This window comes from Propithecus coquereli, unplaced genomic scaffold (genome assembly GCF_000956105.1).
Source record: "Propithecus coquereli isolate 6110/MARCELLA unplaced genomic scaffold, Pcoq_1.0 Scaffold427, whole genome shotgun sequence".
Classification (NCBI taxonomy): domain Eukaryota; kingdom Metazoa; phylum Chordata; class Mammalia; order Primates; family Indriidae; genus Propithecus; species Propithecus coquereli.
The window spans coordinates 1,259,577-1,403,755 of record NW_012150030.1 but is presented as its reverse complement, the minus strand read 5'-3'; the positions used below and the strand labels follow the sequence as shown (position 1 = coordinate 1,403,755).

The 144,179-nt window shown below is 43.0% G+C and overlaps 1 long non-coding RNA gene across 1 annotated transcript; it reads left to right on the top strand.

The window, feature by feature from the left end:
- The first annotated feature begins 56,776 nt into the window (after positions 1–56,776).
- Positions 56,777–126,947, top strand: LOC105817922. The gene is made up of 3 exons (XR_001137864.1): positions 56,777–56,828; positions 124,563–124,681; positions 126,293–126,947. It is a non-coding gene; the product is annotated as an uncharacterized LOC105817922 (long non-coding RNA).
- The last annotated feature ends 17,232 nt before the right edge of the window (positions 126,948–144,179 follow it).

Here is a 144,179-nt window from a genome sequence, read left to right as displayed (position 1 = left end):
CCCTCAAGAACGCTTTTAGACGCAATTTCACTTATGGCCTCTGCCCACACTGGTTCTAAGTGACCTACTTTGGCCTCACCTTCTCTTTTATCTCCACCCTGTCAAACAAGAAAGAAGCTACCTAGGGATACTCAAGAAGTCTGCTGAATGGTAAGATTTCTGTAAGCCCATCTTCTTTACTGTCTGTGGACTCTAAGCTTTTTGAGGGGAAGCTCCCTGTCCGATTCATCATTATAGCTCCCCCATCACCTTTAGCACCATGCTTGGCACACAGCAGGTGCTCAATGTTTGTTGAATGGCTGTATGAATAGTATGAGGTCTGTGGAAGAGGAAATGGCTCTTCCACCCTCCTGACCTTGAATCCATCCAGAAAAGACCAACCAAATCCAAATAATTCATTAAGCGGAACTCTGCCAGGTACTGGGCATTCGGGAACACAAATTTCATGGGGTGGGGGGAGATGAAGAGGAAGCTGCTGATGGGTGGATGTACTCCAAATTCAGCAATCCGCAGTTAAACTCCCCTTTCTGGGAAACAGAATCTCTCCGTGGCCCCGGGGCCCTTTAAATGTTACTGTGACTGTTTTCCTCAGAAATTGCTGGAGGAGAGCCTAACTTTTGTGTAGGGGTTTGGCAGCGCTCATCTGCGCGGCCCAGGGCACCCTTGGCATAGGGGCCGGCGAGGCGCTCGCACGCGAAGGAAACTTGCGAGGAGTCCGAGCGGCCCCATGTAGGGGCGGGTCGTGACTAGGGGCCCCTCAAGTGCCTGAACTTCGGCCCCTGCGTGAGAATTCGGGGAAGGGGGATGGCCCAGGGCGGCCAGACGTTCGCATAGCTTCACCAACCCGACCTCTCCCCGCTTCCGGCCGGGACGAGACGCGGCTGGGCGGTCGGAGCGCGGACAGCCGGGGCGTCTGGGCCGGAGGGAGGGCCGGGCGCGGAGGAAGGAGCGCCCGGGACCGCCGCCGCCCGCCCGTCGGGCCGTCCGCCCCGCCCACCCCAGCAAGGCGGAGCCGGCGCCGGGAGGAGCGGGAGGAGGAGGAGAGGTCGGAGCCGTCTCCAGGAGCCCTTAGAGACCGAGTCCCCGGCGGCGGCGGCAGCGGCGGGGGAAGCGCACCGGCGGGCGGGTGAGCGCCGAGCGGCGGGCGCGGGTGGTGAGCTGGGTCCCCGTGGGGACAGGGGCGCAGCGCGGGGCGTCGGCCAGCGAGTTCGGGGGCCGCCCCGAGTCCCGGGTGCTGAGAAGCGAGATGGAGGGAGGGAACGAAGGAAGGAAGGAAGGAGGGAAGAGTGTCCCGGAGGGCGGGGACTGGTTGGGGCACTGGGCGCCGGAGAAAGGGTGGAGGAGGGAGGGCTAGGGACGCCGAGATCCAGAGACAGACGGCGCGCGCGCCCTCGACGGGTGGCGGCCCGAGAGCGCTGGAAGCGGGGTCCCCTAGAGCTGGGGCTAGGAGGAGAGGGCCCCGCTGGCTCGCTCTCTTCCTCGCCTGCCTGCGGGCGCCCCGCGCCGGGTTGGGAGGCCCCAGTGTTCCCAGCCCTTGCTAGTGGCGGTGCCAGGCTTTGGAGGAGGGCTGGAAGCTGGGGGCGACGGGCACGCCACGCCCCTCTTCCCTACTTTCTTCCTCTCTTTCCTGAGACGAGCCGGCGGGAGCGCAGCCCTGGAACCCTCCGAGGTCTAGCGGGGAAATAGCGGGTCGCAGAGGGAGAACCCAGAAGACACACCCCGCAAGGGGCCCCCAGCAGTGACCCGGAGGCTGTCCTATTGCAAACTGCATCTGCAGATGGTACAGGGGAGGTCGAGGCTCAGTATTACGTGATTTATAAAAAGCATTGCCCAGGCAATTCTTCCGTGGATCAGGGTGACTTCTTTTTATCATTTTAATTAGGGCATATCAATTAAAGCTAATTTTAAAACGCTGTAACTGGCGTCTCCCATCACTCACTTGTCCCTCGCTTTGTGTATCTTGTAAACTTGGCTGAAATCATTAATAACGTACGACAAGGAAGCCGCGATTCTCGTTAAACTCACCGCGAGTGAAACTTTGGACAATTGGAAATCTGAGTGAAGGAACTGCCGAGGCCTGTCATTTTGTGGTCATCCTGTTCGGGCGTGGTTGTATACAAACAAGTGGATGGAGAAGGAAACAGCTAAACACCAGAGTTAGAAGGGAGGTCCCCGGCGCCCACGTGTCAGGGCACGTTTAATGGCTGCCCCGAGTGGAAACAAACCGGGAATTTATTAGACCTTGTGGAGTTGGACAAACTTCACATGATTAGCTTCCTTCCCATCGGTTACTTCCTCTCCCCCTGCTGTCTTTGCCGACACAGTTTATATTTCCTGGGGCGGTTGTAGCTTCGCCTGAATGGATTGTCTATAATGAATCTCTTGGATGTTGTCAGAAGCAGGGTCTGTGTCTGTGTGTTCTCTATTTTAAAAGTGGAGTTTAGCTTTGTTTTTAAAGTGCTAGTCACCAGGCTGCACCATTGCCAGTGCTTCTCAGCTCTGGAAGTAAAATTATCGCAGGATCGTGGCCCTCACCTAGGAGAACCAGGAAGGCAGGCAGCGCTAGAAGGACGGGATTGCGTTTTAGCATTGCCAAAACAATCACATCCAAGTTAAGGAGCTAGTTTTTTGTTTTTGTTTTTTTTTAACCAAATTGTATTAGCAAGACCCCTTTCCAGTAAACTAACATGTGATTCATACAAACGTATTTTTTTAAAGTAATCAAACATTTTACAGAGCCTTAAGTGGAAAAGGACTTCCAGAACAAATGTTCAGTCCCTTGCCTTCCCCAATCGTTAACCAGCACCATGAAGCCCTGGTTTAAGTCCGGAAAATGCTGAGCAGTCTACTACATCCTTAGACCTTATAAATAATGCAGTCATATTTTTGCTGTATTTAACCCAAGTAACTTACTGGGGTATCAAACCCTGACTGGGCAGAGGACGTTTAGATTTGTATAGAAGTATATTAAAATGTGAATCTGTGTTTCACAACAGACTGAAAAAATTACTATTATAAAAATTTTCTATGTAGACGGCTCCAATCTTATTTGAAAGACTAGCTCTTTAACAATTGAATTTGTGGGTTTGTGTTGTCATTTGTTAAAGAAAATGGGGGTCTGTCATTTGCAGGAAAAAAATCAAATTTAGAATGTCATTTACTGTTGGATTTTTATTAGGTGGGGTTTTTTTTTTTTGGTGGGGTGGGTGGGGCAAGTTTTATGTCGACTTAAGTTTAACCTAGGAAGGTTAAGTTGTGAAAGTTAAGTAAATTTTTCTGAGCCCTAACTTGGAAGAGAAGCAGTTTAATAGTGGTTTGGGGTATGGGTTTTGGTGCCAGATAGACTTGGATGAGAATATTAGTTATTTAACCTTTCTCAGTCAGATTTGTAAAATGGGGAGAATAGTGTTCTCTCTCTCTCTAGGGTCTTCATGAAAGTATATGAAACAATCTTTGGAAGACACTTAGACTGAACCTAACACACAGTAAATATTCAAAATTTTCAGATATTTTACATATCTATAATGGCTTGCTCAAGCAGCAGACTATTGGATAAATTACGAGGTGGCAGCTTGAACCTTCTGGAAATGCTAGATAGAGCAATTTTAAATTCCAAAGAAGGTATGTGATTTGTATTTGTGTAAAATATTTATGTGTATGTGTGTGTGTGTCATGCTTCTACCACAGCAGTATGAATAATTATGATTAAAGGATTAATAGTTTTAATATGCTTTTAGTGCTAAAGGTACAGTTGCGTGGTAATTTTGACAGGCAGCCAGAAACATTTCATTAATTATCTTTTAAAGTTAAAGAGAATTTATATTTCAAATAGTTGTGTTTATTAGCTCTGGGTAGGAAATTAAACCAAGAATAGAAAAAGTATTTGTCTTTAACCAAGTACGATTTTTAATTAAAGTATGAAAAAATGTGACCCAAGGGTATCCAGTTATTATTTTTGCACATACTGATGTCCAAGGCCAACAGATAAGCTATAAGAAGTGTTAGGACTGATTGTGAGTGTTTGTCTTATTTTTAAACTTTTGTAAGAAGGAGTGTTCAGTTAATTTAGGGAATCTACTCATCACATCATTGACTCATTTGCTAAAATTTGCAAAATTTTTTAAATGCTTCCACCTTTAAAACAAACCCTTTTAAGCTTCTGTTGTTTTTTTTGTTTTGTTTAATGTATATCAGATGGACAGAATTGGGCAGATCGCAAATCTGAGCTCATGTCACAGGTGACTTCTCATTTTACTAATAGTTCCACTGAGACTTAGAGATGGTGATGTATAATAATTTTAAATGACTGTAAAGACTACAGTGTTATTATGAATTGTTTCTTGACTATGACATTATACTCTCAAGCAGTGGAGAATTTGATTGAATGAATTATTCTTTTCGCCCCAAAAACATCATAGCATAATGATGGATTCCTGGATCATACTTCTAGGTGTGTAGACTGTGGGCAAGTTACTTAATCTGTGATTCCGCTAGGTGTTGTGAGGAATAAATGAGTTAATCTATGTAGAGCATTTTAGAACAGTGCCTGGCCCATAGTCCATGTTCAATAAATATTAACATTATTATTGAAATTTCCTCTTTCTAAATGTTATATTTTGAGCATACATTATTTTTGTAATAGGAAAACAGCTCTACAAAATTTTAACATTTCGCCCAAATCTAAAAAAGCTCAATAATTTAAAAAGTCCTGCCACATAGTACTTACAAAGTAAGAGAATATTATTAGGCAATCACCATTGCGTCTTTTACATGTGAAATGGATGGCAGTATTAATTCGTTGAACGAATTAGTTCTCCTGGATCTCATCTATTTTCCTTTTTATTAGAAACTCTAAAAAATCTGTAATGCATGAAGTCTGCTATAGTTAAAAAGGGAAAGACAGCATGCACAGTTATAGTGCATTATTACAACTACCTTAAAATTGTTTTTAAACTATGCATTAAAAAAGACTGGAAGAAAATAGAGACAAATGGGTGATGGGATTATGGTGCCCCTCCTCCAGCTTTTCCCCAATGAGTGTGTATATATAATAAAAAAATAATTCGTTTGTATAATAGTTACTCAAAAATAATTCTGGTTTATTCACTACAAATAGCAGGATTTTATTGTTTTGGGAAAAACACCAACTTTCATGGCAGTTGAATTACCTTTAGTCAAATATCAAAACCTTTTTCAGTGAGAATTGTTTAGCAGTAAAAGAGAGGCCCTTTCAGCAGATTGTAGGTTGATCTTCATAAGAGATATTGGAAGAGTCCGCCAGTGGGTTATTAGCATCTGCATATAGACCTAGTCCATGGATATTGACTTTATGGAAGTTGTGACTTCCCAGGTCCAGGCTGGCATTAACAAGCCGCGTTTGTACAGCACCTTCAGTATATCAGACACCTGGAAGGTGGTGATGAGGAAGACATTGGTGCACTTAGTTTAACAAGAAGGTTCAATGGATAAAAAAAATAGTTACAGCACAATTGTGTGATTCCATTTTTGATCAATATCCTGGGCCCTTTCTAAGCCCTTCCCATATAATCTTGCTCAGTCCTCACAGCAGCCCAGATGAGGAAGCTGAGGTTCCCTAAGGCTATGAACCTTGCTCAGGTGGCAAGAGCAGAATTTGACCCAGAGTTGTTCTGGTGCCAAGTCTCATGCCGTAAGCGCTCTGCTGAGAATTGAGGTGCATCCAGCTGGAGGTGAGAGTGAAGAGAGCTTTATGGAGGCAGCTTTGTTTAAAAGCTATAAATCAAGAGAAACATAAATTCCTTTTAACAGTGAGATGATCCCTGAGGAGACTCATCAGTGCCTGTCCCTTGGGCTCACCACTCTTCAGCCATAGCAGTCAAAGCTTCCCAAATGGCCATGAGACCCAGCAGGCCTGAAGTGGACACAAAGGCCCAGTACCTCGGTGACCTGTGGAGTCCACCTCTCCCATCCCTGGCCTCTCAGAGGGGGCCCTTGATAGGACAAATGAAGGAACTGACCTGCCAAATCCTGTTCTAGAACCAGTTCACACCAGCAGGTCCTGCCCTCCCTGCTTTCCTCTCTCAGGAAGGACAGGAGAGTAGTGAACAGGTAGCTTGGATTCAGGGCAGAGAGTGGAGGTGATTTGACTGAAGGTAACATCTAGCTGGATTATTCCATGTATTCCAGAGTCTGTCTTGGAAATCATTTCTAGTGTCACTTAAATGTTTGGTTTATCATGTCAGGCTTTATTGGGTATCATAAAAGTGCTTAGCTCTGAGTGTCTGGTTGCCATCCTGTGACAAGGAGGGTTTTTGTCTTCTTTTAATGGGTCTATATTTCAGAGGATTACTGTATAATAAAAACCAAAGTGTTGCAGACTGTTATGACACTTGATACTTTCATTTCTGTTGGAAGATTAGTAGCTAAAAAAAGAACTTTTTTCAGGTCCATCTGAATGAATCACTTGCTAAGAATCTTCTGTATTTCCACATTTATTGATTATAAGTAGGTGACTTTGGAGCCATAGAGTCAGAGGCCTTATATTCTTATGCTTTCTTACACAATAAGCTACCAGTCCCCTTGCAGTCAAGGTCATGTAATGGACTTAGGATCCCATTTAGTTGACCGAGGAGAGAAGAGTAAGCTCTGGTTGAGTTAGAGTTGGCGTGATCAAAAATGCTCACTGGAGTAGGGTCTGAAGAAGTTGTCATCTCTGCACTTGCATTCTGTGCATGGAGAATTGCCTTCATTCAGAATGGCTGTGTGCAAACCCATGTGTGCCCATTAGGGGTGGACTCCTAACTTCACTGATGTACAATAATCAGGCTTTTATTTAGCTGCAGATGCTGCCAGCCAAGATGTCCCTGACCACTGGACACTAAACCCTTAGCCCCCACTGGGACCCTTTGACTCAGACCCCAAGCTTATGGTAACCTCAAATTTTGTCTGCTTTTTGGGAAGAAAGCATTGCAGAGAAAAAGCACAAGGCCTTGCCTCCAAAGAAGACTCAAACTGAAATCCGTTAAATCCCAACATGAGCTACATCTAAGGATGGGAAGAGGAATCAAAATCCAAAAGCTGCTTAGACTTTATTGAGGCTGACTAAAGACCTTATTGAGATAAAACCATCACCCCAGGTTTATTCAACCAGAATCTCAGGCACATTAGAAAGGTGTTCAAACCAATACACTAGGTGCCTGAGCTGTACCTAAACTAATGAAACCTTTTGGATTATTAGACCATGGCCTGCAAATTAGACCACTGGGCTTCATGTGGGTGTATAAGGTCATGATTGGCTGTTCAGGTAAGTTATCATAAGAGGGTTGGATGTCTGGCCAAGAAGCAAAAAGATTGGATTGTGACTTCTTCACAGGGCTGCCTTAAACTGTTGTATGGGATGTTCACTGCACAAGAGTACTTGGCCAAGGAGGTAAATGTGAGGCTCAAATCTGTTAAAAAATTCATGCATCTTGGGGAAAGACTGCCTTTGCAGAAAGGCTTGATGCTATCAAGCCTGTAAGGCTAAGTCCACATGGAGGAGGGCTTGTCTTTTTTTTTTTTTTTTTTTTTAACTCAGAAGCACAATGTGGCTAACAGCAGCTCTGCTTCTCAAAGCCCCTTCAGCCACAGTAGCTCTGTGGCTGGCAGAGTCTGGCACATAGTAGGAGTGTAATAAATGCCAGAGGAATGAAGGAATAAAACTATGCTCTCTGCAGTGTATGCCAGCAAACTACATGAGCCAGTGTTCTTTTTTTAATCAAAAAAGTACAATTGATTATATTTTCTAGGAAACACATTCAGTGGTACACATTCCCTCTAGTGGGCTGCTTTCTCCTCGTTCATCATTTCCTAAGGGGCAGCTAATGACCAGTACTTGGGGTGCTGCTGACACTGTTTACTGTTAGTTGAACACCAACCTACTCAGAGTCACTTAATGCATGCCTGAGGTACCCTGCACGCCTTATGTAGTCTGCCTGGTGCAGGGAATGGAGTAATAGTAACTCCTGGGAATGTGGAAAGGGATTTGTGTTATTTACTGACCAACTGTAGACCCTTTCCTTGGGGACAAGGTGCGAGCGCCAGTGGCTGCAGGAGCCTTTGGAACTTACCTATGAGCAGCTGCTGCTTCTGAAAAAGACTTTTCTAGTTTAGGCTAAGAAGTGGGAAGCCTTGTTGCCAAAGCTACCAAAAAAGTAAGAAAGAGAGTTTATCTGTGTCCCTGTTAGTGCCAGTGGGCACTTCTTGCATGCTTTCTGTTTTAAGTTGATCCTTTAGAAAGCTGACTATCAGAATTAACTCCTCCTCCTAGCTGCTCTCTTGGGAGGCATTTGTACAGCAGGTAGGATCAGCTGTGTTTAGTGGCTCTAACTGCTAAGGCAGTCAATGGTTCTGAGTATAAAGGTGCTAGTTCATGCTTCGGACCTTGGCCTTATGGTAATTTATGGAGAGACTACACCTTATGGAAAAAAGCCAATAGGTGCAGAAACGTGAATGTCTTTCGCATTTAATATGGTTAAATTCAGCCTTCTTCAGACAAACTCAGATTCCCAGAGCAGAAATAGCATAATATGACAATTCCTAACAAGAATTCCCTACAGAATGTCTTTAAGTAACAAACTCACCTATTGCATTTACAGGATGATTTGATTTTATAAAATTCCAGGAGCCTCAACTTTTCAGGAATTTTTCTCTGTTGAATGAAGCAGAATATTCTAGCACATGATTTGCCCTCTTTTTTTTTTTTAACATAAATATTTGATGAGTAGCATGCTTCAGCCATTACTGTCCAAATCCAGAGAGTAAATAAATGCCCCTGGCATGCTGCCTGGGAGGTAATGCTGGTGTTTCTGTCTTTGCCTCCCATTCACCTACAGTTCTCTGACTTCCTTCTGACTGTAATAAATATCACCGCACTCAGACCCACCCATCCCCAGCAGGTGACATAAAACTGAGCAGAAATCAACCTCTCCATGCTCACTGCGCTTACCTCCTGAACTCTGGACTGAGATTTCTCTCACTTCCTGACTTTCATGTGAGAACTTAACCTTCCTAAACCCAGGTTTTCCAGACCCCTTCTTCTGTGCTGGTTGAACTCCACCTTACCTTTGTTTCTTCCAAGCTGTTATTGTCCTGTTCTTCACACTCCTGGAAAAATAGCTTATACAACCTTTTCATTTTTTAAAAATATGAAATATATTTAAATGGTCTCCAAAAAACCTCACAACCATACAAAAAGGTAAACACTGAAAAAATCTTGCTCCCTGCTTGTCCGCATTCAAGCCTTTCCCATATTCTCTATAAGCAGCAATTTGTAAATACAAGCAAATAAGAATATGTGATATTTTTATTCTTCCCCCTTTCCTCATAAAAGCTGGTATATTATTAATATATATATATATACTCTTCTGTGCCTTGCTGTTTTAAATTAGCAGTATGTCCTGGAGATATCAGACATCTCTCTGTCTCTCTCTTTCTCTTTCCAACAACATAATAATTTTCTATCGTGGATGTGCCATGGTTTATTTGATCAGTCCCCTACCGCGGGACATTTGGGCTGTTTCCAGTCTTTTGCTTTTACAACCAGTGCTGTGATAAAGGTGTAGTAAGTCATTTGCCTTTGTGAGGGTGTGCCTAAAGGTTGATCCCCAGAAGTGGGACTGAAGAATCACAGAGCTCTGTAGTCACCCTCTGGAAGGGTTGAATCATTTTTCCCTCTCATTGGCAATGCATTGGATAGGCTGGTTGCTTACAGGCCCACCAGCAAGGAGAGTGTCAGCTCTTTTTACTTTTGCTAATCTGGTTGGTAAGACATGGTAATTTAAAATAGTTTAAATTACACTGATTATGAGTGAGGTGGGTGGAGGTTTGGGGCCATTTGTGCATCTTTTCCTGCATGTTGTGTAGGTCGGTAGACTCTCCTGTGGGCATTACTGACCTTTCTTCTTGCATACATCTCTGTCAGAACCTCTTAAATACAGACTTAAGAATGTGATGGCTTTTTTGGGCCTAAGGGAAGAGTGGGCTGCCAAATTGTCAGTGCAAAATCAAGAGAAGTGGAAAGTAGGGTTTTATGCCAGTTGCCAATGTCCGAATTATAAATAGTTTTCAGCTAATGGTATTATTAAACTGGGGCTTCTCCAAAACCATGATGAAGATGATCTTCTAGTCTAGAATTTCTCCCTCTCAAACAAAAACAAGAGAGAGAGATGGAGAATCTATAAGTTTCAATGGCATTTCCTGCAAAATCTTTTAAGAAATCTAGAATTTTCCATTTACATGTATTTGCTGAAAGAAGGTTTATACATGCTGCACTTTTTGTTTGTTTGTTTACTCCCTGAATCAGGCTCCTGTTCTCCCTTTGATTTCACCATCAGAGAGCTGTCTATTCTATTTCCAAGGAGAAAGAGAAGATGAAAGTACAAGCACAATGTAAGAAGACAGGCCAGAGCTCAGGATTCTACAAAGAGTGTGGGCTGGGAGTTACACAGAAACATCTTTCTTTTTGAGGTGCTCTTTCAGTCAGCCCTTGGGATACTGTTTGAATATAAAATTAATTCTCATCTTTTTAAAACCGAATTCCGTCAAAAGACAGGGAAATTATGGTTGGTGAAAAGATGGCTGTGGTTTTGTTTGTTTTTAGAAATTCATAAGAGGCAGGCCTGTATAAAGTTGGCCTATGTCTCCATTAAAAAAAAAAAAATCCACCACAACAAAAAACCAACTTTCTCAGAGTTCCCACACTAGCGGTGAGTGGCCCATGAAAGATCCCAAAGAGAGGATCTTATCTTCCAGGCCCAATTCTTTGTTTCTTTTCAGCTCCTGAATATGTATTACAGGTTCTGCCTTTTGTGAAGGTTGGTTTAAAGCTCCCTGGATGCTTTGTTTTTCTTCTAGTGCTTATCTCAATCTATTGCGATAGTATTGATCTCCCTCACAATGGTGTCAGCTCCATAAGGACAGGATCTTGGTCTATTATTCTATCCCCAGTACCTAGAAGGATAACCTAGCACCTTTGGGTGCCAGATCAATAGTGGCTGAATGAATGCTTCCAGACCCACCTGGGTCTTTGTGGTCAACTGAATTAGGGGATCCTATGTCACACAGGCCTGGGAGAGGTCATGTTAGCTGTTCCTTGGCCTTTTGGCAGGATGCTCAACCCCTTTCCAGCTCTCTGGCAGCATGCATGGTGGTTTAGAGCTTGAGCTTACAGTCTGAATCTCTTGGGAAAAATCACCTGATCTCTGAGAATTCTCTGTTTGCCCATTAGCAAAACAGAAATAATAACACTGTATTTCAACAAATCTAAGATGCCATCAATTATGAGATGTGCCGTGATGCTATACGTGTGCCACTAAGAAAGAAAAAAAAATGCTGATGATTAAACTATGACCGACATCAACTGTTAAGAGTGTATCAGTTTTCTATGGTTCCTATAACAAATTACCACAAATTGAGCAGCTTAACACAAATGTATTATCTAACAGTTCCATAGGTCAGAAGTCAGGGTGGGCTTGGCTGGTTTCTCTCCTCTGGGTTTTATGAGGCTGAAATCAACGTATTGGCCAGCTGGGCTCTTATTGGGTGACTCTGGGAAGAATCCATGTCCAGGCTCATTCAGATTATCAGTGGAGTCAAGTTCCTTGCAGTTCTAGGACTAAGGACCTGCTTCTTTGCTGTCTCTCAACAGGAGGCCACCCTCAGCTCCCAGAGACCTTGCTCTGGTCCTTACTCTTGAGCCCTACATCTCAGAGCTAGAAACGGCATGACAAATCTTTCTCATGCTTGGAATCTCTCTGATGTCCCTTCTGCTCCATCTCTCTGCCTCCAGCCAGAGAAAATTCTCTGCTTTTAAGGATTCACTTGATTAGGTTGATTAGATTGGGCTCACCTATAGGATACTCCCCCTATATTAAGGTCTGTAACCTTAATTGCATAATGCAAAGTCCTTTTTGCCTTATAATGTAACATATTCACACATCAGGGTGGGGAACCTGTGGCCTTGGGGCCACATGTGGCCTACTAGAACCCAAGCACGGCCCCTCGACAGAATCCAAATTTTACAGAATAAATTATTTTAATAAAGGGCTTTGTTCTGTGAAGTTTGGATTCAGTCAAAAGGCTGTGGCAAGGATCCAGAAGGCCACATGTGGCCCCAAGGCCGCAGGTTCTCCACCCAAACCAGGGGCATTCTGCCTACCATGAAGAGTCATACCAATATCAGGGATGTTAAAATGTGAACAAGATATGCTGTTTAGAATTGACAGAATACTACCCTTGGCTTAGGAATAAAGGAGCTTCTGATGTATATAAAGCACTTGAGGGATTAATAGTAAGTGCCCAGGTGTTAACTATCATTATAATTATAATTGACATTATGATCATAGTGGTCACATAATACCCATCACCTTTAATCTCAATTGACATTATTTGTACAGTTAAATGCATTGATCAAACTCTTATTGAGCGAGTATAGTGTCCCGGCAGTAAATTTGATGATAATGATGATGACTGTTACCTTTGAATGCCAACTATGTACCAGCATGTGCTAGGAACTTCACATATACTTTCTCAGTCCTTGTCATAGGCCTCTGAGGTAGGGAATACTGCCTCCATTTGCAGATGAGGAAGCAGGTTCAGAGAGGTAGTGGTAGTGGCATTCTGCTTTGAGTCCACATATGTCGGGGCTCTTTTCATGGCGCCATGTTGCCTGTCCACAGCCCTGATAGTACCGCGTGAAGAGTACAACAGGAGAGGCGTGCACCAGGTGGGCTGGCTGGAGCAGTGGCCTTCTGGGAGGGGAAGGGACACAGGGGAGGAGACATTGCCCTGTGTTGTCTCTTGTACTCAGATGTTTCTTTCCTATTAGAAGTTTAGCTCATTGTGGACAAAGGCCCCATCTCTTCATCTTTTTTTTCGGTTTTTAATAAGATGATTATTTTCATTCAACAAATATTTATCAGTTGTTTGCCCTATGGGGATACAGCTGTGAACAAGATACACAAAGTTCTTGAGTCAAAACCACATGAGCAAGATCAGTTCAGGCAGGGTGAGTACTGTGAAGGCAGCAAGGTGGAGGATGAGATGGTGAGAGATGGGTTGGGGATGGGGCCAGGAAAGACCACTCTGTGGAGGTGCCATTTGAGCTGAGAGCCACGTGAGGAGGCAGCCAGGTGAAATCTGGGAGAAGAGCATTCCAGGAAGAGGGAACAGCCAGTGCAAGGGCATTGAGCTGGGAACAAGCTTAGGTGTTTGAGCACAAAAAGAAGGCCCTTGCGGTAGGAGCATAAAGAACAAAGAGTGAGTGTATGGTAGGAGCTGAGTTTGGAGAAATAGGCAGGGGCCGATCACATAGGCCCTTGTAGGCCATTGTAAAGAGTCTGAATTTATTGAAAATGCAAACAAGGCTTCATAGAGAAATCTGCTTTTTGTTCACAAATAAGCTGTAGAGGGCAAGGAGTGTGGTACCCTGGATATGCCCTGTGTGTTATTTTCAGAGGGAGGAAAGTTTGGGATGAGGGAGCTCCTGCTTTTTAAACGATTGTAAGTATAACCAGGGCAAAGGGGAAAGGAGAAGAGGAGGAGAGTGGTTTAGCAGAACTGGAGTAAAAATAGTAACTGCCTGAATTCAATAAACTAAGATCACGGTCTGCAGAATTTTCCCCAAACACAACTGTAGATTGTCTTTCTTAGGCTCTCCAAGTGCGGGTAGACAGTGTTGAAAACTGATCTCATCGTCTTCCCCTCAAAACCTGCTTTTCTTCCTCCCTTCTTTAAGTTAGTTTAAGATATTGCCATCCACCTAGGTTGCCGAGCTCTGAACCCTTGAGTCATCCGGAGCTCGTCCCTCATCTACACTTTCTCCAGCTCAGACCCCTGCGCCCAGCCAAAGCCTGTGGCATCTAGCCCCTGAACAGCCCCTATGTCTGCACCCCCCACACACAGCGCCTCCTGCCTGGGTTATTGTCGTGGCTTCTGACTGATGCCTACCCTTGGCACTGCCACCAGAACGATTTCCCTAAAAATTAGATCTGAAGGGGTCACTTCCTGGCTGAAAGCTGTCTGTGGGTTCTCCAAAGCCGTCGTAGTCTGATAGTTAAGGTTCACATTGCCCAGGTTCAAGGCCTGACTGTGCTGCTTTCCAACTCTGGAATCTTGGAAATGTTTTTAACTGCTCTGCATCTCAGTGTCCCCATCTCTAAAATGGGGAGTCAATAGCACCTACTCACAGACAGGTTATGTAATGCAATGAGTTAATAGGTGTGAAGCATTCCGAACAGTGCCTGGCACACAGGAATCCTCAGTGAACATTATCATCTCATTTTCCCTTGTGGCAGGATTCGAGCTCACCTTTCCTGTAGCTCCACACAGCAGCCCCTGCCCTGCCCCCACAGGGCTGCAAAGTGTGGCCTGCAGACAGACGGACCTCTTTGCTAACAGTCTGCAACTATTAATAGATAAGTACAGACACTGAGAGTACATATTTAGTAATTTTTATAGCAATTTGACCATCATATTACGTTTGTTGAATCTAATAAAGAACTGGACTTGCATTTTGTTCAATTTTTAGCAGTTCATTTTTGCTGCATTTTATAAAAGTATTGGCGCATGATGAATTAGAAATTTAAAAAGCTGGTCTTTCCCTATGAATAATTTGAGAAGCATTTCTGTGTTCCCACACACCCTCTGTGATTCACACAGGCCAAGTTACTCAAACTCACTGTGTAGTCGTAAATCTCTCTGCATTTCTTCATACTGTTTCCTGTGCCTAGAGTTTATTACACATTTATTAAGCACCTGTAATAAGTACAGAACTCTGGGGACAAAAGGATGAATAAGGTACTGCCTCTACTTTTGAGAAAGTTTCCCTCAAACTACTTGGTGAATTCCTGTTTTTGTCTCTTGAAACCTAGCATAATTTCATTCTTTCTTTCATCCATTAAGAAAACATTTATGAAACACCAACTGTTTACTAGGCACTTACTGCAGACACATAAGTAATGACAATATGATGGGAGTGTTAAATGTCAGTGTGAAGAGACAAGTGTGGAAGTACAGAGGAGGGGCGTGCCTGGCTGTGGGAGGGTCAGGAATGGTGTCACGGTTAAGGTAGAGATAGCTGTGGAAAGATTATGATCCAGGTCTTGGGATCAATCCCACAGCCAAAGTCCAGCTCTGCCACTCACTAGCCATGTGACTTTGAGTGAGTCCCTCTCTGAACTTTAGATCCCTCATCTATAAAATGGAGATAGCAGTACCTACCTACCCCCAAGGTGGTTGTGAGGCTCACTCAAGATTGTATATGTAAAGTGCTTGGAAGACCTGACATATAAAGCTCCATCCGTGTTTACCTGATATTACTTTTGCTGTCACCTTCTTGCTCTCTTTTCTCCCCCCACCTCTGGACATACTTAAATTTTCCCTTGCCTGGGTTACCAGCAGCATGCTATTCGACAAGCACGCTAATTATTACATTGAATTATGCAGCTGTACCTACCACATTTCCATCTCCCCTCCTGAATGTACTGTCCCCTTGAATTCAGTGGCATGTTTTTCATCTTCGTATTGCCAATGACTTGCAGTGTCCCACAGTTAGAAGACTCCATAAATGTGTAGAGAATTTGTATGGTATTAAAATAATCTAATTTGGAGCACTTCGTACTTTTCAAAAAGCTTCGTGAGGAGTCTAGTCAAACATTAATTTCCACTTTACAGAGGGGGACACTGAGGCACTTTCTGGAAAGCTTCTATTACTTGCCCAAGGTCATGGCGCTAACAAATGGCAAAAGTCAAATTAGATCCCCACGCTTCTTTTTTTTTTTTTTTTTTTTGAGACAGAGTCTCACTGTGTTGCCCGGGCTAGAGTGCAGTGGCGTCAGCCTAGCTCACAGCAACCTCAAACTCCTGGGCTCAAGCAATCCTCCTGCCTCAGCCTCCCAGGTAGCTGGGACTACAGGCACGAGCCACCATGCCCGGCTAATTTTTTCTATTTTTAATTGTTTGGCCAATTTCTTTCTATTTTTAGTAGAGACGGGGCCTCGCTCTTGCTCAGGCTGGAACTCCTGAGCTCCAACGATCCGCCTGCCTCGGCCTCCCAGAGTGCTAGGATTACAGGCGTGAGCCACCGTGCCTGGCCCCCACACTTCTTGTCTTCCTGTTTTTGTGCTGCCTGGTCAGATCTAGCAAGCTGGGGGCCATCTGGGTGCTGGCCAGGCTTTTAGGACTTCTTATCACCGGCCTACCTATACCAGGAAGGCATGGCTGAGTAAGCAGGAGCCCGGCCTGGAGAGAGGCTTGGGACACACCCTCTCCCTACCCTTCTCATTCACTGCTGCCCCACAGGTATTTACGGGTCACACCCTGAGCAGTGAGGGCCCACCTAGAAACCTGGGGTGGAGGTGAGGGCAGAGGCCAGAGCCTGCCCGAGCTGGAGGAGGAGGCTACAGGAGAATGGGAGGTGGGAGGACCTTCTCCTAAGAGTAATTTGTAACTAGACAGAGGGCTGAGTGAGTTGGGAAGGAGGAGCAAAGGAAGTCAGGGACTTAGAAAGTCCTGGAAGCTCTTGCAAGGATATCCAAGGAACACTGAATTTGTTTCTTGAGACTTCTTTCCCACCTCCTCCTCTTGGTACATTTTCCTTCCCACTCTCTTTGAAAGGGATACCCTTTACACTCTGCCCAGGAATCTATTCTGTGCTCTAATCACTCGGGATTGGGTTGAAGGTGGGGCAAAGGGATGAATTCACACTAAAGACTTGACCTTGAGCTCTCTTGACTTGAGAAAAGCTTAACATTTATGGCTGCATTCATTATCTTATCTTTTTTTTTTCTTTCTTTAGAAGAAAAGAGAAAGAATTCTCCAAGAGAATAGGATCTAGCAGCCTCCCTGAAGGCAGAAGTGAGGGGCTGTGGTTGTCAGGCTTGTCTGTACATTAGAGTCAGCTGAGGAGTGATTTTTGAGAATCAGGGAGCCCAGGCTGCACCCAGACCTGTGGAGTTAGCCCCTCTTGTGTTGGGCCCAGAGGGCACAGTCCCTCGTAAGGCTTCCAGGTGGGAGCGCCCGGGAGAGTAGTTTATTGTGACGCTCTGCAGTGCGGAGAATTGACAGGAGGAGAAATTGGGAGTTGGCTGCTGAGTGGTCTTAAAGATTCTGGCTCATTTTCCTCCTCCAGTTATGGAGTCTGGGAACAGCCTTTGAGCACAAATCCTCCGTGTCAGCCCACAGAGCCCCTTCCTCGAAACACGCTGAGTCCTACCTTTGGGCTGTCTAATCTGTCTGTTAAAAAAAAAAATGAAAACAAAAAATTCTTCCTACTTATGATGTGTCCTGCAATGACCTTGAAGGACGAACATCATCGATCCCATTTTGACACAGTAACCCACAGGGTAACAGCACAGCAACTCCAGGCACGGGGGCACAGGTACAAAAGGGGTTTTGAGGAGGCCTCTGTCTGGCAGATCACACTTCAGGGACAGTTTTCTTGAGAAAGCTGAATTGGGGGATTCTGGGACATCAGTATTACTCATGGCCACGTTCATTACGTGGAGCAAATTGTTGTTTTTGAAAGGAATGTGTAGACTCTTTGCCTAGAAATGACTTTAATGGTCAACATTAATTTGGTTTTATATCCAGCAGTAAATTTTATTTTTAAGGGATTTAGTAAAGGAAAAAAAAAATGGTGAGGGAAGGCAACCTGTAAAATGTGCATTCATAGAAATGATTTGTGGCTTTGTTTTGCTGGATACGAATACAGAGTTTTTTTCTTTTGTATTTGTTAAGAGAGGTTTTGTTTGGATTGCATTTCCAATCTGTGTATATTTCTTCATTCCCCGTTGAGAACTAGAAGGCTTTTGTTTGGTAACACTTTCCAGAGCACCTGAGAGGAGGAGTCCTTCAAGAACTTTGATGGTCACAAACCAAATCGAAATGAAAAATGAAATCCTCAAGAGTGCAACTTGGTTTTGAAACTTTTCACCACTTTGATTATGGGAAGGAGAGGGAAGTAACTTCTGTTGTGTGCCTACCCTTGACTAGACATTACAACCCCATAAAGACAATATAATTAGTTCATTTTACAAAAGAAAGTGCAAATCAGAGTGGTTCAGTAACTTGCCCAAGGCTGCACAGCTCCTGAGGAGCAGACCCAGAATTCAAACCTGTGCCAGTTTGACTACACTACTCCTAGGACTAAAAAAAATTCATAACTCAAGTGTTAATTTTCTAGTACATTTACGAGACTTGTATTCTTTTATTGTCCACAGAAGATATCCAGATAAACATATAAATCATAAAAGCATATAAAGCATTGTAAAACCTGAGGCTTAACGGTGTCAGCATCTATTCGAGGACAGAAAGTCCAGGGAAGAGAAAGTGGAACTGTTTCCTGGCAGGTATCATGTTTATAAAGAGCCCAGCAATCACTCATGCAAATTCGTTTTTAAACTGACTCATAACAGCTGCAAAGACTGGAATTATCAGTTCCCAGCTCAATTGTCTAATATGTGACCCGCCCTTGTTAAATAAAGAGTTATAATAGGTAGGAACAGTTTTGCTGATCATTAATAGGCCTTTAGTTGATTGTTACACTGAATGCAGGCTCTTTGGTTATTTCGCCAGAAAACAATGCCGAGGAAGTTTAGAGTGAAAGTTGGAAAGGTGACAGAATTAAAGGGTTGGCATTCTGCAAAATTTCTAAACAGGAAGGGCTCAGGGCTGGCAGTCTGGAAGGGTGTTAGGGGACAAATCTGGAAGCTGTTTAAAACGCTAAGCAAGCACAATTTTTTTTTTTACTTGTGTGCTTCTGTAATGTTTTTTAATGATGTTTCTAATTTATACTTTATAAGGTGAGAAATGTTCGTTGTCAGTATTAAAAAGGGGGCTCATGTCGTGGCAGAGAGCAGGAGCAAGGTTTAAATCCCAGCTCTGACACTTGCTACCTGTGTTACCTTGAACAAGTTACTTAACCTTTTGGTGCCTTAATATCCTCTCCTGGAAAATGGAGATGATGAGAATGCCTTCCTCCTGGGGTTATTGTGAGCGTGTGTGTGTGTGTGTGTGTGTGTGTGTGTGTGTGTGTGTGTGTAAAGTGCTTACAACTGTGTCTGACCCTGAGTCGACTAGACACTCAGTGAATACTTGCTATTGTTATCTTAATTAATTAGAGCTTAATTGACTCAATAGGAGGAGCCGATAGAGGTAATGGGGGACAGAGGAGGCTAAAGTCACCACAATCCAGCCTTCCGCAAATTCTTCCAGGATAGCTAATTCTGTTTAGCTCAGTGATATGAGGCTTATGTTGTTTAATTCTCACGATACTCCAAATTTATATTCCACTACAGTATGGTAGTGGGAAAATCATTGAACTATTTAATTTTTTTAAACATTATCATTTTAGCTCTGCTTCCAAAAAAGTGTTAGATATGGCCTCTGCTGAAAATGTATTTTGAGTGGGGTAGAGATAAAGCCCAGAGGGAGATCAGGAGCTCTGTGCTACAGACATAATTGTTCCAGTTGCTGGGGAACAGGGGCCTCCCATGCTTAGGCATTAACTGATGCCTAAAAATCATAGTAAACAGTGTAGTTTTCGTTCTGTGGTGAAAAGAAATGTACCAGTTCTTCTGGAGAAACACACTTTTTTCTGGCCCTAAATTGCAACAGATTTATCATGCAGGTTCTTAAGGGAGGGGCACTGGGGAGGCTGGTCACTATCTGCAGCAGTCCTTCCTGGTGAATATTTAGAGAGATCCTTCTTATGTTGACCCTTGAAATAATTAGAAGCATGCTATTTAATTCTTATTCAGTAACTGCATTTCTACAGGAAACAATAAAGTACAAGGGCATTGTTCTTTTGCTCTAATTTGATAAAGGGCCCAGCATGGGAAGAAGAGTGGTATAGAGTCAGGAGCCTGCCATCTGGGGTTTTAGGTACAGAATTATGGGATGTTACAACTGAAAGGCGCCATTGTCATTATGGAGTCCGACTTCTCCTTTGTACAGATGAAGGCGTGGAGGCCCAGAGATTGCCTGAGTTCACACAGCTAGTTGGTGGCAACTCCAGGAGTTCTGCTTCTAGCTGCCTGTTCCAACATTATATCCTTGTTGTAAAGGGTGTACTTCAGAGGAGCTCTGTGCAGAATGTTCTGCAATGATGGGAATGTTCAGTGTGTCTGGTGTGGTGGCCACCAGCCACTTGTGGCTGTTGAGCACTTGAAATATGACTAGTGTATCTTACGAGTTGCATTTTTTGCTTTCTTTAATTTTAATTAAATTTAAATTTATATAGCTACCATTTTGGAGAATCCAGCTTTAGAGACACTGAGGAGGAGAACAAGGCTTGTCCTTACCTCCTGCCTCATCCTTACCAGATGAGAGGGTCTCTTTCCCAGTGGCCCTTGTGCCAAACCAGGAGAATCACCGCGGGTCAATCATTCCCCTCCCTGCTCTCAGATGAAAGGTGGCTCCTCTGTAAAATGGGAGGGGAGGACTAGATCGCTCTCTGAGGCCTCTTCCACCTCTGAAGCATTGTGACTGTAGACCTGGCTCTCCATTGATCATCAGGGTGACCTTTAGCAGGGGACTTTGCTTGCCTGTGCCTCAGTTTCTTCATCTGTCAGCCAAATTAACACCTGTTCTGCCCCTCTCTCAGAGAGGTTGGGAGAGGCTCAAAGGAGGAAATCAGTGAGAACTCCCTTTGTAAGCTTTTTTTTTCTTTAATAGTCTTTGGTATCTGGAAATATTTTTGGTTTTGATATGAGTCGTGAATAGGTTTTCTTTTCTCCAAGATACTGCAGATCCTAATTGGCAGAGTAGAGACAATAATAACTCACAGCCCGTATGAAATACGAGCTGAAAGACATGCCACTGGTGAAAGACGACTGATTTGATCAGAGGGTGCAAGTTTTCATAATAATCTTGCTGAAGTAGGCATTCCCTAGGCGATTGTTCCATGGTCAGCTGTTTCATCTGAGAAACCCAAGTGGGTCCCCGCTATCAAGAACGGTTTTGATTTTCTTTCTTTTGCTCCTTTACGCATCTTCAGCCTATGTTAAGTCCCATTTTGTAAACTTGGTATTGTGTGTTCTTCAATAAACAAATACAGTCAAACCCTCTCATGATGGCCTCCTTAGTTATAGCTTCTGTATCTGTAGTTTTCAAGTTTAATTCCAAGCCAGTGATTCTCAACTGGCATGTCCACAGCTCCCTGGTGAGCTTCACCTCTCGTCAGGAGTGTGCCACCAAATTTTGATCAGGACATAAAATGTATTTTTGCCACCGCCGAGTTAAGTAGGTCTTCTGACCTGATGGAGTACAGCTTGCTCTGAGTAGCAGGCAGTGTAACATGAAGTTGAGGCCGAAGAAAGATAGCTAGATTGGCACTTCTGAGAAGTTTGCCCCAAGCATGTACGATAGCCAAGTCTGGCCAGCAATGCGGTACTGGAGGGTGACCCAGAAAGTATTATTTTACTGCAGCAGGGTTTGCCTTGTAATTATGGTTGAATGGTTTAGCATCGTGTTGAGTCCTTTAATTTTTTCAGTGGTGCCACCAAAAATTGTAGTATCTGTAACTATGCCAAAAAGCACTTCTCTGCCCCAGAGGTCCCTCGTGAATGGCTGCAGGGAACAAGATGGGACCCCCAAGGACACGTGTTGAGCTTTCCTATCCAGTTCAGTCAGAGCTGTTTCAAATTTATGTGTTTTTACAGATCAGCCTTCTGAATAAGATCACTTTTAAAGAAAGGATTCCTCTGCTTATAAAAAAAAAAAAAGTCAAAAACTACTACTTTAGAGCAGCAGTTCTCAAATTTTATTTTTTTATTTTCTTTTTAAAAATTTTTGTCTTTTTATATTTTTTTAATTTTTACTTTTTGACAGCCCATCTGTTTAGTGAGCATCAGAATCACCTGGAGATCTGTTAAACACAGAATCTGTTAAAACACAGATTGCTGGGCCACCTCCAGAGGATTCAATGCGTCTGAGTTGCGGCTTGAAAATTTGCATCTCTAACCAGTTTCCAGATGATGCTCATGCTGCTGGTCCAGGGACCACACTTTGAAAACCAAGCCAGTGATTCTAGTAAACAGAAATGTTAATATTAACTAACTGTTGTATGCCAAGTGCTGTGTTAGATGTGATAAATTCAGTCTCATTTGAAGCAAAAAAACCTTTTAAAGTATTCCTTCCCCATTTTGCAAAGGAGAAAACTGAGGCATATACTGAGTTTCAGTAACTCACTGGTCATTAATTGCTGGTTATCACAGAACTGGAATTTGTACCAGGTGTGGGTAAGGCCAGGCGCCTTTGTCTCCAGGATGTCACTTGCCTTTCTTGTAGACCAGGGTTCCCAACCTGTGGCCCAAGGTGGGGAGGCAGAAGGAGGATTTGTGGTAAGGGGTTTGCAAATCCAGACATAAAGCAGGCATTGCTGGCAGATTGAATGCCTCACAAGTCAATGTATTTTTTTTAAAAAAATTTTAATTAATAAACTATTTTTAAGAAGTTTTGGGTTCACAGCAGAATTAAACAGAAAGTACAGAGAATTTCCAAATACCCACTGTCCCCATACATGCACAACCTCCTCCACTGTCCACATCCTACACCAGAGTGGTATGTTTGTTACAATCAGTGAACCTACATTGACACGTCAGTATCACCCAAAGTCCACAGTTTACATTAGGGGTCACTCTTGGTGTTCTGCATTCTGTGGGTTTTGACAATTGTGTGATGACATGTATTCACCATTGTAGTATACAAAATAGTTTCACTGTCCTAAAAAAATCCTCTGTGTTCTGCCTATTTATTCCTCCCTCCCTTCCAACCCCTGGCAACCACCAGTATTTTCATTGTCTTCATGGTAGAAAGTCAAATAGTTGGAATCACATAGTATGTAGCCTTTTCTTTTTTTTTTTTTTTTTTTGAACAGAGTCTCACTTTGTTGTCCTGGCTAGAGTGAGTGCCGTGGCATCAGCCTAGCTCACAGCAACCTCAAACTCCTGGGCTCAAGCGATCCTTCTGCCTCAGCTTCCCAAGTAGCTGGGACTACAGGCATGTGCCACCATGCCTGACTAATTTTTTCTATATATATATATTTTTTTTAGTTGTCCAGATAATTTCTGTCTATTTTTAGTAGAGACGGGGTCTCACCCTTGCTCAGGCTGGTCTCGAACTCCTGAACTTGACTGATCCACCAGCCTCGGCCTCCCAGAGTGCTAGGATTACAGGCGTGAGCCACTGCGCCCGGCCTGTAGCCTTTTCAAATTGGCTTCTTTCACTTAATAGCATTCATTTAAGGTTCCTCCATGTCTTTTTATGGCTCATTTCTTTTGCGCACTGAATAATATTCCATTGCCCGAATGTATCTCGGTTTATTTACCCACTCACCTACTAAAGGACATTTTGGTGGCTTCCACATTTTAGCAATTATGAGTAAAGCTGCTGTAAACATCTATGTGCAAATTTTTGTATGGACATAATTTTTTAATTCATTTTGGTAAATACCAAGTTGTGTGTTTCCTGGATTACATGGTAAGACTGTTTAATTTTATAAGAAACTGCCAAACTGTCTTCCAAAGTAGATGTACCATTTTGCTTTCCCGCCAGCAATGAGAAAGAGTTCCTGTTGCTCCACATCCTTGTCAGCATTTGGTGGTGTCAGTGTTTTGGATTTTGGCCATTCTCATAGGTGTGTAGTGGTATCTTATTCTTGTTTTATTGTGTGATTCCCTAAAGACATGATATTGAACATCTTTTCATATGCTTATTTGCCATCCGTGTATCTTCTTTAGTGAGGTATCTATCTGTTCAGGTCTTTTGCCCATTTTTTATATCGGGTGTTTATTTTCTTATTGTTGAGTTTTAAGAGTTCTTTATATATTTTGGATAACAGTCCTTTATCAAAAGTATCTTTTGCAAATATTTTCTCCCAATCTGTGGCTTGTCTTCTCATTCTCTTGACATTGTCTTTGGTGGAGTAGAAGTTTTTCATTTTAATTAAGTCCAGCTTATCAGTTCTCTCTTTTGTGGATCATTCCTTTGGTGTTATATCTAAAAAGTCACTGCCATATCCAAGGTCAGTCTATAAAACTCCTATGTTATCTTCTAGGACATAGCTAGAAGATATCATAGGAGTTTTATAGATTTGTGTTTTACATTTAGGCTTGTGATCAATTTTGAGTTAATTCTTGTGAAAGTTGTAAGGTCTGTGTCTAGATTCTTTGGGTGCGTGTGGGGGAGGGGGGCTATCCAGTACTGGCGCTATTTGTTGAAAAGTCTATCTTATCTCCATTGTATTGCCTTTGCTCCTTTGTCAAAGATTAGGTGACTATTTGTGTGGGTATGTTTCTGGGCTCTCTGTTCTGTTCCATTGACCTATTTGTCTGTTCTTTTGCTAATGCTACACTATCTTGATTATTGTAGCTTTACGGTAAGTCTTGACGTCAGGCAGTGTCAGTCCTCCAACTTTGTTCTTCAATATTAAGTTGGCTATTCTGGGTCTTTTACTTCTCCATATAAACTTTAAAATCAGTTTGTCAATATCTATAAAATAATTTGCTGGGATTTTGATTGTGATTGCATTGAATCTATAGGTCAAGTTGGGAAGAACTGACGTCTTGACAATGGTGAATCAAGATAGAATATCTCTCCATTTATTTTAGTTCTTCTTTGATATGTTTCTTCAGAATTTTGTTGTTTTCTTCATACAGATCTTGTTCAAATTCCATTTGTTCATTGCTGATGCATAAGAAAGCAATTGTCTTTTGCATATTAACCTTGTATCCTATAAGCTTGCTATCATTGCTTATTAGTTCCAGGAATTTTTTTGTTAAATTTTTTCATATTTTCTATATAGATGATCATATCGTCTGTGAACAGACTTTTATTTCTTCTTTCTTCTTTTATTTCCTTTTTTAAAAAATTGCATTAGCTAGAACTTTCAGTACAATGTTGAAAAGCAGTGGTGTTGCTGTTTTACGATAGTCTTAGAGGTCCTAAAGAGAATGAGAGAGAGAAAAGCAGTGATGAGAGGGGACATCCTGATCTTTTTCCTTCTTTTCTTTTCTTTTCTTTTCAGCATATTACAGGGGTACAAATGTTTAGGTTACATAGATTGCCTTTGCCCCACCTGAGTCAGAACTTCAAACGTGTTTTTTTTTTTTTTTTAATTAAACTGGGGCTGTGGACCTGAGCAGCGGGCCAGGCAGCAGAGCCACTGATCTTATTACTGATCTTAGAGCAGGAAAGCTTTGAGTTGCTCACTATTAAATCTGATGTTAGCTGTAGGTTTATTGTAGGTGTATTTTACCAAGTTGAGGAAGTTCCCCTCTATTTTTATTTTACAGAGTTTTTATCATGAATGTGTGTTAGGTTTTTGTCAAGTGTTTTTCTGCATCTATTGATATAATTGTGTGATTTTTCTTTTTTAGCCTGTTGATGGGATGGATTCCATTAATCGATTTTCAAATGTTGAACCAACCTTGCTTTCCTGAGATAAATCCCATTTGATAGCAGTGTATAATTCATTTTATACATTTCTAGATTCAATTTGTTAATATTTTATTGAGGATTTTTGCATCTTCATTCATGAGAGATTAAGTTTTCTTGTAACATCTTTATCTGGTTTTGGTCTCAGAGTAATGTTAGCCTCATAGAATGAGGAAGTGTTCTCTTTGCCTCTGTCTTCTGAAATAGATTCTGGAGAATTGGTATAATTTTTTCCTTAAATATTTGGAAGAATTCACCAGTAAACCCATCTGAGCCTTGCACTTTCTATTTTGGACAGTTATTAATCATTGATTCAATTTCATTAATAGAAATAGGCCCATTAAGGTTATCTGTTTCTTCTGTAAGTTTTGACAGACTGTGTCTTTGAAAAAATTGGTCCATTTCATCTAGGTTATCAAATTTGTGGACCTAGAATTATTCATATATATATATATATATATGTTTCTTTGTTAGCCTTTTAATGTCTATAGAATCTGTAGTAGTGTCCCCTCTTTCATTTTTTACATTAGTAATTTGTGTCTTTTTCTTAGCCTTCCTGGAGGTTATCAATTTTATTGATCTTTTCAAAGAAATAGCTTTTGGTTTCATTGGTTTTTCTCTTTTGATTTTCTGTTTTAAATTTCATTGATTTTTGCTGTAATTTTTTTCTTTTGCTTAATTTGAATTTAATTTCTTTTTCTAATTTCGTAAGGCGGAGGCTTAAATTATTGATTTCAGATCTTTCTTCTTTTCTGGTATGTGTATTCCATGCCATAAATTTTTCTCTAAGCACTGCTTTTGCTGCATCCCACTTCCAAATCTGCTTTTCAGATTTGGAAGTTTCTCCTGTCATATCCTCCAAGTGCAGAGATTCTTTCCTCAGCTGTGTCCAATCTACTAATGAGCCCATCAAGGGCATTCTTCATTTCTGGGTTTTTCAAGTTCTTTCTTAGAAATTTCATACATCTGTTCTTGCACGTTGTCTGCTTTTTCCATTAAAGCCCTCAGCGTATCAATCTTAGTTCTTTTAAATTCCCGGTCTGATAATTCCAGCATTTCTGCCATATCTGACTCTGGTTCTGATGCTCGTTCAGTCTTTTCAAATTGTGTTTTTTATCTTTTAGTATGCCTTGTAATTTTTTGTTGAAAGACAGACACAACATATGGGTAAAAGGCAGTGTGGTAAACAGGCCTTTAGTTATGTGGTGGTGAGATCGAGAGGAGGGGAAGCATTCTATAGTCCTGTGGCTGGGTCTCAGCCTTTTGAAGAGCCTGTGCCCCTGGACTGTGAACTTCACATGTGCTTCTCAGTATTTTGTCCCTTTATGTGGGACAGGATGGCTAGAGGGGCCTGGAGTTGGGTATCACCTTTCCCCAGACAAGTTAGGCTCTGATAAAACCCCAGCACGTTAGACTTTGGAAAAATAGTTTCTCCTGAGGGCAGGCCTTGTTAAAAGAGCAGAATGCTCTGGCATATTTCAAAATGGTCCTTTTGCCCCCTCCCCCTGCTGGAAATATGAGGGGATTTTTCTTCCACATTCACTGTGAGGACCTGGTAGAGCTCCTGGAGGTAAAACTCTTAAACACATGACCCTTCCTCTATAACTGGGTCCCCCTGGAATTTTTAACTCTCAGATTTGTCCACACTGAGCCTCCAGCAGTTTGTCAGTTACAGTTTGGATTTTCCCACCTTGGTACTGGTTCCCTTGGAGGTTTCTATTTGGTGATTTCTATCCCTGTATGTTGTGATTCTCTGTATCCACCTGGGTGTCCCACCGATTTTGGGGGCAGCGGTTTGCCCTGTGACCTCACTTCTCTGACAGATCCAAGAAAAGTTATTGATTTTTCAGTTCAGCTTTTTATAATACAACTATTAATACTGAGTGCCTGGGAAATCGTTTTTGTTTTTTGCTTTTAAAGGTAAGAAATTGTCTTTATACTAGAAAAAATTGGGAATTATTTCACTGAAGTGTGGTGTGTGGTTGCCTTTTCTAAGTCTAGGGGCAGTGGGAGGTAAGGAGGCATAATATTAACTGATTTTTATTTGAGAAGGTTGCTGGAGAAAGTGCTGTCATGTTGATTGAGTCCAACAGGAATTCTTGCCATGTGACTTCAGCTGCAGGGCTCCAGTGGGGATGGGACTTCTTCCCTCCTGCTCTCCTCTGAGCCCAGCCCTTGTCAGCTGCCCGTAGCCCTTCGCCACTTTCTCAGCTTCCTTCCTATCCCTCTTCTTTCTCTGCTGCTGCTTGCCAAGGCCCACCCTTCCTTCTGGACGCTATCCCGCCCTGCTGCTGCATTCCTTACCCATGGTTTCCTCTCCTGGTCTCATTTTTTGCTTCTCTGCTGTCTCATTCAAATAACATTTTTTTTAATACAATTAACCGTGTAGCAGAAACTCCCTCCCCGCTTCGAACAGATGTGTTGAGGCCTGCCAGCTCTGCTCATAGTTAGGATAATTAAACCCTTACCATGTGTCAGTACTAAGTACTCATCTTGTATCACTTACCACTGACCAGTTGCGGGTCCTCAGTTGTGTTACCTGCATTCTCTAAGCATCTGTAAAAAAGGGAATGTAATTTCATGAGGTTGTTACGAGGATAAAAGTAAAACAATGCGTGCAAAGCACTTAACGCAGGGCCTGAAGTGGAGTAAATGCTCAATGTAGTTATGGGTCAGGCTCACCCAGGAAGGGAAGGAGAAAAGTTACTGTCAGTACTGTTTCCTCCCAATCTGCTTCTGCATTCAGTCCATCCCGGCTGCCATTCTCTCACCTTTTACAAATCACCTTGCTTTAGGAAATCAGTGTTTCTCAGCATTTTTTTTTTCATTATCACCACTTAAGGAGAAAAATTAAGATAAATTTAAGTTAATTAACTTAATGAACTTAACTTGAAATTGAAATTTCTCCCTAACGAGATAAATATTAAGGAATAAGATTTCGTTGGGTAGGGTTGAGCTTTGGAGGGCCACAGACCACTGTAATGTCTAAGAATTTTTTTACTTGCATCCCCCAAGAACCAACGTGCACCGCCTGGTGGGGCAGTTTCCCTCCCGATGAGAATGTGTGCTTTAGACCCACAGCACGCTCCTCTGTGAAACGCTCTAGCTGCTCCTGGACCTCATCATCCTTGGTCTCTCCTACCACCCTTTAGCCTCCCTGCCTGCTGCTTCTCTTATGGCCCCTTCTCTATCTGCCTTCCTGTCCTACTCAGCCACACAACAGGGACCAAGCGTCTGCCACTCGCAGAGATGTTCAGGACAGAGTGGCATGCAGGGGGAAAGAGACGCACCTAATTCTACTACAGCAGGAAGCCGACCGAGGAGTGGTGGGCAGAAGGAACAAAGTCCCGCGGGAAGCCTGGGAAAGGGGTGAACTAAAGCTGCCTAGACTGGGGCAGAGGGCAGTGTGTGTGTAGTGGGGCGTGGAGGATGCAGCAGCAGGGCAAAGGGCGGTAGTCTGGGGCAGGGCTACCCCATGGGACGGCGAGGGAGCCCAGACCTTAAAAGGTAGCACAGTGATGCTGTTCTCCCTAATGGTCATGGTTTGCCATAATCTTAACATAAGACCTTAAAAATAACAAGGGCCACTTTCTGAGAAACTGTGCTTCTGGGGACGAGGCAGGGAGAACAGAGTATGCAGAACTGTGGAGCTGTGAAGCATCAAATCTCAGGTTTGGCAGAGCAGCAGGAGTGGCTGGCTAGAGGTGGGGAGGCAGAGCCCAAATGCGCCTTGCGGATTCAGGCTCTGGGTGTGCGGCTGATGAATGGTTTTAAGCAGGTGCTTCCTTGTTGTGTCTCAAATCCTGTTTTCTCCCATTTTTCCATTTGCCCTCATTCACAAAGCCACATGTTGCACAAACAGTACTGATCCTTTCTCTGTGCCCTCCCCTGACTCGCCCATTCCTTCTCTGCAGAGGACTTCCACTCCTTTGCCCTTTGCCAACCGCAGCACCAGCCTGCTTGGCACCTTCGTACCAGCTCATTCCTCTGGTCACCCAGGCTTGAAGCCTTGGAATGATCTGATGCTTCTCTCTTATTCGCTGGTTAAGAAACCACGAGCAGGTCTTATAGATTCGCTCTCCCTCTGGCACTGCCCGTGTTCACCCAGGCATTCCACAGATATTTCTCTCCCCCTGCTGCTTTTCCTTCTCCTTGCCTCCCTCTTTTTCCTCCCTCACCTCCCTTCCTCCTTCTTTTCCTCTTTCTTTTCCTCCTCCTCTCCTTTTCCCTTCCTCCATGTCTCTGTTCCTTTCTTTTTCGTAGCTACTATTTATTGAGCCAAGAACAGTGCTGATTGCTTTATATGCATTTTTTTCACTTAACCCTCACAACTCTATAAAATTATATATTATTATTGTTTTCTCATTCAGCAGATAGGGAAAATAAGGACCAAACAGCAAAGGTAATTTGTCCAAATTCACACAGTTAAATGCCAGAATCAGGGGAGATCAGTAAGATCTGATACCTCCCGACACACACCCACACTGTGCTTCTCACCGAGATCCCTGAACTAGGACCCACGTCGGTCTCTCCTGTCCTTCTCCACTCCAGCCATCCCAGATCCTGCTGAGTTCAACCTTTCTACGGTGCACATGCGATCGTGTAACTCTTTAACTGAAAGTTCCTCCTTCGTAGACCACCTGTGCTGACATCCAAGCCCCCCACAAGGTACGGCCTGAGTTTCTGTCACTGCGAAGACGTTAGTGTGTGGGGAAACAGCATGGGATTTGGTGCCCAAAGACTTGAGTTCAGTCCTGGAGCCACCACTTCCCAGCTGTGTGACCTTGAGCAGATAGTTAATTTCTCTGAGCCTTATCTGTTTATTCATCCAGTGAATAGTTATTGTGTGCTTGTCACTGTAAGAGCGTTTTAAATATTCATTAGTGAAGAAAATAGGCATGGTTCATGCCTTCAAAGAAGGGTTCCCAGCCTGGCCTGGGCCTCCCCATCTCTGTGACAGGGATGCATAGAAAACTCCCTCCCTGGACTGTTTGGGAAATCAACAGAGGTATTATGTGCATGGCACACCTGGCTATGTGCAAGGTGCTCGTCACCTGAAGTGGCACTTGTCTCTGCTTCTGCTCTAGGGATGTTCCCTGCCCTTTTCTAGCTCTCCTTTGACTGTGCTTCCCCAGCTTCCTCTGCATCCTGTGTGAGTTTGATGGCTCGTCTGAAAAGGTCTCTTATCCATAAAAGCTTTACAGAACTTCCATGCCTAATACAAAGTTTTATTCATTTACTGAGGGATTCAAGAATATTTATTAAACACTTTTTATTTTATTTATTATTTTTTTTATTTCAGCAAGTTATGGGTGTACGGATGTTTAGGTTACGTGTGTTGCCCTTGGATCCCCCCCCCCCTCCGAAGTCCGTGTTATTAAACACTTTTTAGAACAGTGTTTTTCAAAGTGTGGTACATAGACCTTGGGAGTCTCCGAGATCCTTTCATGGAATCCACAAGGTCAAATTTGTTTTTATAAAAATATTAAGATATTATTTGACGTTTTGACATTTTCATTTGTTGGCATTTGGAATGATGCTGCAAAAGCAGTTGGTGGATAAATCCTTAACCAAGGCAGCAGTCATTCCTTACCAGCCAACACTCAAAGCAGAAAAAAATGCCGTTTTCACTTAGGAATATCCTTGAAGCAGTAAAAATTATTTATTAAGTCTCATAATTATGAGAGCACACTTTTTAAAATATTTTGTATGACACAGTAGAGAGAATAACACTCTTCTGCTGATAATAAAGTATGCTGGCTGTCACAAGGAAAAATGCTTGTGCGATTATTTCAGTTGCAAGCTGAACTAGCCACCTTTTTCACCCAACACGATTTTTATCTGACAGAATGTCTAACAGACAAGTTGTGATGAATCAGACTTGGATATTTGGCAGTCATTTTCTTGAAAAAGAATAAAGTCAGCCTGTCACTTCAAGAAAAACAATTGTCCGTATTTGTTGCCAATGATAAAATTGTATCATTGCAAAAATTAGATTTTAGAAAACTTATTATCTGCTGCCCTGAGCTTGACCTCTTCCCAATACTTAAAGACTCTCCTGATGAGATCAGGGATGATATTAATGAGTATGCATTTTTGATATTGTGTGATGCAGTGTGTCAACATTTCGAAAATGTGTATAACTTGGGGAACCAATATTTTTCAGTGACCAATGTGTAATGTTAAAAACCTTGCATAGGTGAAGGTCTATACTATTTTAAGCAAGAGAGACTAATTGATTTTAATATAGCCTAATATGAAAAGTTCATTGAAAGGGTTTCAGCTAACCTTTAAGAAGCCAGCACTTGTCAAGTTTTGGTGTAATATCGAAGAATATTCATAGGTATCTGAAAAGGCTTTTTAACTGCATCTGTGTGAGGCCAGACTTCCTTCATACACTATAACCAAAACAACATATCACAAAAAATTGGATTTAGAAACAGAAATGAAAACAAAAAGAAGAAATGAGATTCCAGCTGTCTCCTTTTAAAGAGATTTGCAAAGAGACTTTGAAAGAGTCATGAAAGAGATTTTTAAAAGAATGTGAAACAGCCAGGCATGGTGGCTCATGCCTATAATACTAGCACTCTGGGAGGCCAAGGTGGGAGGATCACTTGATCTCAGGAGTTGAAGACCAGCCTGAGCAAGAGTGAGACCCTGTCTCCACTAAAAATAGAAAAATTAGCCAGGTGTCATGGCACATGCCTATAGTACCAGCTACTTGGGAAGCTGAGGCAGGAGGATTGCTTGAGCCCAAGATTTGGTGGTTGCAGTGAGCTATGATGATGCCACTGCACTCTACCCAGGCAACAGAGTGAAGCTCTGTCTCAAAACAAACAAACAAACAACAACAAAAAAAAACAAGTAAAATAGTTCTCACTAAAATTTCTTCTATTTTGGAAAATATAGTTGTTTTCCATAAATTTTTTTTTTTGGGGGGAGGGGTTTGTTTTGTTTTTGAGACAGAGTCTCACTCTGTTGCTCAGGCTAGAGTGCTGTGGCATCAGCCTAGCTCACAGCAGCCTCAGACTGCTGGGCTCAAGCAATCCTCCTGCCTCAGCCTCCTGAGTAGCTGGGACAACAGGCACATGCCACCACGTTCGGCTAATTTTTTCTATTTTTAGTTGCCTGGCTAATTTTTTTTTTTTCTATTTTTTAGTAGGGATGGGGTCTCACTCTTGCTCAGGCTGGTCTTGAACTCTTGACCTCAAGTGATCCTCCTGCCTCAGCCTCCCAGAGTGCTAGGATTACAGGCATGAGCCACCACACCCAGCCATAAAATATTTTAGTTAAGATTTAATAAATTTATCATTATTATATTTTTAATAAATTAATATTTTAAAAAATTTTTCAGTTTCAGTAGATTAAGCCAAATAAACAGAACCCCTTCAGGATTCTTAATTTTTTTAGGAGTGTAAAAGGGTCCTGAGACCAAGAAGTTTGAGAACTGCTATATTAGAACTGTGTGCAAATGGTCTAATTGCTGGCTTACATGTGAAAGTTGAGTCCTCTAGCGAAGTTTATCCATGAACATCACCGTGGTCTGGGTTCACTGGCACTACCTAACAAGGTACAGAGTCAGGATAAATGGCATGAAATGATTGTAGAATACGACACAATGCTCTGCTGTCTGTGGCCAAGCCTGGGGATGCATGCTTATCAATGCATTAGAGATGTGGGGAACAGTTCACTGGAGAGATTAATAAATGTGCCTGCCGTGCCTATAGCCCCTTCCAAAAAGGCCCAGTTTCTGCTAGGGGAAGCAGCCCTGTATTGTTAGTGAAAAAAAACAAAAAAATTGGTGGCCATGTTCCTAACTACAGTTGACCTCTTAACAATGTGGGGGTTAGGGGCAATGACCCCTCCCCATCACAGTTGAAAATCCATGTATAACTTTTGACTCCTCAAAAATTTAACTCTTAATAGTCTACTTTTGATCAGAAGCCTTACCAATAGCATGAATGTCTATTAGCACATACTTTATATGTTATGTGTACTGTGTACTGTAGTCATCTAAAGTAAGCTAGAGAAAAGAAAATGTTACTAAGAAAATCATAAGGAAGAGAAAATATATTTACTAAGTGGAAGTGGATCATAAGGTTCTTCATCCTCACCATCTTCACGTGGAGGAGGCTGAGGAGGAGGGGTTGGTTTTGCTGTCTCGGGTGGCAGAGGCAGAAGAAATAGAGGAGCGGAAGGGGAGGCAAGCGAGGCAGGCACGCTTGGTGTAATTGTACAGAAATGTAATTTCTGTTTGATGTTTTTGCTTTTTCATTTCTCTAAAAATGTTTCTATACAGTACCAATCCTTCTTCCACCCTTTAATTTAAGTGCCTGTATCATACAAGGGTCCATGTTGTAAAAGAAATCAAAAGCAGTCTTGAATAATCAGAACCCTTCTGCCAGATTGTCTAATGTCCATTTGTTTTCTGGCACTGCTATTTTTGTTTTTTTTTTGGACACGGGATCTCTCTTTGTCACGCAGGCTGGAGTGCAGTGGCATGATCATAGCTCACTGCAAGTCTCGAACACCTGAACTCAGGCGATTCTCCTGCCTCAGCCTCCCGAGTAGCTAGGACTATAGGCACGTGCCACCGTGCCCGTCTTGGCCTTCTACGTTTTCTCCCTCATTGTCTGGCACTGGTTCAGAAGCACTCATCTCCATCAAGTCATTTTCTGTTAATTCTTCTGATGTGGTGTCTGTTAGTTTTTAAATTTCTCCAAGATCCCTGTCTTGAAACCCTTCACCCCCCACAATGTATTTTTACTGTATCCACAAGCTCTTTCATAATTGTATTGATTGGCTCTGTCATAAATCCTATGAAGTCACATACAACCTTTGGACATAGTTTTCTCTAGCAGAAACTTTTTGTTTCAGACTTGGTGGCTTTCACAGCTCTTTTCTGTAACAGCAATGACATCTTCAGTGGTATGATCTTTCCCTGCTTTCATGATATTCCACTGAAGTTCTCTTTCACAGCATTGGCATTCCTTTCCATACAAGTACCATGGATAATGAGCTTTAAAGGTCCTTATGGCCCCCTGATCTATAGGCTGAATTTGAGATGTTAAGTTTAGGGGCAAGTAGACCACTTCATTGGGTTCTGGGTGGCCAGGGGCATTATCCAATATCAAAAGAACTTTAAAAGGTAGTTCATAACTTCGATAAAGCATTGATGGAACCAATCCAGAAAAGGGGTGCTCGTTGTTCAGGCCTCCTTATTGTACAGCCAAAAGACTGGCAGGTGGTATTTATCTTTTCCCATCAAGGCTCAGGGGTTAGCAGCTTTGTAGATAAGGGCAGTCCTGATAATAAACTTGGCTGCATTTGCACAAAGCAGTGGAGTTAGCCTATCCCTTCCTGCCTTAAATCCTGGTGCTCATTTCTCTTCCTTATTAAAAATGTCCTTGGTGGCATTTTTTTTTTTTCTGGAATAGGGCACTTTCATCTGCATTAAAAATCTATTCAGGCAGATGTCCTTTTTTCTCAATGATTTACTTAATGGCCTCTGGTAATTTGCTGCCTCTTAGTTGGAAAGAAGGTGCTTCTCCTCTTATCTTGACATTTTTAAAGCCAAACCTCTTTCTAAACTTGTCAAACCATCCTTTACTGGCATTAAATTTTCCAACTTTAGATCCTTCACCTTCCCATCGCTTTAAGTTGTCATATAGTATAATAATTTTGCTTTTTCTTGAATCACATTAGAGTCTATAGCTATGCCTTTCTTATAGCAATCCTGCACCCACATATAAGCTGCATTTTCATCAGGTGATAAAAAGGTATTTTGAGGCCAGGCGCGGTGGCTCACGTCTGTGATCCCAGCACTTTGGGAGGTTGAGGTGAGAGGATCACTTGAGGCCAGAAGTTAGAGACCAGCCTGAGCAACAATGAGACCCATCCCTACAAAAAAATAGAAAAATTAGCCCTATGTGGTGGCATACGCCTGCAGTCCCAGCTACTATGGAGGCTGGGGCAGGAAGATTGCTTCAGCCTGGGAGTTTGAGGTTGTAGTGAGCTATGATGATGCTATTGCATTCTAGTCTGGGTGATAGAGCAGACCCTGTCTCCAAAAAAAAAAAAAAAAAAGACATTTTGAAAAGTGGCCAAGATTTTCACACCTGCTGGCTTAGCTGCAACAGCAGCTTCACGAATTTGCTTTTCTTTTTTTTCACAGTGGTTCTTATGCTAGTTTCATTTATCTTGAAATGGTGGGCAACCGCAGCTGCAGATCTCAATCTGTGGTATATCTCCAAAAAAAAAGCAATTCAACGTTTTCTGGTAATGTTGGTAATGTCAAGACTTTTTTTTCTTCTTGGGAGCATTGCCAGGCATCACTAGTGACTTTCCATATGGATCCCATGGTGTTATTCAAAGTTTATGGTATTGGACTAAACACAGTGAAAAATACCCAAGAACCATGAAAGATCACTTTATACTGTGATATGCAATTTAATGGAGAGACTTGCTCACACAGAGATGGTTAGCATCACCCAGCATTTTAAGCAGATATAATACTTGAGCTTACCACAGTAGCAACAGGAGGTGGCTATGAAATTATTATAATAGTACACTATGTACTGCAGTAAATTTTATGCAGTTATCATTTAACACTTCATCTCTACGTTTGTTTACATTTTTCTCTGGTGCGAATGGCACCATGTACAGTCTATATATGTGTGCATAAGTTTTGATAAAGTTTAACTTTCTATAATAGATTTGTGTATGTGTTGTGGTAGTGATACAATAGACTAGTACCTATGTATAATTTATGCATTCATGACATACCTAACTTTTTCTTAATTTTTCACTATTTTTAGGTTATGCCGTTCATCTGGGAGTTTTTTCAAATTGTTGCAAAGCTCCAAAAAATTTTCTAATAGATGTATTTTTTTTAATCTGCATATAAATGGACTCAGACAACTTGTGTTGTCCAAGGGTCAAGTGTATAGTGTGATTTCCTCCTACCCTTCTCCTTTAGCCATAGTCAGTTGGGTCAAGAAGATCTGTAAGCTGACAAGCAACCTGGTCTGCCATGAAAAAATCAGCCCAGTTTAAAGCACCAGCACCATGCACCCGTAAGATTCTCTATATGAGATTGTGAGTAAAAGATCCCCAGGACAGGGAGAGTTGGCAGCAGCATTCTGGTCTGTGGCTGGGAAGACAGTCACATAGAGGCCACGAGATGAACTCTGAGCAGAATCAGAGGGGAGACCCAAGGTTTGTGGCAGCAGCAGTAGGAGCAGAGAGAGAAAGGCTGGATCATGGTCAAGAAGGAGACCCCACCCTGCCACTGCTGACATGAGACCACAAAGTGCAGCCCTGGTGCTGCCCTGGCTTCTCTCAGCTCCCTGTCTGGTCTCAGTGAGGCCTGTCTCCATGGCCTTAGGGTCATGTGTATCCTTACAGTAAACCTCTAATATCTGAGGTCACCTGAGAGAGTCTGTTCCTTTCCACAAAAGTGTTTGACACACATGAAAGTGACTGTAAAGTCAGGGTAGGGCCTGGGGGTATGAGGTTTCCTTGGAGGAGATGGAGTCAGCTGGGCCTGACAGGACTTGAGTGGACGGGGGCATTCAGTGGAGGCTGAGAGAGGTGTGTAAGGAGAGGAAGAGGATGGGAGGGGAAGCCATCAAAGTTGACTGGTTACCTCAAGTGGCCTCATACTGTGTAGGGTGTTGGAAAGCAAACAGAAGAGAGTGGACTGAGGCAGAAGCTGAAAGGAGCCCCCTGTAGGTTCTTGAACAGAGGACTGAAAATGGAGTTTGGGGAACGGTAGACTGGCCTGATGAATAGGAAGGATCTGAGGAAAGAGCACTTGAATCAGGGAGGCTGGTTCAAGGCCATCGCGGTCATCTGATGGTGCCAGTGGGGGTGCTCGTCACCTCAGCCCTTTTACCATGGAACTTGAAGAGCCTGGCTCACTCGGTCGCCTGAGGAAGGCCTTGGCTCTGAGAGGATGATTTTCTTGCTAAATTCTCTGTGTGTGCCGATGGTATGAAACACCCAGAGGTGGCAACTCTGTTGACTGGAACTGAGCTAACTGTTCTTTTCTCCATTTCCCACCCCATTTTCTAGATCAGAACCTCTTTAGGAAAAGCACAGGATGCTTAACTGGGAATCGTTTACTGAAATCAGTTGGGGATGTCCCAAAAGTCAGAACTACCACAGCAAAAGGCCCTTTTCCCAAAGCCATATACCCCTAGTTGGGCTTCTTTAGACTTAGGGTGTGGAGTGTTAGGTTTTATTTTTGTGTTGTTCACACTTGAGTTGTTTTATTTTCACAGTTGATATATTATAATTTATAGTTTATGCATCTCAGTGCACAGCAAGCAGCAGGACTACCTTCCTCTGGAACTTGGTGAGTTATTTTAGGAGAGCATACCTTCTGACACAGGAAAGTAATTCCCAACACTGGAAATCACTTGGAGTCCCAAGTGGGTTCTTGGTTTTGCACCAGAAAGAATTCAGGAGCGAGCTAACAGTGTAAACTGGAAGTGAGATTTATTCAGAAAGTATAGAAAATCTGCTCCACAGTAAGAATAGAGGCTAGTTCTCCCTGTGGAGAAGAACCAGCCCCCATGGCTTCTTGGGTCCCTCTATTTAAGCAACAGCTTAATTGTAAGCTAAACAAGGGGAGGGATATTCATGTTATTTCTTGGGAAGGGGTGGTGTTTCCTGGCATTAGGGTGACTCCCTTCTTTTGACTAAATATGGTCAAACAGAAAGTATCATGGCATCAGGTGCATTATGGGAATGGGAGATTTCCTTAGCAACTTTTATGGTAATGAAGTGTATAATGAAGCTGTAAGGTCAAGAGGCGGTCAATTCCTCTGCCATCTTGTTTCTAACTGGCTAGAACTTGTCCTGCCTCCATCTTGTTTTGATCAGGATATCTTGAGACAAAATTTTGAGACTTCCTGACTTAGTTAAGCAATGCCCGCACCATTAAGCAATGCCTGAAGCAGTGCCTAAAACAATGCCTGCCAGTTCTCTAACTTCCAGTGAAGTATAGAGGGCAGGGAGTCTCTGCCTTTCAAGGACCTGTATTTTAATGGCAGGACAAGTTAGGTATGAGTAGAAAAACAATTTTAGAACTTATTATGACTTTTTGTGTTCTACCAGTTAATTTTTAACTCATAAAAGTATGATATTCCAGGTGAGAATGAGCCAGGGATTGAAATGGGGTGAGCTGAGGTAGGAAGTTAACTACCCCAGTTCTGTTGGCCTTAGCAAAATGTCAGCTATTAAGCAATTGACATTACCTCTCCGCACCCTACCTACAAAATGTCATTAATTATAATACCTCTGTCATAGTGTGGACGTGAGAGTTACATGAACTTACGTGTAACTCAACTAATTAATAAACATGTATTTGTGGAGTGCCTACCATATGTCATATACTCTAGAGTTTTACTGGAAAACAAAATTGACATGAGGCATATAGTAAAATGCTTGCAAATGTGCCCAGTATGTAGTAAAAAAAAAAAAAAAATTCAATAAATGGTACCCATTGTTGTTATTATTTGAGAGAGGTACACCCAAGTTCAGAAATTCTTGAACAAACCAGAGTTAGCCAAGGGAGGGATGCAGAAGTGCAGGCCTCAGGCAAAAAGCATCCTGAGTGTACCAGTCTCAGCAAGGAATGGCTGTCCCTGCAAAGCAAAGAGTGGATTATCTGAATGTGCAATCTGAAAAGAGTCATGCATTGGGCTTTCCCCACACAGAGCATTCACTGTCATGTGGCGTTCAGACACTGAGAATAATGTATATACTTTATGCAGCAAATAAATGGATGTCTTTTGTCGGGTATTCATTTTCATCTTAGGCACACAGAAGGCATGTTATTCTAAATTGGTCACATGTTAAATTGTGAACATGCATTTTGTAAGAATTCTGTAACATTGATCCTAAGAAGGGCTGGAGAGATAAAATAGTAGAAAGAATAGCCAGATGTCAATTATTTTACTAAATTCTGAATTTTTATCACACACTTAAGTATTCATGTGAGTCTAGCTTCACATTCTCATGCCAGTCAGTTTCCATGTGCATATTTTTGTGTACTTGGAGTCAGTGTTCATTCTCTTTCTTGGTCTGACTTTGCATCTAACCTTGAATCATATTGCCCTTTTCCTGTTTCCTCACACTCCACGTCCTCCTCCTTGTAATGGCAATAAAATAAGCCCTGCACCGATAAGTGGCCATTGGTTTAACTTTTCATCCAAATACTGGACATTTGGGTTATTTCCAGTGTTTCACAGTGAGGAACATATTTGCTATAAACATTGTGTCCAGAAAGCTTAGTCAGCACCTTATTAAACACCTTCTGCAATGGGACTCTCTGCCAAGGTCTTTGAAGTGATATCAACTCATTAAATTAAGAGTCCTAAGAACTGGCATTCAGGATTTCCTGAGACAGCACCTTTTTCTTTGGCTTATTTTTCTTCCTACGTTTAAGCAGCAGATATGTATTGAGGCCCTATTGTGTGCCACAGAGTGTAGCAGGCACTGGTGAGCAAGGTAGAAAAGGTCCCTGACTCCTGGTGCAGACAGCAGCCAGTAGATGCGAGATGAGTGCTGTGGAAGCAGAAATCATCATGGTGCTACTGCCATCCTGTAGGCACGGTGTCCAGCATACTGCCAGCTGGAAAGTGGACCTACGGTCGGCAGCAAATGTCTAGAAATGGTACAGTGTAACTACTTTAACTATGGATGACAGGGCTGGGGCAGTCAAAATTGTAGACTATTAAAAAGCAATATAGTTTTTGTTATTTATTAATAAATTAGACCAACAAAGTGATGGCTAGCATTCGAAGCTACGTGGCATAGTGAAAAACACAAGGCCTATGTATTCACATGGTCCTAGATTTGAATCCTAATTTGACCACTTGTAGACTTTTGGTTTTAGGAAAAACATTTAAACGTTCTGAACCTTAGTGTCCTTATCTTTAAAATAGGCACAGTATTTTCTGTCCTCTGGGTTGTTTGTATCCCCAGTGCCTGGGGCTCAGCAGTTGGTGGTTGTCAGAAAGAAAGACAAAAGGGAGTGATGGTGGATGGTTGGTTAGATGGATGGATACAGCAAGCATCCTGGATTGAGATAGACCAAGGACCTCTGTGCTAAGTAATATAGTTACAGGTGGAGTAAGTCGTATCTGCCCTAATAGCTTGAAGCTTGCTAAGCAGATTTTCTCAGTTCTAAATTACAGGAGGAGACCAAACTAAGAAGCCATAAGCCTCTCTTTTCATCTCACATATATCAAGACTATAACGTAACAGAGAAGAAAAGCTGACTAATTGTGGCCCTAAGAAATAGAGGGTAGTTTCTCCACATCTTCAGAAAGTCTGGAGGGGGCAGCTACTTCCACCATTTGCCATTAGAGACCTCTGCTCTTTTCATCCCTGTGATCTACCTCTTGGTTGTGTTGAGGTTTTTAAATTTAGACTGGCTTTGTCGTGGCCACAGTTGTCACAGTCCTATGCCTCATGACCAGTTTCACAGTTGAGAACCAAGGAGGCACCTGTCACGCTGCTTCTGGCTTTCACGAAGAAGCAGACTCCTTTCCCAGCATCCTCACGGCGTCTCCCCTCAGGCCTCGTTGGCGTGAACAGGGCACATGCCCACCCTTAGACCAGGGCTCCACTCCAGCAAACGCGGTTCTACCGGCAGGGAAATGTTCAGGACTGTCTGGTGGGTGGACTACTATAGTGTCAGCCACGTTTTCACACAAGTAAACAGGAAGAAAAAAGCAAATGTTAAAGTTTAGTGGAAATGCCTGACTCGCAAGACTTTGTTATTGGCATTAAGGGATTTGGGATTTGCAAGCCTTTAGTTGGTGTTTTAAGATTCTGTTGGTTTGAAGCTGAATAGAAATGTTTTTGTGACTGTATGTCTCTTTGTGGTATTTGCGAGAAGTTTCCCCGTCCCCCTCCTTTTTGGATGACAGAAGAAAGAGGAGTAAAAGAGTTCCAATAGAGAGGTATTTCCTGGAGTCAGTGCTGAAAAGCTGCAACCCTGACTAATGCCAGAAACCCTCTGCTGAAACTGGCCAAGAACTGTTAACAAAATACTTCCCCAACCAAGCTGAGTGAAGAGGAAAAAATGTAAAACAGTGTTTGAGGGAGGCGGGAGGCTGGGAAGGGGGTTGGCAGTGAAGCTTTGCAGAAGAGTGCAGGAATTTGAGGGTCGTTCAGAATGTCACCAGCATGTGGTTTGTGTTGGCTCTGCCCATGTTCGGTGTTCAGAGAACAGAGGAAGAGAAGAAAGCCACTCGGACAGCCTGAGAGGGCTGCGAAGACTGCAGTGGAATTAAGTCCAGAGTTAAACCACACACACACAACATTCCAGGAATCCAGATTTGTGGTTTAAAAATACAAAATAAAAAAATCAAAGTTGACTTGGATGAGCAAATGCTTAATAATCAATATCTACCAAGGTCCTTTTTTGGACAAACCACCCAATGACTTAAATTCCTAACTGATTAAATAGGATTCCGTGTCACAGATATTAAAACTTTTAAGCTTTAAAGAAATGCTTACACCTGTAAATAAAAGTTCACCAAGATTTGCATATGACGTACTGCATGTTATGTATTAAGGTGGGAAAAGGGCGGAACTGATACTCACCAGTGTTTTCGATCTATATTATCTCTAATGTTAGAATTTGACCAGATCCTCGAACTGTGCGATATCTGACTTATTTCTCAAGTATTAATAATTAGGAATTAGTAATATCTTGTTTTTATACAAGAATTCCAGAGTCTTCTAAAAAGCTCCAGAAAGATTATGCTTTAAGAAAAGGAGAAAAGACACAACAGACAATTGCCAGTTGACTGAATTCTCTGAAGCCAAGGTTTGCTCAGGGGCCAAGTGAAAGGAAGGTGGAATTCACGGAGACAGTGGTCTCTGTAGGGTGGCGTTCACTGCCACGCTGGGAAAACGCCAGAGGGCTGGGAGAATGGCTGTCCCCTTGGAGCTGACACTGCCCACCGAGTGCATCATGATAAATGGGGCTCATTCATGAAGGAAAACACTGCTCTTCTGAAAAGCACCCATATTGGCCAAGCAGCCAGAAAGCCCACATGTATCGGAGACTCCTGGCAGTCGGGATCTGTGTTTCCTTCTGGGTCTCCTCTGAGGAGTTTGCTTAACATTCCACAGTGTTTTCTGTGGCGGCCGGGCCCAAGCTGCATGGCACCGTACGACAAAAGTAGTGTAGCAAGCCACTTGGTGGTGAAATCAGAGCCCTGTATTCAGAAATAGCTGAAAGAAACACTGCCACTACGACAGATAAGGTAGACAGTGTCTTTAAAGGTAAGAAAGCTTTAAGGCTTTAGTAAGAGGCAAAAGACTACAAGACATGCAGATGCTTAGCGAAAATTTAGGTGATAGCCATGGGTGCTTCAGAGCAGGCAGACATCAGAATCTGTGGGGGAGGCATAGGTACTTTCAAAATCATACATTATCTATGATTCACTTGACAAGGGAGAAATAATTATTTTCATAATTCAAACACCAGAAAATTAAGTGTATTTGATATTTCTGGCCAGTCAAGAAAATATATTCATTCAGTAACCAAAAAGAAATTTTTTTGTTGAATGCCTAGTCTGTGTCGGGGATCACCTCTGGCACCGGGGTGCAACAGCGAACAAACAACATCCTTTTCTCATGGCGTTTCCATTCCAGTGAAGGAGAGGGTTAATACTTCCATAGATAGGAAACGGAGTGCCAGGAAGAGTTAAGTACTCTGAAGATAAAGCCAAGCAGGGGAGGGGAAGGGAGAGGAGGGCCTTTCTGAGGAGATAATGCTTGACCCAGCGACCTGAAGGAAGTGAGGCAGGGAGATGTGCAGGCCTGCCTGTCTGTGAGAAGTTCAAGCAGAAGGAAGATCTGTATCGAGGCCCTGAGGCGGGGGTTGCTGGGCATATCTGAGGAGAAGTGGGGGTCAGTGTGGCTGGACAGAGTGAGCTAGAGCCAGTTCTTATAGGGCCTGGTTGGCCAAGGGGTTAACTTTACATCAGGAAGTAAAGTGACTGATTGACCCTCCCTGTTAGAGACTACACTGGGGGGTTGGAGAAGGAGCAAGCATGACGCCCAGAATCCACAGGGGCCTGTCTCAGTCACCCAGGCGAGGGAAGCTGCCAGCTTGCACCAGGTGGGGGTAGAGATGTGGAGATGTGATTGGATTCAAGAGATGTTTCGAAGGTGGTAGGGCTGGGAGGATTTGCTGATGGACTGATTAGATTTGGAGTTGGTGAGAAGGAGCCAAAGGTGAATGAGGATTTGGGCTTGAACGAGGGCATGAATGGTAATGTCCCACTGGCACATCAATTGTCCCCGTGGCCACCCAAGAGGGGAGCAGTGTGGGGGGATGATTAAGAATTTGGTTGTGGCCATCGTTAAGTCCAAGCTGCCTAATACAGCGTCCCAGGGGAGATGTCAAGAAGTCAGTCAGATCATTGAGTCTGGAGTTCAAAGAGAAGGCTGAGACTGGAGATAGAGATTTGAGAGTCATCAGATTTGGGGAAGAGGAGAGAGTTCAGCAAAGGAGACTGAGGATACCTATCACAGTTTCCCAGGACAGCCAGGGAAGGGCACGTCACCATCTGGTTATGGAGGGTGAGGTTTTTATATTTATCAAAAATGGGTGTGAATTTTGAAAGGTTGAGAAAGACTGTCTTACATCATCGATATCCACAGTCTATATAATTGTTGAATTAGGAGAGACGTGTGCACAGGAATAAAAGCTAACTCTGACAGTGGAAGATAAGTGGAACTGAATTTCAGAATTAGCTGTGCCATTACCTTTCCCCCAAGCCACTGTGAACATTTCAGTTATAGATAATTAGATAATAAATATGAACATCCAGAGCGTATTTTTCCATTTATTGAAAACCTAGGTTGTGCCAAGTAAAGCACTGATTCTTGTGGGAAGGAAAGCAAATACGTAGAAGAATAAAATATGGCCTGTGCAGTCAAAGGACCTTACAATCAAGTTGTTGATGCAAATGAGAAACAGGAGATGCCATGGAGAAGGGTTGAGCATGTAAGTGGCTAGCTTCAGTTTGAACCTTGTCAGATGCCCTGAGCTGCCCTCCCAGTGGTATGGTGGGTGACGGATTTTTTTTTTCTTGGCTCTGGGGGTTTTTGTTTTGGATTTTGTTGTTGTTTTCTGGTGCAGTGATTATATGCTTGTATACTTCTGCAAATGATGGTCAGCAGATTGTCTGTAGTACAGAATATACATAATGGAAAGATCTACAAGAATGTCTGGTGGAGGGAGGTGCAAACCAATATTACAACAGAGGTAGCAAAGGTGGCTTTACCCAGGAAGCAAATGGTAGGTTTAAGAATAGGTAGGTCATGTTGGATGTGCTGGTTTTCTTGAGAGTTGTCTTCTTCTGTTGAATTGTGGCTTTGAGTGGATCACATTGAGCACAGTTGGGTTTTTTTGTTTTTTAATAAGCTGTTCATCACTTGATGACTCAGGAAAAGATGAACAAGTCCTTTAAAATCTCTTTATCTGGGCAGGTGCAGTGGCTCACGCCAGTAATCCTAACACTCTGGGAGGCCAAGGCGGGAGAATCGCTTGAGCTCAGGAGTTCGAGACCAGCCTGAGCAAGAGGGAAACCCATCTCCACTAAAAATAGAAAAATTAGCCAGGCGTGGTAGCATGTGCCTATAGTCTCAGCTACTTGGGAGGCTGAGGAAGGAGGATTGCTTGAGCCCAGGAGTTTGAGGTTGCAGTGAGCGACGATGATGCCATTGCACTCTAGCCTGGGGCGACTGAGCAAGACTCTTGTCATTCATTCATACATAAATACATGCATACATAAATAAATAAATAACTTACCTACTCCTTTGACTGGTTTTTAATGACAAAAAGGTTTCAGTGCTCAGCCATGTTTTGGTAGCTATGATTTACGACTAAACTATTTAGTGGAATGAGATCCCCAGATCCAGGGTGGGATACTTCATAGCACACCTGCCTCACATGTCTGCGAACCGAGTCCAAGGCTGGGGAAGCAAGCACATGGCATCCACACCAGAAGTCTGGCAGAGTGAAGACGAGCCTTTCTGGGTCTTGTTTTTCTGATCCCGGCTCAAGACAGTGCCCTTTGCTACCTCCTGCTCCGACTGTGCTGCCCGGTCCTGTGCCCCAGATATAACCTGAACATTTCCGCGGTGACTCTTTCTGTCTGGGCGTCTGACAAAGTCGTCATCAAAAAGAGTGTTAGGATTAGAGAACTAAACCTCATGGCCAAAATGATTATTTTCATCATATATCAAAATCTCAGTTACCTAGAATGTGCCAATAATACTGGAATTTTTAGAAGGAAACATAGTTATAATATTACCAGTGAAAAATGCTGCTAAATTTTACTTTTTTTTTTTTTTTTTAGTTTTCTGAGGCTAATGAAAGTTTAGTTTACTTTTGTTTTAATAGCTTCGTTCAAACACGTTTAGATTTCAAAGTATTTTTTTCTTTGAAATCTAACCAAAAATGTGTTGGAGATCATTGTTTTTTGTCAGAGAAAGATGCGAAGGCTGGTATCTTCATCCATTCCTGTCAGGATTCTCGCCAGAGAGCACTGAGCCTGGGTGGCATTTGCCGAGCTTCCCGGGAGGATGCCTTGTGAATCAGCACTTAATAGTGGGCCCTTGGCACTTATCAGTTTGAAGGCTTTCTGCCTCTTCTGCTGACTGGAGGCCGATCACCTATTTTGCTCATTACCACTGTTGTAAGAAAAAGACTGCTCTTGAAGAGCTTTTGCTTGCTTTTATCAGAACTGTGTGCAATGGCTTAGAGTTCCTGCTGCCTCAGTCAACAACCCAGTAACAAAAGCATAAGTATAGCCTTTATCTCACCCACAACCCTTATCATTTTCTTTTCTATATTTCTGTGTCACCCAATTTTCCACCATCATTCAGTCTATAAAGATTTGTCAGCCACCCTATGCCTGTCAAATATAGCCACAAAGAGGTCGGGCGTGGTGGCGCACACCTGTAATCCAAGCTCTCCAGAAGGCGGAGGCAGGAGGATCAATTGAGCTCAGGAGTTCAAGACCAGCCTGAGCAAGAGCGAGACCCTGTCTCTACTAAAAATAGGACAAATAAGCCAGGCGTCATGGCATGCACCTGTAGTCCCAGCTATTTGGGAGGCTGAGGCAGGAGGATCACTTGAGCCCAGGAGTTTGAGGTTGCAGTGAGCTAGGCTGATGCCACGGCACTCTACGCAGGGCAACAGAGTCTCAAAAAAAAAAAAAAAACCAAAAAACAAAGATTGTCATAAAGTAATATCCTATCATGACTGTTTTTACTGGAAACTATAGTTTCCAACAGTGTGTTCTTACTGTCTTCTAAACCTTCTTAACTCTATCGAACAGTAAGAATGTAAGAGTGAGGCATGGTAAGATCCCTAGTTAACAAGGATGCATGAAAATATGTTTACTACTCTCTATATAAGTAGACTTGTAGGAAGACTTTCAATATCAAAAGTTAAAGCTGAAAGATATTTGGGACTCCCTTCCTCTCAAGCCTTTGCACACACTGTTCCCTCTTACTTTCTTATGTCTCCCTTCTTTTCTTTCCCAGTTAACCCTGGTCATTCTTCACATTTTATTTTATTTTTTGACTCTCCTTTAGGGAATCAAACCCCAGTCTCCCACATGACAGGAGGGGAAACTCAAGGATTCTTTACATTTTAGGTTCAATGCTGCTTCCTCCTGGAAGCCTTCCATGATCGTCCCAGACTGGTACAGATGCCCCCCACTGTATTCTCAGAGCTCCTTGTACTTAGTGTGAGTAGACTGTTGCCACCAGGCTAAAGTTGCCTGCTTAGTTGTCTATTTTACTATAGGCTCCTTGAGGAAAGGGACTATATTTTGTTCTCTGTTGTACCCCCAGAACCTTCCACATCGCTAGGCACGTAGTAGGTCAGACAAGCACATAAGGAGCAGGATGGTGGAAGAGCCAACCAGCTACAAACCCCCTTCACTTATGGTTTGCTTTGGCCTTGCTCTGTGGCTGTCCATCACTGTCCTTACAGCTCTCCGAGGGAGAGACGTATTCACGCTAGATCATTCTCAAAAGAGCCACATCCTCTCCATCCAGGGACAACCATCCAGTTTAATTAGGTCTTAGTTAAGGCACTGAGCATGTTATAAAAATACCCACGAAACAGCCAACCCAAATTGCCAAGGGTTATGTAAATCATTGGGGAGACATAGAATCTGAGAGGATTCTGTAGGGTAGGACATATGATATTATGCTTATTTGTATATACATGGAATAAAAATATTTCTACTGTGACAAGTATTTCAATAAAATATGAAAAATCTTCCTCTCAGTTCTGAAGATCTGATGACTCACAGGACTCACTGCAGTGAGTTGTAAATTTTGGATGTTTTCATTTCATAATTTGATGCAGATTATTTATCTTCCTAGTTAACATTAATCATTTCCTGTAAATTTTCCTGATATTAGGAAACAGATGTGTCCCATATTTTTATCTGAGTCTTTCCCAAATGCTGACCAAGACTTTAGTGTATGTGTGTGTGTGTGCGTGTGTGTGTGTGCACAGTGAATTTTTGAGGAATGAGTTATATCAGAATTTGCAAATAAAAGCATAACAGATATATCTACGGAATTATACAGATTGATTCAAGGTCGGAAACATTTTTGGACATTCTGTTTAATGTAGTTTAGTATTGTTTAGCTAATGTGAACTTCTGGCTTAAGAATGTGTTAGAACTGTCTCATGAAATTATACTTGCCAAAACACGAAATGGTGCAGCAAAGAATACACAGTCAGTGCAACCTGTACTTTAATGCTCTTATTTTAATAAAACTATACTTTTTTTTTTTTTACTGTTGTCTTAACTATGTAAAATTCTTCTCCCATCTCTCTGTACAACATTGAATGAGTACTCCTCTGCACAAAGTAGGGTGCCAGGCAATTTAGGAGATACAAATAAAGTGGACCCTTAGGACCTTACCATCCAGTATAAGAAGTGCAACATATTCTGAAATACCTGTAATAAAAGGTAGAAAGTGGGAAAAGTTGTAGAAATTCAGAGAAAAGACTGGTTTCATTGAGCCAAAGAATGAGGGCATACTTAGGGGAAGAAGTGGTATTCGTGCCAGATAAAGTAATTATAATAAAACTTAATTTAGGTCTAAGTTATTTAAATTATTTTGCCACATAAAAAATTGCATAAGGATGGTCCGTTATGTAAGCCATTGTTTTGGTGAATTTGCTAAAATAATATTAAAATAATAATGTTTCTTGGGAGCCTCCACTACAGCAGACAGGGTTCTCTGATGCTGTATGTAAAGGCTCTAATAGGAAATGACATAGAATTGGTGCTTTGAATAATCATCCCTTGTGCACAAGTTACACCTCTTAATTTTTACCTCACAAGCTTCCTTTCACAAGGGGTCCTAGAGTTCAGAGAAAGAGGGACTCAGAGTCTGGTTGTGGCCAACTCCAGGATTCAGTGACCCTGTCTTAGTCACCTGTCCTGTCTGGATCTGTTTTCTCATTGTCACACTTCCCAGCTCACTCATAAAGTTGCTATGAAGATCAACGTGGATATAAATGGACTTTGAAAAGCTATCAAAAGCCAAACATTTTGCCAGGAAGCAATGTCATAGCTCGTGAGGTTTATACAAGATATGGCTGTTGCATATTATTTATTAAATGCTATATAAATGAAAAGATGATTCTCTTAAAATTGCAAAAGTTTTAGGAATATATTTGTAGCAAACATATTAACTGTTGATTATCACGAACTATAAAGAACCCATTCAAATTCATAAGAATAATATCAAGATCCTTGTACATGAATGGCCAAAGAATATAAACTTATTGTTTTTCAAAGTGACAAACAATTAATAAATGTGAAAAAATGTTCATCCTCCTAATTATCTTAGAAATGCAAAGTAAAACAGCATTAAGAGTACCATTTTATGTATAAAATATCAGGATCTCAGAAACCATCCATTATTTTGTTGGTGGTATTATTGTATGTTAGTAAAAACGTCTTTAAAAGCAAAAAAACCAGTAATTCTGTTAGGAATTTAAGGAAGCTAGAGAAATAAGATAAAGGAATGAGAAAACTAAGGCATGAAAATGTCCAATGTAATCGTATTTATAATAATAAAAACTGGCAATAACTTAAATATCCAGCATTAGAGGAGTTATTTAGTAGATTATGGCTTTTCAACATGAAGGACTTAAGAATATGTGTAGAAATATGAAAATATTGAAAATTTAAGGTGAAATTTAAAAAGAAATAATAGCCACCATTCGTAGAGGTTTTCCTAGTGGCACTGTGCTAACGTTTTCCCTTTTTATCCTTACAGCAACTATATGCAAAAGGCATTATTAGTCATTTTGCACTTTAGGAAATCGAGGTTTAGAAATAAATTGTCAAGGACTCGCCGCCCATTAGTTGAGGATGTGGAGTTCAAACCTAGATCTGTCCAACTCCAAAGACTTTACTAGATTTAATACCAGTGGCATGTAAGCTACAGCCATAGTCATATAAAAACACATGTCTGTCAAGGGTAATAGGCAACAATAAATAGCAGCACTAGGATAGTGTCAGTGTGGGTAAATTCCAGAGACACTTGCTATCCTTTTAAAACTGCCATTGTCCTTTCATTAGAAAAATGTGAGAAAAAATATGTTGAGTGTAACGTTTCAATTTATTGTTCACTCTGACTTTTTAATATATTCTCTTAAGGTCTGACAAAATAGGAATCCATGTGTATTTTTTAAATTTAACACTGGCTTTGGCATTATCAGAATATTTTCCCCTAGCTTATCTGCAAATTAGTTGAGGACATATACCTCCAGCTCCTCAATGAAAAACAAAATTTTAAGTCTCCAGAAGCTTTCTGTGGATTAGGGTAGTGACCAGGTAGAACAGTCTGTCCCGACGAACAGCCCAGACCAGCTCTTCCAGCCAGGAAGCCAGTGCCAAGGTGGAGATAATGGGGTGGTACCATTTGGTGAAAGTAGGCCAGTGCACCCTCTTGGGGTGTGCCATTCCCTGGGACAAAAGCCCTTGCACAATGGGGCAAAATGTCCGCATTTTGTTTCCTACTCTCTTTCACCTTTGGAGCTCAAGGCTTAATGTGTGATCCTTTGATACATACAGCATTACTTTATAACATGGGTGGCCCTGTGCGTAGAGTGTATTTCTTTCAACGTTGCCTCACCTTTGTGGAGCATTTACCTTGTATCCTTACAGTAGGGTTCTTTATGAGTGTCAGTGGCCCTTTTACATCTGATTTGCTATTTCAGATAACATCACATTAGAATTTGCAAGTGAAACCGTAATAGTACCTGTGCCGTTCCATATAGTAGCTGTCTCTGTGGCTACTTGACCACTCGAAATGTGACTCATGCAGCTGGACAAGTGAGTTTCTAATTATATCTCATTTAAATTTAAAGACTCACATGTGAAAGTAGCTACTGTATTGGAAAGCATAGTTCTAGACTTCTTAATGCTTTCTTGACATCAACCCTTGGATATCTCAGAGTTAACCAGGTCAAATCAGAATTTTTGATTTTCTTCCTCTCTCTGCCTGTTTCTCCCCCATCATTGACCCAGGTGCTTGAGGGAAAAACCTAGGCTTCTTCCCCCAAATGCACGCCATCGGCAAGTCCTAGTTGTTTTACCTCCAGAACCTACACTGAATCCATTTCTCTCCATCTTGCCTGTTACTGTCCTAGGCCAAGGTACCATATCCCACCTGAAGAGTCGAAGGGACCCATAACTGGTCACCATTTATCCGCTGTTGCCTCTTTGAGACTGCTCCATACATCTGCCAAAGAGACCTTGTTAAACTCTTCATTAAGTCACATCACTACCTGTTTGTGTGAAAAAATTGGTAGAACTTGTCATTGCTTTGAAATGACTGTATTTACTTCTTTATGTAATGTCTGTGTTTATTTGCTGGTCCCCCTTGCAATGTAAGGGCCTCAAGTCAGGAACTTTGTTCACCTCAGTCACTGCTGTATCTCTAGCACCCATAGCCATACCCAGCACATAACTTACACTGAGTAAACCTCCCACTGATAACTAAGTTAATGTGATTGTTTATTATTTTTGTGGAAGAGTAAAAATATAGATTCATAGTTTGGTTGCTAATAACATGATGCTGACATTCGTATGTACGGGAAGATGGTTTCTTTTACACTAGATGCAGTCTAAAGGGTGGATGTCACGGCTGATTGCATTTATCTGTGAGTGGGGAGGCTGGGCCACAGTCCTGATGCAACCTCTGATGGAGCTAGAGAGAGCGCGCACCTTCTAGAGGTCTGTGTACGTCCCAGGTCTTGAAACTTTTGTCTTTCACATTGTTAGAGAAAGAGGAGAGTGTCCTCCTAAAAGGTTACTTTGTATAGCCGTGTAACTCCCCTAAACTCCAAGGAGAGTTTAGATAATAAGGGAAAGAAACTTATTATGAGACTCCATGGTAGAAACGTCCAAGCCATGTCCAGACAGCCAAAGGAGATTTTCAACACTTGTCTTTTCTGTCATTCCTTTATAATGGCCAGCCAAGCCCATTGGCGTGCTATTACATAGGTGTGTTATTACTTAGATCCACGTGCAAAGTAAAATGAAGCTGATGGACTTCTCAGAGATATGATCAAGTCTGCCAAGCTCTGAGTTGCTTCTGATCCCTCTGAAACTGAACAAGTCTAGGAAAGTGGTCATCCCCTTGGTACTGGTTAGATTTAAAAGGTGAAGTTAAAGCTTACTTTGTTAAAGTGCATGTTGGCTCTTTATTCTGGTGTGTTTTTATCAAGTCCAAATTTATAGTCTTGTTTCCTATCCTTCCAGCACTACTCTAGCATTTTCCTTTGTGTGCCTTTATTGAGCATCTACTATATACTAAACACCTCACTGGGTCCTGGAGAGACAAAGATGAGTTAGACACATTCTGAGCTTTCAGGGATTCTGCAAACAAGTGGGCAGAGAGACCAGTTAATGGAAATCTAAAATATAGGAGCTACTTGAGATAACAAAGGGAAGAACGAGGACAGTGAGAGTGGAGGGCAGTGGACCCTAGCTGGAGGCAGGCGTGGCGTAGCTGTTAAGAGTTCAGACTCTGGAACCAAGTTGTCTGGGTTCACAATCTGGTTCTGTCTCTTATAAGTTGTGTGACCTTAGGCTACTGACTTAACATCTATGCCTCAGTTTGCTCACCTGCTAAATAGGATAATAAAAGAATCTACCTCATGGGATTACTAAAAGGATTTTGTAAAGCACTGGAACAGTGCCTGGCATATAGCTCCATAAAATCCAGCTTTTATTATTACCGATAATATAGTCATGCCCCATATCAACATTTCAGTCAATGATGGATCACATATACAACAGTGGTCCCAGAAGATTATAATACCATATTCTTACTGTACGTTTTCTATGTTCAGATATACACAAATACTTACCATTGTGTTATGATTGCCTGCAGTATTCAGTACAGTAACATGCTGTACAGGTTTGTAGCCTAGGAGCAATAGGCCATACCATATAGCCTAGGTGTGTAGTAGGCTACAGCATCCAGGTTTCTGTAAGTGCACTCTATCATGTCCACACAATGATGAAATTGCCTAACGAAACATTTCTCCGAGTGTATCCCCAGCACAAAGAGACACATGACCATAGTAGTGCGTAACTGCCGATTGAACTGAATGAATACCACTGTGCTACTGCTACTGCAGAGGCGTTGTCGCAAGGCATTCCAGGGAGTTCACAAAGGCTTCCCAGAGGTAGAGACTTTTGCACTGAGACGTGAAGGCAGGCTGAGGCTATAGGAAAAGGACATGTTTGGCAGAAAGAACAGAGTCTACAAAGGCACAGAGAAGTGTGAGAGGAGGGGGCATTTCAGGACCTGTCGGTGAGATGCCTGAGGGAGAGTGCCGGAGTGGGGACTGGGCTGAGGAGCTTGGACTGGATTGTAAAACCTAGAGGAAGCCACAGAAGGATTCTCAGCAGGCTCAGGGCTCACCATGGGAGACTGGGTTGCAGCGCCCTGCAGTGGCCTCAACCCACAATGTCGCTGCCCAGCCTCCTTCCCTGTGATTTAAGCAAGAAGCTCACGTGTGTGGACCTGATTTTGCTCACTGGGTGTCATTTCTTTGGGGCTCGTGGATTAATAAAGTGAAAGTATGTGTTTTCTTAATTCTTTTCTCCATGATTTCTTTCTAACTCCCTACCCCTGCTGAGACAGATACAGGGATATCTATCTTACAGACCCCTTTGAGAGTCTGATGAAAGCCATAGGCCCTTCTCTCAGAAAAACCGTGAAGACAAGATTTTCCGTAGATCCCACACTAACCTCCCCCTCCGCCCCACGTCGGTCATGCAGACAGGCCCTCAGACCCAGCGCAGTCTTTCTGACCCAGGCCTGCTTGTGGGTTTTGTGCTCCCATCTCAAATTGTTTTTAATTTAATTTGCTAGTGCTTCCAATAACTCTTCCATCTGCCATCACTATTATTATCTAACCATGTTATCATGAGAGCAGACTTGAATCATTTGATGGCTATAATTAAAACTGAAAGTAATTATCTCATTTTGAGCTCTTCAAATTTAATTGAGAGGATAGTGGCTAAGAGCATGGGCTCTAGAGGCAGACGGCTTGGATGGATTCGAATCCCAGCTCTGTCACTGTCTTGCAGCCTCAGGAAAGCCATGTGACCTCTCTGTGCCTCAGTTGCCTCATCACAAAATGAGAATGGTGGTATACTTACCTCATAGAGTCGTCGTGAGGATCAATTGAGGTAACGTAGGGACGTGCCTAGAACAGTGCCTGGCACATAGTAAGTGCTGTACAAGTACATGCTGTCATCACGTTACGATTTCTATTTAAATGACATCATGAAATGGGGTAATGATGGATTACTGGGAGAAGAAAAATAGGTAAATAAAATCTCCATGTGTATTTGACTCCATAGGTAAATAAAATCTCATATGCTTTGGATCCTTGCCAGTACCTGGAGGCCAAGAATAGATTCCGTACACCTGTGCTGTCTAGTATGGTAGCCACTAGCCACGTGTGGCTTTTGACTACTCGAAATGTGGCTAGCTCAAGTTGAGATGCCCTCAATCTGGAAGCTTTAAGTATGAAAAAAAGTAAAATATCTCTTTAATAATTTTTATATTGATTGCATGTTGAAATAATCTGCATAAATTAGGTTAGATTAAATATATTATTAAAATTTTATCTGTTTCTTTTGCTTTTTAAATGTGACTACTAGAACATTGAATTTTAAAAAAAATTTTTCCCATTTATTTTTTATTTGTGTATATTCATGGAGTACAAGTGCAGTTTTGCTACATTGATATATTGCATTGTAGTAAAGTCAGGGCCTTCAATGCATACATCACTGAAGCAACACACATGGTACCCACCAAGCAACCTCCCCTCATCCACCATCCTCCAACCCCCCCACCTCTCTAAGTCTCCATTGTCCATCATTTCATACTCTGCTTCTGTGTGTACACATTATTTAGTGTCCACTTGTAAGTGAGGACATATTTGTCTTTCTGTGTCTGAGTTGTTTCACTTAAGATAGTTGCCTTCAGTTCCAGTCATGTTGCTGCAAAAAATTATTTCATTCTTTTTTGTGGCTGAATAGTATTCCCTTGTACGTCTATAACACATTTTCTTTATCCATTCGTCTGTTGATGGACATTTAGGTTGATTCCATATCTTTGCTATTGTGAATAACACTTCAATAAATATATAAGTACAGGTATCTTTTTTTATATATTGATTTCCTTTGGGTAGATACCCAGAAGTAGAATTGCTGGATTGTATTGTAGTTCTATTTTTAGTTCTTTGAGAAATCTCCATACTGTTTTCCATAGAGGTTGCACTAATTTACATTCCCACCAATGGTGTATAAGAGTTCCTTTTTCTCTGTATCCTCACCAACATTTGTTTTTTTTTTCTTTTTAGTAATAGACATTCTATTGGTATAAGATGATATCTCGTTGTGGTTTAATTTCCATTTCTCTGATGATTAGTGAGGTTGAACATTTTTTCATATGCTTCTTGGCCATTTGTTAGTCTTCTTTTGAAAAATGTTTGTGTCCCTAGCCCACTTTTAATGAGGTTAATTGGTTTTTTGTTGTTGTTATTGAGTTGTTTGAGTTTCTTGGAAATTCTGGATATCAGTCCCTTGTCAGATGTATAGTTGGCAAATATTTTCTCCCATTCTGCAGGTTGTTTACTCTGTTGATTATTTCTTTTACTGTGCAAAAGCTTTGTAGTTTAATTAAGACCCATTTGTTTATTTTTGGTTTTGTTGCCTGTGCTTTTAAGGTCTTAGTTATGAATTCTTTGCCTAGACCAATGTCCAGAAGAGTTTCCCATAGGTTTTCTTCCAATAGTTTTATAGTTTCAGGTCTGACATTCAAATCTTTAATTTATCTTGTTGATTTTTTGTGTATGGTAAGAGATAGGGGTCCAATTTTATTCTTCTGCCTATGGCAGTCCAGTTTTCCTAGAACCATTAATTGAAAAGGATGTCCCTTCCCCAGTGTATGCTCTTGTCAACTTTTTGTCAAAGATCAGTTGGTTGTATGTGGCTTTATTTCTGGGTTCTCTATTCTGTTCCATTGATTTATATGTCTATTTTTATACCAGTACTGTGCTATTTTGGTTACTGTAGGCTTGTATCATAATTTAAAGTCAGGTAGTGTGATGCCTCCATCTTTACTCTTTTTGGTCAAGATTGCATTGGCTGTTCAGGCTCTTTTTTGGTCCCATATAGAATGTTTAATATTATGTATGTGGCTTGCATTGTATTTCTATTGAGCCATTATCAATAAGACAAAAATGTATGGCGATTTACATGATCTGGTGGCCTCTATTAGAAAGCCTTGTATTCCCATCCTAGTGCCCTTCAAGTTTTGCTGCACCACTAGCTTTTTAATTGGTTCCTTAGAGGAAACCATGGCGCTTAGTTTCCTCTAGAAGAGGTTTAAGGGACCAAGGCAAGAGCAACAAATAGAGAAACTTCCCCTGACTTGGAGGGGTTTGGACAAAAACACTACCATTTATAGTTATACTGGCCTCAGACTTTCGGCACTCCCTCAAGTAGATGAGAGAATGCTCTCTATTCAGGAAGTTGAAATATGTAGGCGAAAAATGCTCCCTATTCCATCAGGAGCCAGAAAAAGCTTTGTTAATCTTTAACCAAAAGAATAAATGCTCAACATTATGGCAGTCACTTGGGATCAAAAGCACACGCTTTCCAAATGTGATTTACTTATGGAATGTTTGTTTAATTCTATTTCAGATTCACTCCATCACTTAAAACCTGAAAACATTGGACCACACAGTCTTACTGGTAAGTTCTTTATTTTTTAAACAAACTGACTGTTTGACATTATTTTTGAAATGACGTTCACACTTCTAAGTTAGATGCATCCCTACCAGTACTATGATTAGATGTCTGCTTCTTTGCACTTTTTTGGTCTTCAAAATAATTTATGATGTTTCCATGCCTTAAAAGAAACCAGAGTAACCCATGTTCTTTTGCTAAGACCATGGGCAGGAAAAGATCCATGATTACATGCCAAATACTATTAAAATGAAAGGTTTTTTCTTGGTAATAAAACTATTTCCAGGCCCCTGTTGATGGTCTGCTTGTTTCAGGCAGTATCCAAAACAACAGCGTGTTACTTCAGCCAAGGAATTCAGACAGTCCCTTGCAGTGTGTTGTAATGAAAATTGGCTCACAGCGGCAACATATTGGGGCTCTACTCTTTCTTATTGCTCTATTTTTTTTCTCATTTCCCATCTCACCTAAATGTGGTTGTTGTGAGTTAACAGTTCTGCAGTGATAGAAAACTTACTTAAGAGCTAGAAGGGTAATATACTTCTTAAGGGAAAAAGCTTCTGGGACTTCAGGTGGCATCACTCTCTGATATTGTGGCTATACTGTTATTTGCAGTGTGTTATTAGTTAGCTTTTGCTGCATGACAAACCACCCCAAAATGTATTGCCAGTACTTTGAGCCAAAATATACTGGCTCAAAATAACCATCATTTATTTATCTCACAGTTCTGTGGGTTAGTGATTTGAGCTGGGCTCAGCTGCATGATTCTTCTGATTTTAGCTGGGATTATCGATGTTTCCACAGGCAGCTGCAGGTCCAGGTCAGCTAGGCTTTGTTTCTGGGGGTCACCTGGCTGTTCGCTGAAGTGATAACAGGGACCAAGCCGTGTGTGTCATCATCCTGCAGATTGCCCTGAGTTTGTTCACATGGTGACTGGGCTGGGTACCAAGAGAGAGCAGAAGCGTCTTGAGGTCGAGGCTCAGAACTTGACTCATGCAATATTGTTTCCACTTCGTTCTGTTAGTTAAAGCAAGCTCTATGGCTAGCCTGGATTCAAGAAATATAAATAGAGATTCTACCTCTTGCTGAGAGGAGTTGCAGAATCACATTGCAAGGAGCACAGATACAGGAAGGGGAAGAATTGTAGCCATTTTTTGCAGTCTGCCATAGCATTTATAGGTCACATAGAAACAGCTATGCTGGGTTGAGAAGAGTGTGGAGAGTGAGAGGACTCAGAATAGACTCCCACCTGTGGCTCATCCTCTTGCCCCATTCTGACTGCCAGCACCCTAGAATCCTAGTCTTTCCCCTGCCGTCTGGCATCTCAATCAGTTCAGCAGGTTCCTAGGTGGTCTTGCCAGTACCAGGTTTTTCACCCTCCAACCCTCCCTTCATTCTCCCACCGCCACATTAGTCATCCTTCAGTTCATCATTCAGAAGGTTACCCCTCTGCTCAAAAACCATCCATGCCTCCCTCCGTGCCACCCACCACACCAGCCTAGGCGCCTCTGTCTGGCTTCTCCACTCTCATTGTCTGGCCTCATCCTCTCTTGCTCAACTCCCACTCTTCCTTTATTTTTGCCAATCTATTCAGCATCTCTCTTGAGGATATCTTTCAGCTTACCCCTTCTCTACCTGGAAATCCTGACCATTTTGCAAGGCTCAGTGGAATTTTCCCTTCTCTGTGACTTGGCCTTCCTGCCTACCCCTGCCATCTGTGATCTCACCCGCTCTGACCACCTTCAGAGCCAAGCAGAATGAGTCTTTGGCTCACTCTTCTTTCACCTTGGCTGGTCTTACTTCCTTAAGTTCCTTTGTTAGCTCTTTGAGAGCCGAAGGCTACATACGCCTTCCTCATAGTAGGCAGCACAGGGCTGGGAGTACAGCAGGTACTTAGTCAACCAGGAAGCAGCACAGGCACTGTGCACGCTCACCCACCAGCAGCTCCTCGGAATCAGATGAGACACCTCTTAAAATACAAACTCACACAGTCCCTTCCACTGGGCCATCCACGTTCATTAGGGCTGGGGTGGACCCCAGGAATCTTAAAGCACTCAGATGATTCTGCGATCGTTCTGCAGTTGGCAACCACTCGTTAGGGCGAGAACAAGAAATTTATACACGACCTGGGTTTGAGCCTGCCTCTGCGCAGCTCTGGAACCTTACAAACTCAGTCCTTCTGAGCTTCAGTTTTCCCATCTGTAACATGGGACTAATATTTAACTCATGGATTTCTGGGAAGATCAGAAAGAATAATGTATGTACAAGTGCTTTATAAACCATAAAATGTAATTAAAATGCATTAATTGATTCTGGATCTCCAGCTAGCCACTGTTCTAAAAAAGGTAGTTACCTATGTGGTGATGGTGGAGGACTAGGCAGTGAGTGGAGTGGTGGTAGAGGTGGAATTAATAATAAAAGCAGCAACAGTAAAAATTAGTGTCTACTATTTTTTGGGTGCTGACTATGTGCCAGAATGTGCTGTTTTACATAGAATTATTTGAGATTTACGGGAAGATTCCCCTGTTCAATTGCATTTGTACCATTTTTATAATATTAATATATTCCACCATTAATGAATTATTCTGGTTATTTTTTTTTCCTCTTCAAAATACCTAGTTAAAATATATCTGTCCTTGAGAGAAGAAAGATGTAGCTATCATTGATCATTGACAATGTATAGTCAAGTATTAAAACACAGTCCTACAGAGGTGGGAGGAGTCAAGAAGGGAGAACAAACGTTGGTTCTAAAGAGGCAGTAGGTGTGGATGCTCAGGGTTGGACCAGAGGGCACCTGGCTGACCTAGGAAGGATGGAGTTGGGGGGAGGTGAGCAGGAGGGAGGACTGAGATACTTGCTGACTTGACAGTTTGGCCGAAGGCTATTCTTGTTCTAAGGCTGCCACCCTCTCTGGCTGCCACAGCAGGCAGCATTTGTAACATTATCCTCCACTCACCACCCAATTGTTTTTTACATTATTTGGTTGCTGTTGATCTAGTGTGTGTGCTTGCCTTCTTTCAGAGATTTTTGAAGTGGCTTTTAAATGTACATATAATGAGATTCAGAAAAATAAGCAAGGGAGAAAATTTGTGGGGAAGGAAAAGTAGGGTGAAGTCAGAGATAAGGCAGGGCCCCAGCTTGTGGGTGAGAGCCTGTGTGTTTGCTAGCAGGTCCCACGGTCTTGCCTCTGAGCTGCTTCTGAGCAGGCACTACCAGGAGGAAATTGCGCTCCGCTAACAACTCACAGTGGCCAGGAGATAGGAGCACGCTAGTTACTCAGAAGGAGCAAAGTTGATCGTGGTCAAGACTTAGAGACATTCCTCCAGAGTGCTCATCGAGAGAATGCCACACAGGGTGGCAAACAGCCCCCCTATAGTGAGGAGAGTAATGAAGACCACCCTCAGTGTAGGTGAATGATGTAACATCCAAGCACAGTCCAAGAAAAGCCCTTCCCGTCCAGATGTGCATTTCTCTGTTGGCTTTGCTTAATTCAGGGATAAAATTTAATGGTTTCAGCTGGAATAACAAATAACATATATTCATATTCCCCCCTCTCCTGCCTACCTCATGATGGACTTCACAGACTACCGCTGCTGTCTTGATGCTGAGCTTGACATTTTCATCATGGACCGGATTTGGCACTTGAGTTGAAATCTACTTACTAAAGAATAGGAAGCAACTAGCTGATAGTGCCATGTGAATATTGTTTCTCTCCATTCTACACTGTGACTCAGTCTGTGGAGTAGCTTTTCAATACGCAGGATTTACATCAATCCTGCATGGTCCTCTTCCCTTGCTCCATGCACCTCTCCTGTTCTGAGCCCCGCGGCTCTAGGCCCCTTATCATACTGGAGTGTTCAGTACGTCTTGGAGGCGGTTTGAGAGGCTCATGACACTTGACTCCAAGTATTTGTTTGATGGTAGCAAACTATAAACTGGGCTACTGTGGTCTGCTTCTGGGTCTCTCTTCTTTCAGTCGGGAACTTTAATATTTATTACAAGAGGTAGTGTCTGATGGGTGGCAGCACTGGTAAGATGAACTGCTGGTGCAGAGGGTAATACAGGGGTAATGTTTCTGTAGGAATGTCATAGGAAGAAAAAATTTTAATTTTGTTAAGATCATTTTGAGAGAGGAACCCAGAATTCCACAAGGACTACCCATGAAGGAATTTCCTTTCAGGCTTTATTTTTCTTTAGATCAAATTTATTATTAATGGTTAGAATTATGTTGGTTGCAAGCAAAAGAAATCCAACTTAAACAAGTTTCTTGACTTACATGACTAAGAGATCCATGCTAGTATATCCAGGAGTTGAAAAGATATCATCAGACCATTATCTTTCTCTCTCTCTCTGTCTCTCTCTGTCTCTGTCTCTCAGCTTTGCTTAATTCAATCAGCTTCATTCTCAGGCACCCTCTCCCTCACCATGGTGGCAACAGTAGGCACCAGCACTGGGTTTCTAGCGTTCTCACAGCTGTGGATCTCAACGAAGAGAGTGCTGCTTTTGCCATAGTTCTAGCAATAGTACCACAGAGAGATCTTGACTGGCCCGGTTTGGATTGGCTGCCTGAGTCAGCTTGGCCAGAAGTAAGTGGTAGACAGTAATCAGTATCACTTTGGCCAGAGCTTGTTCACGTGTCCCAGGAGAGAGGGCAAATCCCACCAGAATCACATGGAATGGGTTCCCGTGAAAAAGGAGGGGGTTTGTTACCACAGGAAGAAAGAAAGGAAAGAGAATGGCAAGCAGATAAAATGTCTGGGTACCAGAGTCCACTGGTTTAGACATTCTTAATATGGAGTACATTAAACTTAAAAGGTTGAAAATGAGATTCAGCTCCAGTTACGTCGACTGCCTATTTCCAGTCTGGTGTCATGATCCAGACTGTCAACAGTGAGCATGTGGTGAGGACAAGGACAGGTGGCCCCACTGCAGAGTGCAGTGGCAGCTCCTGGTCTGAGGACCTTGGGGTTGCATCCCCAGGATCTACAGGAACAGCTCTTAATAGACAACCAATGTGCCTCGGCAGATCTGTGAATCCTCTGTGATTGTTTGCAAGATTGTGCATATGCGCTTTTTTTTACTGGGGTGAGGGATCATGCTTTCCATCCTTATCTCACAGGCCTCCATGGCCCCTACTGCTTAAGAACCATTGCTTCAAACTTACTCCAGTTATTTTAGATTTGGCTAGCTTAATCTTATGCATTCCTTTCTTGTCTTGGCTGAATTAGTAAAGTGTAGTGTCCGTGATAAACATAGCTCCTTATGGAACAGACACAATGACGTCAGTGGCTGAGCATGTCACATTAAATTATATGTTGAGGTTTTTAGGCATATATGTAAACTTTTCACATAGTTGCCATTTACCTAATGCCGAGCTCTGGGCTAAGCGCTCTACATGTTTTATGTAACTACATCTTTATGCATACGACTATAATTCTGTGAACCTCAGATCTGTTATAGTACCACCTGCTGGAACTGGCTCCTTCCAGCTGCCTCTCTGGGAACACAGGACACAAATGGAGTTTTTCCTCCCTCCCTTGTCTGCTGCTGCGGATCTACCTCTCTCCACCTTCCCACCCTCAGATGGTATTAATAGAATCCTAGAATCCCAGTGTTGGAAGATAGTGCTAAGATCACGCGGTACAGTGGTTTTCTAACTCTGCTCTTTGGTTTTCTAGCTCAGGGACTCCCGAGCAGGAAGGATGGGCAGGATCCAAGTCCTTTTCCTGCTTGAATCACAAATGTGCCACTGAAAACCAGTCATCTGGAATAATAAAAGAGTTCAGGGTTAGATGTCAGACTTGTGGTTGAGTGCAGGTTCTAACTACTTTTCTTACCTACCTGTGTTACCTACCTGTGTGACCCTAGGCAAGCTGCCTCATCTCTCTGAGCCACAGTTTCCTTATCTGTCAAACACCTGCCTGGCAGAGAGGTTAGAGGGACTCGGTGCAGTAATGTCTGTGAGGCCCTTGCCCAGCGCCTGGCATGTAGGCAGCACATAGCAAAGGTTAGCTGTAACTAGCACACACATAACACGGCTTGTGAGGCGTAATGAAGACACAGCTTCATTCTTGTCTCCCACTGTACCTTTAAAGTTTGTTTGATGAGGTGTTTTTCCCCATTTCCTGGTAAAAACTTGATCAGGCCAATGACTTTTCTGGCTCCTCTTTGGTAATGAAAAGTCCTAAGGCCACTTGAAGTGAGTCTCTCTCTCTCTCTCTCTCTCTCTCTCTCTCTCTCTCTCTCACGCACGCACGCACGCACGCACGCTCACTGGGAAATTCGAAATGCCCTGTCTAGTCTATAAACCGTCAGTATTCGATCCCCTCCTCTTCCAGCTCCGCACTGCTCCGGACTCTCCAGGCGGTGGGGGAGGGGAGGGGGTGCGGCAAGTCCTTACCTAACTGCAGCGAGCACACCTGGCACTGAGTTCCCTGAGCCTGGCAGAAGGGGAACAGGGGCTTTTTTCTCTCCTGGCTGCTTCTGGGGCTTTCTGCAAGACTCCCCCCTGGACCTTTCTCTCCAGGTCTCCTGGGCCTCGGACGTCGCCTGTCCTCCTGCCTGCTGTCCCTTGGCAGCTTCTGGGCCCCACTCTCTCTCTGGGGCCCTCTCACTCTCCAGCAGCGCCCTCTTGGGTGGAACCTGTTCTGAGGAGACGCAGGCTAGCATTCTGTGTACTGGGGTTCAAATTAGGGGAAGGGGGCGGCAGTCACTTCCCAACTCAGGCAGCTTTTAGCCACTGCTCGTGATGTCACACACCAGTCCCAGAACTCTAGAAGATGCATGTCAAACCCTCAAGACATGGCCTTCAAAACCCTTTTCTCTAGGCTTGAGGCTAAAGGCCTGCCCTCTCCCCCCCACCTACCATGGGGACAGTGGGAATCAGAGTAATTTCCAAGGAATCTTCCTCACACACTCGTCTGTCTCTTTCCATTGTCCTGACCTGTTTATATCCTCCTTCTGGGTCTTAGAGTCAGTTAGATCAACTCCTTAAAAATTTCCACATTACAGTCTGGCTCTTTGCTTTGGAATTTCCCATCTGTTGTATTTTGATGTTGTGGTGGAAACTTCCTCTTTAGCATCTTTGTTATATTAACTCTTAACTCCTGACCCCATACAAGAAACTCCTCTTCAACACCCCTAAAAGTGGTCCTTCATCTGCTGCTTCAAACCTATCCAGGAAGAAGGAGCTCCTTACTTACCTCGCTCCCAAGTCATCCCATGATAGTCAAATAACTTGGGATTGTTGGAAAGATGCTGCTCCTACCAAGCCAAACCTGGCTCCCTGTGCCATCCCCTTTAATGGGATTGGAAGCAGGGGTGTGTGCATGTGTACGTGTGTGTGCACACATGTGTACCTCTTGTGAGAAAATCAGCCTGGGCAGTAGGGATTCCAGGCTTGGACACCTTCTCTCCCAGACCACAGGGAAGCCTTTGACCTATGTCTCTGGGTGGGTTTTCCTTACCGGCATACCAAAGAGCACTTGCTGTAACCTCAACAGAAAGATACTATTAGGAAACTCCGTGCTCAGTCACCATTTCTCATGCTCATGACCCTAACATAGTTTCTCTTGATCTGAGAGCTGATTTGCTGTGCTTCATGGGGGCATTTTGATCAGGGCTCCAGGCAGAGTTTATGAACTCTGCAAATTCAAGCCTTGCAGAATGTGCTCTACCTCCCTCCAAAGACCCTCCCCGACTGCCCTTTTTGCAGTTTTTCTTTTATGTTCACATAGCCTTTGGAGTCAGCGTATTTTTCTGCCTTCTCCAACCTCTGCATTGTGAACTCAGCCTCTCTGCCAATGTGCCCTTCTTTGTCTTGCTCATTTGGGCCACTTTGATGTTGGATCCTAGAACATTTAGATCACTCTCTGAGTTTAGGCCCCCACCCTGTGGTGAAGGCAGCATCTCAAATGACCAAGTGACACATGCTACCAAGATACTTGGGTCAGCTACAGTTGAAGTCACCCTGGGGACAATGGCCTAAGAATGGATTAAATGCATTTTGGGTAGTTCCATCGTAGACTGTCCCTTGGCAAGACTCAACATTATATATCTAGACGTGTACCTGGTTTGTGTCCTCATGTTACTTTTACTGGCTGTTTACGAAGATGATAGAATATAGCTCCTTTCCTCCCTCCTACCCGTGCTCCCTTCTTTCCCCTCCCCTAGATACATCACATGAGCTTTGTGACCCAGGTGATGTTGGAGACAGAGGCTCAGACAGCAGAACTAAACTCCCCTAGGACTGTGCACCTATCTTCTCTTGGCCTAAAAGAGTATAGTGGTTTCCATTGGCCATTCCAAGGGGTTTGTGTGTATGTGTGTATGCTTATATAGGTAAAATAGCTAACAGGATATTAACTAAAATATGCTTTCTATTTGTGTACATTTTACAGTAGGGAAATGGCATAGTGTGGCCAGATAGAGTTCAAATCTTTGTTCAGTTGCTGAGACACTTTGGACAGAGTGGCTTAACCTGTCTGAGCCTCAGTTTCCTCATCTATTAAATAGAGATAATATCATTTGCCTTACAAGGTAGCTGTTTTAAAGGAAACACTGCGTATAATGAACTCGGCGCAGTGGCCTGTCATATAATATATGTTCAATAAATGGTCACTATTATCATTGTTTGCATTTGGCTGTTGTGGTGATTTATAAAAACTTTTAAAGCCTTGAAAATAGGAGCCCAATTCTTTAGCAACAGTTTTTTCTTTAAATCAAATAGAAATTTGAGGGAAAATCTAAATATATGAAACTACCTGCTTTAAAAAAATATCTTGCAAAACTCATTAGTTCCTTGTAGGATAGAAAGTGATTTTTCGCTGCAGAGGCAGCATGGCACAGGGGCTAAGAATAAGGCTCAACCTGCCTGGCCTCAAATCTATCACTAAATACCTTTGTGACCTTGGGCAAGACACTTAGCTCTTAAAGCCTCAATTTCTGCATCAATAAAATGGAAATAATACTGCATAAGGTTGCTGAGGGGATTGAGTAAAATAATGTGTATGAAGTGCTTGACACAGGCGTGGCACACAGTAAGGACTCAAATATTGGTGGCCAGTATTTTCCTATCACAGTATTACCTCCATTTTACAGATAAGAATTTACAGAACAAGCTGGGCATGGTGGCACCCACCTGTAGTCCCAGGTAACTGGGAGGCTGAAGCGGAAGGACCCCTTGAGCCCAGGAGTTCGAGTCTACCCTGGGCAATATGGCGAGACCTGTCTCTATTAAAAAAAAAAAAGAAAGAATCTGCAGAACACTTTGTTTCTTGTGATAAATGGCTTCATGGGACACTTTTGTACACAAAAAGTTGCACTCACTGTTTTGTTCAAGAAAGAACATTTAGCGGCTGATTTCCTTATAAATACCACACCATAGCACATATGAAAACAAACTACATTGAGTACACTAAACAACTTTCCATTTTTTTAGGCCTTGCCTCATTTCGTTGTTAAGATTTGGGTAAGTGATTTTGCCACCAGATTAGGAGAAATTTATGTATTATTTTTACAAGGCCTGTGAAAATATGTAAACAAACTATATTTAGCTCAATGTTCTCAATTCAGATCAGTTTATTTTGCTGTCCTTCAGTAAGACTGGCATAGTTGGCACCTTTGTGCAGACCAAGGAGGTCTGGAAGGAGACATAAACTTACCATGGGTGGAAAAAGCAGAGAAGGCGGCAGGCCTGAACTAGTGGATGACCCAGACTGGAGACCATAGGCTCGGTCAGGCAAGTGCGGAGAGCTGGCCCACGGCAGAGCTGGGATTGCTCGCTGAGGAGTTTGTTTCCTTTCACAGGGCAATGCGGGTGTTCCCTTCTACGGTTTTTTCCAGGGTCCATCTCTGGGCGGTGGGCAGTCCTAAGTAGGTGGTGCTCAGGTCCCCCTGTGTCTTACTGACCTTGTGCCCATGCTGTGCCAAACACAGGTGTGCGTAGAGTGAAGACTACATCATCATTTGTTGGGCTAATTTTTGAAGTTTGTGTAACTCCTGCCTGGCACTTTTGATGAATGAATTATCCAGGTGAGCAAGAAACCCACTCTTGTGTTGCGTCCGACTTACTCCCCAGACAGTAATCTTTCTTTATGTGGAACTTGGACTGTGTCTGGCAGGCCAGAAAGAGGGCAGCAAGGCAGCCAGGATGGTAAGTGGCAGAGCAGCGGGGCCACTTCATTTGGTCAGTCAGCAGGTATTTGGTGGACATCAGCCATGTGCTCAGGGCTGGCTGAGGGGGGAGACTCCGTCAGCAGCCCACCTTGTATTCTTCCTTCCCAACATGCTCAGTCCACTCCCTGGGGCAGAGGCTGAGCCACATGGCCTTTGGAAAACCACCGTGCTGTTGTGCAGACAAGGCTTGCCGGAGCCCCTTGCCAACACACTCCTCAACCAGCAGGGTGTGCCCAGGAGCTGAAGACAGTTGTGAAGCTTAAGTTTCAGGGCCTTTCACTGGCAACGACCCCATCTGATGCCCTGTAGGTAATGTGGTATTCCTAATTTTGTATTCTTTTTCTAAAGCAGACCACCACCCAATTGTATAAGGCTCAGAACCCACAAAAACTGGATCTGTCGCTGGGCGAGGGACGCACCCTCTGGGCCTTTCCTTCTGCCCTGTTAGATGGTCACCAAGATGCTAAAATTCAAGTTGCCTCTCCCTCAGGAATAGGTATTGCTGTGTGTGCCCCTTGTGTGGCCGGACCTGAGTTCCCTCTGGGGACTCTTAACCCTTTATGGGAAGGCAAGGGAGGCCCAGCAAGGAACTGCTGTCCGGGCTCCTTTCTGGCTACCAGCCGCTGTCCTCGGGGTGGAAAGGTCTACCATCCCTGCAGGAAGGCGGAACAGGCACTCTCAGACCTCCAGCGGCTTTGTGGTTTCTCAGAGGGAGGCCTGACAGAGGAGACAGGTGGGGAGGTAGCCCCATGTGAGGCTTCAGCTGGCTGGAATAGACCCAGTGGAAAATTCTCCTTAAAAAAGAAAAAGAATATTCTTGAAATTGTATCAGCTTTGGCAAAACGATAGCTGTGATCTCAAGTTTGGGGAGAAGGGGCTGGCCAGCCTGCAGGACTGTGCTGATACAGTGTCCCTGGTTCCTCTGCGCCCGTCCCCGCGTCCCCTCCCTGTCACTGCACAGGAGAGCTGGCGTGCTTTGCTCATTGGCTAGAGTGAAATGTATTGAGAAAAAACGGGAGGAGGGAGAGGCCCCTTTGTACGTGAGTATCCTTTCGGTACTGTGAGAAAATCACAGCTTGAAAATAGTTTCCTTTTTTAATGACATGCTAGCCAAGTTCTCCCCCTGGTGGAGAACCAGAGAATTGTTTAAAATAGGCCATCCAGGACGTCGTCCTCCCTGCTCTTCCGATGGGCTTTCTGGAAAGATTGTCAGCCTGTGATGAGGTGGGACACTAAAAGAAAGGGGCAGGGTCTGTGAGGCTTTTGTTTTAGGTGTTTGGTTTGGGTTGGTTTGGTTTTTTGGGGTTTTTTGTTTTGTTTTGCTTTGAGACAATTATTGTAAACTTAGGGTTGAATACTCTTTTATACCTCTAAAGAGTAAAATGATTAAAATTCCACCAGGTTTAAGGCTCACAACTGTTAAATCCACAATGGACTTTTTTTTTTGCCAAGTTTCCACCACCAGCACTAGTTATGACAAACCTTGGGCTTCCTTTTGCTCCTTGGGGTTGTGGCAGAGACGATAAAACCAACCAGAAAACAGGAATTTTCAGCCGCAAGTTGGATATCTATTAGAAATCCTAAATTACAAACTTCAGCTACATCGCCCACATTGAGATCTTCTGATTTGGTCCTGCTAGTTTAAATGAGTTGCATCATTTCATTTGTACTTGCTACTAACAAATGCCAAAATTTAGTCACAGTTAGACTAGGTAATAGTTATTTTGCTACTACTTCTCACACTTTCTGTATATTTTTAAAAGAAAAATACAAAACAGAAGGATACTGGTTGAAATATAAAAACCTTCCCATATATTTCATCTTCTGCTAAAATTATGATTCTGACACCTTTGTTAATCCTTTGTTGATTATTCAGCTGTTTTTAATTACCAGATCTGACCCAACTATTTAGCTTCTATTGTGTCCTCTATAAATAGAGCCTTTATCATAAAAATCTCATCTATCTTTTGCTCACCGAATAGTATTTTGTGTTTCTAGATGAATGTTCATCATCTTCATTGTTCTAGATCTTCATTCATCAAGTGGAGGATACAATTATGTTGTTTATATTAGTAATGATTTTAATATATTTTTTTTGTCTTTCTGTGCTCTTAGAAACACGGAGATGCACTTTAGTATTTGAGGGCATGGCATTGTTAAGAGATCGTTATTCTTACATCAGATTAATTGCTTACTTGGGGCTATTTTTCCTGAAAAGGATGTGAAGAGAAAATGCAAATACATCTTACAGATTATTGTGAATTATTTTTTCAGTATTTGACAAGGGCTTTTAATGATTATTAATAATGCTCTTATGTATTTTGTCTAATTTTTTCATCTCATGCAAATTTAAATGTAAGAAAAAATTTTTTTCACAGTGTTATCTGTTTGCTTTTTAGTATATGGAAACCAATTGCTCTAAGCACCAGCCTTTGTTTAGGGGAGGGGGATATATTTCTCCCAGGACTAGCTCCTGAGGGAACTCCTCTCTTTTCCTGCCTCTTGATTCCCTCTGGCAAAGTCCAAGGTGATGGTGGGGCTTGGGGAGCCCGAATTCCTGCTGGACCAGATGGAGTCCACAGCATGGGCTGGTTGAATTTTTTTTTTCTTTTTTTTTCTTTTTGGTGGACATGTGTCTTCCTGCCTCTGGCCACAGCCACCATCTCTATTATTTGGAAGAGAATACACAACACACACACAGCCGTTAGTACCTTTCTCTCTCCTTGGACATCTCTCCCTTTTCCATTGTTGAAAGTAGCCATTAATCTAATATTGAGACCGTCTGATTCATTAATGGTCCCTTTATGCCAGGTAATTGCAAGGCTGAGCGATATCAGGATGGTATGTAAGTTCCCTGTAATTTCAGAGCATTTCCAAGCTTTCATTATTATTCATAAATTACAACACACTGAAATTTAGACTCTGCTGACTAGGGCGGACAGGAAGAAGGGCAGGCTTTGGAAGTAGGTACTTGGGATACATCAGGATGGGGGTTTGTATTTTCAGTAAGGGCAACATTTTGCAGACATTTTGATGGAATTTTGTGGTGAGTGCTAAGAGATGAAACTGGCAGCAGAGACCACACCCTTTTCTCGTAGTGCCACCCAGCTGTAGCGCACTGGCCCCTTTGTCTTGCTCAAAGTCCTGTCTACCTGGAGCACTCCCTCCAGGTACCCGGTGTTGCACCAACCTGTGTGTATCCTATCCCTTACCATAATTCGTATTATTACTTTTATATCTTTACTTGAGATCTTTTATCTTACACCTAGAATACTGGCCCAGAGTGGACACTCAATGAATATTTACTGAGCGAATGAATGAACAAGCAAACAAACAAATGTATTCAGGGTCATGAGAGGAACAACATTCTTTTGTAATCATGCTTTAAGATAAAAGCCACTAAAACAGCAGTGCAATACTATTTTTTGTCTTTCCAAGTTAAAATTATTTTATAAGCATGTCAGCATGCAAGACTAGTTAGCACAAGGTAGAGCTGACACTCTTATCACTTGTTGGATTGCAAATTGACTGAACTTTTTAGAAAAAAAGTTGTTAATAGTAACAGCCTTAAAATATTCATTCTTTTAAACAAAGAAATTATCACTGTAGAAATTAATGGGGAAAAAAAAACAATAGATAGTTGATAGGGAGGGGAGTTGATTTGGAATTATAGCAAAATTATAAAACCATCTAAGATTCTACAATAAGGAAAAGCTTGTATAAAATGGAATCTCATGACAGTCATTAAAAATGATGTATATTTGTTTCTGTGTTACCTGCCAAAAGTGTATAACCTGCATCTAATCAGGAAGAAACATCTGAAGACTGAAGAGACATGACAATTGGACGTAGTGTACAATTTTAGATTTTCTTTTGCTGTGAAAGAAAATATTCAGACAATTACCAAAATCTGAATAAGGTTGTAGATTAGATAATATATCAATGTTAATTTTCTCATTTGACTAATTGTGCTGTGGTTATATATGAAAACTCCTCATGCATAGCAATACACACACTGAAGTATTTAGGAGTAAAACATCATCATATCTGTGTCCCTCTTTTTCTTTCTCTGTCTGCTGAGAGGGTGGGGTGTTAAATATAGTAAAATGTTGACATTTAAGGAATCCAAATCTGGGTGAAGGGTATCAGAGAATTCTTTGTGCTATTCTTGCAACTATCCTCTAAGTCTGAACTCATGCCAAAATAAAAGTTTTCAAACATGGTGCTTAGAAATCTGTAATCACATAGGGAAATTCTTTTGCTAAAAAAGGGCAAAATATAAAATTGTATATCAGAGTGTGATTTCAACTACCTTAAAAACTCATGGAGAAAAGATTAGAAGAAAATATAGCAGCATGTTAACTTTTGTTATTTTATTCACTTTAGTATATTTTACAAATTTTTCCCTAAATTGCATGTATTTCTTGAAAAATTAGGAAGAAAAAACTTTTTTAAAAGATAAAGGCTCTCAAAGATCTGAGTGACTTTTTGTGTCTTTACTACCGTGCACCCCATTCCAGTAGAAGGATGCCTGAATGTATGCACACATGCATGTGTACATAAATACACTTTTTTGAAAAAAAAACTTTTCTCTTTTTTTTTTTAATGATATTTTGAGAGAAACTCTATATCGGGCAGGATTATAAATGAGATGACCTCTTAAGCCTCACCTAAGCTTGGAACTCCTTACTTTACTTCCCAGTTCTTTGGGAGTCAGCACCTCTGTGACCTAGATGCTCAGTATGTAGTACTGAGTACGTAAGAATGGATAAGCCACCCACTCCGTCTTCTAGAGATGTTCACAGTCCACAGGAGTAGGCAGGTAAATAATTCCGTGATTGCAGTCCTATGCTAGGTACTGTGTGAGTGTAGCAGTTCCCACTGTGGACAGACTTAGGTTGGGGCAGGGGTGGTTTTCAGGCAAGGCTGAACTAAGGAGAGGGCATTGATCTCTAGCCCTAGAAAGTTCAGTGAGAGCTTGCCATTGAGGGAAGGCAGGCAGAGCATTCTAGGCTGAACAGTCTAGCATATCTAGTATATGTTCTCACCCTGGCCCACCAGAGTATCATTCTGGAGACCCTGGACAAAGAGGCAAGAGTCTTGCAGGATCTGGGAAGCTCCCAGTCCTGCTGGGTCGGCTCTCCCAGGTGTGGGAGGGCATTGTCTGGCTGCATGTGGCAGCAGGTGCTTTCTGTGATCCTGGAGCAACGTCCTAATTGAACTTGTGCCGGCATTTACAGGATCACCGTAGGAGTTTGCCTGATTGCCCCCACCACAGAAAGCAAATGGGGTGCAGACACCCTTAGGGAGGATGGAATGAGGGGCAATGGGACCACTGTGGAGAGTTTGCTGATCTCTGATATATTCCATTGAACTGCTGGAATATGCTTTATTCGTTTGGAATCATAAATAAAATCAGGGAACCAAGTCTGCCTGGTACTTGGCTTTGCAGGCTTTACAGGTATTTCTGGATAGCCAGAGTTACCCCAGAGCAATGTTGTTGAGCAGTATGCTCCCTGTTTCCCTGGACGATAATTCATCTTTGAACCACTTTCCTGGGCCCATTGTCCATTCCACCATGAGAGCCTGAAGACACACCAATACATAATTTTTTTAATCTACCATGTAACTAAATCAAATAGAACAGTGGTTAAGAATCCTACAACTTCTGAATGTTCAGTGGGGAAAAAAAAGAAAGAAAAATAAAAGAATCCTACAGCTAAGGTTGGAAGTCTCTCCATTTATCTTGGGAATTTTTTAAACCATTTTAGAGCATAATTTTTTACTCAGGCATTAATTACTTCCATTTTCAAGATATCTCATGGATTGTTATGAAGGTTACACAAGCAGATATAAATTCAGGGCATGGCACATTGTAAGCATTCAATAACTACCAGTCGTTACTAATAAACATTAACTAGCGCAGTGTATAGAGGGAGAGCACTAGACTCTTAGTCAAGAAACCTGGTTTCTCATCCCAGCTCTACCCCAAAAATCCTAGAAGTAAAGAAACTGAGCTGGAAAAAGGCCTTATAAATTTTTTAATATCAGCCAGGCACAGTGGCTCACGCCTGTAACCCTAACACTTTGAGAGGCCGAGGCGGGAGGATTGTTCAAACCCAGGAGTTTGAGACAAGCCTGGGCAACATAGCAAGACACCATCTCTATGAAAAACTTTGAAAATTAGCCGGGCATGGTGGCAGGCGCCTTTAGTCCCAGCTACCCTGGAGGCTGAGGAGCATCTCTCGAGCCCAGGAGTTCTAGGCTACAGTGAGCTATGATCGTGCCACTGCACTCTTACCCAGGCAACAGAGGGAGACCCTATCTCTAAAAAAGAAAAAAAAAAAAAGAAAGAAAGAAATCTTTTAGTATTTAGTCCAACAATATTATTTCAATATTATTTTCAGAAACGTAGACCTAGAAAGGCATAAGGGCCCAAGTTTATTACCCGTAACTTAAATGTTCTCTCATACATTTTTAAAGCAAGAATAATAATTGCTCCCCATTCTAGGATTATTTCAAGGACAAAGAGTTAGTGTATGTCAAGCTCAGACAGCAGAGTAAGTCCTTAATTAATACGCATTACCTAACAGCGTTGTTATTGTCAATTCCCTGTTTGGTGTTCTTCCCCTTCTGTTTTACTGTGAGGATAGAGACTTGTCCTCCTCGCTTATTGTCCTGAGCCCACCATCTGGCACAGTGTCTCACACAGTAGGTGCTCAGCCAGTGTATACTGAATGATTGAAGGAAGTATCTTGCTGAGGGTAGAATTTAGGCCAAGTCTGAATCAGAACACATACCCTAACTCTAAGGTCCAGGCTTTCCATACGATTCCACGTTGGCTTTGACCTCTAAGCCTCAGTTTCCTCACCCTGTACATGATCCATAGGTCCCTCCTGGTGGTGGGCACCATGCGTGCTGTAGGTGAAGGTCCTTCCCATCTGCCAATTTTTCGTGGAGATCTGTGTTTATGTTTGGCCACTAGGTGTCATGGTTGGTCAAATAGCAGAGAAACCAAACAAACAAAAAAAAAAAAGAATTGAACCTTTTGCTCTACAGTAATATAGTGGGAGTGATCTTATATGGTAATCGGAAACTGGTAACCTTTGGAAGAGTTAGCTGGGTCGCCATGGGGAGGCAGGGAGTTGCCCCAGGATTTGCGTGCATGGACTTTGGAACCAGGTATGAGTAAGAGCCCACAGCTCTGCTCACACCAGCTAGGACCTCATGAGGCACACTGGAACTTCCCAGGGCACTTATTTTAGCATTTTGCCATAACGGAGGAACAGTGCCACAAAGTTAGTTAGCTATGAGGACAACTTCTGGTATTTGATACTGTAAAACGCCACTTTTTTTGTTCCCTGCCAAGCCAAGTGCTAAAGCTTTGCAGGTTTTGTGCTTTGCTCCCTGTTTTACAAAGCCAGATTTAAAAATAGCCCCTTAAACAGCAGAGTGGACAGTGTGTTAGTATCAGGTTAAAAGGGCAGCCTAGGATATTTGGAGGGCTATCAGAACACCTTGGACTGTCACCGTGGAGCTTCATCAGCACAAAGCAGAGTATTTTATACATACCTGGGACTTGGGGGTGGGGGTGGTGAGAGAGAACATTGTCACAAAACGTCCCTTGCTGAAATTGTTCAAGGAAAGGATTCCTTTGTTGCATAGACTATCATTCAGATCTGGGTGTGTTATTTTTAAAATAATTTGGGGAGACTTGTCTAGGAATAATAATGACTAGTATTTATTGTACACTTACTATGTACAAGGTATTATGCAAAACACCATGCATGTATTATTGCATTTAATCCTCACAGCAACCATATGAGGTACAGGTATAGTTATTATGCCCATTTTATAGATAGATGAGGAAATTGAGCTGTGGCAAGATTATAATAATAATAGCCAGCAGGTATTAAGTACTTACTAGAAGTCAGGCATTATTCTAAGAGCTTTAAGTATTATTCTCACAATAATCCTATAAGGTAGGTACTATTATTCAGTTTACAGATGAGAGAACGGAGACACAGAGAGGTTATATAGCTTTGTCAAGGCCACACAGGGAATGAGTAGAAGAGTCAGCACACAAACCCAGACCTACCTGATTCCAGAGTTCCTTTTCTTACCCACTGTACTATATTGCCTCCCACAGTACTTTGTATGCAGTAGGTAGTTGGTAAATAATTTATTGAGTTGAATAGTTCTCAGGCTATAATTAGCCAACACCGAGAAGACTCCCTAAGTAGGAACCATACAGACCTTAACACTCCTCCCCCTCAAGCCGCACCTCCACTGGCCTCCATTAGTATTATGGGATACGCAGGCTGTTCCCTGTGCTGGATTTCACTCCTCTAACTTTTTTTTAAAAAAGTGTTTTCACTGATATATAATAGTTGTACATATTTCAGGGACACATACGATATTTTGCTATATGTATACAATGTGTAGTGATCAAATCAGAATAATTGCTATCACCTCGAATATTTATCTTTTCTTTGTGTTGGGAACATGACAGTTCTCATCTAGCTGTTTGGAAATATACAGTAAATTAAAAACTATTATTTCCCACTGTACTGTCAAATACTAGAATTTATTCCTTCCATCTAACTGTATTTTTGTACTCTTTAACCAACTTCTCTTCACACCCCGGCCCCTTCCCTTCCTGGCCTCTGGCAACCACCCTTCTACACTCTCCCTCCGTGAAATCCACTTTTTTAGCACACACGTCACCCCTCACTTTTTCTTTATGATAAGATACTCTTCCATCAGAGCAGTCAGGAGAAGGCGCTCACCATGGCAAACGTTTTCAAGACATGCTTCCACAGGAGGCATCTCAGCTGATTTTCTTTGCTTCACATTTTTCTGGCAAAGACGTTTCCTAGGGCTGTCTGTTCTGGTGTAGCCACGTCCGGCCTTGTCTCTTGAGCCTCTAAAAGCCGGGGCTGGGGGGTTACCAGGTAGCCCTCTGCACTGCGCCATCAGTGTGCGCTCCGGCGTGCGTGTGGTGGCCGCTCGGCCGTCCAGCAGCACGCTCCCCAGTCCTGCCGGCGGCGAAGCGCGCAGGGGTCTGCTGCCCAGGGTGGACAGCTAGCCACTGTTACCAGGCTATGGTGTACCCATAGGTCTGAGGAGGAAAAGCAGGACCCAGGCCACATGAATCCTCCTCCAGGTGTAATAATTCAGTCCCAAGGGTTTGGTTGCTTATTTTTTCTAATATGTCTCCATAATAGGAAACCCAAACAAAACAGAAACCTCCTTTTCAGACCTGTGATTCTGAGCACTGAGCTTTGTTTTTTGTAGCCCCCCGTCCATTGCAGCCTTTTCTCTTTAAGTGAGCTGAGCCATCTCGAATCTTTCTCAGAACTTCTCAGGACTCCCCGGCATCTCTGGGCACCACTGGTTTTAGCCTTCTCAAGGAAAGCAGTGATTGTCCTTCTGAATTTTTCTCCTAAATACAAGATTTTTTCCAGTAACTAAAATTACACATATCAAAAGAGATAGCGGGACAGTTGGAGCTGCTGGAGGGAAGGTGATAGTCAGTAGAGCAAGGTCCCCAAGGAGGCAGGAGGGCGTGGGGTTGAGAGTGTAAGAACCGGTCCCCCTCGGCCCCAGGAACAGAGAAGCAGAGTCACCGAGGATGCAAATGGCAAAGGAGTTTATTTGCTAGCTCGAGCTAGGGTCCAAGTCCCAGAGCACCAACGCAGTGGCCTCCCTAGGAACCAGGACCCCGCCCCGGAGTAAAAGTGAAGCTTTTATACTTTTGGTTGCGCATGACACACCGGTGGCATACGATACGCTGAGCCCACCATCCCCTTTCCCCCTTTGTCCATTGGTTCCTTTAAAAGTGGAGGATTGTTTTTACCCCTGATTGGGTGGTCCCAAGCCTCAGGATTTTCAATTTTCGGGCCTGCGCCAGTTCTGATCTGCGTTTGGGGAGGGGGACTGAGACTTAGGCCTACTCTAGGAAGTTCAGCCTGTCATGGAGTTACTCCTGCCCTGTTTTTTTTTGATTAACTATATTTGACTAACAACTAAAAGCAAGCACGGTTACAGAAGCAAATGGCATTAGTTAAAATCAAAGAGAACACATTTTTCTAATCTAAAACAGTTTCTGTTCCACACAAAACAAAGTACATTCTCCTACTATCAATTCCTGCCTTTCAAGAGGCCAGGTGAAAAGGCTCAGATTGGTCACAGCCTCTTCGGGCTCCTGCTTGGCACCTTCCGACCATGTCTGTCTTCGCTCACCTTCCCGGTGTACAGTTGGAAGCGGGTTAGTGTTTGCCTTGTCATTAGAGAGCTAGTGGACACTTGAGTGACAGAAGGAGGGGTGAGTGATGGGCCAGGGGAGATTCTGAGCTCACGCGGATGTTTTCTTTCTCCTGTTTAGAGCAGTGCTTCCTACCTGTTTTCTAATCCAAAAATCCGAAATCCAAAATGCTCCAAAATTGGAACCTTTTTGAGTGCCAACATGATGCTAGACGTAGAAAATTTCACACCTGGCCCTTTTGCTTTCTGTTAGTTCAGTGTACACAAACTTTATTTCATGTACAAAATTATTAAAATATTGTATAAAATTACCATCAGGCTACGTGTATAAAGTATATATGAAACATAAGTGAATTTCGTATTTAGACTTGGGTCCCATCTCCAAGATAGCTTATGTATATGCAAATATTTCCAAAATCTGAACTCCAAAACACTTTGGTCCCAAGCATTTCATGTAAGGCTGTGATCCCCAACCCCCAGGCTTCAGCCTGGTACTGGTCCACAGCCTGTTAGGAACTGGGCCACGCATCACCACCTGAGCTCTGTCCCACCCCCCGGGCCCTGCCCCCCATCTGTGGAAAAATTGTCTTCCATGAAACCAGTCCCTGGTACCAAAAAGGTTGGGGACCACTGATAGAAGGGATACTCAACCTGTAATGGCACACTTAGAAGAGTCGCTCTGTAGTGTGGAGGAAGATGCCCACGGCTGGAGGCTCTGGACTGCCCAGATCCTGCCTGGCCACCTGGGGCTGAGACACACCTGAACCTCAGAGAGGCCCACGGGTTGGGAAGCTGTGCTTCAGAGGATCGTAAACCTTGGAGTGCACACGACCCCTGCGGTCCAGTTGGTTGATTTTAGAGATTGTGAGGCCCAGCCTCTTGGTTGGACTTGTGAAAAAAGTGAGGGTCAAAGAGGTGTGACCACTTGAACTGGGTCGCAGAGGAATCAGTGGCCATGCTGGGACCAGAATCATCCGTGTGCCCACGTATCTGTGGGACGGGGTGAAGGAGGAGGCAGGGCTGCACATCACACCCGTACACCCGCATGAGCACACACATGCTCACATAGCGTCAACAGGAGCTGCTCTGTTTCTCTGAAAGTATCGGGCGTCCATATTTCATTCCAATAAAGTTTTCTACAACCAACAAGAAATATTAAAATGGCTGCACTCTACCATGTTGCCTCCAGCTCAAACCCACTGCCCATCCTGAACCGGAAGATGGGAGACCAGTGTGCAGAGCTGTCATCTTGTGAGCGGTAGCCACAGCATCACATGCTCTTGGGACCCATGCCTGGCATTGCCTGGCATCAGCCTGTTCTAGGAGGAGAAGCCCCTGTTGTTCTGCAGGCAGTTACTGTAGCAGCCCCTCCCCTGGTTGCCCTGATTTCAGCCTTGTCTCTCCCACCCATGATGCAGCCAGAATGGGCTCTTTATAAACTACAGACCTGATCATGCCTCTCTCCTTTTTCTCTTTCTTTGTCTCTATTTGATTGACGAACTTCCCCTTGTGTTTACGTGCAGCGTGGATGTTCCCTGGGAGGAACGCGGCACACTAGGTGTGGCCGTGGAATCCCTATTGCACCCTCTGCCTTACCTGTTATAACATTCGTCACTCTGTTTCGATGTTGTCTGTTTTCCCTTCCTCCCCTGAGACTTAAGCCCCTGGAGGACAGTGGGACTGTCTCATCTGTGGTCGTAGCCCCAGCGCCTGGCACAAACAAGGTGGGCATTCAGTGCACTGCACATGCAGCAGGCAGCTCTGCCGCTCAAACTTCAGTCTTTGCTTCATCATGCAATGGCTAGCTCTCTGCTTGTTCTATTTTAAAGCTTTAGCGTCTTGGCGGGATCAAGGTTCTCATATAAACAACCAAAAAAAAACTTACCACTGGCGATTTCCTAGGACCAGGATATATTTAGCACAATTTGTTGATAATTACTGTTCATCATTATGACCGTAGGACATTATAAAAGTCTTAAGTGCCCTTGACTCATCAGAGGCAGGTTAGATTATTCATTTAGCAAACATTTTGAGTCTCCACTTTGCACAAAACATGTGCTCAGTCCAGTGAGGCGTGTGAGGATGGACACAATAGGTTTGCCTCCTGAAGTGGACTACAGAGCTTTCATATTTTGTTCATGTTTATTCCTATTTGAGCATTAAAAAAAAAGAGAAACAAACAAATTAATCCACTGAAGTTCCATCTGAAGCATAGTGAGACCTTATAGTGTGAGGTCAAAAGACGATGGTGGCTCTTCATTCAAGCCCAGGAGCAGGATAAGCCACCCACCTTTGGGGGATACAAGGATATAGCAAATGCAAACCCTGTCCTCTTAGAGCCCACAGTCTAAAAGGAGAAACCCTGAGTTACCTCTAAGACAAAGTAAGAAGTGAAAAATACCCAACAGTCTATATCTGTTTGAGCTACAAGTAACAGAAAACCCAACTCAAAATGGCCTAAACCAAAAGGGGACTTATATAGTATAAAAAGTTCACATGCAGTTTGTCTCCAGTTCACTAATTCGGCAGATCAAAGCAACATCACGTTCTTTCCATCTGTTATGCCATCCTCAGAGCGCCAGCCAGCTCTCCTCCTAGGCACAGAAAGGTTGCAGGCATCCCATTCTCTCATACCAAAGCCAAGGCAGAGAAAGAACTGTTTCTTGTGCATCTTTCTCTAAGAATGAAGAGACCTTTGGAAACCCCCCTGCTGACTTCCCCTCATGTCTCACTGGCCAGAACTGGAACAGATGCTCATCCCTAAACTCATCCCTCTCGAACAGGCTGGGGCCGTTTATGTGACCTAGACCAATCTGAATTTACCCTCATCACATGAGGAAAGAGTGAATTTGTTCTTCCAGCAAAGGGGGTGAGGGGATGGCTAGCAAGGAGGAGGCAAGAGTGCCTGCTACAGAGGGTGTCATTAAAAACCTTCCATTTCCCGGAGGAGGACAGGATGGGCCCTCACAGAGCTTGCTCCTAGTGCAGAAGACTGAGAGCATGCTCCCTGCTCTCGTGGGAGAGACGGGGCGCTGGGAGCACGTCAGCATGGCTCCCTAGAGGAGGTGATGTCTAAGTTGTGAATACAGTTTAAAGAGGGGAGGGCCACGATCAGATTTTCCTTTGAGAACAGTCTCTCTGGCTGAGAAGAATGCATTGGAGGGGCTGCTGAGGGAGGCGGAGAGAGCTAGGACACGGTTGCGGTAATCTGTTGGTGTGCTGCTTATTTTCCCAACAAGGGTGGAGGCAGTGGGGATAAAAACATACTAATTTGAGAAACGCTGAGGAGGAGTAAGCAGGACTTGGGATAGAAGAAGGGGTGCGGTGGAGGAGAGGGGGGAGTCCAGGATGCCTCCGGGGGTCTGGCTTGGGCAGCTGCCCGGATGGCAGTGCCACTCCCTGAGCTGAGCCCACAGCGGTAGGCGGAGGTCTGTGGTGGGGACGGGAATGATGAGTTCAGGTATGACCGGAGCTTAGTGTGTGGGAGGCGGGCGGGGTTGGAACCGAGCCGGAGAGGTAATCAGGAGTCAGAGCGTGCAGGGCCCTGTGGGCCATGCCAAGAGGTCACCCTCAATCCTCCTCAGAATCTGTGCAGAGTTGGAGGTGAGGACAGGCAGAGGAAAGGAAATGCTGTGAGCAGTTAGAGAAGCCACACCTCTCCAGGCACACACAGGGGCAGCAAGTTGTTGTATGTGACAGTAAAATGGTCTGCACAAAGTGGACCAGAGGAGAGGGTGAGGCAGCCGAAAAGGGATGGGGACACGCTAGAGCGACAACACCTGCCTTGTGTACAGCAGCCTCAAAAGAGGAGAAGGGAGCACCTGCTTGTAACCTGGTAGAGTGCTTACGTGCACTGCCACGCTCAGCGCTCACCACCTGTCCTGCAGGCAGGCATTCTCCCACTGACAAATACAGAAACAACCCCGACAGACGCTACCCCAGGGACTGAGGCCAATTCTGGAAGTGGCTCCCTGTTCTCCCATCTCAGGCCAGTAAACAGCAGCGAAGCATGAAGGCCAAAAACAGAGCTACGAGTGACCGTGGTGCCTTCCACACTCAGAGGTGAAGTCTGTGCCAAGAGCAGCTGTGTGCCAGCCATCAGTTCTGGCTTGCCTGCGCAGCACTGCCTGCTTTATGATATAAATAACTAAATAGCCTCCAGTGGTGACACTTGTCATGGATCATCTTTGCACTGTAGAGCATGAGTTGAAACACAGAGAGTACAGGTTGAGTATCCCTTATGCAAAATGCTTGGGACCAGAAGTTTTCCAGATTTCGGATTTGGGGATATTTGCATTACATACTTACAACTTGAGCATCCCAAATCTGAAGTGCTCCAGTGAGCATTTCCTTTGAGCATCATCTCAGTACCTCAAAAATTTCAGATTTTTGGATATTTTAGATCTCAGATTTTCACATTTGGGATGCTTAACCTGTATTTGAAAACAGGAGCTTTGGGCTGGGTGCGGTGGCTCACACCTATAATCCTAGCACTTCAGGAGGCCAAGGCAGGAGGATTGCTTGAGGCCAGGAGTTTAAAAACAGCCTGGGCAATAGTGAGACCCTATCTCTACAAACAATAAAAAAATTAGCCGGGCATGGTGGCATGTGCCTCTAGTTCCAGCTACTAAGGAGGCTGAGGCAGAAGGATCACTTGAGCCCAGGAGTTGGAGGTTGCTGTGAGCTATGTTGATGCCACTGCACTCGAGGCTGGGTGACACAGCGAGACCCTATTTCAAAAAAAAAAGAAAGAAAACAGGAGCTTTGGAAAAATTATTTCAACATATTTACCAAACACCCACTATGCACTCAGCAATGTTCCAAGTGCTAGGCATCCAAAGTTGAGTAAGATATGGGTCTTGCCTTCATGGAGGTGAGTAGAGAAGAAGGTCACATAAACAGACCATTGTAGTGCAATGAAGTAACTGCAACAGTGGGCACTGTAGGAGGCCAAAGGAGGCCAGGAATTCAGCCTGGCAGTTGTCAGGGAAAGTTACTAGAAGCTATAATACAAATCAGATTCAAGCTACCTTTCCCCACCTTGAGATTTTTATAAGGACACAGAGCCACAAGTTGGCACTTAGTGTCTGGCAGTGGATGACAGCTCACAGTATTTGTAGCTCAGATTGGTGGATGGATTAGCCGAGAATAGAGAAAGTGTTGCTAAAATTAGTGATACCCTAGTCAACTGTCAGTTGCATAAAGGTAAGAAATTAAAGTACATGAAATCAATTAGAACAGGAATAGCTAATTGTTCCCAGCTTATGTGCCAACTACAGCTGATTGGTGCCAAATTTTAAAAAGAGGTATTAACTCATGTCTGGGGCCAGCAAGAAAGAGTGCCATGATCCATTAGTGATGCCTGCCGTGAGTGCTGATCCATTAATGATGTCTGCCATGAGTGCAGAAGGGAAAGAGGCAGCCTACATGCCACACATTGCCATCCTTAAATTAGAATAATAGTTTAGCTAACTGGGATCTGACTGTATAAGACCTATGAACTCCAAACCCCTTAAGTGCTTGGCATTTTTCAGAGACAAAGTAAACAATCATACACTCAAAGTGTCTGTTGGAATCAAGGTATATTCAGACTGGTCTTTTATATGTGCTACCTCTAGACAGCTGCCCTGTTGTCACTGGTCAGACCTGGAAGCCGAGCAACATCCTGCAACGCCAAGGAAAGATGAATGTCGAGTAATTAATTGCTATCTTGATTAAATTTCTTCCATTGGTAGGAGATTGAAGGAACATATGTTGGATTTTCTGTAGGAATTGATCAAAGGCCTGCTGACGAGATCATCTCAATGAACAAGGATGGGCCATACTGAGTTACTGTGAGGTGTGATGGGGCCGGGAAGGGACCACAGTTTCTTGTGTCTTGGTAATAACTTGCTGAAAGACAGGCGTAAAACATGTACTGGTACTTGTCATGCATCATAGCCACTCACCTGATATCTCTGTTGTGCTGCCTTAAATGCTGTCTTGGGTTAGAAAAGTAGCCGCGAACCCTGGAGGATGAGGAGAGGCCCTGTTTCATGTAGTACGTGCATTCAGCATGCTAGGTTTGGGACAGGTTCCTGTTTGCTTGTTGTTTGGGCTTGACTCTTCTAGGGTATCCCGCGTGATAACTCTGTCTACCAGCCTTAGAGATATTATGCAAGAGACATCTCACTTGCCATGCTGGAAAACAGCATTCAGGATGCTGTTGAATGGGAATAAGGGACAAGATATGGCTTTCAGGTTACCTAAGTGTCCAGTAAGTTGTTGTGGGGAAGTAGTACAACAATTGACATTTGTGTGCGTGTACTTTTGTACTCGTGGTCTTAAACCCAGCAAGCCTGACTGGTTTGAAGGCCCCACCCTGGACAGGGGACAGTGTTCCTCTGAAGCTGCCACTTTCTTTCAGGAAACTGGGCACAGAGGCCTGAGACTATCCTCACTGTGGGCCAGGCAACTGAAGGTGTCTGTCCTTCTATGAGCCACTGAAGCTTTCTTCTATAGATACGATGCTATTTCCAGAGGCAGACCATTAAACGTTCTCCCTGCATTCCAGCAAGGAAGTGTCTCACAGACTCTGCCTTCTCGTTGAACAGCTACAGCTTTTACTTTTAAAACTAATATTATTCATTTATTTAGTAGCTAATAAATATTTTTAGTAGCCCAGAATACATTTTACCAAAAAACAAACATACGTATGCATATATGTATGTATGTATATTAATATTTATATCAATGGCCAGTCCTGGAGACTATCATTTTTACTACACATCTTTTTTGGAATTAAGTAGACTGTGAATGGGTGTGTATGTGGGTGAGTGTGTGTACATGGTTGGGAAAGTCTGGAGCGGCCCTAACAATAATTGAGATTAAAAACTGTTGAAAAAATATTTCAATACAAGAGAAAAAACCAGAAGTGTGTGCATCTTTTTTAAACGATGAGCAAAAATAATTCCTTACCTCTTAATGTTGCTTTTAAGTATCTAATGTATGGATTAATACCTGATGCTACATATAGTGTCATAAAATATGAAGATACAACTAACAAGGGGGGAAGAAATCTGTGCAAGTCAGTGTTGCTGTAATTCAAAGAACAAAAGTTCACTCTGCATGTGGACTGTCAGTCTAATGTGTCTGAGACAAACGATAGAGCCCAATAAGAAGGTAGATAAATATACATAGGATATTCTGAGAAGTAAGTGGGCCTGGAAACCGAAGCCCCAGTATGGGGCTGTTTCTGTGGGAAAATATGCTCTACAAGTATCTTCTTTGAAACCAACTTTGAAACCCTGCTGATTTATAAGTTGGGGGCTAATGATATAAAATGATCACCTACTGATCTGTAAAATTCTCAGCACTAGTCTGTCATCAAGCGTTTATTGAGTAACTGCTGGGCGGATTACGCTGTGATAAGCATAGCAGGGTGAAACAAAAGAAATAAAGGAGCGTTTCTGCCCTCAAGAACCGTGTACCTAGTTGGAGAGAGAAAACCTGCCTACAAAGCAACCTGAGAACTTTTACAAAGCCTGAGCCCACAGAGCGAGAGTCCTGCAGGCAGCAGCGTGAAGGAGGGATGCGAGGCCAGTGTGGTTAATCAGGAAAATGTGGGGTTCCACTGGCAAAGCATGTTCCCTATTCATTTGTAATCCCCAGGGGCACACCAAAGACTCTACCTCATTCTTCCTGGAGAGCCTCGCTTATTGTGTGTGAAGTGGTAGCTGCAGTGGATGTCATATGATCCCAGCGTGCCTAGCAATTCGAAACCACAAATGGCATGTGTCACTACCTTATTAGGAAAGGTTTGGGCTTTTTCTTCTTCTTTTTTGTTTTTCAAAGGAAGATAGGCTGTTGGCAGGTTGGGCAGTGTGGGTACCACCCGTCCCCGGAGTTCCAGCTCCGAAGCACGCCCTGGTGAATCAGAGCCTTTCTGAGAGCGCCTGAGATTTGGAGCCTGACTTTGTGTTTTTGTGTAATTTTCTGGGAGAGTCTGTAAATGGGACAGGTCCTAACCAGTGACTCAGTACCAGAGAGGCAGAGTCCTTGGCTTTTTTGCGAGGTAGAGCGGTTGCTTTTCATTTCTCTTAAGCTTTGAGGTCTCCAAAAGGGAGATTGGGAGGAGGGACAAATTGGCAGTGAAATTCCCAAATCTGGGGCTGTGGTGCGTCCCACGGGGGATGCTGACAGCCCGTGGAAAGGGGAGTGTGGCTGGGGCTGCTCTGCCAGGTAAGGCATCCAGATCAACCAGTCTGTCCTCATCGGAGACTCCTAAAATAAGCCTTTGCTCTGTGGTGCACACTGCCTCTGAGAAGTGCCTCCCAGTGGCTGGAGCAGCCAATGATTGCATCTGTTTTAGCTTGTAGAAGCACTGAATCCTTGTTACTATACCTACAGTGGGGGAAAGGATGACATTCCTCTCCAAAGGATTTATATAATAAAATAATAATAATAGCAGCATTTATTGAGTGCTTGCCACGTTCCAGCACTGGAGGCATGCCATATGCTTTGTTTCATTTAATTCCGTTTATACCCCTGGAAGGGTTTTTACATCATTAAAAGCTTCTAATAGTTTTATTCTGAAATGATAATTTTACCCTAATTTAAAGTTCCATTTTGCAGATGAGAAAACTGAGGTTTAGGGGGAGGTTAAGTAACCTATCCATAGTCTCACCACTAGTAAGTGAAAAAAACAGAACACCAGCCCAGATCTGCCTACCTCCAAACTTAACTAGCAGGTTATTCTCCTTAGACACCTTTTTATTTACAGTTATTTATGGACCTTACTTCTGCTTTATTCTCCTGCATTATTCAAGAGGGAGTGGAGGGTCCCCCCCTCCCCCACCCCAAGGAATGGGAAGAGGGAGAGGCCTTGGCAAAATAAGTCAGAGATGAATTTATTTTATAAAGGAGGGTTTGTGAGGGAAATACTGACTTGGCCAGCAGAAAGGGAGAGGCCGTTCTGGACTTCACATGTGTTATGGAAGAATGCGTGGAAATGAGTGGGAGAAACAGAAAGTAAACCAGCACAGGGCAGGATCAAATAGAAGGAAATGTGATAGGCAGCAAAGAAAGCGGCAGGCCTGCCTCCAGAAGCCACCGTGTTAATGATTAGCACTCTGCAGACTTTTCAGATCTCGAATGCTCTCAGAAGTATGCAGAACTCCCTTATTTGGGGTAGAGTTTGCCTTTCCAAAAAACAAAACCATGACGTGTAATTGTGAGTTTCTGTGGGGACTGGATGAAATCACCACTGGAAAAACAAGAATGGCAGTTCATGTTAATTACTCCAGGAACTCTCCAGGGGTGCAAATAAAACAGCTACTATTCCAAGGAGAGACGCTACAGTTCTTCCTCCACCCTCTCTTCTTGTTGTCATCCCGGATCCCTAGCCCTGAGTTCTGCTTCCTGTGCCCTTCATGCTACTTCTCTTGAAGATTCCACATCCCTTGTGTTTCTCTGAAAAAAAAAAAAAAATGAACACAGGAGATTTTTATAAGGCAAGTTGCATCTTCCCAGTAGCCTTTGGTACAGTTTCAGGGCTACTGTATTATATCTGATTAATCTTTGATTGGTAGCCTGCCTGTCTCCTCACCCTTGAGGTTTCTCTGCCACCAGCTTCAGGAAAGACAAGGATTTCTTTATTGATCTTTAATCAAACTCTTAAACGCCCAGGACTTCCACTCTTCAAAAGAAACATTTTATAAGTAGAAGACTCCTTTGAAAAGTGAATTGTAGTCTACTTTGCAGGTTCTCTCCTTCTCCCCCTGCCCCAAAAGGAAGGTTCTGTATCCCCGCACTCTCCCTCTTTCCTCCCAACTCGCCCCTCCCCCCATGCAGACTAAGTCTCTTGCTCTGACATGGCAAGTTCTGTAATTATTTGTCCTTTGCAGATTAGGATAATGAAACATTTCAGCCACTCTCTTGTGGATTCCCACTTTGTCCCGGTGAATAGAACTGTGCCCCATCACTCTTCTCACAGCCAGCAGCCTCAAGTCCCACAATACCTCTGCCTTGGCACAGGGAGCCAACATTGTTTGCATAGTGAACATTCCTGGACAACTGAAATATCCAATTTAACTTTCAGAGCATCCCCATCAGTTTGTGGGTGTTTGTTCCGGAAAAAGGGGGAGAGATGGTGACTTCCATGGTCCGCACGTGATGCTACCCACACAGACACAAATCCACATCTTTAAAAACTCTAGAGATTATCTGAAAATTGTGTTGCTGAAGCTCACAGGTAAAACCAAATATTTAAGGTACTTAAGTCTTTTTGTCCAGAAGCAGATAGCATTAATGCTTCTTATAACACCACCTACCCACCCCACTCCTTTTAAAACCAGCCCAATTTCATGTGAAATTAATCGTCACTAATTAAGATCTGTAATAGCATACCTTTCTGGAAATACATTCTGGTTATGATTGGTGCCTAATGAGGGACACTTTAAAATTCTTATTCCAAAGACATAGTCTTGGGCCACCCAACACTGAGAAGATTCTTTATGCTTTTAAAGCATAAATTCCTGTTAGGAATTATTTACAGTTTTGTATACTTGAAGGTTGGATCCAGAAATGACATCAGGAAAAACAAGAGTAACTAAGTTAAAATGCACCAGTTTTTCTTCCATTTATTTGGAGTAAATTAAAAAAAAAAACTTTTAAAATACATTATTTGCTTTGGGAATGTCTAGCTACCTTTTGTTTTCAAATTGGAATTTCAGCCTTCTATGTCATATTACCCACCCTTTTATTTCCTTTCACCTTTCCTCAGAGTCTGAGAGAATGAATGTTTAAGAACCTTGGAATCAATAAAACTGCAACCTCCTTGAATTACTGACCAATACTCACTGGGTTTGAAGCATAAATTGTTGCACATAATTTAAAAATCAAAACACCAGCTGGTGGATTTAAGCTAAACTCCCTATTTTTAGAACTGTATTTTTTAAATGGCAGCTTTTATTTCAGACGATATGGGCATGGACGATAGTCCTGGGGGAGGTTCCTGGGCACTTCTCCACCCCCGCCCCAGGAGCTGGTGTAACCACCTCCCCTGTGGTCGCCCCTTCAGTGCCTTCCCTGGCACTAGCCACTTCCGAGCCTCCATGCATTGGTTCCTGGGAAGAAGGGGTGTTGCAGGCTTAGTTTTGTTTTTTGGTTTTTTGTTTGTTTTTTAAGTATTTTGTAACTTTCCTTTTAGTTCTGGTGAATTTAAGTGCTCATTGAGCTTAGGGTGCAAAGTGGAGACTTTTTTAATTAAGAACGGAGGAGAAAAGTTTCCTTATGTATTCTTACAGGAATCAACTTAATTATGCCTTTGTCAGCAGGTAGTTTATAGGGGAGTCAATTAAAAAAGGAGAAGGCTCTGGCCTTTAATTATCCCAGTTGGTATTCAGCTTTAGAAAGTCTGTGTACCTGCTGAGTATGTTAATTTAACCACTTTATAGTATCTTCACTCTGCCATTCCCCCATCCCAACCACCTCCCCAGTGAGAAGGAGTCACAGGAGGCAGATGACACACCAAGGGCTTTATCCCTACGTGTCTTCACTGTTTCCTAGTACTTTGGGCTTTTGTTAAAATTTTTAGGTCAGTGTGTTTGCTTCTCATGTAACTTCACAGCCATTTATTCGTTGATTCATGTATTCATACTTCCTACAAATTCAATCAATAAATATTTATTAAGTGCTGACCCTTTACCAGGTGCAGGAATATAGACAAAGATGTCCCTGCTTTCAGGGACCTGAGATTCTAGGAGGATGGAGGGACAAGTAATAAACAAATACAGGGAATTCCTTCAGACAGTGGTAGGTGATACGAGTCATTTCCACAAATATTTGTAAGTGTCCACCTGTTTCCCAGCAGCAGGAGGTGCTTTGGGGGAGCTCTGTTTACAGAGCTGCTCTCACATTTGCTTAATTTGCCGCCAACCCCGTGAAAGAGGGGGACAGGCATCATTTTCTCCATTTTAGAGGAAGAGAAACTGAAACTCAAAGGAATGAAGCAGTGTGTCCCAAGTTATAAAATCCATATGTGGGAGAACCGGACCCCAGGGGATTTGGACTCCATTTCTGGGCTATCTCCTTCCCTGTGCCACACTGCCCGGTCATGCCGGGACAGCTTTTAACACGGGAGAAAATGAAGCCCTGAAGAGTGAAATCCCTTCTCCAAATCGCACAGCTAATTCACATCAGATCTGGGACTAAAGCCTAGAGCTCTTTTCCAAATGTATTCTTCCGTTCAACAACGCAGACAGAAAGCTGCCGGGTCGCACAGCAGCGTTTGTGGTGGGCTTGCTACGTTGGCTACTGCGAGAGTTGATTTATGTACGTTTTCCATTGACACTACATCCATTACCCTGGTTTATTTGCCATCTGTGTATGAGTGCCCTCATAAGAGGGAGTTTTATATTTATTTATTTCACACGCTTAGGTAAACATTTACTATGTGCCACTGTTCTAAACACTTCACAAAAATATTAATGCATTCATTCCTCAATACAACCCAATAGAATAGGTATACTTATTATTCTCATCTTACAGATGTGGAAAGAGGCACAGAGAAAATAAGCGATTTGCCCTCAGTCATACAGCAAGTGGGTGGCAGAGCTGGTCAAACCCAGACAGTCTGGCTCCAGTCTATGAACTTAGCCACTATGCTTGGCTGTGGTTTTAAATAGGATCACATACTCCCTTAGGTGATATGCTAGGAGGGACAGAAGATTTGGAGCTAGAGAGGCCTAGTCTCCAATCCCAGGTCTACCCCTTGCTAGGTGTATAATTTGGCACAAATGATTGAAGCTCATTCTTCCCATCTGTAATGCAGGACTAATGCATACTTTGTAGGGTTATAGTGAGGATGAAATACGACAGCATCTACTGGCCTTTCACAAAAAACACCTGAGTCCTCCTAGCAACTGCTGGATAAGTAGCAGTCACATATTCATGATTCTGGAATCATGCCTTGTCCCCGTTTCCATAAGAGCTGGTGTGGGCCCTCTTGGCAGACTACAATCTGGCACTCCTTCTTACAAACATTCCTTACATGTCTGAAAATCAATTATTTAGACAAGTGCCTGAGCACAGCGTAGGGCACAGTGAAGAAGAAACACCAGAGGTAGCTTCTGCCTTTCTTCAGACACCTGAGAATGTCAGCCTGGGCGCTAGGCTTGCATGCGGCGTTGGCAGTACAGAAACCCTGTGGTTTAACACAGAACCACCTTGCTCAGAAGGCAGCTGGGGGACCAGCATTTTAAGAGCAAAAGTTTGGACTCAATCTACCTAGGATCAGATCCCAGCTCTGTGACTTCCTAGCTCTAATTTACTTAATTTCTTCATGCCTCAGTTTCTCCTGACATCAAGTGGGAATGATAGTAGTGCCCCCTCATAGGGTTAGTGTAAAGATTCCATGAGGTAATCCTCATATAGCACTTAGTGCAGTGCCTGGTACACAGTAAGTGCCCAATAAATACAAATACTGTTATGATTATTGCTGGTGTTATTATTATTATTATCATCATCATTCAAGCAATGCCCTTTGGGGTCTCTTCTCCCTCCTCACACACACACACACACACACACACACACGCGTACACATACTCACACTAACACACCAAAAGTGTCTTATTAGCGTATTTCCACTGGCCATTTTCAGTACTTAACTGACAGATAAATACCATTTTATCCATTCTGATATATTTCCAGGAAAGTGCTTAACATACAACTGATGTTCTCCTGTCTCTTAGAAACCAATGTCCTTGAGAAAGCAGCATGACTGTTCTGCCTCAGAACTCACCTGTTCCCAAATACAAAGAATTCCGTTTATTCATGAATAGAAACATAGAAATATTTTAAGCATTATAGCAGCCTATATTAATTGCTCCTTGAATTTTTGAAATTTTAAAATATATGTATCATAAATGTAGATAGGACTTTTGTGGGGAGTGGTCAGGAAGCAGATTCAGACAGAGGCAGATGTGAGTAAGCCTAAACTGTCTTATTTCCTGGGCCTCACCTTGCAAAATCCCTGCATGCAAAGGCATTCTGGTTTATCCTGGTCCTTATCTAATCCAACCTTATCTAGGTTTCACTCTTTCCTTCTGTTGCCTTTGGCTATGTTAGCAAATAAAAATTCTCTATCATTTTCTGTATAGAAGCATTTATTCCATGGGATTAGGTGCAGTTTTTATTGTTAACCAAAATGTGTTGCATTTTGTTTTATTTGTGTTTTGATGTTATTTTGCCTACCCAGCTAACAATGGCACCGAGAACCTTCTTTCTGCTTCAGGTACTAGGCTCAGTACATACTAATCCTGATGCTGAGAATTCAAGATTCAAATTCCTGAAAACACTAGACAGCATTTCATTCTGGCTCAGCTGCCCCTGCCCCTTCCCTCCTAGGCTGCAGGTCCCAGGAGGGACCTTTTGAATTTAACCTTGTCTCAAATGATATCATCCATAGAACCACTGGGTTGGTGTGTCTCTTTATCTTTTTCAAGTAAATATGAGCTATTCCTATTTTAAAAAGAATGTATGTCTATATACCATCAAAAATCATCGGCCGGGCTCGGTGGCTCACTCCTGTAATCCTAGCTCTCTGGGAGGCCGAGGCGGGCGGATTGTTTGAGCTCAGGAGTTTGAAACCAGCCTAAGCAAGAGCGAGACCCCAACTCTACTAAAATTAGAAAGAAATTAAGTGGACAACTAAAAATATATAGAAAAAATTAGCCGGGCATGGTGGCGCATGCCTGTAGTCCCAGCTACTCGGGAGGCTGAGGCAGTAGGATCGCTTGAGCCCAGGAGTTTGAGGTTGCTGTGAGCTAGGATGACGCCACGGCACTCTAGCCTGGACAACACAGTGAGACTCTGTCTCAAAAAAAAAAAAAAAATCATCGTATGTTCCCAAGAGTAGAAAATTGCTCTCTTTAATGTACAGACCAATCAAATGGTATAATTTGCCAGTGATCTTTCACTAAAATTTAGTGACTTCATTTATCATAAAGATTTCTTTCCTTTAGCTGGTATATGTCCCTTTCTACACACTGTTCTATACTATTTTTTCTTCAGCTTCTTTGGATGCTACCTATCATTTCAGACCCCCAAACTTACCCGTCTTTTTGAGATAATAATCATATCTCATAGAGTAATTGTGAGGACAGAAGCCCTGAGCACAGTGCCTGGCACAGAATTAGAGCTATTATCTTCTCTTTGGTCTGAGTAGGAGTTTTCTTCCCAGCTGAATTTCCAAAGCCTTGGGGTCAGGGAATTCCTCAACTCTTTGTGAATATGTAGTGTAGTGGCTTGCCTCTTTCTGATGCTGACACTTGTTTATTAGATGATTAAAGATTAGATCAGTTTAGAGTAGGTCAGGGGAGGTAAACAGAACTGGACTCATGAGAATAAGAGATTTCTCAGTATTAATTGATTAGTGCACATTGTGGCAGATGAATCTTTTGTGAATTTTGTGAACCTTTATTTAAGTCACTTCTGGAAAGGTGTTAGAGAATCTGCCAGTTCATCCTCATTCATGCCACCTAAGTGGAGAAGCCGAAAGAACTTACGTACAGCCTCAGCACTTTAAAGGTTTGGTTCCCAAACTTGTCATTGGTCCCATCGCCTGCTTGAAACATCGGAATGACTTTTCAAAAATGGCTTACCCCGTGGTCCCAACCTCAGCCATGTATGGGGCCAGGCAAGTACTGTGGTGCAGGGAGCGAGGCTGGGCCCTATCCCGAGTGCATCTGCTACTTGACCCCAGCTGAGCATCCACGTGGGAATGTGCTCTCTGTAAAGAAGCCAGAAATCTAGATTTTTTTAATGTGAAAACTCCCAATTTCTAAATGTTGGCTGCATTTTTTTTTTTAATAATTCTCTGTGGGCCAAATAAAATAGGTCTGCAAGCCAACTTCAGCCCTCCAACTGCCAGTTTGGGACTTTTGACTTAGACTTTACTTCCTTGATCCAATTTTAGAATTTGTCCTAAGTTATATAATATTTTTAAATAATTTATTCTAATATCAAACAGCTAGTTTGATTGTTATAGACTCTAAGAATACTGTAATCAAAGAGCAACTTGTGGTCATTTTCTATTTAGGGCAATACCAGCCCCTCCAAAATCTGATAATGAGCCGTTGACCCTAAGCATGGGCCATAGTCCTTCTCTCAGCAAACACAGGAAACAGATGCCAGGCAGTTAATGGCACAGGTAACTTGTTAGGGACTTTGGATAGAATATGGTGAACTTTCATCCAGAGTCAATGCATTTTTGTAGCGCAATGAGGAACAGCTTGGAAGAAAAATCTGTGTAGTCTGTATGTGTTAATGACCTTACACAAGAAGGTGGTGGCCATGAAGTCCAGGTGTGCAATCAGTTAGACTGGCCAGGAAATCTGACTTGTTTATTCTTCCCAAAGACCAGAGATGTTTTAAAAAGCAGAAAAAAACACCCTTAAATTGGGAGAAAGCTTTCCAGTTCTTGGCCCGAACCTTTAACTTAAGAAGCATTTCTCCCAAGGGCAACACACGTAACCTAAACATCTGTACCCCATAATATGCTGAAATAAAAAAAAAAAAAAAAAAAGAAGCATTTCTCTGTCTCCTTTCCCCAGTCTGTATTTTATAAAAATGAACTAAGGTTTAAATCAGATAATAAGCTATCTGATTAATGCACGACCTTCATGTCCAAGTTGAAGTAGAAACAAACAGTGGGAAAGTATATTTGGGGGAATAGCTTTATTCTTTGTTTTTTTTTTTCTTTTTTTTTTTTCCTTTATTTCAGCATATTATGGGGGTACAGATGTTTAGGTTACGTGTGTTGCCCTTGGTTCCCCCCCCAAGTCCGTGTTTCAAATAAGTCCATCCCTCGGGTAGTGCGCGCTGCACTCCTTGTGTTTTTTTTTTTCTTAAGAGCTAGTGGATGAAAGTATAAACCATAGATGATTCCTTGTTCATTCATCCACATTCATGGTTGTTACAACAAAAATACCGTAAATGGGGTAGCTTATAAACAACAAACATTTATTTCTCTCAGTTACAGAGGCTAGGAAGTCCAAGATCAAGGCTCTGGTAGATTCAGTGTCTGGTGAGGTCCTACTTCCTCATAGATGGCACCTTCTCACTGTTTACTCACGTGGTGGAAAGGGCCAATGAGCTCCCTTGGGCCTACTTTATAAGGACATTAATCCCATTCGTGAAGACTACATGCTCACTATCTAATCACCACCTCCTAATACCATCACATTGAGGGTGAGGATTTCAACATAAGAATTTGGAGAAGACACAAACATTTAAATCATAGCAGTTATATATGTGGTAGACTTCTAGAATGAAGCATGGTCTTTCCTTACTCTAGATCAGGGGATGAAAAACTTGTTCTGTGAGGGACCAAACAGTAGATATTTCAGGCTTTGTGGGCTATACACTCTCTATCACAATCACTCAACTCTGCCATTGTAGGGCCAAAACAGCCATGGATAATACATAAACCAGTGGGCATACCTGTGTTCTAATAAAACTTCATTTACAAAAATCAGCAGCAGACTGGATTTGGCCCACTGGCTGTAATTTGCAGACCCCTGCTCCAGGTGAGTGTGGAGAAAATGTAAGAGACTTGTTCTATTTCTAATTGTTCTTATTGTTTAAACAACAATAGTAAGAGTATTTGTAGTCCTGTCTAGCAAATTAACTTCATTTTTGTATGTTCTGCTCACTCTTTATCCATTTTATGTATAATTTTTATATACCTTGTAAAAAGCAGTACTATCCTAAACATGTTTTATATAGCAATACAATTTTCAAAAATTACACCTTCAGTGGTACAGAATGCTCCATGCAGCTGGTGTGCCATAACTTATCTATTTCTAAGTTTTATATATTCTTTTCCTTTTTAATTTTTCAGTAAATAACACTGTCATAAATATCTCAGTGCACATACTTTGGATTATTTCCTTAGGATAAATTCCCTGGGTTTAGATTATTGCGTCAAAGGATATGAACATTTTGATGCTTTCTGAAGAGGACGGAAAGTGGCTTTAAAACAAAGTTTAGGCTGGGCGCGGTGGCAGGTGCCTGTTCCCAGCTACTTGGGAGGCTGAGGTGGGAGGATCCCTGGAGGCCAGGAGTTCCAGGCTGTAGTGCACTGTGATTGCACCTGAGAATAGCCACTGCACTACACTACACTTCATGCTGGCGGTCTCTACTTAAAAAAAAAAGTTGTAACTGTTTAATACTTATGAACCTTTGGGAAGTTCCAGTTTCCCAGTGGCTTTCATGGCTAGGTTAGGCTTAGATTAAGCAGGTCATTCATTTGGTCTTAGATATCTGAGCTCACTTCTGGTTTGTGCCCAGCTCTGATTTGCTCCGGCCCTCACCCCCGAAGTTCAGAAGGCAGATATTCTGAGTAATGGAAATATTATTAGGAGTACATTTCTAACCTTCCAAGTAAACTACTCTGAAGCAGCTCTTCCTTTGAGGGCGCAGACAGATCCTGAGCACCACTTCCAAGAGGCCACCAGAACCAATTAGAGCTTCTGGGCTCTCTGATTTCCCAGCATTGAGCACATCTCCTCACAACACTCTTCATCACCTGTGCAGTGTCGACCTGCCCTCACTTCTGTGTCCCTGTGTGGGGCCTGGCGCATAGTAGGCTCTCAGTAAACTTATGCTGGATTAAGATCACACTGGTCCCTGTGATGAACTCTGTAGATACCACCTTGAGGGAGAGGATCTCAGGAAGAGACTTTTGGGCCTGAGCATTTATTTGGTGAATGCTGTTACCACTTCAGAGACAGGGAATGCCACCGGAGGAAGGATTTTGGCAGACGTGGGGTGAGGAGTCCAGAGGTTTGCTTTACACAGGTTATGTCTAAGATGCATTTTAGATATCCAAGTGGAGATGTTGAGCAGGCAGGTGGAGATTGGAGACCATCGCTCCAGGGGGAGTTTGAGGCCAAAGATAAACAGAAGAGAAGGCTTAGGATCGAGGAAAAGGCTTGTAGACCAACGCTGTGTGAGGACAGTGACTGTGTCTATTGCATTCACCTCTGTATGCCTAGCGTGGGCATTCAGGATACATCTGATGAGTAAATTAATCCACGGCTATTGTTGTACAACGAATGTTTAATGCAAAACAGAATCACTAACTGAAAATTTGTTTTATTATTCAAAACAAAAAATAGAAGCCTGGTATATAGTTTCTTAGAAATAATTGGCTTATATGATAAAGCTTGACACTGAAAGGAGCCTTTGAGGCCATTTAATACAAAGACTCAAAATTTACAGGCAAAGAATGGTAAGGAGAATGGACAGTTTATTGCAAAGGGTAAGTGAATGTTTATAGGGGCCACATATTGACTGTAAACTGAATATTAATGTCTTAAACATAAAAGCACTACTCTTTTTCCAATATATGAAGATAATGTTGCAATTAATAAAATAAAGAGAGCATTTCTCTTCATTTTTTATTACATATTCTTTGTAACCAATAGACTTCAAAACAACAACTGTCTTTGGGAGGGGAAGAATCTATTAAGTGTCTGTACGTTAAAAGGAGTCTTCACATTGAAACGGGTAGGAAACACTGATGTAATCTAAGCCTTTGTTTTACTGATGCAGAAGGGGAAGGAGATGAAGTGACTTGCATAAATTACACAGTTAATTACCTAACAACTGGGCCTGGATAGACTCTAGATCGCTTGACCCTAGGCACAGAGCTCTTTCCACCATCCGTATGCCTGCTCTCTCTTTTAATACCAACTTTCTTCAGGCCAATAAACAAGATACTACATTAGAACAGAAGTCATTTATATTTGTCCCATGGAATTGTTTTAGTGATTTATTTTGCTAATGATTTAATATTAGAATTATAGTTAGACTTTGCTTTAGCTAATTTCAAAATTCATTTACAATTCCCTAAGCACATTCCATTTGGCAATACAAGAGAATAAATAGCCCAAGAAGGGTGATGAAAGTAAGATTTTTAATTTGCAGTAGATAATTTACTAAGTGAGTAATGCTCATGTCGAAAATTAACACTCGATTTTAGTTGCAAACATGATTTTAAGGAAGCTTAGAAGCCTATGTAGAATTTCAGGAGACACATCTGAATATCCACAACTGTCAGTTTAAATCCTTAGCTGCATGAGTTTAGTACCTGTACAGTGTTGACCATGCTCACTCACTCCTTCAAGCCTCAGTTTACACACCTGCAAAATGGGATGTGAGATACTTCCCTTCCAGTGTTGTTGTGAACATTAGGAAGCACACATATTTGGTGCTTACACAGATGATGCCCTGAGAAAGAGATGAGCCCCTCTCATCTTACATGAGGAAACTGAGGCTGATTAGAAGTGACACAAGGAAACTGTTCTGAGTTCAGCCTGGAGTCTAATCCCCTAGGTTTTGATCATCCTCCAACTCAGTTTCCATCTCCTGAGGTTCGTGGCTTCTGTCTTCCCCAGGCTGTGCTTGCCAGGGGATTGTCTGTCCCGTCCTGCCACATGGATGGCTTTCCTGGCAAGGCAGTGTCCCATGAGGGGTCACTGCTCCTGGGGTTGGCATTGTGGGTCTGAGCCTGCAGGCTGCACAAGCGAGTTCCACTGAGAGGCTGTGCTGGCGGCTCCATCACTCACACGTCCCTGCCGCGGAGCACAGCTGGGCCCTGGCCCCAGCACAAGATGCATTTACATAGTTGCACAGCAGGAAGCAGGTCCAGTGTCCACAGCTGCTCTGGCCCACTGAGAGCAAATTGCTTCAGGTGCCCTGGCTCCTGGAGCCATGGGCTGTGCATGAGGGAGCAGTAGCCGTCTGCTGCAGCCTTCTCCCTGCCTGCTACTTGGTGGGGGTTTGGGGATTTTTGTTTTGTTTCTTGTCAACTCTTACGTGTTTGGCAGGCACGACCGGAAGAAAAGGGTGGGGGGGAGTGTTGTGTCAGGCGAGGGACCGGGGGTGCCTTTGTGGAGCCTGAGTCCCTGCTGAACAGACTCCTAGCTCTGCTCCCACAGTGGCTGCAAGTGAAATGGCAGAGGCATGAGTCATTCCATCTGATGGGAACAGGAAGATATCCTGTGGATACCAAGCCATTTTCAGTTCAGTGATGAGAATTTACCCCCCCAAAAGTTAGTGTGCATCTTCCTCCCGTCACCAAGCGCGGTGGGGCCAGCACCTGGCTCTTTCTCTTCTGAAGGATTCCTTAGCTGGGTTTAGCACTCGGGAAATTGGCCCTTGTCTTTGGTCTGCATCTGTTACAGTATCAGAGGGCCCGCTTTGCCAAAGAAACTTTAAGTCTGAGCTATTTTTTAAAAAATATTTTCCCTTGTTTCTCCTTCCCTTGGAATAATATTGCACTCTGTGGTGTCTTAGGGTTTTCTTTCATGTGAGGATTTCTCATGGTTTTCTGACAGGGACTATTGTGCGTGAAGATCACTCAGAGGTTGTAGTGTTTGCTGTGATTCTCTGCTCCTTTTCACTGAATTCTCTTAACTCCTTTGTTCTTCTTAAATTAATATTTAGTATTCTTTATCATCGTTGTGAGAGCGCCGATTATTGAAGGCTTAGAACTTTACCATATGCATTAATCCTCAAACAGTTCCTTGAGGCATAGGGACTATTGTCATTCCTATATTTTTACAGATAAGACAGGCTCAAGGTAAGCAGTTTCAAAAGTCACACAGTTAAATGGCAAGAACTAGAGCTTACACCCTGTTTCTAGGAACTCTCTGCCAGCATTTACTCAGTGTGGTTATTAGAACACCGATCTCAAGAGATGTTCTAGGAAACCATTTCTATGCTCAAATAATTTGGGGAAATGCTACAAACCATATGCCTCTTGCAGATCATAAATGTATCTTAGTGTAGGAAAGACGCTGAGAAGTCTTGCATGAAAGAAGCCTGCTTATCTTTGTAGCGCAGCGTAATGTTGAAGTGCGTGGGCTTTGGAGCCAGAGTGCCTGGATTCACTTCCCATGTCTGCTACTCCCTAGGTAAGTGATTGAGCTTCCTGTGCCCAACTTCTCCCATCCAACTTCCCCCATCCGAGTAATGGGGAAAATGTTACAGCCCTCTCTCGTGTGGAGATTGTGAGGACTAAATTACTTAGTGCATCTGAAGGACCTAGAACACTGTTGTGTACATAGAGAAGTACTCAATGTTCTAAATGTAGCAGAAGGAATCAAAAAATTTGTTCCCTGTGGACTCTGGCTGCAGCCAAAATGCTGTTTCACAGGTCTTCAGAAAACCTGTCACAGAAGTAGCATGCCCCCATCCCGTTTCCTCCAGGGCTCTCTCTAGCTGCCCTGTCCTCTCTCTGCCCCTCCGCATCTGGTTGTTCCAGATAGCAGCCCAGACCTGGGCTCAGGTCTAGGCAGGAGGTCTCTCTGCCCTTGAGTCAGGATTAACACACACTCCTCCTGGGACAGGGGACAGCTATCAGGGTTAGCCACACACTGTGGGTGGGCCCAGCAGAATCTGCAGAGAATATTCTGGTGAGAACGGAACTCAAGTTCCCTGTGTTTGAGCAAGGCAACTGCCCTTGCAAACCACTGACCCCTGGGTTTCCAAAAGGGGAAGCAATCGCCAAGCATTGTACTTTCACTGAATTTGCCACTGCCTTCTGTTACTCAGACTGTTTTCCAATGGGAGTGAGCTCTGGATGAGGAGCTGGAGGCTCAGCTTCTGGGCTGTTCTCTCAGCACTCAGCCTGGCTAGGGCAGTTGTTGGAAAGTCCTGCAACAGGCAGATAATATTTGGTTTTGCTCTTCCCCTTCCCTGCATGTTCTGAAGTGGTCTTGCAGTGACTTCCAGGATGATGTGGAGGAAGTCCACTGCGGGGAAGGAGAGCAGTTGCAGGAATTTGCTAATTTTCAAAATTGACCCTAGGTATTTTTTATGTTGCCCTTTTTGTTTTTTCTGTAAATTTTAAAGTCTCAAAATGAGAAATTAAAATTAGAAAAATACACCAACGCTTGTATGGGCAAGTCTGGTTGTTCATGATATGTTTATTGTTGAATGAAAAATGCAATTTGCAAAACTATATGTAAATATGAACCCATTGGTTTAAATATCATATACGTGTGTGGTGTGTGTGTTTGCAAAGTCCAGAAGAAGTTGTGGAAGGAAGAAAAAGACTAAATTGACGGTAATTATTACCCTTTTGGAGTGAAATTAGAAGGAAAGTTTTAACTTTTTATTTTATTCACATGCATAAAATTTGAATTTTCAACATATTTCTTTTTTATTTAAAAAAAGAAGAAGAAGAAGAAACGGCAAACATCCCAAGGTAGCTCCCAAAATAGGGCTAGACTAAATAGTGGCTTGCAATGGGTGTTGTTGCCTAACTAGCTGGAAAGCTTTGCAGAGAAGGAAGGAAACTCAGACCTTCTGGGCCAGTTCCAGTTGCAGTCAGCATTGCGTATTGCACACGTGACTGGGCTGCGCAGTGTGTGGCTTGGGAGCCTGTGCAGTTGCAAATGGTGCTAAATTTTGCTTTTCCTTTCCCACGCCCTCCTTTGGGTAAGCCACACCAGCTGCTCAGATCCTGCGAGGTTCAGCTTCCCATGTATTGCCCTTGGCCATGATAGAGTGCCAAATCACCCAGGCCAGACCAAATGAGGAGCCCACCCTAAGCTCATACAAGTGGGCACAACTGCCAGGAGGGCAGCAGCTATATCACCAGTTACCCCTGCGGAGGCATCGCTGCTCTCCGTGTAAGTCACTCCACCAGAGGCCACGAGGCGTAGGAAGAACATTGTCCGAGAGTCAGCAATCCGGGTTCTTTCTGCAGTTCTGAGGGACCTTGCGCAGGTCATCAAGTCTCCTTTTGCCTCAGTTTTCTCATACGGTAGCCGGACAAAGTAATTTAATTTACAGGGTGGTTTTGAGGTGTGATAATAAACATGAGCCTCAAAAGCAAAAGGCGGTGATACACAAAGAAAAAATAGCACAGTGAACATTAGTATTAGGTGTAGTGAGCTACAGCACCCGCCACTCGCTACCTAAGTTGATTTCTTTCCCAATAGAGTGTTTTCTTCCTTCTTGATTTGGAGGCAGAGCCCCTTTCTTCACAGCATTCAAAGTACTTAATCTCTTCTTTTTAGATAATTAACCCAAGGACCTGAGAGGTTAAACAGTTTATCTCTTTTCTCCATTTCCCAGAACACCCGGGAAGTCAGGGAACAGGGCCAAGGGTGAGGCTGGACTTTCTGATTCCGTGTTCTAGGTGCTAAGCATTGAACAGGACTCTCTTGATATAATAGTCCCTTTTTTCTGAGCGCCCCCTGCCCCAACTGATAATCAGCAATTAACTTGAGATCATAGGATGGGGCACCACTCCGCACATCTGCTTCATATAGAGTCCTTTGGTAACTTTAAACATCGTTCTTTACGATTGCAGTTTTTTCCTCTAGATGTCAAACATTCCGAATAGTGAACATTTAGGCTTAGACGTAGAATCTGAAGGGCGAACCAGACACTGAACTTGTCCAACTCATTTATATTACACCCTGAATATTTTTTCTTTTGCACCTTCCCACCCTCTTTCCTCATCCATTCAAAAACGATTTTAAGTTGATGTTGCACATTGTTAAGTAAATTTAATTTAATTTTTTTATTTTATTTTATTTCATTTTATTTTAGATGAGGTATCACTCTGTTGCCCAGACTGGAGTACAGTGGCACAATCATAGCTCACTATAGCCTCGAACTCCTGGGCTCAAGGGATCCTCCTGCTTCAGCATCCTGAATATCTGGGACTATAGGCACATACCACTGCATCCAGCTAATTTTTCAGAATTTTTCTTGAGATGGGGTCTCACTATGTTGCCCAGGCTGGTCTCAAACTCCTGGCCTCAAGTGATCCTCCACCTCTGCCTCCCAAGTAGCTAGTATTCAGGCACAGCCGCTGCACCTGGCATAAATATTTACTGAGTGCCACTATATGTAAGACGGTATACTAGCACTAAAACTATTTTGCCTTCCATTAAGTTGAGTCAAGTCAAGGTGGAGAGTACAAAAAAAGCATACAAATAACCATACTAAAAGCAAAAGGCAGTGAAGTACCATAGAGACAGAACAATGGTAGACCCCCAGAGGAGGAAGAGGTCATCCTAATCTATCTGAGATAGTAAGGCACATACCTGATTATATCATACCCTGCTTAAAATTTTTCAGTAACTTTGAGTTACCTCCAGCATAAAATTCAAACCCCTGAGCCTGGCAGCCAATCTTTTGATTCCAGCCAACACCTTTTCAGACCTTCTTTGTGGTGTCTCTGCTCTGGGAGAATCTGCCTGCCCTTCCCTGCGTAGGCTCAGGGCTTTCGCTGCACTTGCCTTTGCCCCTCCATTTAGAATGCCCTTCCCTCCCACTCCATATCATGCAGGGCAATGCCACCACCTCCATGAAGCAGCCTGGATTTCCCCTAGTCAGAAGGAATCATTTCCTCCTCTGAACTCCCCTTGGACTTACCCCCCTCTCTCTCCTGATGCTCCTTTTCTGCTGAAAGTTAGGTATGGATGTGTCTGTTTTGCCTCTACTGCATAGAAAGCTTCTTGAGGGCAGGGATTAGGGTTTGTACACCCTCAGTGCCTACCCGAGTATCATAATGGACCCCTGATACATAGCTGTGGAAGCGAGAGAGCAGGTAGGTTTTGGTTGAGGATCAACAGAGGTAGTGGTAGAGGTGACTTGGTAGGCCCTAGAAACGGGTAGAATCTCAATAGGGGCCAGTCAGAGAGGGGAGGACCTTCTGAGGAGAAGACAAACAAAACAGGAGTGAGTCACAGAGTCCAATTTCAGGGACCATTTGAGGAGCAGCAAGTAGAGCAGTTGTTCTTTGCCTTTCCTGGGTTGCGGGGCCCCTTTGAAACTCTGACAAAATGCTATGGATGAATGCTGTGGAATGCTGTGACACCTCTCCCCAGAAAGTGTACATGTCCACTGCGTTTCACAGGAATACCTGGAGCCTTTAGGTGCAAAGAATCCCCAGCGTAAAGAGAGAGAGAAGACTCCAGAAGGGTCAATTACAGCCACAGTGAAAGTTGCATTTAGTACAATAGTTAATTGGGAACATTTGATGGTTGATTTGTTTTAAGTGTTTTATTGAAGTAAAATATTGTATAGAAAAGTACCCAAAGCATAAGTATAATGATTTATTCATAAGCTAAACACACAGCCAGGACTTGGAAGCTCGTTGTGCTTCCTCTGCCACCTTCCCTGTCAAAGGTAACCGCCATCCAGTAGCCTGACTTCTGACAGCATAGGTCCATTCCCCCTGGTTCAGTACTTGATGTAAACAGAGTCACGTGGTAGGGGCTCCTTTTTCTCTCTCTTGCAGCTGGCTTCTCTCAGCGTTATGTTTGTGAGACTCATCCACGTCGCGTGTTTTCAAAGCATGTCCCCTGCCGTTTGCTGCGTGGTGTTCCGCCGAGTGATGCAGTGTGCTCCTGTTTGCTCATTTGAGCAGTTTCCATCTGGAGCATGTTTTGAAAAGTGCTGCTATGAACATTCTAATAGCTGTGTTTTGATGAGCATAGGTACACATTTCTTTTGGGAATATACCTGGGACCAGAATATGTGAATGTCCTGCCTAAGTTAGTATTGCCATAATTTACACTCCCACCAACCTGTTGATGATTTTTGAGGGGTATGATATCATTAAAGCTGAATTTTAGATTCATCGTGGTTTCAAATTGTATTTCAGGAAGCCTGGGGGGTGCCAGTAGGGAGTGAGAGAGGAGAGCTGATCAGTGGTGGTGCCCTGGGCTCCTCAGACAGAGAGGGCCTGCTCATACCTGTTTAAGCAGCTTTTGCCATGGTCTAGGATTCCTGGGCCACGGCCAGCAGTCTGACAGGGTGAAAGCCTTTGAGGAGAGCACGAGGGAAACCAAGAAAACAAGGCTGTTGGCATCATCTCCCAGCACATCAAGGGCAGGCCTGAGCACAGGGTTGATGCGGGGGACTAGAGAACAAGAGCTGATGGGAAATAGAAGCCCTAGAACTGGTCAACTCTTCGGATGTGAGGGGGCAAGGTGGTGGTCTCAGAAACAGAACTAACGTTTTAAGTCTGTGATAAAAGTCATTTTATTCATAGAGAGAGAAAGAAGCTGAGTCCAGAGCAGGGCCTCCTGTGTAGAGGAATGGAAGTCCGACTTTTGAGTTCTAGAAACTGGCAAGCTGTCCAGATGAGGACGTGGATCTCACGGACAGGCTCAGGACCAGAGGCAGGTGCGAGAGTCCTCTGCAAGCCCCTGGGAGTGGCTGAGAGGAGGCAACAGAGTGAGGAAAAGCAGGCATTCAGGCAAAATCTCCAAAGACAGCTGAGTTTAGAGTGGGAAAGATGTTGGGAGACAGGGCAGGGCCGGTCAGCAACGTGAAGACACACCCAAGGTAGGGCCCGGGCCTGAGATGAGGGCAGCTGGCGTAGCAGTGTCAATGACAAAGGACGGACTTGTTCAAAGAGCTCTTCAGCTTTAGCTGGAATTGTGAAATTTCACAGAAATGCCTCTTAACCATCACTTACGTTCCAGGTCTCATGTGTATTCTGCCGTTCTTTTTGAAAACTAGCAACAGTGGTGCCCTTGCGTGTGGTAACTCAACCAGAAATTTCAATTTGCTGTGATACCCTTTCCCAGAACATTCTGGCTGAAACGAAACTCTCTGTATTTGTGGGCATGTTTTTTTTTAAAACCCATTAATACTATTTTCTCTCCTGAATGCTTGCCTGCTTTAGAGCCCCCTTGGTAAGGAAAGCTGCCCGACCGCCCCCCTCCCTCAGGTAAGCTTGTCCCCACTCGTGTCAACAGCATTGTTACTATGTCAGGCTTACCACATTAGAAATAGAGCACCGAGGTCCTACATTGGGTGAAGGCAGAAGTGACATGCAAACATGTGGCATCACCTGCATGGGACACTTAGATACGTGTCCCCAGAATTCAGCCGGTTTTCATTTATAAACCCCTCCAGCACGTGAAGGCACACACGCCCAGCGATCATGCGAATGCCAGATCCGCTCATTTATAAATGTTTCACTGACAGGAAATGGCTGTTTATAAGAATTACATGCTTTTATTTATTCAGTCTACTAAAATAAATCTTAAAATCTTTACATATAATATCAACATGTCATTTATTTTGCCTTACATTGTACATAAAAGAGTTCCAAAGTATATCACGCACCGCTGAAAAACATCCCAAGGGCAGACTTTGTAGAATCTGCTTTCACCCTTCTAAAACTCCTGTTTGGTCACAGACAGCTAAATGCTGATCTCTGTGATCTCTCCCAGGAGTTTAATCCTTGGACTCATTAGGTAAGTGTTAGAAAAGTTTAAATGACTTCACAGTTGAATACATGAGTAAATAACAGGCGTCAATATTGTATTCGCTGTTAGGATTTGCTTGGGAGTGTGTGCTATGCCCAGCGCTATGGCCATAGGATGAGTACCCCAGGGAAGCAGCCCTCCCCCTCTACTCTAAGGACCTGACCTGTACAGGCAGAGTGAAGGCATGTGGGGCACTTCTTTCTCTCCAGAGCTTGCAGGATCAGAAATACACTTTCCTATATTTGTCCTTGATACAAAGTGGAAAGTGCCACCAAGGAGAGAGATCAGAAAAGAAGCTGCTTTTGAAACCAAAGGTAGTAGGTAGCCTAAAACCGAAGTCTGGATCACCCTCCCTTTCACAAATACAGGAGTGATGAGAGTACATGCACTAGCATTGTACTTTGGAAACTTAAGTAGAGCTGTACTCAAGACACACAAGAAATTGTACAAAAATGTTATATTTTAATTTAAAGATGTTTATTATGATCCCTAATTGATATTTAATTAGAACCAGAGCCAAACAATTAGTTTCTCTAACTTAAGCTCTTCGTTTAGTATGTAATATATCTGGGAAAGCATTGTCTGGAGGAATCCTTTTGTAATAACGTGACATCATCCCCATTTGTTTCACAAATTCTGATTTTCACACATCGGGTTATAGGCCCTCATCATCACTCAACTAAGGCACTGTCACAGATTCCTGTGTCATCATTTCATTGGCTGAAGGGTTTATTGAGTTCCTGCTCAGTGCCCAGCCCCAAGAATGTGTTGTCCTTCTGTTTCCTGAATTATGAAGATTGCAAAGTTACCACTTCCTGCCAGGGCATCCACATGTCTCATGATAAATCAGCGTATATTTGTTCTTTGTATATTGCATATGGAAGATATAAAGAACTGTGTAGTGCAGGGTGTTCACTATCAGATACAGGATTAGACTTAAAGACTCTGGGTGAAGTAGAAATCAATATTTGCAAAAAGTCTGACAACCATAGTTTTAAAGTCAACATTTGGGATTCCCGGTCTGGTCAGTTACTCACGTACCAAAAGAAGCAGAATATTTCAAATTGGTCTGGCCTGGAAAATCTGGAACTGAAAGGAGCCACAGAGGTTCTTTTTTTGGGTCTTAGAGATGAGAATCTTCCATTCCATTTGACGATCTTGTTTTATGAATTCCTTGAATGTAAGGAGAGCAAGACTTTTTTTTTTTTTTGAGACAGTCTCACTGTCTGGCTCTGGGTAGTGTGAAGTGGTGTCATTGTAGCTCACTGCAGCCTCCAACTCCTGGGCTTGAGCAATCCTCCTGCCTCAGCCTCCCTAGTAGCTGGGACTATAGGTGCATGCCACAGTGCCCAACTAATTTTTGTATTTTTAATAGAGACGGGGTGTCACTCTTGCTCAGGCTGGTCTCGAACTTCACAGCTCAAGCAATCCTCCCACCTTGGCCTCCCAGAGTGCTAGGATTATAGCCTAGCCTGAGCCTGTGGCTCAGGCCCAGATAGGAGAGCGAAACTTAACAAGCAGGTTGTTTAGAGTAACATGCTGCGTATTTAAATTGGAATCATCCTTCCAGTTGTTTGGTCATGATTTGTTTGTTTGACCCAGCCACCTTTCTTAAAAGTTCTATACCTCATTTAAAGAAAAATTTTAATTCATTTGAATTAATTCGTATTTTTGAAAAATTTTATATCACTCTTTAAAATGAACTGAGACAGGCCAGGCGTGGTGGCTCACGCCTGTAATCCTAGCACTCTGGGAGGCCGAGGCGGGCGGATTGTTTGAGCTCAGGAGTTCGAAACCAGCCTGAGCAAGAGCGAGACCCCATCTCTACTAAAAATACAAAGAAATTAATCGGACAACTAAAAATATATAGAAAAAATTAGCCGGGCATGGTGGCGCATGCCTGTAGTCCCAGCTACTCGAGAGGCCGAGGCAGAAGGATTGCTTGAGCCCAGGAATTTGAGGTTGCTGTGAGCTAGGCTGACGCCATGGCACTCTAGCCCGGGCAACACAGTGAGACTCTGTCTCAAAAAAAAAAAAAAAAAAAAAAAAAAAAGAACTGAGACAGTCTGAAATTTCATACAACTCAGTGAACTAAGGCAGAAGTTTACCTTATGGGCACCACATTATTCAAACTGTATTGATATTGCTGATGGGGTTTGGCCCTTAAATAATTTGGCTTCCTTTCCCATTCCATGTTTTCCCTCAAGTAACATTTTAAAAAAGAAGTTGTTAATCAACAAGTTTGCTTTTAGAGGGAGAATTCTAATTAATTCAAATAGGGAATGAACTAGAACTGCAAGAAGTAAATTTGGGAACATCTTGTATTTTCAGTCCTTTTCCCTTTGAATATATATAAACATTTAGGTACTATGAGGCTCAAAACTAGTGCTTTAACCACGACAACTAACAAAGAATGTTCGTCTTACTAGTCACTCTGGGAATACCACAGACTTTGCTCTTTATCAAAGTCCAGACATATTTGAAAGGCACGTTTCCTCAAGTCCAAACATGTTTGAAAGGCAGTGACGGCATGTTTCCTTGCTATATCTTCATGGGAAAAGGTAGAATGAAGGAAGAAAGAAAAGTATCCTATTTTGCAGTTTTTTGGCATGTTCAAGTTATGGGTAATTGGACCCCAAAGTTGGACCTTGCCTTTTTTGTGGGTGCCTCCAGGAAGCGATGCTTCTTGGCAAGTTAAACTTGGGCGTCTGTGACCCAGAGCCTGAGTGCTGCGTGACATGGGCAGAAGGCCCAGATCGTGGCTGATTTCATTGCGTCTGCCCCTCCTCAAAAGGTAATTGCTTCCTCTGCACTGTGGACGTTGGACATACCTGTTGGATCATGATCTGAAAAAGGAAATTGTAGATAATCATTTAACATATCCATTCCTTAAGGATGAATCTCAACTGATAATGTTAATAATTACCATGTAAAATGTTATGAGGTGTTTAGGATCATAGAATTTTAATTTTTTACTCTTAAAATTTTCAAACATATACAAAAGGAAAATGAACCCCATGCAAGTTAATTGTTGAAGTCACCCGGCTTCAACATTTAGCAACCGACTCATGGCCAATCTCGCTTCATCTATATCCCCACCCACTCTGTGCTCTTGTGGTTTCTATCACCATAGATCTGCTTTGCCTGTTCTTGAACTTTATATTAAATATAAATGGCATTGGACAGTACGTGCTTTTCTGTGACTGGCTTCTTTTACTCAGCATATACCTGAGATTCACCCGTGTTGCGTGTATTTAGAAGGATTTCAGCCTGAGCTGCTTCCCTCCCTGCTCCCCACTTTTCCACCTCTGTATCCTCCACGGCTCTTTTCTCCTCTAATTCCTGAGCCCAATCCTGAAGTCATGCCCTTCCACTCTCTGTTAGCCTCTCCTTTGAGCATCTTCACTCTCCCTAGTTTCTCAGTGCTCCTCCTCTGCTTTCGAACATGCCCTCTGGTGCCAATCATCTCTTAAAACAATCCTCCTGCCCCTGAGAGATTCCATCCAATTCCTTGTCTTCACTGCACTGCCAGTTTCTCTGACTCCCTATGTCACTGCCACGTCCCTGAACTGATAGTTCTCTCTGCAGCCCTTCATCCTCTAACCTCCGTTCCCTTCACACTGTGGAAACTGCTCAGAGGTCCCCAGTCACTCCCCAGCCACCAAGTCCAATGAGCTAGTCTTGCCCCGCACTTCCTTTTAGCCCTCCTCCCAGTTTCGTGAATAACAATTACTGAGTGTTTTTCTCCCCCAATCATAAAAGTATCACATGTGGTTAAGAGCACAGAATCTGGAGCCAGGCTGCCGGGGTTGTGCTGCTGACTCCTCTCTTAACCTCCTCTCTGACCTTGGCTGTGTTCTAAGTGGCTACCTCCCTCCGTTCCCTTAACTCTAAACTGGAAAGAACAATAGGAACACCCTCGTGGCATTGTTTTGAGGATTAAGAAATTAATATGTGTAAAGGCCTTAGAACAATGCTTGGCAAGTGCTACATAAGTATTAGCTCTTAATTCCAAAAAACAGTTTACAAACTGCAGGAGTACATAAACACTAAAAATGCCCTTAAAATTCTTACCACCTAGTAATAGCTACATTTTGGAGTATATTCTTCTAATATGTTTTTTGAGTATAATATGTTTTTAACTAAACATGTTTATACAGAATTAACTTACCCTTCCTCCTTAACACCTCCTAGCTTTTACTAAGCAGATAAGATCCCACCCACTTGCCTAGAGTACATTTTTAAAAAGAAGCCAAGAAACCCAAACATCTAATGGGAGAGTTGAAAGTGAGGCGACAGGCACTCCTAGCTTTTGTGATGGTGCTGCCTCGTCCCTCTATGTTCCTTTGAAGCTGCCCTACCTGTCCCCATCCACCTGAGGAAGGCCCAAGGCCGTGTTCTGCTCTTTTCTTCGGGGAAAAGAGCTTGTGGGAAGTCACCAGCTATCTCTGGGCTGTCACTCCCTGTTCAGCCCCAAGAATGAAGTCTTATTTGTTCTTACATTTTCATACGTCATGCATCCAGTTTATTTTTGTTTTTTGTTTTTTTTTTTTGCATTCCAATTGCCTTCTTCTGTTTGAAATCTCATGCTCTAACTCCTAATGATGATGATGATGAAGACAGTTGTATAGATAACACTCGGTGGGCTCTTTTCTGTATTATTTCACTTAATCATTACAGTCCTATGAATGAGGCATGCTTGCTACCCTGTTTTACAAATAGAGAACCTGGGGGTTCAGGGAGACTAAGTGACTTGTTCAACATCATACAACAGTAAGTGGCAGAGTCCAAATTTGAACCCAGTTCCATCTGACTCCAAAGCCAGACCATATTGCGTGCCCCTAGGCCCTCCGTTTAAATAATCTACCTTGTCTTTTTCTTTCCTTCATTTCTATTCTACCCTACATAAGGTTGCTCATCATTTTTCCAACAACTCTTCCTTATACCTGCCACTTCTGCTCAGAAACCTTCGGTGGATCCCATTTCACATAGGAAGGTCAGCTTTGATCTGCTCTTCACTGCTCCCCTCAATAACCATTTTGAAATTCTCCCTGCCTCCCCATGCCTGCCTCTCCAGTTCCTACCTGTCAAGGATTGATTCATTTAGGACCTGTCTTCCCTGACTGCTGGAGTTCTCACTGACATTCCTTCTCGAAGCTCCTAATGCTTACCTTTGGCATGTTTTATTGGCCCACTTATATTCCTTACTTATATTTGGGACTTAGTCCATCCTGCTGGAGTCATAACCCTTTAACCACCAGCCCAGTAGTAGGACACGTTCATTGTTGGTGCTGCCCGGCCCCAGCTGGTAACTGTAAATGTCAGTGAGCTGCACAAACTCTTCTCAGGCCTTTCTTAGCCTTTTCTTCTCCTGAATTCATTTCTTCTGCTCCTTCAAGAAGCTGGCACCATTCAACAGAAGGGAATGACCCCTTCGTCTAAAACGGATGCAGCAACATTTGCCTCTTGCCTCATTTTCAATTCTTCCATTATGTGTTTGGGGTTTTTTGGTTTCTTTTTTTAAGTGCATTCTAGGCAAGAGGGTGAACCCCTATCTGCTTAGCTATATTATAAAGTTTGCTCTCTGCTTAATGTCGATCAGATGCTAGGCCTTTAAGGCCAGAATCCTGTATTTCTTACTTCTTCTGCTATGTCAGCCCACCAGGAATGGGAGTAGAATAGGTATGTGTGGGCAACATCTATGGTGAGGAGTTCCGTTGCAGACAACCTCCAGCCCTGCTTAGCTAGGAGGAGGTAGACGGTTAAAGGCAGGTCCTTTAGGAAGGCTGATGGGGAGGACTCCCAGTTGGTCACATAGATGGAAAGGAAGGTACACATTTTCTGGGTTTAGGTATCAAAAGGGCTACAGACCACTTTATCATAGGTGAGAGATGGAGCCCTCAACCAGCACATTTGGAATATTCTTCTCCTTTCTTAAATGCATTGGTCTCATGTCCCTTGCCAGTAACCTCCTTAAGGTGCAGGGTCTATCTTTGTATTCCCCACTCTCAGCTTAGTCCTAAAATAATGCCAGGAATATGGATCAAGCTTGGTTTGAATAGACTGATAATTTACTTGATAGCTAGATTCTCATCCTGTTTAAAAGCTCTAACTCAGAAATCACTTCCTTCTAGCAAAGTGCTTCTTGAGCCTTAGGGAGCATCAGATCACCTGTAAGCATTTTTAAAGCACAGATTGCTGGGGCCCACCCCCAGAGTTTTTGATTAGGTAGGCCCAGGGTGCATTTCTGAGAAGTTCCCAGGTGATGTTGACTGTTGCTGCCTTCTGGTGTGGGGACCACATGTTGAGAGCCACTGTTCTAAAGGACTTTCTTGCTGGAGTCACCCCACCCCTGACCCCCCCAGGCTCCTTCCCTTCACAGTGCTTAGCACCTTGGGGTACAGTGTGTCCTGGGTATGTTCTTATGTTGTCTGGAAATCTTCTCTCACTTCATGTAGTATTGTTTGCCCCCTAAAACAACGAGTTCTTTTAGGACAGAAATTTTGTATACTGCTTCTGCGATTATTCCTGCTTCCTCTCTCCAGCCTCAGAATGCTTCTGAGGGGTGCAGGAGGCTGCAATGTGGCCTGCAGGAGCACCAGGCTGCATTTCAGCCCTGGCACATACTAACTGAGTATCCCTGAGAGCTTCAGTGTCCTCATTTGGAAAATGGGTTAATTATACTAACTTTATCATGATCTCCAGAATGTAATGCTCGTTAAAATATGGTACAGAGCAATGCATATAACACAGTCCCATTATATTTTTTGTTGTTGTTAGTATTTTTTTTTTTAAGAGACAGGGTGTTGCTCTGTCACCCAAGCTAGAGTGCAGTAGTGCAGCTGTAGCTCACTACAACCTCAAACTCCTAGGCTCAAGCAATCCTCGTGCCTCAGCCTCCCGAGTAGCTGGGACTACAGGGGCATACCACCACACCTGACTAATTTGTCTTATTTTTTTTTTGGAGAGACAGGATCTCGCTATGTTGCCCAGGCTGATCTTTAACTCCTGGCCTCAAGTGATCCTCCTGCCATGACCTCTCAAAGTTTCAGGATTACAGGTGTGAGCCACCACACCCAGCCTCATTTGTATTTTTAGAGACAGATATATACATCATTGTGTCTGTATATGCATGGCATGTCTTCAGAAGGGAACATAAGAAACTGTGATTGCCTAGAGTACAAGGAGAGCTAGTTTTTATTGTATACCCTTTCTTGACTGTTTATAATTTTTACTATATGCACGTATCCTTTTAAAATTTGAAAAATAATTTATGAAATAATAGTAATTTCTTTTTCGGGGATGTTGTGAAGAGTAAATAAGTTTCCATAGAGCCCTTAACACAGAAAAGCACTATAAATGTTCCCTTTTGTTTTCCTTATCAAATGGTTGTTGAATTCATTCATTTATTCATTCATTTATGGATAAACACATGAAACATCTGGCTCAAGCCAGCCATGCAGCTATTAATATAAGCAAATCTTTTCTCAGCCAGTCTTGCTACAGTAAGTAGAGAGTAAAACTTGTTTATAAATGTCATTCTCAATGTTGACTGTAAACACACACCCAGCATAGCACAGAAGACACTGGGTCCTGCACCTCCATGGTTCCCCATCGGAGGACCACTCCCCATGGGCCCACCTTCACCAGCTGAAAACCTGTTTGGGGCACAGTATGAAAGTACCTGGCACCATGGAACTTGGAATCTGGGTGCCACACAAGTGGCCATCCCGTGCTGGAGGTGAAAGTTCACAGTACCAGCAACTGGTCCTAATCAAGTACACGTGAACACCCAGGCTTCTCAGAACTGTGCAGGGAACTAGGCAGGTGGGATCCAGGGGCTCAGAACAGTCAGTATTTTGCAGAATACCTGTGGAAGGAGCAGCAAGGTGTATACTGCTCCTAAGAAAGCAAACTCTGGGCACACAAACACCCCAGGGTAAGAGGTTCATGCTGGGTTGATGCGTTGGTTGCTACATCGCGTGTCTTAATCTAACCCAGTATTTATTGAGGCCTCATTGTCTGCCTTGGTCAATATAAGAGAGACGGTGGCATGGGGGTAACTCACCTGCCTGCTTAGGGCACGGCTTTGAAGTCAGAGAGATCTAGGGGTTAAAATCCTGTTTCTACCACTTCACAGCTGTATGATCTCTGGCAAATTATGTGCTTTGGTCTCAATAGGTATGATAAATCCCACTTCTTAGGGTTGCAGAGAATATTAAAGGAACTAAAATCTGTATAGAGTACTTGACACAGTAGCTGGCACATAGCAATGAATAAATGTAGTTGCTATATTATTATGGAGTTAACAGATTAGTGGGAAGGCAATATTTATACGCACAGAGTCAGTTACAAAACAAAAGACATTAAATGTCGTACAATTAACCACTGAAGTAAATGGCGTTACAGTCCTTTTTGAGAGCTCCATGATAGCTATAAATCCTCTCCTGGGGGTTGGGAGGTCACACCCAGGCACACACACCGAATGTTGAATGCCGTGGTAGGGCATTAGTGCCCAACTCTGCCTGCCTGCCCTTTTCATGCGTGGGCCATCCCCTCAGGAGTCCTCGAACCCTGAGCTATAAGCACAGAGCAGGAATTCATATAGGGAATTTGTTACTGTAAGCAAAAATAGTTAGGGAGACCTTCCTTGGAAGAGGTAAATATGTGAACTAAGCTCTAAAAGGAATTTAAATAGGCCAGGAGAAGCAGGAGACAACTTGAATGGAGGCTCACAGGCGGGACTTGTAAACACAACTCCACCGGTCCAGGGAATGGGGTGACACTTCCCTGACACTCCAGTAGTAAAGCAATTGAGGCTCTGGGCCGGGCCTCTGGAATCAGCCTGCCTGGACTCAAATCCCAGCCAAACAGCTGGCTAGCTGTTTGACATTAGGCACATACTTAATTTCTCTGTGCCTCAGTTTCTTCATTTGTAAAATGGGCATGAAAATAGAACCTATCTCACAGCGTCCTTGTGAAGATTCAGTAGGTATTGACAATGAGTGACATATAGCCCAGTGCCTGGCATGTTGTAAGTTCTGTGTAAAAATCAACTTCTTTATGATTTGAATTTTTATTATGGTGGCAGAAACATGAGAGAGGATCTTGAGTACAAAGCAAAACCCTTTGGACTTTCCCTGGGGGGGTCCTGGGAAAGCAGAGAGGAGTAAGCTCAAAGTGGCACTATATCTGATGACAGGTCCAGCACAGATCAGGCTGGAGAAAGATCAGGGGCAAGAGTGCCCTTACAAGGCTGATGCAGTAGCACTGACCTGAGGGACAGGGCACCAAGACGCCGGTAAAATAGAAGCAGGAGAATAGGGAAAATAAAAATGTGGGGTTTGTCGAAGTAGGATTCAAGAGGATTTGGGAAGAGCGAGAGTGTAAAGTTACTCTGTCCAATAAAGCAGCCACTGTTATGTCTAAATTGATATGTGCTGTAAGTGTAAAGTACCTGTTGGGTTTCAAAGATTTAGTACAAAAAAATATAAACTACCTCAATTTTTTACAACGATTACATGTCAGCTTTGTTCTTATTGGGCTAAAAAAATATTTAAAATTAATTTCACCTTTTTTTTCTTGTAGCTACTAAAAAAGTTTAAGTCATATATGCGGCTTACATTTCTGTTGACACTGAGGCAAAAGGGTGCTTCAGCGACCGGGACAACGGTGATGTCTGTCCTCAAGAAAGGACATGGGAAAGGTCGGGGGCAGACAGTGCTGCTTGAACTGTGGACCATTCAAGTGTAAATGTAAATAGTCTGTCATTTAGACATTGGGATTCAGGTGAAGGGTCAGGGCTACATGGGAAGCGTGTTGGTCATAGCCAAGGTCATAGGGTGGGGAGAGCATCACCTACCTTTGCTGAGGACCAGCGTGTGCAGGCGAGTGCTGAGTAATTAACATGTGTTCTCTCAATTCATTCTGGTAACAGCCCTTTGAAGTAGGTGCTATTATTATCCCTTCCCTTTTACAGATGAGGGAACTGAGGCTCAGAGAAGTAAAGCAACGTGGGGTAGTAAGTGATGAGCCAGGATTTGAATTTATCTGATGGTAAAAGCCCTTGTTCACTCTGTACACCAGTGTTCCAGGACTCAGCCCCTGAGAATACCCAGTCAGAAGAAGGAGCAAGAGCTGTAACAAAGGAATATCCTTGGGCAGGCAAGAACAGGATGGTCTAGCATCTCTGAAGCCAGGGAGAAGGCACTTTCCAGAAAAAAGTGGCTGTTAAGAGAACAAATTTAGACTTTGTAGCAAAGAGGTATATTAAATGGTAAGAGCAGTTTCAAACAGAAGGCTTAATCCTATAGGTTAAGATCATTAAAAGGAGGTGGAATTTTTCAGGGTTTGTTCAGAGCTTTGAAAAGTTAAGCATAGAAAGGAAGAGGCATTCTTTTAAATTGACATGTTTTTAATTCCCGGGCAGAAATAAACATGGCAGGATCGAGAGGCAGAGACTCTGATCATCACTGTCACTATCGATGTTTCTCAAAAGGACCCATATCAGAAACACCTAGGAAGCTTTTAAATACAGATTCTTCAGCCCCACCCCAGACCTACTGAATCCGATTTTTTTTAAGCAAGTGTCACAGGTGTTCTGGACACACAGGGAAGTTGGTAACTGGCTGCCCAGGCTCTGCAGCTCACTCTCCTCTGGGTTTATCGCCCAGGATTGGCTCATTCTCTGGCTCCCTGCCGGCTTCCCTAGGGCACAGGAGGACGATGGGCTCATCTGTGTTTTTAGCAGTAGCCTTATCTAGAATCTGGGACAGTCCTTCTTTCAAATAAGAGCAACCAATTGTCCTTCTCTTAGCTCTTCTGGTAAGGCCACTTAGCTTCACACTTCCTGATGACATTGCTGTGGGGACACCTGTCTGAATGAGGGACAGCCCCTAAATGGAGGCCAGGGTCGCTTTCTGTTCAGTGCTTCTGGCTGACACTAGCCCTCCTTTCCCCCAGCCGTTGCCTTGTGTTCTTGCTGTTCAGAGGCAGGCAGTACAGGGCGGTGAGTAAGACCAGGATCTTGAGAGTCAGGTAGCCCTGAGTTCCAGCTCCACCTTGTAAACCCATGTGATCTTAGGCAAGAATTTTTTAAACTCCTATGCTTCATCTGTAAAATAAATGATGAAAAGGATTCATCTCTTAGAGTCGTTAAGAGGATTAAATGCAATGATGCATGAAATTTACTTACCTGACACAGACTAAGTACTCAGCAAATGATGTTAGTTGTCAAAATTAATCGTTATAGCTTATTATCTTTATTATTATTCAGGGACGTGTACCCTGGATGGCAGGTAAAAATCAACTAATGAAAGACACCAGATAAGGACCTCGGAAAGGATGTCCAGATCTCAAAGCATGCTATTTTTACAGAATGAGCTCCGTTTAGGTCTAGAGAGAGAGCTGTTCTCATTCTCATTCATTATGCTGATTCTGAGCTTAGAAGAGCTCTAGACACTATCTCTTCCCCCTCCCAAACCGCATTTCCCACACTCAGCCCTACCTCATCTATCCCTCATTTTCCTCCCTGGAAGCCAGCATTATGTTTTGCCCTTTGCTCTCAGAACTGCAGGAGCAGGGCAGCACATGCAGCTGGCACAGGTTCAATCACCCTGGTCTCATGGCCTGCAGCTTTGGCTGGGGAGAAGGAGAAAGAATCTTGTGTCTTACTCTTCCCTCCTTTCAAGTCTTAGGGTTTGGGATGTTCCGCAATGATGGCATGGTAATAATCGAAATCATAGCTAATACTTGTAAGTTATTTACAGTTTACAAAACAAGAGATTAACAATCAGTTGGGGTTCAGTTACAGCAAATAGAAAACGCTCTTGGCAATTTTAGCAGAATGGGCTTTAACACAGAGAAGGCTTGCATAAGCATTGGAAGGGCTGGAGGAGCAGGCTCTCGATGGAGCAACTCCCAGACATCATCACGGAACTGGCCACAGGGACCCCGCAGAGCGTGGAGAGTTGGGAGGCTGCTGCAGGCATATCGCGTCTCAGGACCATGCTGCTAGTGACTGGACACTGGGATGCCCCCACTTCCACAAAGAGTAACTTGCCACCACCCTGCTTGTCAGCAGAAATAAGCCAAGCAGCAAGAAACTGGCCTTCTCACCTCCACCTGTCAAATCTTTCCTAAATGCATTGAATTGGCAGAGCCTGCGTCACCTGGGGCCCTGGCAGGAGGAGACCCTGGGTGTGTTGGTTTGCTAAGAGTGCCATAACAAATAACCGCAGGCTAGGGGGCTTAAGCAACAGAAATTTACTTTCTCACATTTCTGGAAGCTAGAAGTCTGAGATCAAAGCGTTGGCAGGGTTGGTTTCTTCCCAGGCACCTCTCTGACTTACAGACAGCTGTCTTCTCCCTGTGTCTTCACGTGGTCTTCCCTCGGTACACATCTATGTCCAAATTTCCTCCTCTTATAAGGACCCCATATTAGATTAGGGCTCACCCTAATGACCTCATTTTAACTAAATTACCTGCTTAAAGACCCTATCTCCAAATACAGTCACCATCTGAGTTACTGGGGGTTAGAACTTCAACTTAAGACTTTTGAGGGACATGATTCAATTGGTAACATAACACTAGAAGATGCAGTTTTCTGCTTTTCAGTGAGGGAGAACGGTGGCCTGGAGCCAATCCACTAGGGCCTGCAAAGTGCTTGGTGCACCCCACACGGTCCAGGATGAGAGGCTGCAGGGACCAAACACTCAAAAAGTATCCATTATATTTATTACATTTATGCTCATTTTATCTGATGCTCTTAACAGTCCTTTGAGATAGCAAAGTATTATTTTCCCCATTTTTCCCATGAGAAAACTGAGGCTTGAATAGGTTATAAGTCTTGCCCAGGGCCTTAGATGTAGGAAGTGGCAGGGCAGGAGTGAGCCAATCCCCTGGCTAACCCTCGAATGTGTCCCTGGAACTAAATATCCAAGGCATAGTGTAAAGGTGGCATCACAAGTTCAAACAGAGGGCCCGGCACATGCATCGGCAAATGTTAAAGGGGCATCCGCTACTCAGATCCAACCAAGTTTTGTAGGATTTTCTAATTTTTCCAGAAATCTTCCTTTTAAAGTAAAATCCCCTTTTCCAAATGTTGGCAATCAACTTGCTAAAACACTCACACAATTGAGTTAACACTGTGTGGGGCCCAACAAAACACATCTATAATCTGGATTTCATCTACATGCTCTGATACACATAGTAAGTGTTCATGAGAATAGAAAAATTATTCTTAAGAGTCTGATTCTGTACTCTCAGCATTCCAAGACCATGTTAGAAAGCTGCTGCTACCTGGTCATGTTACCTTGAAATTCTTCTGTTGCTGCCTCAATCTTTCTCTCGTTTCTACAGAATACATGTTTTTCATCCTGTTAATGAGCCTAGCATGTTAGGGGCCCAGCATTTAGTAAACATTTGTGTGTGCAGGGTGCATTGCTGAGAGGTGCTCCTGTTTCTCCTCCCGACAGCCCTGTGAGATAGGTATTGTTGTGCCCCTTTTACAGAAGGGGGACAGACAAAGAGCTAGAGTAAGACATTCAAAGTCAAAGGCAAGATCAGGGCTAAGTAGAAGCCTGTGGCTTTTTGTTGTTGTTGTTGTTTGCTCTTTTATTGCAGCCACAAGGAGTGTGTTTGCTCATGAAAGTTGGCTTCACTCCAACGATTCAATTATTGGCCAGGCCATGATGACTTGTGACTCAGACCCTGGGGCTTCCTGGTGCCTTACTCCCAGAGTGTGCTGTGTGCTCTGTGACATTCATTCCATCTCCTCCCTCCTCTTCCTGCTTCAGGCCCCTCTCCACAAAAATTAAAATGCTGGTATTTCCCTAAAGGGACATCTTGTTCCCGGGAATTTTTAGGAACCTGAGAATTCTGATGAACCACAGCATTAAAACCAATGCAAAGTGTTTGAATAGCTAAACACTGCATGTGTGTATTCAAATCTGTTACCCATATATAAAAATGAAAGCATGGCTGCAGAAGTGATAGCCAGAGTTTTATCAGACAGGCAGTCTGCACAGGCCTGCATAGGCCTTGGCCCTTCTGGGCGGGATAGAATAGTGGTGGCTCAGGACCTCCAGATGCTGACATCAGCCTTTGCCTAGGAGGGGCCAAAGAGAACATTCTTGCTTAGCTTGCGTGCTTTTGAGGGGAGGCCTGCCCTCCAGGCACTGTATAGACAAACTGGAGCCTTCTGCATCAGAAAGGACTGTTGCACAAATGGGAAACAACCAGCAAGCCCCCAACTCCAGGTCATGGTGTGTCGAAGTCACTCCTGATTAAGAACCACATTGTGGAGTGTTCAGCGATGCCCTGAGTATTTGTGAATCAAATCAATTGGAATTGTGTCCTTTCCTTGGTGCAGCAGGAAGGGTAGCTTCTGGAGTGAAGAGGCTTATGAGCTGGTCCGAGGCTTAGGAGCTGGGTTAACTTGAAGCAAAGTTTTCTAACTTGAATTGCCTCATCTGGAGAACAAGGATGGAATAGTGACACACCTTTCAGGACTGTAGTGAGGCTTCATGGAATAATGCATATGAAAGCAACGTGTGCCCTCTCAGGTTCCATACAAATATCAGGTGTTGTTTGCCTTAGAAGCTATTCTTGGTGTAAGAATAAAGCAAGCTTTTTATCCACCTAGTAGCACAAACAAACAGCCAGCCAGACATCCTCGCCATTGGGGGAAGACCAAAGAAAACCCCTCAAAGGCACAGAGATGTTTGAAGATACTGGTTTCCCCAGCCTCTGTTTTGTTCGGCCCAGTCCAGCTGTCGAGGAGGTGCAGAGCAGCTGCAAGCAGGAAGGAAGTCCTTGGCTAGACCTCCAGCTGCTGTGAACACCTCCACAGCCCAAGAATGACACAGCGGTGGCCCTCCTTGCACAGTCATGTGGCCGCTCCGAAGACCAGCTCCTTGAAGAGGCTCCTGAACTTGAAACAATATAATACTGATCTGATTTCTCCATAGGAAGAATGTTATAATCAGAGATTACATTCTTTTCCAGTGGCCCAATGTACAGCTTTTTCTAGGAATGACCAAAGGCGTTCAGGAGATACCACCCTAAAATATGATGCTTTGGTTTGCCGATTACTTTGCACTGAGGGCATCTGGGGAACAGCCGATGCAGGCCAGAGGCCTTCTCTGAGCTCCCCTTATCTGCCTAAAGAGAATCCTCCAGAAGGAACTCAGTTGTCATGAATCCCCTCCCTGGGAATCTTATCAACCAGGGAAGATTAACTGAGATCACAGGAGGGGAGACTGGAGGTGACACCATGCCCAGACAGACTGTCACCTCCTCTGCTGAGAGCTGATCCGAGACAGCCTTTATCACCTGAGAGACTTTATGTGGTTACAAGACAACCTTTATTCACCAAATATTTCCTCCCCTAACCCTCCCAGAACTTGTGTCTCTGCCACCCCCCAGAAGCCCCGGGTCCTTTCTGTAGCTCAGGATGCTAATAGACTCCAATCAGTTGATCTTTCTTTGAGTCTCATATTTTGTGGGACTCCCCCGAGTACATACATAACTAAATATGGTTTTTCTCCTGTTAATCTGTCTATGTCCACTTTAATTTGTATCCCAGCCAAAGAACCTAGGAAGTGTAGAGGGAAGCCATTCTTCATTCCTCTATAACCACAAATACCCCATCTAGTTGACTTCCCAAAAATATTCCTATACAATATTCAGTAGAAAGTTGTTTATGTTTAATAAATCTTTGAAGCTATAAATATTAACCATCTCCTAAACTTTAATTTTCTTGGGGGAGAGGGTTATCCATATTTGTACCAGCAGAGGGGAAGGGACTTTCAGAAGAGCGATTGTATTTGGCTGGGGAGCCCGGGAAGGGTGGCAGAGTGGGAGGAGGGGCTGGGCTACCCCTGCACAGAAGAGGAAAGTATCTAATGACTTATTTAACGTTGTCTCTGTGAGGGCAGGAGCTGTTATCTGTCCTACCAACTTATTCTTAACACACTGTACCTAGTTTCAGTAGTGCTCAATTAAAAAATGTTGCTTGGACTTTTGTAGAGCCTGGGCCCCGCAAGACTCCCCCCTGGAAGGGAGCAGGCAGCTGTGTGCGTGAGGAGGGAGAAGGCCCTCTGTGCAGGGGCAGATCAGAACACAAATACCAGAAGGGGGGGACTGCAGGAAGCTGAGCTGAATTGTGAACGGCTGGCTGTTTTTACTCCTGACTATAGTACAGTCAGGAAGTAAGAAAGTCCTCTAAGTACTAAATGCCAAGTGGCTGGCCAATTTTAGAGGGGCCTGCCCAAGCATTTTATAAATAGAGCCTGACCGTGGACTGCTTGCTTGTGGCCACGCTGCAGGGTGGGAGCAAAGACTGATCCAGTCCTGATATGGGTGAACTGTTCTACAGTTACAGGAAAACTTGCTCAGGCCTCAGAAACTTTATGCCCTGAAGGTTAAGAAGAAGGAGGGAATGCATGGCATTATTCTCGCGCAAAGAGAACATTTAGAAAGTCCTTAGGGTGCTGCCTGGAAACCACAGACCACTCAGAAAGGGTGTCATGTTCACATCCTGGAGGCTGGGGGCCTCAGAGCCAGTGCCAGCTGGAAGGGGAGCCCAGTTTAATGTGTTGCAGGGAACAAAATGTATAACCAGCTTGCTGTGAATCAGGGCGCTGCACACAGTGCAGGGTGAGGTTGTCCACTGCCTCGGCCGCATCTCAGACGCTTTGTTAGCAAGCACTGGCCTGGGAGCACAGAAAGGGGCTGGGCTGGGCCGGGCAGGGCCGCTGGGTGTGAGCAAAATCAAAGAGACCCTAGACCTGTCCTTTGGGTGGGGCAGGACGACTGAGGAATCTGAGGAAGCGGTAGCTAGTTCCAGAGTGTGTTGAAACGAGGTCACCCAACGCCTAGGACAAGGCAAGGCCACCCTGCCCTGTCACACTCTTTATCCTCCCAGTTTCCTGTACTGCTAGAGCTTCCTTATTCCTAAGGAAATTCTCCGTCGGCCATCGCCAGACCTTCTGTTCTGCCCTGACACTAGTGTAGCAGAATGGCTTAGGGACCCTCCTAAAAGGGCAGATGCACATAGCCCCACCCGGGCCCAGCCAAAACCCTGGAGCTCATTGACCAGGGGGAGGGAGATGGCTGGAACAGTGAGGTAAACAGGGAATTCCGATTGATTGTGCTGTGGGGGACCCCGGGATAAAACCACAGCAGCTGCAGTTTATGGAGTGCCTTGGTCCCATGCTGAACACTAGATGTGCATCAGCGCATTGAATCCCCCAGCCACATAAAAACCCCTCTGAGGAGAGTAATAGTATCCTTATATTACAAATGAGAAAACTTGGGCTCATAGAAGTAAAGTAACCTGCCTGGTTTCATCCAGCTGGTAAGTGGCACAGGCAGAGTCCAAACCCAGGAATGTGAAGCTTGCTGATTAGGCCGATTTCAAAGGTCTGCACAGAGTTAAAAGCGGTTTTATTTGTACATTTGACCCAAAGCTTCCTCTGACCTCAGAGGCTACAAGCCTCAGCCAAGTCCTTGAACTCGACCTTTGGGAACGTTCTAAGTCTAGTGGAACTCAGTACGGGCACCACGGTGCCCTCGTGCTGGATACCATGGAGCCTGTGGGTGGCTAGTGTTTTTTGCAGGCTTCTCTGGTCTAAGCCTTCGTGGCAGAATTGCTTTGTGCAGCTGCGGCTCCAAAAGGTTGAGTCAGCCTGGGTCTGCTGCTGGCGCCACAGTGCCCGAAGACTTTGCTGAGCCCTTGCATAGCGCCAGGGAGGCACACCTTCTGTCCACCTGCTCCCATGAGTCATAAAAGTGCCACACTGCTGCCAGGCCTGCCAGCCCTGTGCTTTCCTCCAGTCATCACCATGCCAAGAGTGAACTTAGCCATATATGTCAGGGCACCAGGCAGCGCTTTTCCCCCAGGCCTGGCTTCCTCTTGAGATGTGCCATGGACAAACAGACAGGCTGAAGCATGAGGGCCAGGATGTCTCCGCTGCTTTAACCAGGTGGCCGGGGAGAGGGCAGCAGGGCAGCCTGGAGTCCAAGGGCTCAGGCCAGAGAGGAGAGTCAACACATGGTGGGGTGGGTAACAGGATTAGCAGGTGCCTGGGCCACCAGGATGAGCCCAGGGAGCAGTCAAAGGAGGGAATGATAAAGTTTTATGAATTATTTCAGGCTTTAGGCTATTTTTGTATCCCATTCGATATTTACTGTGGGTGTGTCTTATCATGGAGAGTCTCAGCTGAAAGCTTCCCACTTTTTTGTGAATAAAGAACTTCTTATCTGCCTAACTAACATTCCCAAAATGATTGCACATCACGATAGCACCTAAAAATGCACCCTTTGCTCCCTTCTCTTTTTTTGGGATGCCATGCCATCTCATATTCTCTCTTTCTCTCTCTCTCTGTCTCTTTCTCTCTCTCTCTCTTTCTCTCTCTCTCTCTCCCCGTCCTCTAAGAAGGATAAAGTAAACTTTTTTACTTTTATATCTTACAAAAAATGCACTCTTTGTGCAGAGTTCTCTAGAGGAGCTCTCTCTCCCCGTATTCTATTGCCAGGACTTACGTCAGCCTCATAGTTGGGTAAGAGAGCCCAAAAGAAATAAACTCAAACCTTCTAATAAAGTAGGTAGCAGTGATACTAACTGACCTGTAATGTGGCCTCTGGTGGCAAATGCTCACTTTGGCCAGAAGCTCCCTAACCAGTGCAAATGTTTATGTGTATTTGTTTCCTTGTAGAAAATAAGAGAAAAGGCTACTATTATGCTATATGTTGGGGTCCATTGATTAAACTTACAGTGCTGGGTTTCTGCAAACCAAGGATTTGTGTAGGGGCTCAGATGTATGACAAGCTTCCACACCAAGGCCACCACTAGAGTTGTTGAGGGGCATTTTAGTAACTGCCTCCAAGAGGCCATCAGGACTGGGAAAATGTGGCCATTTCTCTTAACTAGCACAAATTATTATGAATGCTTACATAGCTTAAAGACGACTGTTCTTCGCCTTTTAAAAAAAGTACTTCTCAGATTTCAGGTAAAAACAGTTATTGAAGATGTCCAGCAAAACAGCAAGCACCAACAACATAGCCCAGGCAAGGAGAACCGTGCAGCAGTTAAGATTAGAAGCCTCCATTGAAAGAATAAAGGTAAGAGACCTTGATTGGATTAGATGTGCTTTCTCTTGGGTTCCCCTGCTCTTCTAAGGCTGGGCCACAGGTCAGAGAACATAATGCCATTCAATTCGCCTTGTTTCCAGGATTTTGCTAGAGCAGGCGGAGAGCCTCAGAATCTTTACTTTCATTTCCTACCTAGCACAGGCCTCATTTCAAGTGAGCTGAGGAGCCAGAGTGTCTGAATGACCCTCTCTGTAAAACTCTGGACAGGAAATCCTGAGGACCCACCTTCCTTGAGTGAACATAGCCAAGCCTGGTGATCCTTGTGTTCTGTGTTGGGACAGGGTTCCAGGTAGACTTTATAAACACCTCATCATCCTTCTGGAATTAGAAGGGTGAGAGTTCTAGATCGGTGCAGCTGACGTAGCTTTATATAACAAGTCCACAGTCCAGATCTCCTTTTAAGGAAGTTGAAGCTTTTTAAATGTGTGTGGCCCTCAATGACCACTGTCTGCACCCATGGTTAAGCAATCCCAGCTTTGGTTGCGATCTCATAGAGAAACTGGAGTGCATTTCTTAGGTCACCTGACTTTGAAGTCGTTTCCCCCAAATCCCAAGAGAGGACCAGCAGTAAGTACCCTGGAATGTTGTGACTCATGCTGCTTCCCAGAAACTGAAGCCGTCACCTGATAAATTCCTCTGGGCCTGGAGATAGTCACCTGTCTTCCGAGCAGGAGGCCTCCTGTGCTGTGCTTGACCGGGCTCCCCGTGCTTCTTGCCTTAGGGCACCAATCGGATGATTCTTCAGGGTCTCCCTGCCAGGCTTCTGAAACACGGCATGGTATTTTCCATTTTTAACTCATGCTGGAATAAGGTGCATGCTGGTTTTGTCACTTTTTATTTTCCCAAGCCCAGTCTCTGACAGTCAATCTTGACGCTCCACAACTTGGCTCCAAGCTCATAATTCAGTTCAGAGACTCTGTTCTGCATTCCCATCTATTTTTTCTTGGATAGAAACTGAGATACAACCTTCCCTTGATTCACATACGCTGTTTCTCCCCTGCCACCCCCTCCCCCCCAACTTTTTATTTTGAGGAATTTCAAACCCACAGAAGAATTATAACAACAGACATTTACATACACTTTACCAAGATTTATCAGTGGCGATACTCGGCCCCATTTGTTTGCTTACTGTCCCCTCTCCTTCCTCTCCCTCTTTCTGTCTGTGCACACACATACACACATTATTTTTTCTTTAAACCTCTTGAAAGTTATTTGCAGTTTAGGATTATCTAGTAATAATACCTCACACGCAGTGTATTTTTGAGGAATTCAGGCCACTTATTTGGAGGAGCGCCCTCACCTTGGAGGTGATCGCTTGCTGGCTAGATCCCAGTTGAATGTTTTGGCAGGAATGCCAGCCAGCCAGCTCCTGGGGTGTCCTCAGTACTCACATTGCTCCATTTTAAAGGTGGTGTTTCCCTTTTTACCTGGCAAGGAATCTGAGAGCGATGCTCTGAGACTCTGATTGTCCTGTCCACATCAGTCCTCCACTCAATCGCCCAGCATTCAAATACACTCCGAAAGTTTGTAAACAAAGTATTTTCTTTCTTGTTTGTTTGCTTTTGTTTGTCTCCATGTCAGGTTTCAAAAGCATCAGCGGACCTCATGTCCTACTGTGAGGAACATGCCAGGAGTGACCCTTTGCTGATAGGGATACCAACTTCAGAAAACCCTTTCAAGGATAAAAAAACTTGCATCATCTTATAGTGGAATAGTGAAATAGTTCCTCGCCTCTCCACAAAGCAATGATGAGCAGCTCCTTGAAGAGATTTACCTTCAGCTTATTTGGTAACCACTGCTAATAACTAAAATGCTCTTAGCTTGGAATAATGGACTCTGAAGTCTTTATTTTCCAAGTTGCTCTTTCTCTAAAATACCCTATACAGAATAACAGTCTTGTTTTCCATGTGGTAACTATGGTGTTATATTGGGTTACTGTTTAAGGAAAGTTGTTCTGGGCCTTTTTAAAAACACAATTAAATACTTTTGATACACAGTTGATTCAGTTGTGTCAAAACCTAAATTGCCTAAGCACCCGCTAAATCAAAATGCCAAGAATAACTCAAATCCTGAAACCTTTGTATCATAACATGTTCTTAGTAAGATTGTGCCAACCTGTATAGTATACAAGGGGGAGAGGTGTTTTGTGTATATATATATATGTCTTTGCGTATACACATATCAAAGCTATTTTCTTATGGAAACTTCCCTCTCGCTATACCATCAGTTTCTCAGTTCCAGAAGTTATATCTTTATCGTGAACTGTGAATAGATAGAATAAAAAAGTCTTTCATAGTTATTGTACAAAAAGTCAAGAACATCCCGAAGATTGTATTCATTATAATCAAGTAATGTGGTCATATCTCGTCTCTTGAAATCTTTCTGGACTTCTTAGGCTGTGATAAACTGTGCCAATTAAAAATTTTAAACTGAACTAAAAGCCCTTTGATAATATGCGGTATTAATTCACAAGGAGCCTTGTGGGCTTCAGTGGTCCTGAGTCTAAAAATGGGGAGGAGACCCTGGGGAGGACCCATGCAGCTGTGCTCCCAGGGCTCATGTTCTCCACTGGATTAGGGATAGACACCTCTGACATTTCCGCCCTGATGATTGGAATGAGACGAAGTGAACTTGAGCCCAGCCGAGAGAGGAGCAGGAATGTGTGGAAACCAGCTGCTCTTCTTGGCGCAGCTTTGTGGTTGAGCACTCACTCTTCTTCTCTCTGCCTTCCCTGGGTCTTTTGGGTCCTTCCAGAGCATCTGTCTGCAGAGGTAATGTTCTCCTCCCCAGCCCCAGGTGGGTGGAGCACAGTGGGAAAGAAACATACAGAAACTGTAAATGTATCAAGACACTCACAGTCTTTTCAAGTGTCTGCAGTTTCATCCCTGCCTTGTCCACAGACTGAGAGGAGCGTAGGCCACCCAAGAGAGGCTTGGATTCAGTGGCACACTACTTAGGGCCCAAGGGTTTCTGACAGCTGGGTATCGGGCTCCTTGATTTTCCCCTGGGAATGAGTACATTCCGCACATCCTTGGAATTTCCAGTGGGGATCCCAAAAGAAGGAATCTCCTATGGCCAAGAGGGTATCTTGACTTTATCAAAGAGGAAGAGAGGGTCCTATTTTAAATGCTTATTTAGGGGCTCAAGCCATATACAAGGACTGTGATATTTTAATTCATCTTCAGTTCATTAAAAGTAACTAATAATGATGCATTAAAAACTTACTCTCAAAGAGGACTCAACCCAAGAAAGAATTATTTACAACAGCTTTCCCGAATTTTATACAATCTGCCCTGCAACCCAAGCCCCTTTTAAAATCTAATATCTAGGCTTTGCATGTTATGCTCCTTGAGGGTGAACAAATGCAGTACTATTTTTAAACTTCTCACATGTATTCAGTGTTTCTCCAAGTATCCTATCTACTCAGCATTGGGAATTGCCCTCACTTTTCCAAGACCACGTGAAAGTCTCGGCACTGCCCTTGACCTTGTGTCATCTGCTGCTCAGTTCTGCGATATGCCCAGGTCTCAAATACATTATAGGTACCTGTTTTAGGAAAGATTAAGGTTTTACCTTTCAAAGGGTGAAATTTGATATGTACACTAAAAAGCCAATTTTACATTTAATGCTTCACTTAATAAAACATTCTTTTTTTATAAGTATATTTTTCTACTGATAGCTTCAGAACAGTAGTCTTATTTTCACTCTGATTTTTAAGCATGTTTCTTTAAATATTTATAATGCAGCTTATTACAAAATATTTTCATGAAATTTTTTTTATTATATCATTATGTACACATTATTGGTAGCAAGCATAGTTTATTCTTTAGTACTAAAGTATGCTCTTTAACCTAACAGTAAACAAATACGTTTTGCTATATATTTGTTACTATGCTTATAGTGGTAAGAAGTAGACTTGAGGTCCTAGGAGATTTTATTTTATTTTCCCTGGTCAGATATAATAAAAGTTATGAATATAAATGCTGTGTAACTTCCTCACTAGGTGTAGGGCATGTTCGTGAAAAAATGGAATCAAAAATCCTTTGATGTTGGACCGAAGAGAGGAAAAATTGTAATTAAATATCGATTTACTTATAATTAGACATCTATGTGAGAAAATATAATATATGTATACATATATATGATATGCAGAAGTCACTTTTATTTATCAGGCTTTATTCTAGTTATGAAGCACAGTTTTAACTGTCTACCACAGTTGGTTTACGATAATGATAAATGCCCAGTGTGTGTTATTTTTTCCAACTACCACTATAATGACATACTTACTCACATGTATACATACAATGTCTTGGCTTCATTTTCATGGAACTATTTAAATATGTTCAATATACTTTGCCTTTAATGCTGTTTCTGTTAACGGTGATCTCTTTCTTTTTTTCATTCTTATATTTTTGTTCATCATAAATCATCAGTCCAGTTGAGGCCTCAGGACCATGGCAGGATTTCATGACTACAAGTATTTTAGAGGAACACATTTTTTAATAGGAAAATATTTTATATACCAGGTGGTTCACAAACTATGGGTTGTAGCTAAATACTTTTTTTTCCTAAAACAAAACAAAAAAAAGGTTTTTAAAGTACTTACCTTATTAAAATGAAAAGTGCCAAACGTACCTTTTAAAGGAAAGACCTGTTTTGCTTTCTCCCTGTTTGGACTATTTTTATACTTTAATCTCTTAAACTATCAGGAAAAAAAACCGAAACTTTATAGCAATGATTTAGTAATTTTGAGGCATAGGTTAGCTTACATAGTAGAGGATGTGCCAAATTTTCTCGTCAAATGCCACCTTCTCAACCAATTTATAACTAAGATAGTGTCATCTGACTGATTACTCTGAATTTTGATTTAAGATATATATAGGCCCAAGAAATGAATTACATGTGCAGTATGTGTTACTTTACATGCCAGTCATTTATCAATGAAATAAATATAATGCCAGACTATATTATGGGTTGTATTGATTTCTTTTATGCTAGACCTGTTAATAGGAAAAAAATACATCAAATCAAATAGAATAATACATCAAATCAAATAGAATTGTGTGTATATATATATAGAGAGAGAGAGGGTGCATGCACTTACCTGAAGTCAATGGCTTGGATTTTAGTGCTGTATCATTTTTCTAGTCAATTCTGTGTCGTGTGACTTTGGACAAGGCACTTCATCTCTTTGGGCCTCCATTTCTCCATTTGTAAAACAAGGAGCTGGAAGTAGACAATGGCTGAGATCCCTTCCTGCTCCCACATGCTTCGGTCCAGTGACCCTAGCCCTCTGCTGGTCCTGCCAACGTGTTGGTGCTATAAGCTGCTTCAGATATAAAATTGGTTTGTCTATAACGTATGCTCATTTAATAGCTTATAAAAGGCCTTTTTGGTATACAGTACTTTTTTTCCTAGTTTTATGGACTTGGTTCCTGTAATAATGTCTTGTTTTTAGCCATGTAACTATAAACATATTCTCTTGATGTCTCAGTAAATTTGCATTTGATATATCATTGATGAGATTTTGTTATTTGTTAACATTCTTGGCTACTCATCTGTCCAGCATCTTATTAACCTTAACACTGTGATCGTTTGGATATCTGTCCTATGGAAAGAAAAAAGTATTCACTTCACAGCTAGCATGTTCACAGATTTGAAAGAAGTTCCATTAAAAGCACTATTGCTTTCTTTACTGGATCAGTGCCTCATTGTATCGTCTGCCTGTGTTTTGCTCAGTAACTTAATAAAAGGCCGTTTCTCTTCCTTTTTCCCTTCATTCATTCAGTTAACATTTTCTGAGCACCTGCCAGGAGGAAGGTGCTGTGAGTTAGGCTCTGGTGACACTCAAATGAATAAGACACACACCGACCCGTGAGAAGCTCACAGTCCCAGAGCAAGGAGGGTGGGGATGACAGGTATATAAACTAATCATTACAGTATCCTGCGACAAGCGCCATAACTCAGGTGAACACAGAGTGCTGTGGGAGCCTGGAGGAAGAAGGGAGTAGCTCCACATCAGTGAAGCCCTGTGAGAAGGCTTCCAAGGGAGGCGACGTTTAAGCTGAGTCTGACGATGAAGAAGAAACACAGTGCGCATTGGAATGAAGTCTTGGGGGATGAGAGGAGGAGAAAAGTGGCCTCGAAGCTAGTGTGCGGAAGGTCTCCCCCATACTACTCGCCCGTCCTGTAAGCAACGAGGAGGCTGCAGAAGCAGTTAAGGAGTGACATACCGATTGCCGACCTGTGGAGGACTGTTTCCCATGCTGAGACCCAGCTGTGACCATGGAAACAGATAACAAGTGGAAAGATCATTAGACTCCTGGTGACTCACATTCACTGTGTGTTTGCAGAAGGGACCCTGACTCCTCTGCCCCTCCCCCCGGGGCTGGGATTCCCACAGAGACTAGGTGAGGGCAGCCCATGAGCACCAGCTTGTGAACCGGGCAGGCTACAGAGATGGCCCCACATCTGAGAACCAATGTTCACGCACTCACAAAGGGTGGGAGCAAAAGATAGTCACTCAGCCCTTTCTAGTAGAGAACTGAAGAATTTAGATACTTTGGTTATGAAAAATAGGCCACAACTGATGCAAGCACTTCACCAGTTCTGACCAAGTACGGAAGTCATTGTGACTCAGTGGAGGATAGCTGTATTGGGATAGCGGATGGGATTGGGTAGGGGAGACTTTTTCAAAGGTGGCAGGAGTGAGGATCATGAAGCTGAGAGGGGTGGAATGTGTAAGTAAACGATGCATGTGATACATACACTGCCTTAATGTTATGAACAAGAAACTCAATCCTAGCACTCTGGGAAGCTGAGGCAGAAGTATCGCTTGAGGCTAGGAGTTCCAGACCAGCCTGCGCAAGAGTGAGACCCCGTCTCTACAAAAAAATAGAAAAATTAGCCAAGGTGTTGTGGCACACATCTGTAGTCCCAGCTACTCAGGAGGCTGAGACAGGAGAATCACTTAAGCCCAAGAATTTGAGGTTGCTGTGAGCTATATGCACTCTAGCCTGGGCGACGGAATGAGACTCTGTCTTAAAAAAAAAGTTTTAAAGAAAAGAGAAAGAAAGAAAAGAAAGCTGGAGCCTGCAGGGAGTGGTGGGAGCTTGGTGTGGAGACACATGTCACCTGGCCTTTCAGCTCTTCTGGATGTGGGCCATGATCAGTTTTTCTTGGCAGGAGGGTCAGTGACACATAAACACATGGGTATTCAAGCCAAGCCTTTTCATTTGGGGCTCTATAAGCCTTATATAGGGCCGGGTAGACAGTCTTGCAGACGTATCCCTCACTCCTATGCCCAGGTTTACAATCTTTCCCAGCACAGCTCTGATCACATTTGTAGAACCTGGTCCCATCGTCACTCTGGCCATCTTTGCACAGCTTGGTGTGGCCAGTGCCTTTGGCTTGTTTTCAGATCATGGCCCTTCTTGCTACTCTACCCCTTCGCCACTGTGAGTGACAAATAACTTTTGCCTTCACATGAGCCCCCTGGCCCCAATTACTATCTCCTTATCTGAGTCATTCAAACCTATTAAGACCATTAAACTGTAGTCCAAACCTGGGCAAACGGGCAGTTAGGCTATGGAACCCTCACCTCAACTATCAATTTTTTTCGGAAACCAGTATTTCTCTATCCTGGAGAAAAATGCAGTCCAAGCAAATTCATGCTAAAGTGCTGACGACTTAATGCATTGGTCTACAGAAGTCCTTTGGCACTAAAAAATAGAACTCTGGCGAGAGCAATGCTTAGCACAAAGCGATGGAAGTTAATAGTGAAGTTTTAGGCATCATTGAGAATTAATTTTACATATGAAGCGCTCCTATACTCTCTGAATTCTCCTGAATGATCTGTTCAATGACGAAAGCAAGTAATTGAAATGGTTGAGATCCATAATGGGAAGATGCCAGGTTTGGAAGTCTGGGAAATTCACAGCTGAGACATCTGTGTGCAAGTTGCTACTTCTAATCTTAAAACCAATCACCCCTCACCCCTCCATACACACACCCTGCTTAGTGATAGGAGGGCTTCATCCACTAAAAGACCTTAAATCTGGTCCTAACAGAGGATGTTAGCCGTGTGACCTCACAAGGGCCCTGTGGATCTGTAAGTTTGTGTACTGGGGCAGGCCTAAAGCTGTCACTCCCTGAACAAATGTGGGCAGTGCTACCTCCTCTGAGCCAGGAGCTGACAGACTTGGTCATTAATGTCCCCTGGGATCAAGGTAAGGACAACTTTGAGTAAAGGATGGCACGTGAGATTTAGGTAGTACCCATATTAATATTCTAACTTACTAATTGTATAGTTATTTATATGTATTAAGAAAACTAGAACTAGTACCTTGTGATATAAAGTTTCCTTCTAAAATAAATTTAAATTAAAAGTAAACTAAGAAATTTAAATTAAAAGTAGATGTAATTTAACCCCATCTTACAGATGAGAAAAGTGAGGCCCAGAGAAGTTAAGAAGGTTATGCTAGAGCCAATTTGTATTTTTTTACATGGAAGTATGTAACAGCACAGCTTCTACTTGGAATTGGCAAAAATTGTAAAGAAGCCTTACACTATGTCCGAAGACAAGCATCCCCTTTGAGAGCCTCACTCAGAGATTTATCTATGTAGAGCAGTCAGGTTCACATTTCTACTTTTAACTTTGAAATATTTTCCCATGCCAATGCATTAGAAGTGCTTTGTTCTAAATAAACCTTTTAGATCTGACATCAGTGAAGTATATGCCTTTCAATATGGGCCATAGAACATCTGCGAGTATTTATAGACATTTGCACAAGGCAGTGGGGAACGGAGGGACCCAACATTGAATTCCAGACACCAGGCTGGGCATTTTGCATGTGTTCTCCCATTTAAGCCTCACAAAAACTCTTTAAAGGAAAGTAGATATAATTTAACCCCATTTTACAGATGAGAAAACTGAGCCCCAGAGAAGTTAAGAAGGTTATGCTAGATCCTACAACTAAAAGCTGCAAATCCTAAGAGCATATACCTAAGTCAGCCAGATTCTACAGCCCATGGACAGTTTTCATAATTGTAACATGGTTTGAATGGGAGGTAAAAAAAAAAAAAGACAATGCTTTGGGAATTTTAAAATCCATCAAGTAAGGTAAGATAAGCAAATAAGTTCTTTAGTAGCCAAAAGTATAATATCCTGGGCCTTAATAATACAAATAAACAGTGGGATTTTGCAGGTATTTGGTATTACCAGGTATTATTCTTAGCATTTTGTATTTATTCTTTTAATTCTCACAACAAATCCAGGAGATAGCTACTATTATTATCCCTAATTTACATATGAGGAAATAGAAGCTTTAAGAGATCCAGAAGTACATTTGATATGCTTTAAAAAAAAAAAAACACCCTGCATTTTGCATAGTAGCCAGACGATGTAAGAGAAAGAATACATATCTTGGAATCAGGACATGTATGTTCTGGTCTGTTGGCCACTAATTTGTCGTGTGACCTTAGAACACTATGACTTCTAGTCTGTTTCCTCATCTATTAAAGAAAGAAAAAGGATTTAAGCCGGGTGCAGTGGCTCACGCCTGTAATCCCAGCACTTTGGGGGGCCTTCAAGGTAGGAGGATCCCTTGAGACCAGGAGTTTGAGACCAGCCTGAGCAACATAGTGAGACCCGTCTCTACAAAGAACAGAAAAATTAGCCAGCCATGGTGGCATGCACCTGTAGTCCCAGCTACTCGGTAGGGTGAGGTAGGAGGATCGCTTGAGCCCAGGAGTTTGAGGTTGCAGTGAGCTATGATGACACCACTGCGTTCTAGCCCGGGTGACAGAGCAAGACTCCGTCTCAAAAAAAAAAAAAAAGATTTAGGCTAGGTTATTTGTAATATTTCCTCTAGCTTTAAATTTTATATAAATCTGAGAGAGGAGAACAACTCTCCTGCCATCTCCAAGTTATTCTACATTTCCCTCCTTGAATTGGAAATCAGGAGAAAAACCAAAGTCCAGGGTATGGAGTCAGAGAAGGGTATGTGGGTTTGCTGTGTATAATTACAGGTATTTAAAAGATATTTAAAGAATCACTTCCTGATACTTCAGCTACTGACTCATCAGCAGGACTGGAAAGAATTTTTAAGGAAAAATGAATTGTAGAAAGGTATTTTGAATATTGACTGCCTACAACTAATAAAATTAAGTGAGCAAAGTTCTTCGACAAACTTTGTCAACGACACCTTATGTGTTCATAAAACATAACTATATAAAAAAAGAAAAATACCCCACTCAAACATTAAATGTGAATGACAGGGCATTTTTTTTATAGAAGCAGATCAAAGAGGATTTCATTCACTTGTTGAGCTCCTACTAGGAGTGAGTAGCTCCTACTAAAACTGTGGTAGGATAAACCCGGAAAGACAAGGATCTCCCAGGATAGTTGGGGTGGGGGTAGTGGGGGATAGGAGTAGGAGGTAAACAGATACATTATTATGCGATGTGTTAAATGCTATTATATTAAGTTGCTCTGCCTGAATGAGTCAGAAAAGGTTTCACAGAGGAGGAAACCTATTAGTTGGGCTTTTAAGGATGAGCAGGAGTTTGCTGGTAAAGAATAGGGAAAAGGTATTGTCAGCAGTGAAAATAGTGTGTGCAAAGCCCTAGATTCTAAAGAAGCCAAGGGTGTCAGGGAAACAGAGATCTCCATGACAGAAGTATAGGGAGGAGAAAGTGGTTGAGGCTGGGAAGGAAGGTTGGGCCAAATCATTATATAGGAGAAGGGGATAGTTGGTAGAGATTTTTGAACAGGGACTTGACATCTTGACGTGATAACATTTGTTATCACGAAGATAATTAGGATAAACAGGAGAATAAACTGTAGTATGGGGGGCAGTGGTATTTCACTATTATTATATTTGTCCTTGTTCAACTCCTTCTCTATTCCAAACCCTTGTGACCCTCCTTAAACCTCACACCCTATTTATCTCCTTTCTACTGTGCAAGTAATCCTGCCTTCTCCATCAAAAAAACATTGGGTCATCTGGCCTAAATTCTTGAACCTTCTCTCTCCCCACATCCAATGGGAATCCAATGGGAAGATACTCAGATGGTGTGATGGAGACACATGGATGGGTGTCTTAATCGCATTGATCCAGATATCTTCCATCAGACTCACAGGCTGAGAAGCAACACCCACCCTCCTCCCCGCCACCCCTCACCTCTGTCAAGGCCAAGCCCTCCAGCTATTCCCTTATCCTCTTCTCTCTGTCTTTACCAAGATTTTCCAATGAATGGTCTCCCTGCCGTCTCCCATCTTCCCAAAGGACTGCAATCTGGCTATTACTCCCACCACGGTAATGAAACTGATGTCACCAAGCAAAATGACCAGTGAACTCCTAACTTTCGAATTCAGTGAAGCCTTTCGGTCCCTGCTTCATGGACCCCTTTGACAGTGTGACTCATTCTCTTGCATTAAACTCACCATTCTGTACCACCAGCTTCTGGGACACTAGACTCTCCTTTTCGAGACTCTCCTGTCTCCTCTTCCAAAATCTGTCCCCTAAATTTCCACCCTCAGTTCTGAGTTTCTATCCCCGGCCCTTTGCTGTTCTTCCCACTTTCCCCACTCTTCTTGGGGAGTTGACTCCCCCCTCAGAGCTGTTACGTGATGAGGATTCCCAGATGGAAACATCCAGCCCCAATCTCTTGTCTAAGCATCAGATTTATCTATCCTACTGCCTACTGGACATTTTTAACATATAGTCACCAAGGACCTCAAACATAATGAGTCCAAGACTAAACCCATCTCCCCTGCCTATTATCACTAAATTACCTGAGCTGGAAATCTAAGAGGCATTTAAGAATTACCCCTCATTCCTTATACTGATCACCAAGTCTTACCTATTTGATTTCCCAAATACTTAAATCTGTCTCCTACTTTCTTCATCAGCTGTAACAAGTTCAGGTCCATGTCATCCCCCGACTCAACAAAAGCCTCCTGTTTAGACCCCAGCCTCTATGTTTGCCCCCTGGCATTAGCATACCAATTACCTCAGTTTTAGCATTGAAAGTCTCACATTCCCGAAATCCCTCAGTCCACCATATTTTGGGGTGCAAACAAAACTAAGCATATAACTGAAAATCCATGGGCCCGACTTCAGGTACAACTGAATGCTGAAACTCTGCTTCCAGATTTCTTCTCTGCCCTTTTTTCTATTTATTAGTTTGTTTTGTTTTGTTTTGGGGGGGATAACAAGATCTTGCTATGTTGCCCAGGTTGTACTGGAACTCCTGGGCTCAAGCAATCCTTCTATCTCAGCCTCTCCAGTAGCTGGGACCATAGGTTAGGCATGCACCACTGTGCCTGACCCTGCCCTTTTATCTTGTATAGACTTATTCTCTGTGGCAGGCAAGATGGCTGCCAGCATGGTAGCCACTTCTATCAATGGTAGACACTTTTATCAACCCAACTCTGGAAGAGATTCCCTACTCTGGCAGAAAAGTCTCAGAAAGGGCTCTGATTGGCCAGCTGAAGTCACATGTCTATCTCTGGACCAATCACCATGCCGAGGAGGATTGGCCAGGCAGGCTTACAGGACAAATCTGCCCTTGCCGCTGGGGTGAGGGCTGTTAAGAAAGGTTAGCAGAGGCCGGGTGCGGTGGCTCACGCCTGTAATTCTAGCACTCTGGGAGGCCAAGGTGGGCGGATCGTTTGAGCTCAGGAGTTCGAGACCAGCCTGAGCAAGAGCAAGACCCCGTCTCTACTAAAAATAGAAAGAAATTAATCGGACAACTGAAAATATATAGAAAAAATTAGCCGGGCATGGTGGTGCATGCCTGTAGTCCCAGCTACTCGGGAGGCTGAGGCAGGAGGATTGCTTGAGCCCAGGAGTGTGAGGTTGCTGTGAGCTAGGATGACGCCACGGCACTCACTCTACCGGGCAACAGAGTGAGACTCTGTCTCAAAAAAAAAAAAAAAAAAAAAGATTAGCAGAGGAAGAGGGATGGGAGCAGGATAGACGAGAACAATAAATAGCTGTCCCTTTGTATTATGCTCCCCTCAAATCCTTTCTAGCACACTGGCCTAGGCAATTGAATCCATTTGAGAATTGTGAACCACGGAACACTCAAATTTGGAACTTTTTTCTACATAAAATTCTCAGTGCCTCCTCATTGCCTGCAGGGCAAAGTCCACACTCTTGAGAAGGCCATGGGTCCCTCTGTGATCTGTCTCTATCCACCTTTTCAGCCTGCCTTTGTCCAATTCCTTCCTTAACACTTAATCCTATAGTAAACACACAGACTACAAGAGTCCCACTGCGCCACACCCTTGTTCCCTGATGAACTCCTAATCATGCTTCCAGACTCACGTAAAACATCACCTTTTCCTGGAAGGCTTTCTGACCTCCACCCTACACACACACACACACACACACACACACACACACGCACACAGTGTGCATGCCCAAACTTGCCATGACACCACACTTGAAAATTATCTGAGTGTTAGTTTCCTGTACTTCCTATCCCGGACTGCAGGTGAAACTGTACCATAATCATCTTTATGTAGGAAGCTCTAGAGCAGTTCTTGGCACATAGTATGTGCTCAGTTCTTGATTTTGAACAGAAACTGTTCCAATAGTCCAAATGAGAGAGAAAGAGCTAAATTAAGTTAATGGGAATGGAGAGGAGAAACTAGATTAATGAAAATGAACATAATTTAATTGAATGGTGTCTAGCTGTACTCAGACATATTGGGCTATGTAGTTTACTGTAGTTTTCTTTTTTACTTATATAACCCTCAAATTTGCAAACATAGAATAATTGCATAGCATACATACACATATACATAGAAAATCACCAACTCGTGGGAGCTGTGATTGTTATTAGGTTACATATAGTGAGTGCTTCTAAGTGCTTTCCAGGCATTGTTTCCTTTAACTTTCACAACCACCCGGTGACATAAGCCTTGTTTATTTTCTCCACTTTACAGGAGAAATAACTGAGGCTTAGAGAAGTCACACTAATTTTTCCCCATTCTAGGATCCAGGATCTGAGCCCAGTTCTTTCTGACTTTCAAAGCCGACTGTCTTAACTGCTATGCTCTTATTCTTTAGCTTTTGTCAGCCCTGTCCCTAAAAGTTACACAAAGAAGCAAAATGAAATAGAAGACTCTTCTCCAGGTGAGCCATTTCTTGCTGAGTGCTTATTTCGATGGTCCTAAGATTACAATATGGTGATATAATGGTGTGTTAAGTGATGATACTGAGAAAGTTTGCTGCTTTTCTGCATAAATTCTTTCTCAGCTCCTTAAGTCTAAAAAAGATGTTAGCAATAAAAGCACAGAAGGACACGGTGATTGTTTTTACAGTGATCCTTAGAACTTTTCCAGTTCTAAGATGAAAAAGAACAATTCTTAGAAATCTCTCCTCCTAGCTTTTAGTTTTCCTGAGGCTCTGTCCCACTTAATGGATAAAGTAAAAGATTAAATTAGTTTCATCCTACCTCAGGCAAATCTCTTCTCTCCAGTTAGCCTCTTGAGAGACAGGTCTAGTATAAAGAGAACTGAGTTTGCAATAAATTCTGATTCTTCTACTTCCTTGCCATGGGACCCTCGAGATATTCCTTGACCTCGCTGAGACTCATTTGCTTAGCAGGGAATCAAATGAATTAATAAATGTGAAAGCCCATTGTAAGAAAGAAAATACTAGTGGATATGAGATAAATAGAAACCCCACTTACTTCCCAGCACCTACTATGTGTCTGACACTGAGCAGTACTCCTTGTATAACAATAACAGATTGTTTTTATCATGCTGATCAGCTTCTTCCTGGTCTTCAAAGTACGGGGCACTGTGTCTAGTTCATAAGAGATCTGTTGATCTGCCAGTTGAAGGAGAGGTAAGAACCATTCTGTTTGTGGACTTTCCCACCTCTTGTGGTTCTTGCACCTTAGTTAACTAATAAATTCTAACTCTGTCCCCAGATAGCAAATGGTTCTGGTACACCTCTTCCCTGGGAATCCCTGCAACTTTTACAGAGAAATCTGCATTCCTCCTGATGAGGTGACATCAAGAGAGACTGGGAACTGATCATGTAGTGGAAGCTTCTCCCTCCTTAACCCCTGAGATTTGTAAAGAGTGTCTCTGTGAATCTTCAGCTGGAAGAACTCCAAGAGAGCATGCGGTGTTTGTCGAACTTCCTTTATAGTAAGAATTACCTGAGTACTTATTTAAAAAATAAATTTTCTGGTGCTTGCTTCGGCAGCACATATACTAAAAATTGGAACGATACAGAGAAGATTAGCATGGTCCCTGCGCAAGAATGACACTAAAAAAAAATTTTTTTAAATAAAAATTAAAAATTAAAAAATAAATAAATTCTCTGCCTTGGCAACACAACAAGACTGTCTCTACAAAAAATAGAAAAATTAGCTGGATGTAGTAGCTCACACCTGTAGTCCCAGCTACTCAGGAGGCTGAGGTGGGAGAATCAGTTGAGCCAGAAATTTGAGGTTACAGTGACCTATGATTGGATCACTGCACTCTAGCGTGGGTGACAGAGCGAGACGCTGTCTCTTAAAAAAAAAAAGAAGAAAGAAAGAAAGAAAAATTACTAGCCTTTTCCCAGCTTCACTTAATGGAAAGCTTCTGGGAAGGGGTGTTGAAGCTGTATTTTTAATAAGCACCACAAGGCCTTATAATCATCAGAAGAGTGTAAGAAATTCTGACAGTGCAAACACTTCATTTTACACAGGAAGATTCTGAGCCTCAGACTGAGAGATGTCATTGTTGGGGATGGGGGTGAAGGGTGGACCACAGATGCCTAATCCTTTTAGGATTAGGGAGAGAACCTACCTGAGTCCAGCAAGCCAGTAATAGGGAGGGGTGAGGTCTGTGGCAAGTGGGAATTTCTAAAGGGGAGGGACCTCCTTTCAGCTCCAGCCAATTGCCTCCATGCAGGATGTGGACCCATTGTCACCATACAGGAAGTTTTCAAAACAATAGAAATCAGAATTTTGCTAAGAAATTTACTCATGTTTAAATGTTTACAATTTTTTTTTTAAAGTTATTAAACATGTGTGAAGCAAATTTCTCCCAGCTACGAGTTTCCATCCTCATGTTAGGACTTTGTGAGCTGTAGTATCATCTTATCCTTGACTCTCTCATGGTGGTGACAGCACCCTGTCTCTTCTCTTAGCTCTACCATTGATTTTTCAATGGCTTTCTCTCACCTAGCAGAGAAAAGCTTGGCTTGCAGAAAAATCATGCTCTGGTTCCTACTATCTTTCTCATTTCGTCACCCATCATTGGAGAACATGTTTGCATCCTGGTGTGGCCACTTACTAACAATATGATTCTGAGCGAATTAATTTCCCGGTACATCAGTCTTTTCACCTTCAAAATGGGGATAATAATAGCACTTACTTCCACAGGATTGTTGTGAGCACTAATGAGTTGCTGTAGGTAAAATGCTTAGTGTTCAGCATGTAGCAAGCCCTGTGTAAGTCTTGTTGTCCCCCAGAAGCTAGGCTCAAACATGCTTTGAATCTGTTACCCTTCTGAGCTGCAGTTCTTCCTCCTACAATAAATGCCCTTCACGTTCACCTGGCAAACCTCTTCATCTTTCGGGTCTCACTGAACCTGGCAAACGTTCCCTGACTGAAGGAACACTTAGGTCTTGAATATACCCCATTATCACTTATCACCCAGGATTACAGGTATCAGTTATCTCTCCTAAATTGTGCACATCCTTGAAGGCAGATGCTTTTTCACTTCTGTAGCCTTGGAACCAAACACAGTGCCAGGTACATGATGGGCATTCAATAAATAGCATTAAAGGAATGAATGTGCTTATCTTTTTTTAAAAAAATGTGCTTATCATGATTTCGCTATAGATTATAAACCTCTTAAGGACAAGTGCTTCCATAGGCTACATCTTTGCATTCTCTGCCACACCTAGCAGAATTATATTCAATATTCAATCAATCAAGTATTTTTGTGCTGTTGAAAAATACAATGCTAGCTTCTGATCAGAGAGCGTCCAGCCTTTTCTCCGTTCTATCTCTATATATTCTCCAGAGATTTATATCCTTCGAACTCCTATAACAGTTTTCTGGACCTTTTTTATGTTGCTGGACATTTTCTGCTTTGGACAATATGTATCAATGTACATATCTCATTACTTCACTAGACTGTGAGTTCCCTGAGGCCAGCATATTTTTCTGATTTTCTTATAGAATTCAATATAACTAGCACCTTTGCCTATAGTAAATAAGCCTACTTGGTGGTTTTCATGAATACAACCTTTTTCACAGAAGTTCTTATGTTTATCAAAGGATTGTTAAAAAGAAAAAGAATGTCAAGCATGGTGGTTTATGCTTGTAATCCCAGCACTTTGAGAGGCCAAAGTAGGAGGATCACTTGAGCCCAGGAGTTCAAGACCAGCCAGGCCAATGTAGCAAGATCCCATCTCTTAAAAAAAAAAAAAAATTTAAATTAGCTGGATGTGATTGTACACACCTGTGGTTCTGGCTACCAGGGAGGCTGAGGGAGGAGGATGGCTTGAGCCCAGGAGTTTGAGGTCACAGTGAGCTATGATTCTACAATTGCATTCCAGCCTGGGAGACACAGTGAGACCATATTTCTTTAAAAAAGAACAAACAAAAAAACAGATCCAATTCTTAATTTGTGGGACCTGGCTTGGTGTCAAATCATGCCATTAAGTTTTGTTCATGTGAAGAAAACATGTCTCACTGCTTGCAGCCTTGTACCATATATCAAAGAATAAAATTTAACCCATGTAGTTAAGAAAATTAAGGAAACAATTACTTCACCAGGGTTACAGTAAGGCATCTCAAAACATGCTTTGGAAATACTTTCAATTGACAGTTTACAAACAACTCTTTCCTAGAAATGACCCTCTTTTCTCAATTTCAGAAATAATGTATGTATTATAGGAGATTAACTACTTTCGTGAATCCTGTCATTATAAAAGTTTAACTTACTGAGGGCCTTGGTTAATTATAAAAAGGAGGAGGCAATGCTATTTATGGCACTGAGGTGAAGTTGCCAGTGGAAAAAATAGGTATTTTCCAATTTTCAACATACAACACACCTTAGGTCGATGAGGGGATTTTTGTTCTTGTTGTGACATTTCTACCTAGCTGGCAATAAGTAGGTTTAATGGTTTTTAAGGGGACCAGTGAGGAATATTAATATCAACTGGAGTTGAAGCCATTCCGGTAATTTTATACTTGTTTATAATTAACCATTTCATGATTAGATTTTTCAATGTTGTGTGTGTTAACATTGTGTTACTTTCAATCAGGAAAGAAAAACAACAGTCAAAACCTAAAACAAAAACAAAAACAACAGCATTGCATTAATTGTTGAGATTTTCCTCAAAGAAAACAGTCTGAAGAATATATAACTACTACTACTTCGTATCTCTAAGCATTATGAAATTTGAAGAGATTCACAAAACTCCTTTTTAAAGGTATAGATATATATAAACGTACATGTTATACGCAATGGACAGCTCTCTGATGTCTTAAAATTCTTCCTCTTGTTATCACCTGGTTTTAATAATAGACACTCTATTGAGCACTTATCATGTGCCAGGTAATTTACATTCATTATTTCTAATCAGGTATTTATTCAACAAATATTAATTCAGTACCTACTGCTTACTGGCACATGTGTCAACTACTGGGCTACAAGTACCAGATATTAGTCCTGCCTTCCAGGAGGTTCCAGAATTGTAGGAGAGGCTACTACTCTGCAAGATGGGTAATTTGATCTCCATTTTACAGATGAAGAAAGCAGGACGGAGGATTAATCAAGACTGGCTGCTAGCATGCTTTCCGCCAGGCAAAGCTGCTTTCTCCATTCTGCCTACCTAGTTTCACTCATCTTTGCACAATGGTTTTTATCAAACAGTTGTAAAAAAGGATAAAAACTCCCTGAGTGAGAGGGTAAAAAATCCTGCTGTTTAAAATTCACCACTCTCAATCTTTTGGTTATATAAAAAACAATTATTAAATACCAGCTATATTTCAGATTGGGCATTGGCTTAAAAAAAAGGATACAGGCCTAAACAAGGCCTAAAACCCACATTTCTAGCAGATGTGGAAAAACAGAAACTTAATTGCAAGGTGAAGGGCTTATGGGCCTATGTTATTCCTAAGATATGCAGAAGCTTGGAGTTATTGGTATTGGTTGGTTTTTCTCTTTCTCCTGATTGTATGTAGTCATGACAAGGCTGGGAGACAGATGGCAGAGGAGCCATGGGGGTATGGTTTGAGAAGTAGGCAAAGAAGAATCCTATGGACCAAAGCTATACTAGGCCTTGCCTTAGTAAGCATTTTTGCTTTCTTTGGCTACAACTAGATGAAATTGTTGCAGTTAATTGTTAAGTGACTATTCCAGCTAAAAGATGATTGTTGTGCTAAAGCCTTTCTTTTGCTTCTTTCTTTTCTGCCATGTCTCCCATCTGATATAATT